The sequence below is a fragment of the Canis lupus genome, chromosome 26, assembly GCF_048164855.1.
Source record: "Canis lupus baileyi chromosome 26, mCanLup2.hap1, whole genome shotgun sequence".
Taxonomy (NCBI): domain Eukaryota; kingdom Metazoa; phylum Chordata; class Mammalia; order Carnivora; family Canidae; genus Canis; species Canis lupus.
The window spans coordinates 22,366,737-22,479,813 of record NC_132863.1 but is presented as its reverse complement, the minus strand read 5'-3'; the positions used below and the strand labels follow the sequence as shown (position 1 = coordinate 22,479,813).

The window sequence follows — 113,077 nt, the reverse complement described above, 5'->3', positions numbered from 1 at the left end:
TGTGGGATGGGGCAGGGCTTGTTCTGGTCCCTGGATAGGCACTGCCATCCTCTCTCTGAATGACAAGACTCAAGAGCTGCCCCCTGGCATTGGGAGCAGAGATGTCTGAGAACATGAGTGCCCTGCCAGCCTCCCTGCCCTGGGAGAACGGGTCAGACAGCCCCTGCCAGAACAAGCTAAGGAGAGCGAGGCTGCAGGAGAGTGAGATGGGGCTGGGTGGCTATGCTCACTTGGCCAGTCTAGCCACAAGGACAGGCAGAGAGTTTGTGTGGTGGCCAGGCAGAGGGTCCAGAGTACAAATGGAGGGGTGCGGGGCAGTCCCACCATCTGGCCTCCAGCACCATGCTCACATGCCAGCTGGTGAAGGATCCACAATGGGTGGGCCTCAAGTGCTCCCTACTGTGGGTTGAGTGGAGGTGCTTCCGCTTCCCAAGGGGTCAGCCCATTTCTGGGGGCCCAGACCACTGAGAGCCCAGTTCCAATTCACCGGGGCAGACTTGAAACCAAACCCCACTGGCTTTGAAGCCACCTACCTGAGGAAAAAGCGAGACGTCCCCATGTGTGACAGCCTTTTTCTCCTGGGGCAGGGGGTGCCAGTGGGCGCCCACTGCTCAAATCAGAGCAGCTGCTGCCAGTGTGGGCAGGAAGCGGAGGATGGGCTGGCATCCCAGCCCCTGCCGAAGCTGGCCTTCGTCCTCTAGTGTCTGGGACTGGCACGAAAGCCGCTCACTTAAAAAGCAGGAAGTTGGAGACAAGCCCGCAGCCTTGCTGGCTCACAAAGGCTCTGGGCAAATTCCAACCATCTGTAAATCTGGGGAAGACGACCAGCAAGTAGAGGGCATTCGCCAGAACAGGAAAAAAGGCAGCAGGGACACAGCAGAAGACACAGCAGAAGATAGGAGGGGGTGAGGGGTTGAGGGGATGCAGGGCAGGAGAAGGAAGATAGAGCTGAGTCTTGGGCCCCAACACCTCTTGGTTGTCTTTGGCAAAAAGCCTCTGGCCTGTTCTTCCCTGCAATCCCCACTCAATCCCTGCACGAGCAGGGGGAGCCTGGCGCGGGACTGGCTAGAGGCACTTATTCATCAATAAACTGTTCACCGAAATGGAAATAAAGCACTTGCACGACCTCACGGTTTGTAGGGCACTCCCACCAACATCTCATTAAGCTGCCCACGTGGGAGGGGACGAGCCTGATCTCACTGTTCCTCACACCCAGTCTGCAGTCTCAGAGCTGACACCCCGGGAAGTGACACATCCATACTCCCCAAACCACCCCCAGAGTCCCATCTCCTTTCTCCAGGGCTCCAGGCTGTCCCTGGCCTGAACTTGGGCACCCTTCTGCTGGCATGACCCATTCTGTTTTCTACAAAACACACACACTTTTTTCAGCTGCTTTCACATGATTTCCCCTCCACCTGGCATATCATGTGGCGTTTCCTGTCCCCACGGCTCCAACTCTACAACGCCAACCTGCCCAATCATTCAGTTCCATTCCAACACTAACTACCTGGAAGTAGCATCAAATCCCACAGGTGACAGGGCTCAATTCCATGAGACTGCCCCACTTCAGGTGCTAGCTGCAAATGGGGTGCCCAGGCTGCCCACATTTCTGCCCGGCCAACTACAAATTTAGGGATTTACACCACACGCCCGTCAGGTTCAATATTTTGCTAGAAGGGCTTGCAGAACTCAAAACACTTTACTTATGTTTACCAATTTATTATTAAGGATACAACCCCGCAAACAGTAAAATGGAAGAGATGCATAGGACGAGGCATGGGGGAGGGAGGTGCGGTGCCCCCCAGCCCTCTGTAGGTGCATTGCCCTCCTAGCACCTTGTGGTGTTCACTCAGCTTTCGGAGAAGCTGAATCCTTAGTTTCTGTTGTGTAGGGATGGGCCCTTAGCAGCTCCCCCCCTCCCCTGGGGGGGCCCTAACTGCCCCTTCATTAGCATAATCTCACAGGGAATCAAAAGGGAATCCTTGTGAACAACAAAAGACACTCCTATCGGGATCCCTGGATGGCTCAGCGGTTTAGTGCCTGCCTTTGACCCAAGGCGTGATCCTGGGGTCCCAGGATTGAGCCTCACATCGTGGAGCCTGCTTCTCCCTCCGCCTGTGTCTCTGCCTCTCTCTCTCTCAGTCTGTCTCTCATGAATAAATAAATAAAGTCTTAAAAAAAAAAAAAAAAAAGACACTCCTATCAGGAAATTCCAAGGCTTTTAGAGGAACTGGGGACAAAACCCAAGTATTTATCTTAGCACACATTCACTTCCTTCAACGTTCTAGTTACCAAAATTCTACTCTTCATATTCAACCATCAACTCTGACAAAGCTCATTCAGTGCAACTCTCTGGCGTGTGAGCTCCCAGAGGCAGGGCAGTGCCCTGGCCAGCCCTGTAGACTCCAGGAGTGTCAGGCCAAGGGGCAGCATGGGCAGCTGGCCAAGAGCTGAATGATGCCTGTTTCAGCTTGTGTGCCATCACACCTCCCCTCTGGGCCAAGGAAATATTAGTAAACATCCCAGACAACACTGATTCTTGCCTCCAAGATGGCACCATCCTCAAGGTGGAGGCAACTGGGCACTGCTCTAGGCTCCCGCTAACCAACAACTGGAAGTGTTGAGAGGTGTCAGAAGAGCTTGGCAAGAACTGCTCTCGACAGCTCCTCTGTGGATGGAAATTACATGTGGAGATAAAGCTGCGTTCACATCAGACTGTGATTAGGTTCCCAAACCAAATGTCCACTTTTAGAGCTGAAGGCATCTAGAAGTATGTGGAAAAGAGCAAGATCACTTGGACGAATGTCCCACATCACCTACACTGTGGCTAGTGCCTCTAGGCAGCACCTGGAGTGTGTAGGTCATATCTCTTGCAAGCGAAACAGAAACAGGACTGCAGGTGTTCCCCAGGCTCTTGGGGTAAGTCAAGGCCAACCAGGAGTCCCTCCACTCCAGCACAGTCCCAGGCCAGGGGAGGAAGGCTGGAGGAGCACCAAGGCCAGAGGTCCATGGCCAGAGTCCACCCCTCAGAATTGGTGCACAAGGACAGAGTGTCAGGAGAGTGATTAGTAACCACATAAGGCTATTTATTTTATACAGGGCTCTGTACAAAATATTTACATGTATTCTTTACAGAATAGTAAACCACCGGAAGGTAAAAGGATAATGCTTTCTTCTCACTGGCAGGGAGAATCTTGACATCAGCAAAGCTACAAAACAAGTGAACCCCCTCTTTAGACCACAACAGACGCATGTGCCACTTGCTTTCTGGGATCCAAAGGCTGTGGCCCCGGGACCCTGATCCCATGCCCCTCCTTCCCTCTTCCCCATCAATTCCTTCAGTATTTATAGACAGGCCCCAGTGCTGTGGCAGGAGGCACCAAAGCTGCTATCTACCTGTAGAGGTGACAAGGGGGCAAACTTGCCAGGGGAGAAGACTGGGACCATCTGTCATATTACCACCTCTGGGTCCTGGAAGAATTTCCTTGGTCTTTACGAATCCACCATTGTCCAGATTAATCCATCCACATTACACTTACCCCAAGTGGGACTCCTGCTGTGGAGAATAACCCTCCACTCTAACCTTCTGGTTTAAAGTGCTTAGTGTCACGTCAAGTGACTCGGTGAAGCCGCCTCTCTGATCTCACTGCTCAGGGCCTGCGGCTGCCTGGCACACTAAATGCCCTCCACTATGTGGTCTGGGTGTGCTACGGGAGAGGACTTCTGGCATGTTCACTTTAAGAAAACACCTGCCAAGAGAACAGTGCCCAAGAGACCAAGAAAATGAGAGCATGTGGCTGCTTCATACTATACACATCAATTCTTTAAAAGCAGCAAAAGGCACTTTTTTTCAAGCCAGAGTTAATCTCAAACAAACTTGGTTTCGCTTACAGGAAAAGCTATCCAGAAGGACTGAACGGTCGGTCTTGTCCCCTGAGGCCTGGAGAGCCCCCAAGAAGCCCGGGGCAGGAGCTGGCTGTTCTAGGTTTCCACCACACCCTTCAGACTGCAGTGTGTCCCTTCTGGTTGCCAACAAGGTCCAATGATGCTTTCAACCAGGAAGGAGAGACCAGCAGTTGAGATAAACTGGTTCCCAAAAATGAAGCCAAGGTAGTGAGTGGGTACCTACTTGGGAGGAGAAAAGTGGTCAGAAGGAAACAGAAGGGAAGGAGAGTTCTGGAAGTGTGGGGCTGTGAACACACAGCAGCTCTAGCTCAAGTGAGATGTTAAACAGCTAAGGAGAAAGGAGACTTCAGGGTCTCAGAAGCTCATCTTGGTGATGAGGACTATTTTTCCCGTAAAGGAACTATTGTTTTCAAGTGAGGGCACTTTACATGTTGGGTATATGTGATTCTAAAAATAGTAATAAAAGTGTCCTTTAAAAGCAACATAATGTGGCTTATGGAAGAGAATAGGGAGGAAAAAGAAGACAGGCAAAACCAGTTCACACCTGGGCCCTATAGCCTCACATTCCTTCCTGTTTGACTAGAAATGCCCAAGTGATTTCTAGGCTGAAAATAGGTAGGATTTACCCAGTAACCTAGTTCACATCTGTCTGATTTCTGACCAGCTAACAGAGCTGCTCTCGAGAGGGGCCCATCTTGTTCCTGGCTAGCAGCCTGTATCCCTCGCCTTCGGCCCGACTTCCTTGGCGGCAGCTCCCTCCTTCTTGGACCAGTGGCAACAGATGGAACAGGAGGAGCCGCCAGGAGGGCACTTGGTGGCCCAGCTGACTTACTACTGGGCAGCCAAGATGGTCCTCAGTAACCAAGCCCAGCGGATTCCTGCAGCCACTGACAGCTCAAGAAACTCATTCTGTCTGCCGAGTGAGGCAGCAGTGGAGCACGCTGGGAAGCCTGCTGGGACGGAGCCGAGGCTGGGCCTTCAAGCACCAGCGGCAGGCTCTGCTCAGCGGCCTCTGCTCGCCGCTGCCTCTGAAGCAAAGGCAAACCCTGGGTGGGCGGGGCTGGCAGGAATAGAAAACCCTTGACAGAAACCCTTTTAATAAAGGAAATTCCACCCCCTCCCAATCCTTCCATGGAAGGGTGAGACCTCAATGTACTGGAAGAGGAAGCTTCCTCTCCGGCATTTAGGGGAAGAGCTGCAGTTGAAACTTAGGAGCCCACTCCAGGGCACTTTTCACCACAGCCAGGGCGGCCGCTCCAAGTGCCACTGTCAGCCCCATCACCGCCAGTTTCACAAAGCGGTTGGTCCTTGGTTTGGTCAGGACATCTTTCGTTCGCTCCTCAGAGCGCATGAGCCCCCGAAACCGCTGTCGCAGCACCATGTCAGGCCTCTGCTGGGCTGATGCCAGCTCAAAGTCTTTGAAGGTAGAGGCGGCCGTCCTGCAGCAGGTAAGGAGACAGAAGAAGGAAACAATATGAAAGAAGAGAAGGAAATTAAAACTGGATTATTACAGAAGCTGAGGGCAGAGCCATCCACTGCTCAGAAGGCTCTTCTTGATCAAGACCCAGGAAAGCTGAAGGAGGGAGTCTGCTGGCCTGAGCTCAGATCTCTGCAAACATCCCCCAGCCCTGTCCCCAGCAGACACAATCTTCCACCATTTCTGCTCACTTACAGACACCCAGTTCAACCAGAGCCTTGGCCTCACTCACTTCTCAGCCTGCTGTTGGGCAGCTGCCTTCCGGGCAAGTTCTGATGGGGGAAACTGAACAAACAGGTCTCCGGCTCTACTGATCAGTGTCTCATAGGGCAGGTCCTGAGGGATCTGGGACAAGAGGTGGTGGACCGAGGCCATGTCACAGTCACAATCCAGGACTTCCTGCTCTCGATACAACACGATCTGTGGAGAGCAAGGCCTTGTATCAGAGACCAGGACACACACGGCCTTCACCGCTTGCATGTCATTCTCCTTAGAGATGAATTTAAATTGGTAGCAGACAGCAAACTCTTGTATCCATCCGGGAAGGGATAATGTACATGAGTGCTTTTCCCAGGGGGCTGGCCCTTCCTGCTACAGGCAAACTTCCACCCCAGGATGTGGAAGGCCAATCAACGAAATGAAGGAGGTTCTTTTAGGAGGAAGAAAAGGAAAGGGATCGAGGACAGACTCTTGGAGCTCCAATACAGAAGAAATGGTTCAAAGCAGTCGAAGAACAGTCTTGCTCCCCTTTCAAGAGCAGTGAAGGGTGTCCTTGTGCTCCCATCTCCACCCTGACCTCCACAATTCAGGCCCTCCTAAGATATGGAGCCCCACCAAACCCCGTTAGTATTCCCCTGAAATACCACACTTCTTCCCTCTCCAGCCTGGAGATGGCAGTCTGTACTAGTTCCAAAACATGTCAATAGGAACACAGACAATTCATAACACATACGAGCATTTTAAAGGTTCAGAAGACTCATGCAGTAAACAGATCTCTTTATAACTTGGTTTAACCAAGCATTTCCCAAACCTATTTTTTACATAGAACTTTTCTTTCCCTATGACACTCCCATTAACACTATACAGAACGGTGTCCAGGGACATCAGTTTGGGAAATGCTTTTTCTCATCTTTCCATAATCACCAGGTTTCCCTGGAGGGAAAATGATAACGATGGAGTGGGTGATGGTGAACTTAATTATTGCCTCGAGGCCTATACCTACCACAGCTGCAAAGTAAATGGGCATCAGCGGGTGGCAGGCCAGGAAGAAATCATATAACCGCACAACGTGCCTGAAGTCAGACAGGACGTGCCCAAACCAGGTGATGAGCCAGCTGAGGGCAAAGATGGTTCCCACCTCAGCGCTAGGAGCAAAGAAATCCACATGTTAGGTTTTTCCCTGATGGGCTGTCGCCTCCCGCTCTCTGGGGCATCCTTGTCCTCAGTGCTTATGAGAAGGAAGAATCTGGGAAATACATTCTCTGGAAAATTCAGCCACCTAGGAATTCAGCATCTTCTCACAGAATACAAAGTCCTTAAAACATACCCACCATCGTGACACTAATACTACGATGGGGTCCTGGTTGCCTTATTTCGCTGGCTGCTTTCCTAATGGTTAACCAGTATCAATTACAGGAGGAAGAAGTAGCTCTGTTCACAGAACTATACTATCATTTTCTTTTTCTTTTTTTTAAGATTATTTATTTATTTATTCATAGAGAGGCAGAGACACAGGCAGAGGGAGAAGCAGGCTCCATGCCGGGAGCCTGACATGGGACTCAATCCAGGGTCTCCAGGATCACGCCCTGGGCTGCAGGCGGCGCTAAACCACTGCGCCACCGGGGCTGCCCTATACTATCATTTTCTTTCTGAGAAAGTCCTATACATTTTTGGTGGACACAGGCACATATTCTTAGGCTTAAACACACAACTGTATTAATTGTTCAGTTAACATGAGATGATCGAAACATCTTAAGACATAGCCATTATTAAAAGAAAAGAAAAAAGAGTGAGGCATTGGCCAAGGACACATTTCCAATTACAGGGAAGAGAAAAAAAAATCATGAGATTTGTAAAGCAATGTTTCTTCTCCTTGGAACCTGGTGAATAAAACCCATGGATGGCCTTGTCCTTCTCAACTTGAGACCCTACAGTAGTGTGTATATATACTTTTTTTGTAGCAATAACCTCAAAGTCCACCTCAGCATACTCACCTCCCCCACCACTCCCCACCAGATGTAACCTCAAGGCATGCACGGTGACACATCTTGTATCCCCACAAGAGCACAGTATCTAAAAAGTGCTCCCAGACTGTACAGAACTAAATTATCCAGATTGCTGGCAAACAGAAAGGACAACCTGGAAGAACTCAACGCTAATCAACATATGATGGTGGTGAGATTGAGCTGGACTTGTGAGGAAGAGACGAGGGCCAGGAGAAAGACAAAGGGGGGTCTATTCGCGTGCACATGTGTGTATATAAGTGGAGATGCATATATACCTCTGCATGAAGTCATGGAGCTCTGGATTCACCTGGTCAATGATGGGCATCAGATAGTTTAATATATGCTTGGTGTTGTCCATTGTTGGATCCATGAAATCCCTGGATGGAGATAATTCAATAAGCTTGGTCAGACTAAACACTCAGATGAGGGCCGAAGGGGTTTTAACCACTCAAACCACACAAGGGCCAGTGGGGTTCAAACCACTGGAAACACTGACTAGAAAATGGGCCAAGGAGTTAACCCCAGGGGGGCTTGAGGAATGATACCCATCCTCTTATATTCCTCTGCACTGGTACCTGAGGTGGTGGGTAGACAATTTTTCTACCAAGGATGTTGTCAGCCTCTCGCCTACCACCAGCAGAAATGTGACCACAATGTCATGGTACCCCTGGTAGTAGTGCAGCTGAGGGTTGCGCTCCAAGATGAGGAGGATGATGTCGATCAGCTCTTCCTGGAGGCCCTCTCTCTGCTTCTCTGGCATGCCTGGGGAGGGAAAAAGGGGATGCACCGGAATACACTGAGCAGCCTGGTAATGAGGAGAGGAAGACAGCAAAGGACTTGCCAAATGTTTAATAAAAAATGAATTATGAGCAATTTGGCAACGCATATTAAAATCCACATACCGTCGATACTATTTGGCACATAGGAAAGAGCCACGGAATAGCAACCTTATAGTGGGGGAGACTGCAGATGCCATCTTAACCAGGCCGTCACAGCTGACCCTGCCAGGGCCATGACTACCCAATGGCATGAGCGTCCTGCTGTGGCACCTGGGAAAGAACTCAGGATTGCTTCTGTGGAATGCCTATAGGAGCACATCCACCTTAGTCTAAACACTAGACAACCCAAACTGAGGGAGATTTTATAAAAATAGCTGAGTCATAAAATACAAAGGAACTACTCCAGGGTCAAGGAGGCTAAGGATAGGATGACTGAATGGGAAATGCCTGCACTGTTTGTGTTTCCTTTCCTTTAAAGGACATGACTGCAGAAAAAGGTTAGACCTGAATAACATCTATACATTAGCAGCAGTATTTTTCAGTGTGTTGCTGACTTTAATAAGTGCAGTATGGTTATGCAAGAGCCTTATTTTAGGAACCACACCCTGAAGTATTTAGGGGTAAGGGGACACCATGTCTGTAATTGATTCTTAAACAGTTCAGGAAAAAAAAGGGTGTCTTTGTATGTGTAGGAGAGAGACAAAGCAATACTAAAGCAAATACAGTAAAATGTAAGGAAATCTGCAAAAAAGGCATCTGAGGAATTCTTTGTCCCATTTTGCAACTTTTCTATAGCCATGAAATTATATAAAAATAAACAATTTAAGAGTTGCATGTTCTCCTCTAAACCCAACTAAGTATCACAGGAATATATCTTGATCCAAGATGTATCTAGAAACCCTTTCTCAAAAAGGCATTCTCTAAAAGACCCAATAAAAAGAAAATGGAGTAACTACTATGGTTAGGGAACGTAATCAAAGTGGTGAGAGAATAAGATTAACTCTGAATTTTCAGAGTAAGACAGGTCAGCTGAGCTCAGAAGGACTTGGATGTAAGAATATGAAACCACATGGAAAGTGCAGCCCACACAAAGAGCCTCACAGAGCGACATTCCCTAAGTGGAAGAGGCAGAAAGGGTTCAGAGGAGAAGCAGGCTGCCTAGGGAGAAACAAGGGCACCTGCCTGTGTGGTCTCATCCAAACCAGCAGGACAGGGAAGGGGACTGGGCCACGGGCAGACATTTTTGTCAAAAGCAAGTGGGCAGGCTACCGGCTATACCAGAATCATAAGTGTCTCCAGGGAGCAAGGGCATAAGCAAGATTTAAGAGGCAAAAATCCAAGCCGGGGCATGGTTTTGGAAGAACGAAGCAATGGGTTTAGAAGCAATTCTCCCTTCTTCGTGGATCTAAACAAAGGCAAGGCTGTCAAAGGATGAGAAATGGATCATTAACACGAGGTTTATTGCCCAGCTTCCTTCGTTGTGAACACGGAGACCATAGTTGGTCCTTCCTCTCAGGTGTTCTGGAATGGGAAACAATTTTTCTAACAGACCCTTTAAACATGCAAGGAACGGCCTCTATTCCAGTCCAGGGACCCAACAGAGGCCTACATAAAATATCTCCATAAATCTAATCAAATGAAAACACGGAAATTCCTGTTAGTGTGCACTTGCAAAGCCATCTGCTTTTTAAAGCCAGGTGATGGCTCTAGCAGTCCCCACAAAATCTCTTCTGTGGCTCTGAAGGCTTTTGGGAAAAGCCTCTTGGTTTTTCATTCACCACCTCTAGGCCAAGAGAAATTACTCTGGGCTCAGGCTTTCCCAGTGGGAGTCTGAACATGGCCGAGTCGGTAAGAGAACGTCCCAGCAGCCTGAGAGTACAAGGGGTCCCTGAGGGGGGCAAGGTCCTGTGCCAAGTCACAGCAGGTGTTGGGATAGAGGCACTAGCATGGAAAGGCAAGCGCAGCTGGGACAGGAACTCCCAAGGGACAGAGCCAGGGAAGCGTCTCACCAGGTGGGAACCGCCTTAAAGATCGCCTGACGTCCAGCAGCACTTGCTGGTAGTCCTTGCTCACCTGCCGCAGGTTCTCCTCTGTGGGACAAAAAGGCACGTGTTATTGCAGGAACACCTGGGAAGCCAGACTGGGGCAAAAACATTCTGGTCTGACACCACAGGCCCAAAGGACCTACTTCAGCTTTTTTCTGAAGAGGACATGACACAAGAGAACCTTTGGAGAGGAGTCCCTATTTAGTTCCAAACGTGCTATTTCATTTGAGTTACAGTGACCATGAGAGGAGGGATACATGATGTTGAGGCAGAAGCTGTAGCAGAGGAGAAATTGGGAATCCAGGGCCTACTGAAGGCCACTCCTATGTGCCTCTGGGGGACTGCTCTGAATTTCAAGGTCCACATTGGTAAAACGTGGATGTTTCCTTCCATGTGTACCTGTTGGGTCACCACATGGATCAAGTGAGATCATGGAGGTGGAGACCACAGACCACTGGAAAAACCTGAACATCTGTACAGCCTAGGAAATACTGAGCTATAGGGAAAGGAGTATTAGGATAAACTCCTACAAAGAAGAGCCTCAGCTCTCTTGACCCTGACATCTTAAAGCTAAGACACTGCAAACAGGAGTTTGCATTCATCTGGTAAGTCCAGCACAGTGTGAAAGTACGGAGGCAGTCTCTAGCTGCTGGATATGAAAAGGCATACATTTCCCTGAACCCACACTGGCTGTAACAGAACAAGTACACACTTCCATCACAACCCAAATCCAAAACTCCCAGAGGAGCATGTGTAATACTTCACCACACATACACTTCATCTGACAAAGAGCTGGGAAGTTTGGAATCTATAGAACATCATCTCAGGGTTTAGAGTGTGAAAATGGCGATGTCTTTTCCTTCCAATCGAAAGTTGACTGCTCTGAGGCAGCCAGTTTCAAAGATAATAACAAGTGGCAACTTAACACCTACTCAGCTGTGCCATGGTACTGTGAGCTTTATAACAGCAGAGGTGGTGTGAATGGCCTTCAGCCCCTGGCACACAACAGGAGCACAACTAATATCTACCAAATGAGTAAAAAGAATCTCTAGCACCTGGACTTTTGCCATATGTAGCAAGAAAGCAACAAATGTTTGTTGAGCAAATGAATGACAAAGTGGATTCATTGTTCCGCAGTACTTTCTTTGTATTTTGTATTACATTCCAAGGAATTCCTTTTGCTTCGGGCCTTCCAAATTAGTTAAGTAGCAGATATTCTTTTCTCTTTAAAATTTATTTATTTTAGAGAGAGAGTGAGCATGTGCACGCACAAGTGCATGGGGAAGAGGGGTGGGGGGGGAGAAGGAGAGAGGGGGAGAGAGGGAGAGAGGGAGAGAGGGAGAGAGAGAGAGAGAGAGAGAGAGAGAGAGAGAGAGAATATCTCGAGCATACTCTCCACTGAGCGTGGGGTCCCATATGGAGCTTGGCGATCCCATGACCTCGAGATCAGGACTTGAGCCAAAATCAAGAATCGGATGCCCAAGCCACTCAGGTGCCCCAGTAAGTGCTTTTCATATAGTTATAGAAAGAACTTTATTTATTTATTTTTTTAAGATTTTATTTTTATTTATTCATGAGAGAGAGAGAGGCAGAGACACAGGCAGAGGGAGAAGCAGGCTCCATGCAGGGAGCCCGACGTGAGACTCGATCCCAGGACTCTAGGATCACGCCCTGGGCCAAAGGGAGGCGCTAAACCGCTGAGCCACCCAGGGATCCCCAGTTATAGAACTTTAGAATTCAAAACTATTTTAAACTATCTTAGTATTTTCCAATAAAAAAAAGTTTTGTTTTGTTTTGCTTAAGGATCAGAGAGGTATTCTCTCCCCATGGCCTAGTGTTTCTCAAAATGTAGTTCGTTTGCACCAGAATTAGCTGAGATGATTGTTAAAACCCATCTCTAAGTGAATAAAGAAACTGGAATACTAAACTGCCCTACCTAGCCAGTAAAAGCTACCTATCAATCTAATACAGCTCCTTCCAGTTTTTTTTTTCCTTCCAATTTTTGAAGAAAATTCTACTTATCAGTCTCAGAGTGGGTCCAAACATGTCCTAAAATGCTTTAGATTTACTCATCTTTTTTTTTTTTTTTTTAAGACTTTATTTACTTACTTGAGAGATGGCAAGAGACCATCAGCAGGGGCAGGGGAAGTAGGCTCCCTACTAAGCAGGGAACCTGACATAGGGCTGGATCCCAGGACTCCAGGACTTCAGGACCATGACCCAAGCCGAAGGCAGACACCTAACGGACCGAACCACCCAGGTGCCCCTAGATTTACTACTGGTTTAAAATAAGTATAAAAGTCATAGATCCTGGGATCCCTGGGTGGCGCAGCAGTTTAGCGCCTGCCTTTGGCCCAGGGCGCGATCCTGGAGACCCGGGATCGAATCCCACGTCAGGCTCCCAGTGCATGGAGCCTGCTTCTCCCTCTGCCTATGTCTCTGCCTCTCTCTCTCTCTCTCTCTGTGTGACTACCATAAAAAAATAAAAAAATAAATCATAGATCCTGGAGTTCTTCTGTTCTTGTATCCTAGACAAATTTCCCTCTAGAACCACCCCCCACTATTACCTGATACAGGAGGTGGGTCATTGGTGTTCACATTGAGGAGCTTAGGCCACACTTCCTGCCTGATCTCATCAGTCAGGAGCCCTCCTTCGCTGATAGCCATGCGTCTAAGGGCTGCCACATCAGTGGGGTCACTGTTCAGAGCCTGGTATATCTCTGCCACTTTCTTTTTCTTTTTGGCGTTAAAGTCTGCAAAACAAAGGGGAAAAGGCATTAGGCATATATTCAGCATGTATGCATTTTCTGTGCAGGGCTCAATCTCTTTTTTGGTTTGAGGTACAGGTAGGCATTTTTTTTTCCAGGTATGCATTTTTAAAGCTGACCTACAGATATATAATTAGTGCATAATGTGCCAAATACTAGGGAGATGTACCATGTAAGCAACAAGCAAGGAATTATGATTATAATACATGCTCAGTGAGTTCAGGCATATCTAACACTTCATGCTTGAAAACAGAATCGAATACTTGTTCTTTCTTAACACCAAACTTCAGAGAATATACATATGTCTTCATATAATAATTTTTTTCTGTTGTTTATATGCATGTTACCAAAAGTCAATAAGTCTTAAAACCACATGAGAAAAAATTATCCAGTTACATGCTAAATACAACTGGTAACATATCAGAATAACAGATATTTTTTTCTTTCTTTCTCTCTCTCTTTTTTTAAAGTAGGCTTCATGCCCAACATGGGGCTTGAACTGGTGACCCAGAGATCATGAGTTGCGCGCTCTCTCAACTGAGCCAGCCAGGCATCCCTACACAGAGATATTTTCAAAAGCAGAATATCAAAGACTATACCTGGGTCTCCAGTGTGGTTGGTGGTAAGAGAGGCATGACAGTGTACACAAAGCAATTGTTTCATGACAACTACATTAATTACAGGGGATCAGAAGGTAATACTTTAAGCATCTTACACCCTTACGTGATAGTTTGTGATTTATAACACTGGCATTTTACTGTGTTTAAATGTTTAAATTCCTTTTTAGGAAATTGGCTGAGAGTCTCTGGTTGATGTGTATTATACTGTAATTTTTCTATAGAAAAAAACAGTAATATGCTTTCACGGTTTAATGTGGAATGGCTAATTTTAGGAATAGCAAACACAAGAAAAGTTAAACAAAACAATACCAAAGAGATGTTATCAAACAGTGTAGTACAAGTGCCCCCAAAAAAGGTCAGGTGAGGCTAACTTGAGAAGGTCTTTCTGAAGAGTGCAATTTCAAAAGGAAGGGGGGATTTCAAGAGACAGGGGGTGGGGTAGAGAGAAGAAAGGCTTGGAGACAAGAAACAAGGCCCTTTCATCTAACAGTACACAGACTCATTTAAGAAATATTTATTAGTATACACTAGGTGCAAGACACTACAGTTAACATCAGTGGAAGGAAGGTTAAGCTTCAGAAGGGTCACTAAGCAGCTCTCCTCAGTAATATTCTAAGAGTCTACAAATTGTTTCCATGACAAAGACACACATTATTAACACCATGACAGTTGGGACTAATGGTCCTGGTTACCTACCCATGAGACAACTGTGACATACAAACCATACAAACAAGGCATCACTGGCTTGGAGTCCTGTGCACCTGGAGGTGCAGGTAGGAACAGCACACAGGTGACTCTTCACCCAGGTAAACCTGTTCTCCTGGCTATACTGTTATTTTCCCTGGTAGCCTAGTAGGATGATCATCTGTTCCAGTTTGTCTGAGAGATTCCTGGTTTATGTCTATAGTCTTGGCATAATTATCCACAGAACCCCCTCCTGCTAACTGCATTCTCAGAAATGTCCAAGTTTGGATACTAAATTAAATGGTAACTCTATCTAGAAATCATGAAAAATCAAGTCTCAACTTCCTCTGTTAGCACAGTACCTAAGAAGTCTAACATTTGTTTATAAGGTGCTTCAAGTTTTTTTTTTTTTTTAATACTTTATTTATTCATGAGAGACACAGAGAGAGAGAGAGAGCCAGGGACACAGGCAGAGGGAGAAGCAGGCTCCATGCAGGGAGCCTGATGCAGGACTCGATCCGGGGTCTCCATGATCAGGTCCCGGGCCAAAGGCGGAGCCAAACCACAGAGCTACCCGGGCTGCCCTGATGCTTCAAGTTCTTATTGATTCAGAGCACGGGCATGAGTGGGGTGGGGGGTGGCTCCCAGAGGGAGAGAATCCCAAGTCAACTCCTCACTGGGCACGGAGCCCAATGTGGGGCTCATTCTCACAACCCTGAGATCACGATCAGCAAATCAAGTTGGTTGCTTTACTGAGCCACCCAGGTGCCCCAAGGTGCTTCAAGCTCTTGGCTTGAGTGTTTGTCCCTCCCTTCCTTCCCTCCCTCCCTTCCTTCTTCCCTCCTTTCCTTCCTCCCTCTTTCCCTCCCACCCACCTGCTCATTAGCCTACCCATTCACTTATCAATCCACCATTTAATGAGTCTCTACTTGTAGTAAGTGCTACACTGGGGACAGAAAGATGAATATGGCATCTCAGCCTTTGAGAGATTCACAGTAGGGAGGGACATTATTATATGACAGAATCATAAAGAATTATGAAAATCTAAAGGAAAGAAAGACTACTTCTGGAGCAACTGGGACAGGCTTCAATGAAAATATATTCTGCCACCTTCTTTTTAAATTTTATTTATTAGAGAGAGAAAGGGAAGGAGAGGCAGAGGGAGAAGCAGGCCCCTCCCCCAAGAGGCTCTGTCCCAGGACCCTGGGACCATGACCTGAAGGCAGACACTTAGCTCACTGACCCCCTGGGCGCCCCCACTCTGTCACTTTCTTTTTCTTTTTTTTTAAGATTTTTATTTTTTAAAGATTTTATTTATTTATTCATTATAGACATAGAGAAAGAGAGAGGCAGAGACACAGGCAGAGGGAGAAGCAGGCTCCATGCAGGGAGCCCGACGTGGACTTGATCCCGGGACTCCAGGATCGCGCCCTAGGCCAAAGGCAGGTGCCAAACCGCTGAGCCACCCAGGGATCCCCTATTCTGTCACTTTCTTAAAGCTAACTTTGCACAAGGAAGATTGTGCTGAAGGAAGAGCATTCCAGGCAGAGGAGAGTGTGTGTGCAAAGCCTTGTCATGTGAAAGAAACATTGCATCCAGAAGCAGAGAGAAATCCTGCGAGGCTGGGAGGGTTATATAAAGAGAGAAAACAGAACCTGGAAGGACTGCAGGAAACGTGGGTAATAAGAGTCTAGGTTTTATCCTGCACTCAAGGGGAAGACAAGGAAGGAGGCTGGCTGGCTCAGTCAGCCAGAGTGGAACCCATGATTCTTGATCTTGGGGTTGTGGGTTCAAGCTTCACGATGGGTGCTGAGATGACTTAAAAATAAAATATGAAAAAAGGAAAGGAAGACAAGGAAAGAATTTCAAACTTTGGATCGGGGCTCAGCCAGTTAGTTAAGTATCTGCCTTTGGCTCAGTTGAGATCCACGTTGTTGGGCTCCCTGCTCAATGGGGAGTCTGTTTCTCTCTCTCCCTCTGCCCCTCCCCCATTCGTGTGCACAGGTGCATGTGTTAATCAATAAAATCTTAAAAAAAAAACAAACCAAACTTTGGATTCAAGGGCCATCCTTTAGAGGAGAAGGCTGTATGTGTTCAGAGAGAGACTGTAGACATGTAGAAGAAAATAAGTTGTTGGGTTTTTTTTAAAGATTTTATTTATTCATGAGAGACACAGAGAGAGACAGAGACATAGGCAGAGGGAGAAACAGGTTCCCTGTGGGAAGCCCAATGCAGGACTCGATCCCGGGACCCCCGGGACCACAACCTGAGCCAAGCCACAGGCTCAACCACTGAGCCACCCAGGTGCCCCCAAAAGATTTTTTAATATAATGACATAGGCTGAGATAATATATGGCAGGAATTGGATTAATTTCCAACAAAGAAAGAAAAAGCAAAAGATTTTATATATTTTTTTTATTTTTAAATTCAGCATGTCCTTCCACTTTCTACACATGACAAATTAAGAACACTTAGAATGATAATATTGAATATTGCTTGAGGTAAGCTGACATTTAGAAATATTGTTGGGATGCCTGGGTGGCTCAGCGGTTGAGCGCCTGCCTTTGGCCCAGGGCATGATCTTGGAGTTCCGGGATCGAGTCCCACATCGGGCTCCCTGCATGGAGCCTGCTTCTCTCTTTCTGCCTGCGTCTCTGTCTGTGTCTTTCATGAATAAGTAAATAAAATCTTTAAAAAAAAAGAAAAAAAAAAAAAAGAAAATGAAATCTTGTTAACCTAGTTGCTAAGAGTGTGGAAATATTTCCTCAATTTGTTTAGACATATATCCACACCACCCTTCTTCCCAAGTAAGCTATTCGGCAATCTGGGGGAAAGGAAAGCTATTGCTAGTATCTTGGAGGAAATAACACTATTTGCAATCAGCTGGATTTCCATTATGCTTTGGCAAATAATCTGCCAGAATTTTAACTAATTCTGAACTCAAACCACAGCTCCCATACTTATTTCTCCTAACACTCTGCTCCTACTGTTTTTAATTCTGCATTTCAAAATTTACTACTATCTTGTTTTTGGTACTCTGTGGGAACTCAACAAATATGTGCAAAATAAAATAAATAATTTAGCTTAACTATCGTTCCTGGAAAAAAAGTGGCCTATAGTAAATGACATTATCTTTCCCCTGTTAGGGATAGGCTCAGTCACAACTCTAAATATACACGTAGACACTCTGGCCTTTTTCTAAAACTACTGGTATTTCACAAAGTAGGATATGGCTCAAATGTGGACTTTAGCTGCTGTCTGTTTAGGTTCCACTATTAACCCCACAATTGAGTAATTGGTAGTGACAGATGAGGAAGGCATGTGTATATGTGCCACTTGTCCCTTCAACAAAAAATTAATTGCCCCTAATATATAGGCTCTCATTGTGACGTTAAAAAGGAAGAGAAAACAGAAAACTCAAATAAGCTGGAGATGTATAAATTATAGAGTGATAAGGACAACTGCTAGGCTACAGAACAAGGAAGAAAAGGTTAGCAGAGTCTCAGCTAAACAACTAGTTTCATCTCAGAAAGAGAAAAATCATAGACCTATTCATGGGATGCTCAGGAAAACATTAAAATTAATGTCCACTATCTATTTTACTTTAAGATAAATTTTATGGGGGATCCCTGGTGGGCTCAGCGGTTTGGCACCTGCCTTTGGCCCAGGGCGTGATCCTGGAGACCCAGGATTGAGTCCCACATCAGGCTCCCTGCATGGAGCCTGCTTCTCCTCCCTCTTCCTATGTCTCTGCCTTTCTATTTGTCTCATGAATAAATAAATAAAATCTTTAAGAAAAAAAAAGAAAGAATGCTATATTTGGGCTTAGGATAAAAGCTCATATTTCTTTTGGTGAAGCATCTATGTAATCCAAATCTCCCTGAATCCTTTCTTCTCCAGTTTCTTTTTGCCCCACTTAAAACACAGATGTAGGGCAGCCCGTGGCTCAGCAGTTTAGTGCCACCTTCAGCCCAGGGTGTGATCCTGGAGACCGGGCATCAAGTCCAGCGTCGGGTTCCCTGCATGGAGCCTGCTTCTCCCTCTGCCCTGTGTCTCTGCCTTTCTCTCTCTCTTCTCTGTGTTTCTCATAAACAAATAAATAAAATCTTAAAAAAAAAAAAAAAACACACAGATGTATTATACCCTACCTGGGTGGCTCAGTCAGTTAAGTGATTGACTCTTGATTTCAGCTCAGGTCAGGTTGTGATCTTGGGGTCATGAAATTGAGTCAGGCTCCATGCTCAGTGGGGAATCTGCTTGACATTCTCTGTCTCCCTCTCCCTCTGCCCCACCCCAATCTCTCTCAAACAAATAAATAAATCTTTAAAAAAAAAAAAAAGATTTCTCTCTCTCCCTCTGCCCTTCCCCCCTGCTTGTATGCGTACCCTATCTCTCTAAAAAAAAAAAAAGAAAAGAGATGTATTAAATATTCCAAAGCTGATACTTTCTAAATTCCACTATAGTAGAGGTGCTGGCTATCATAATCATGACAGAATAAAGTGACTATCCTATAGGTGGCTGCAAAATATAAGACACTGCTATTAAAAAGGAAAAAAAAAAAGCCTGATGTCTGAAAAGTAATTCATTCAACGAAGGAAAAAAATAATATAGGTACTACTTGGCCTGTTCTCCATTAAAACGATCATTTTAATAAGAGAACTGAAGCAGTGGTCCTTAACAGTTCAGATAAGGAAGACTGAGCCCACTGTCTCACACCTCTCCCAACTCTGTCTATAGAACCCAGATAAAGATCTTCCCAGCAAGAAGTTTCTCCAAAAAGCATCTGGGTTGGGGAACTTAACATACAGGGAAAGGACAATGAGAAAAGATGAGCACTAGCTATGCTTCCGCTAAAAGTTCTCCAGGGGGCCTGCGTGGTGCAGTTAACTGTCCGACCCTTGGTTTCGGCTCAGTCATGATCTCAGAGTTGTGAGATCGAGCCCTGCATCTGGCTCCATGCTTAGTGGAGAGTCTGCTTGAAGAGTCTCTCCCTCTGCTCCCCGCTAAAATAAATAAATAGGGATCCCTGGGTGGCACAGAGGTTTGGCGCGGGCCTTTGGCCCAGGGCGCGATCCTGGAGACCCGGGATCGAATCCCACATCGGGCTCCCGGTGCATGGAGCCTGCTTCTCCCTCTGCCTATGTCTCTGCCTCTCTCTCTCTCTGTGACTATCATAAATAAATAAAAATTAAAAAAATAATAATAAAATAAAATAAATAAATAAATAAATAAAAATTTAAGAAAGCTTTCCATATCAACAAAATACATATTAGTGACTTAAATATACACATTAATGAAATCTTGTATGAGAGTACAAAATTCCATACTATTATTTGGTTTAAGCTTGCATATCAAGAAAGCTTTACAGTCTTTTATTATTATCATTGTTATTTTATTTTTAAGTAGATTCTACCCCTTCGAATTTACAACCCTGAAATCAAGAGTTGCATGCTCTACCAACTGAGCCAGCCAGGTGCCTGGAGAAAGCTGTATAGTCTTTCAAAAGAAGTTAAACTCAAACCAAGCAATATTAGCCTAAATCAAAACAACAGAAGACCCAGCCAGAGGGGAGACAGATTCCCCTAAATAAACACTTCTCTCCCATCCCTTGAACTCCTAATGTGGACACTGGAGATTAACTTTAAATTTTATGTTTGAACTTCATACCTGTACCAGATAAAGACAGTGGGAAAAACCTTACCTTACTTGGAGTAAGGTTCCTATTAAAAACAAAATAAAACAAAGTAACCTCTGTTTCTGGAAGTCCTAATTAGTTTCAACAAACAGTATCCAAATTAGAGATCTATTAACTACCTGAAACATGAAGACAAGCATGTATTAAGAAAAACTGCTTGGGGCTCCTGGGTGGCTCAGTCAGTTAAGCATCCGACTCTTGATTATCAGTTCAGGTCTTGATCTCAGGGTGGTGAGTTCGAGCCCCCAGTTGGGCTCCGGGGAGCCTACTTAAAAAAACAAAACAAAACAAAACAACTGCTTTATCCCAACAATAAAAATACTCTAGAAAGTAAACCAATCCGATCATAAAGTCTACAAAGAAAGGCTTCCAGTATTAGTAACTTTACTAACAAGTCTCCAATATGATTAAAAGCAGAACAAAAACTCTCACCTCTAAATTCTTCCCAGAGAAGCAAAACCGGGGAAACTGGGTTAAATTCTCACAACCTAGGCCAGCCACACTACAACAGGTCACAAAACTCATACTACTCAGGGCACTATTAGGCCATGAGGACAGATGTCATACAAAAACACCAGCAAAGTGTTATAAGGCCAAAGGGCCGACAGAAGTAATATGAGGAGTGAATAGGAGGAAAGGAAGATAACAGAAAATGAGCCCAGAGACACAAGATGTGGACACCAGGTGCTTCACCAAAAATGTGGGTTGAATGTGTGGTTGGTTCTATTATGGGCAGCACCCATCAGAGGATGGAAAACTGGGAAAGCTACCTTCATCTGAGAGGAAAAAAGAGATTATTCTCCGTGGTACAGAGTACACAATAACTTTAAGTGCCGTGTTTTAATCGTATGTAAAACATATTCCAAAACAGTGCACAACGAAACCATGATTTCATAGAAATTACTGCTTAACATGAAACTATAAAAATCTGGGATCTTTTATACAATTAAGTAACGTTAAATTAGGCGGCACAGGATCGAGACAGAAAGTAGATTAGTGGTTGCCGGGAGCTTCGGGGAGTGATGGGGGTTTCTTTTTGGAATTAGAAATATTCTGGAATCAGACAGTGGCTGTGACTGCACAACACTGTGAATGTGCTAAGAACGGGTGAACCGTACATTTTCTAAAAGGCTGGATTTTTATGGCAATTAAGTCTGTAGTACGCGTACACCGCATAAATCAAGCCGGCGAGAGATGAATGAAGTTTGGGAAACGTGCCTTACAACTAGGGAGGAGGCGCCGGGAGTGTGCGGACGTGGCGGGGCGGCCGCGGGCCGGGGATGGAGGCTCCGTTCTCCCAGGCGAGACGGAGCCGGACCAGATCCCCCGCCCTCCTTCGCACTGGGGACGCGAGTCGGCCAGCAGGGTTCCTCCGGTCTCCGCAGACGCCGACTCCCCAACTCCAGAGTCGCTTTCCTTTCAGACGTGACCGGGCCCATCACCCTTCTCCTCTCCCGCCGTCCGGACCCCGACCCGCGCGCGGCGCTGCGCGCACCTCGCGCGTCCCCTCGGGCCCCCCCAGCCGCGGCCCCCCCGGACGCCGCCTGCGCTCGGGGCCGCTCCTCCGACAGCTGTCCCCGGTCTACTCCCCGCAGGGCCGCGCCTGCCCCGAGGGCCGTCGCCGAAGGTCGCTCCTCGGCGCCCCCGCCGGCTTCCGTACCTGTCTTCTCCGCGCCACAGTCCCAGCGGCTGGAGGTGGGGCCGTCGCCCTGCGCACTCCGGAGGGCCATGTCCCGGGGGCCCGGGCCCGGGCCCGAGCCCCGGCTGGTGGCAAAGCTAAGAGGAGACGCGGCTATGGCCGCGGGACCCACGGTCGGCTACGCCGGACAGGGTAGACTCGGTCAGCCCGCGGCGCGCAGGCGCGCAGGCGTCCCCGCGCGGGCCCCGCCCCCGCGCCGGCACGTGACCGGCCGCTACGCCGGGCGGACGGCGGTCGCGGGGACGGGCGCGCAGGCGCCCTAAGCGGCGAGAGGGTGCGCTCGGGGAGCGCGCTGGTTGCATTACGGAGCGTGGCACACTTGAGTAAGTGTGCTCAGGACCAGATTTTGCCGTTTCTTTTGCCCCTCTGTAAAACGATAAAGTACTGAACTCATGGAATTATTGGGAAGGTGCTTAGAAGCATATTGTAACTGCCCCACAATTAGGAGCTTTTATTTTTTTAATGACCAAGGATTTTACCTCCATCTCCCATCCCCACACGGGCTCCTATCGTCATACTTGGCGACTGCAGGGTTCAGTAGAACCATCGCATGCAGGTCCGCGGTGGTGCACTGCTCAAGGCCAGAAAGTGCTGTTCGTACAGACGGTGATGTGAAACGTACTTCGATTGGTACAAAACTGGCCACATCCAAAATGAGCACCTATCTTATCAGGTCTTTGAGCCTGGAAAAGCCTGGAAACAGATTCATGCTGGAGTGTGGAGCACAGGGACACACAGCTCCATTCTTGCTTGCGGTACCGATGAGACAGTGACCCACTCCCCTCCCCGCCCCCCTCCATCACAACTCTAGGGCTAGAGTGTGGTCCTTGTAAGGGTTGGGCTCTCACCCTCTGTAAAATAAGGGAATGGCTGACTTTCAGGGAAATGGGGAGAGGGAAAAAGTTACTGTCAAATGCTCAGCAACTTGGAGCAAGGTGTCCCATGGAGATAACCAGTTCTTGTCCTAGGCTGGTACCCATCTCTGAATGGCATATTGTCTAACTACAGTTCATCACCATGAAGCTCTAAGTGACAGCATGCCCAGGAATGCCAGTCATTTTGCCTAATTCTCCATGCACACTCTCTTTTAAAGAAGCACTAGGTGGCAGATGAGAATTTTTTAAAAGCCTCCTCAGGCCAATAGAAATCAGCGTATCATTTTTTTTTTTTTAAATTTTATTTATTTATTTATGATAGTCACAGAGAGAGAGAGAGAGAGAGGCAGAGACACAGGCAGAGGGAGAAGCAGGCTCCATGCACCGGGAGCCCGACGTGGGATTCGATCCCGGGTCTCCAGGATCGCGCCCTGGGCCAAAGGCAGGCGCCAAACCGCTGCGCCACCCAGGGATCCCCAGCGTATCATTTTTTGAAAAAGATTTTATTTTTTCATGAGAGACAGAGAGAGAGACAGAAACACAGGCAGAGAGAGAAGCAGGCTCCATGCAGGAAGCCCGACGTGGGACTCGATCCCAGGATCCTAGGATCACGCCCTGGGCTGAAGGAAGACGCTCAACCGCTGAGCCACCCAGGCATCCCCAAATCAGCCTGTCATTTGAACATTGTGATGACCAATGCCCGTTGCCCTGTGGCCCTGGGCTTGGGGCCTATAGGTGAGCTAGGGCCTACTAGGCTGGCCTGCCATGGGGCCCAGGACACCAGGAAGCATGAATCTCTTGAAAGACCCCAAATCACAGAACAGAGATTATTGAACCCATTTGTTTGTTCAACAACTATTCAGGGTTCTTACCCAGGGCAGGCCAGTGCTGGAGGACCCAATATAATGAACCCCTCCAGGACAGTTCAGGTTGGTAGGGAAGATGGACTCAATTTACAAGTGGTGACAAGTTCTAGGAGAGGGAGAAGAAGCTTAGAGGATTGGAGAAGTCCAAGAAGGGGCACAGACCACATACAGAAGCAGGGGAGGGTGATGAAGAAAAAATTCCTGGGGTAGTGATTTCTAAGCTTATATAAATGGGTAGCAGCATTAAGTCAGTTGATATAGGAAAGAGCCTTCTAGGCCAAGGAAATGACACTTGTGCAACTAAGAAAGCAAACCATAGTCTAGATATGAAGTGATTCAGTGTTCTTTCTTATAGCACAGTATGAAAGAGAAAGTGGGAGGGGCGCCTGAGTGGCTCAATCTGCCTTTGGCTCAGGTCATGATCTGAGGGTTCTGGGATTGAGTCCCATATCCAGCTCTCCACAGCAGGGAGTCTGCTTCTCCCTCTCCCTGTGTCTCTGCATCTCTCATGAATAAATAAAATCTTTTTCAAAAAGATTAAAAAAAAAAAGATTTTATTTATTCATGAGAGACCGAGAGACAGGCAGAGACACAGGCAGAGGGAGAAGCAGGCTCCATGCAGGGAGCCCAATGTGGGACTCGATCCCGGGGCTCCAGGATCACACCGAGCTGAAGGCAGACACTCAACCCCTGAGCTATCCAGGAGTCCTGAATAAAAAAAAAAAAAAAAAAAGACGACTTTGTAGTGATGGCAGCAAAGTGTGTGTGGAGGTCAGGTAGGGCCTCTTAAATCATACTCAAGTTTGGACCAGATGCAGTCAGCAAGGTGGAATTAAAGAATGTTCACAATCAATGTCGTCTTTGAAGTCATCTAGATTCCTCATCACCAACTAAGAATCAGCTCCACTTATTCATACAATGAACATTTGTGGAGCGCCAAACCTGTGCCAGGCTGTGAGCTGGGATAAAGATGACAAATATTTATCCAGGTGTCAGCTTCTAAGAGCAACAGCAACCAGGCAATTGTAAAGCCAAGTGAAAAGTCAGACCACCTTGAAGTCTAGAACATGGAAAATTCCAGAAACTGATTCATGACTGTAAGGCAAAGGGCATCAGGTATCTGTGGTAGGCAGAATTCTAAAAAGGATCCCCAAGATTTCTACTCCATGGTGCACTTGGCTGTATAATCCCTTTGAGTGCAGGCAGAATTTGTGAAGATAGGATTTCACTCGCATGATTACAATACATAGCAAACGTAAGGGGGTTATGCAGACATGATGAATTTCCCATTATCAGTTGACTTTGAAGTAGCCAAAAGGGAAATTGGCCTTGGGTGGACTTAATCAGGGAGGTCCTTTAAAGGAAGCGCATTCTGTCTACCTTTAAGAAGTAAACCTCCACGTTGTGGAGAGGGCTATAGGGCAGGCAATGTGAAGCAACCTCCAGGTGTGGAGGGCTTCAGTCCCACACCACAAGGAACTGAATTTAGCCAACAGCTTTATTTTAGACTGGTGAGCCTGAGGGCAAAGCTAACTTACACTTGGATGCCTGAGCCAGGGAAAGCTAAATTTGTGGTATTTTGTTACACAGCAAGTGACTGAAAATCACACAAGCCCAAACAAGCTTTATTGGCTCACATAACTGAAAAATTCTTGCCCTTCTGCATCCTCTCTCCCATCTCTCAACTGCCCCATCTCTTCCTGTTGACTGTGTTCACCTACAGGTCTTGGGTTATAACAGGACTCTGGCAGTGACAGGTCTCAAAGTACTTTCTACATCTGACTCTGAAATACAGCTGAATTGTCTTTGTCCTGGCATTTCCAAGAAGTCTTGACATGTCCCACTGGTTCTGTCACCTGCCTCAGCCTGAACCAGTCATTGTGGCCACTTCCAGCTGATTGGTTTGGCTTGAATCTCATGTCCACCATTTAGCCAGGGGTGGAACCCTGTACAAAACTTGGGCTGAGAGTGGGAAAGAGGTGGAGAGCCTAATTTTAGGGATTCTCTCAGGACTCACAACACACCTCTTTAACCAGTTTGCCTTCAAAGAACATCCTGCTTCATGTATAGTATAAAGACCTTACAATAAGATTCCCCATTTCCTCTCTTGTTCTTCATGCTCGTCATACTTTTAAAATTACTTTATTAAGTCCTTTCCTTCTCTTCCCCTTCTCCCACCCTGCACTTGTAGAAAACCACTGAACTACATTCCATCACTGGAGATTAGTTTGCATTTTCTAGAACTTTATATGGATGGACTCAAACAGTATGCAATCTTTCGTCTGGCTTTCACTCAGCATAACTATTTTAAAATTAATCCACATTAATGCATATACAAGTGTATTCCTTTTATTGCTCAATATTTCATTGTAGATATACCACCATTCATGTATATATTATTTTTTATTTTTACGTATGCTATAAACACACAATCTAAGGGATGGCTCAAAGGCCAAGAATGGCTTTAAATGATGGGGGGAAAGGACCAAAAGAAAAAAAAATTGTGAAATTCAAGTGTAGAGTCCATAGTTTTACTGAAACATAGTCATGCTGATTTTACCTATTGCCGGTGACTGATTGATTCTGTGCCACAGCAATGGAGTGCTTACAATAGAGATCATACAACATGCAATCTTTTTTTATTTTTTTTTAATTTATGATAGTCACACACACAGAGAGAGAGAGAGAGAGAGAGAGAGAGGGAGGCAGAGACACAGGCAGAGGGAGAAGCAGGCTCCATGCACCGGGAGCCCGACGTGGGACTCGATTCCGGGTCTCCAGGATCAGGCCCTGGGCCAAAGGCAGGCGCCAAACCGCTGCGCCACCCAGGGATCCCACAACATGCAATCTTAAAATATTTATCTGCTCCCTTTACAGGTTTGCTGACCTCTGTAGACTTAAGGAAATTTTAAAATTTTTTTTAATTTTTTTTTTAAATTTTTATTTATTTATGATAGTCACACAGAGAGAAAGAGAGAGAGGCAGAGACACAGGCAGAGGGAGAAGCAGGCTCCATGCACCGGGAGCCCAATGTGGGATTTGATCCCGGGTCTCCAGGATCGCGCCCTGGGCCAAAGGCAGGCGCCAAACCGCTGCACCACCCAGGGATCCCAGGAAATTAAAAAATTTTTAATTTTACTTCCCATTTATTCCATTTCCAGCATTCTTAAATTTCATCATCGACCCATGTTTTTGTCTGGCTTCATGTTTCTTCTGCCTGAAGAACTTACTTTAGTATTTCTAGTTGAAACAGGTCTTCTGACAATGTATTCCCTCAGTGTTTATTTTCCTTACGCTTTATTTCTCCTTCATTTTTTTTTTTAAATATTTCTCCTGGTCTCCATGTTCTTTTTTGTTTGTTTGTTTTTTAATTTTTATTTATTTATGATAGTCACACACAGGCGCTAAACCGCTGCGCCACCCAGGGATCCCTCTCCTTCATTTTCAAAGACATTTTCACTGGGTGTGGGACTCTGGGTTGACAAGTTTTCTTCTTTCAGTGCTGCTTACTCCACTGTTTTCTGGCTTGCATCATTTGATAATTTTAAGCTTCCTCTGTATGTCAGATATCATTTTTTTCTCTGGGCCAATTTGTCTTAGCTTTTTAAAATTGTTTTAGCATTTTTGATATGCCTAACGTGTATACATTTTTTTGGTGTTCTTTGAGATTCTTGGATCAGTGGCTTAATGTCTGTCCTTAATTTTAGAAAATTCCCAACCTTTACTTCTCCAAATATTTCTTTGCTTATGTGATTTCATTTGGCTTCTTGTGTTCCAACAACCCATCATAAGAGTATACCCTGGGCAGCTGCTCCAACTTTAGCATGGTCCCAGAAGGAACCATATGGAACAAACAGGAATCCAACCAACACAGGACCCCAGCCCAGCCTCAACCTAAAGCAGAGCTGTTTGGCTGAATCCAGGTTAGGCAGTTGAACTACAGTTATATTTGACCTAGATCTGTGTGAGGCATAAAGTGTTTTTGGTGAAAGGACCAGAGAGCCAAAGAGAGGAAGAAAACATTTATCTATAATGACTAGAAATCTGGATTCTTGGTAGCACAGCTCTGCAAAGGCAGTCCAGGAAGCAGAACAGAGCCAGGAGACATGGATTCTGATCCCAGGTACAGGGCCTGATGGCTAAAACGTACTCAGGCTGGGCCTCTTCCCTAACCAGCTCCAGCAGCCCTTCCTTTGGAAAGGCTTCTTTGACCATTCTCTCTGTGCCAAGAGCTCAGGATTCCACTCTGCAGATGGACATTCTGCAAATGTCTTTCTGTGACATTTATCTTAACCTCACCTCCTAGAGAGAACTACAGCTAATAGTTGTTTTTTTTTTAAAGATTTTATTTATTTACTCATGGGGGGGGGGGGGGGAGACACAGGCAGAGGGAGAAGCAGGCTCCCTGCAGGCGGGACTCGATCCTAGGGTCTCCAGGATCAGGCCCTAGGCTGAAGGCGGCACTAAACCTCTGAGCCACTCGGGCTGCCCTAATAGTTTTTTTCCACTCTTTTTTTTTCCCTGGAGGCAGCCTATTTCAGTTTCTACCTTGAAAGGTCTTAAGGCTGTTTTTTCTCTCTCTGGGACATTAAAACCCTAACCCCCAGCCTCTGTGGCCCATCTATATCCATGCCCGGTGTTTGGGAGAGTCACTGTGACTTTGATATATCCACTTACCTTCAGAATGAATTCAGTCTTCTGCCACCTGGGAACTTCCATTTCTTTCTTTGAAATTGGCTATTTAAATAACTTATTTTAGCCAGCATCCTCATGTTTTAGAGCAGGAGGTAGGTGGCTATCTGAGCTGGCTAAATATACCATGTTGACTGGCAATCCGATTTCTCTTGGAAACTTTTTTTTTTTAAAGACAGTTGCCCACATACATAGTTTTGTTTCCCACTTTTCTATTTGACAAGAACAAATTTCCCCTTCAGCTTAGGTCTCCTCTCTTCCAATCTCCATTGTTTAGCACGGGGCCAGGTTCATGAACACCAATTAATGTTTGTTGAAGGGCACCTGATATAAACAAATGAACTCTGGAAAGACTAGTCAATAAGGTGAGTGTGTGAGGAACCCTCAGTTGGAGGGGGGTGGAGCTGAGTGGGTGAGTGGGGAATAGAAGAGAAGGTATGCATCAGATTCTGGAAAGCTGTAGGTATGTAAACTTCTTCATAGGAAATTCACTGTGGAGTTCCCAGAATTGTTCACATAGAAAGAAACTAGGTCCTCCTCCTCCCTTTCTAGGTAAGTCTACAAATGTTTAGAGCTGAGTCTGACTTATAGGGTGAGACCAGCAAACTACTTACCAGCTGCTGCTGCTGCTTTTCCTTTTTCTCATTAGAGAAGGCAAGAAAACTGTCAAAGCAGGTGATGCAAGAATGAAGCTGACTCAGAAATACCCAATCCCCTCAGGAACTTCTCCAAGAAACAGATTGGCCATTTTATAAACTCCCATCTGGAGGCATTACATTGAGACCACTAAGAATCCCTGGTGATTATGGCCACAGGGAGGCAAATCCACAATGTAATTTGCTACAGTGCAAGAATATTTAGGTTTCAGTAGATGAATTAAAAATTCAAAGGAGGGATCCCTGGGTGGCGCAGCGGTTTGGCGCCTGCCTTTGGCCCAGGATGCGATCCTGGAGACCCGGGATCGAATCCCACATCGGGCTCCCGGTGCATGGAGCCTGCTTCTCCCTCTGCCTGTGTCTATGCCTCTCTCTCTCTCTGTGACTATCATAAAAAAAAAAAAAAAAAAAAAAAATCAAAGGAGACAGAGTAATTACAATCTTGGAATGAGTGAGATGGGGTGGGAACAGAGAAGGCAAGGCCAGCCTTCGTGCAAGTTACAAATTACATCATTGAAAATTTGTCACATTAAATGCATGGTTTTTTTTTTTTTTAAAGACGACAACACCTTACCACCATCTACTATGAAATTGTAGGAATGAAGGCACCAACCTATGGCATCCCTATACATGTGACATCCTCTTTCTGCACATGAATATGCACACTGTGAAATTCAGAGTGGAAATGAGCATTTAGTCCAACTGTAGTGTTTGCCAGGCACCTTCTAAACACTTATTTTCGAACAGAACCACCACCCAATGAAACATAGGTATTTAGACCCCAATTTTACAGATGAAGAAAATATTAGGACCTCTGGGGCAGGGATAAGACAAGAGGATATGATCAGGAAATAAAGGGCAAAGGGGGGGGTCATCTATATTGGTAACACAGACTTAACCTGAGCAGTAGGCTCACAGGTGTGTTATAGCTTCTTTATAAAGGGCACAAGTCTAAAATGTTGACAATAAATCACCTGTAAAGATTCAGAGAGGTTAAGTAACCCCAAACCACACATCCAGACAGACTCTTTAGAACCAGGACATTTGAAGTTCTACTAGGTTACTTCTCTGAAGTGGTTCAATTTAGTGCAGAATGATAGTAAGGTATAAAATCCACAAAGTACTAAATACATTAAGATTAACTCCAGAGCCAGACTATCCTGTGACACCCTCTATACATCTCTATACATCTATTTTACTTGGAGAATAGTCTGAATTTCCTATTATTATATACTAGTGGTGGAAAGCAGGGCTGCTAGCATCTTAGTCTACTAAAATTGGTAAGGATCACTGCTTCATCTTCAGCTACTTAGCATTTCACCACGGGTTCATTAAATACTTTTTTTTTTTTTTAAGATTTTATTTATTCATGAGAGACACAGAGAGAGAAAGAGGCAGAGACACAGGCAGAGGGAGAAGCAGGCTCCATGCAGGGAGCCTGATGTGGGACTTGATCCTGAGTCTCCAGAATCAGGCCCTGGGCTGAAGGCGGCGCTAAACCACTGAGCCACCAGGGCTGCCCAAATAAACATTTTCTTAGGTTAATTCAGCCTGGTCCATGGCTTATAATTACAGCTGCAAACTTAAGGGCAAGTCTTTCTGATCCTGAGATGGTCTTTATGCAGTAATACCTTCCATTACTTACTGTGTGTATGTGTTGGGGTGGGGTGGGGTAGGAAGGTGGAAGTGGGAGCAGAGGATGGAATTACTATTGACTGAGCATCTGTTAATGAGCCTGGTATGGTGCTAAGCATTCTCCTTGTGCTACTCTATCCAATCCTCTACAATCCTTTTTTTTTTTCAATCCTCTACAATCCTGAGGGATATTGGCATACTTTTTTTTAAAGAAGGTTTTTATGAGAATGCAGTTTAGTTAGCAGGGACTTCATGTGTAGGTGGGAAGAAACAATAATACAACAAAAGTTCAGGTGTTACAAGACAGAAGGGAAAGGGGGTAGTGAGAGCAGTGGAGAAAGAAGGCCGAGGGGACTTGAGATAGGGTAAACATCTGCTTGCATCAAGGTTTTTAGACTTGTTTTTTCAGGGAACTGGGGACTACTTTACTTTAAAGCCTTTTGATGAACTTTTTTCTCAAGCAGGAAAAGGCCCTGGGGAAGACAGCCTCTCTAGCAAGCAAGTCCCATGAGGACAATCAGCCACAGTTCCCAGAGCTGAGGCACAAGGGAGGAGGAGACTGGGGGGTGGGGCAAGGGCTGATGGCTGAAGAACTGTTCAACTCAACCCTACTCTTGGGAGAGAATCTGCTGGTTGGAAATCTGTAGGCAATGGTGAAAAACTAGATTTTTCAAGAGATGTTCAAATGGTCAGTTCTAATTATAACCACAGTTGACAACAGGTGAGGCAAGATGAAATTTAAAGATTGAAAGGAAATTAAAATTCCCCAGTCAACCAATCTCCAATTTTCTTGACTATTTTAGGACTATGGTAATTAGCCATACCCCCCCACCTCCGAAGAGAATTTTACAAAATAGATTCCTCTGTATCTAACAGGCCCACTCTAGCAATTTAGTCTTCCTGTCTAATGTATAAAATGGAAATAAAGTTCACGAAAGGCATTTCAGATACATATTATACAATAGTTCCTCTTACTTAAACCACCCATCTAAACTCCCAATATTAATAACAAGTGGATGTCATAAAATAGTATGCAGTGAACATTTAAACAAAACTAGAAGTTTGGAATAACAGCATTTCCTGATTTCAATTTTTAAAAATTGTGGTTAAAGAGAAAGATCAAACAGCAACTCAAGTATATAATCTTGCAAAATTTACTCATTTGGCATTGATAAGCAAATAAACCTTTTCACCTCTTTTACCAGCCTTTTGAATTGTTTCTGTTTAAGCTGCCAAATATGTTCCTATAAGCTCTCCAGAACATCTTCATTCCAGGCCCCAAGACACTGCAAGTTGCCTCCAGGACTAAGGTATCTCCAAGGCTGACCTTCCACAGGGCTTACTGCCATTCACTCAACACCGATCTTTTCTGCTGTCTCCATGGACCTTTTTATTTAAGCACCACTCAAACTTCCTAAAATCAGTGCTAGAGCTGAAAAGGAACTCAGAAGACACCTCACCCTGACTGAGCACACAGAGGACAAGGAGGTCCAGAAGATGGATCATATTATGAATTAATTACTTGCAAAGTCAGGACCCAGGACCAATCCTCCATACAAGGGGGGCCAGGGAAGTTAGGTTTATCAAGGGCGCAGCAGGTGCCAGATACTTGACATTTACCCTCATTCAATCACAAGAAAGCAGTGGCCCCATTTTATAGATGATGAAATAGATTCACAAGTTAAGTAACTTGCCAAGTAGCCAAGTAAGTACGGGGGCAGGAATGAAACCAATCCTGTTTAGCAACAACACCATGCTCTTTTCACTGAATCTTGAGGTCAAAAAGTTCCAGACTTCAGTGCTCCTCAACCAATCTTAATCCATCCCATTTCACATCTCCATCAACCCAATATTAAATTCAAAGCACATGAGAACTAATCCATCTATCACACACGGTGTCGGTTGGAGAAGCATATTGCTCAGGCTGCAGGGACATTTCATTTGTTTAAATGTTTTTATTTAAAAAAAAATTAAAGACCTTCATGGCACAACTTCTTCCCAGCACAGTTATGTTTTAGTTATACCAATTACAATACAATTACATCCAATAAATCAAGGGGGCGAGGGGAAACTTCTGACTTCAAACTTAAAAAGGGGGGAGGGGCCACTTCAAACAAAGTTTAGAAATACTTAAAAAAAACCTTTCAGAGTAATTGCCAACACAACTGTCTTACATTGGCATTCCATTTCCTGCCATCTCATCAATGCAGACACAGGTAGTGCTGAGAAATAAAGTGTCCCAATACAAGGTATACAGATGAGGTAATTTACAACAACACAGAAGTTGTTACTCTGTAAACCCTTGCCCCCCACCCACCCACCCGACTGGGTCTTCTTCTTTTTTTTTTTTTTTCATGCTTCTGCAGTGACTCCTTAAGTAGCATTTTAAAAACTTCTATTTATTTTAAAAGGCTCTTGGGTGGCATTTCAGAGTCCTCTGCATTCACCTTCCATCTCTTGCAAGGTCTGATGCGTGTTTAGGAGGTCCAGCTGTCTGCAGCTCCCCACATCAGCCTCAGCCACAACTAGATTCTCTGAGCTATAAGGGTGGGACGTGAAGTCTCATTTACAACCCTCCTCCCCACCTCAAAAGAAAGAGTTCATTAGTCATAAGTGTCCTGTTCAAATCACAATCCAGTGCAAACGTAATCACAAATTGCATCTCTGGCACATCCGGTGCTTTTAGCTTCTGCACAAATTCAACATGGTAACCCTCACAGCATTCTAGGGCATAAAAGGGTCAAGAACAATAAATACCCACTGTAAGTGGCCACAAGAAAGAAAATCACCCTGCCACACAGTCAGAATGTTTTCCCTATGGTTGAGAAGCATTATAAAAGGAGGCTTTAGCTTCCTGTAAAGTTTACCATTATATTCACGAAAGCTACCACCTTGATCAAATTACTAGAGCCAAGATGGGTTATAAAGTTAGATAAGTTCATTAAATTCAACTCGTGAAACAATTATGCTTGTCTATGGCGCCCAGGCGAGAAAGGCTTATGATCTATAAAGGTAGGAGAAAGGGGAACTAAGACTTTAGGCCTTCAAATATGTTGGAAGAATTTTTCCTAGTTCCCACAAGCAGCTACTGTAATGAAAGAACAGGAGAAAATACAGAGCTGATGGTTTTGCTATTGTGCTTAAAAAACTAGGCTTCCTCAGTGAAGCACCTGATAAACTTAGGTGGTTGGATTACAGTGGAAAATCCACTTTACACACACACAAACACACAAAAACTGGCAACTTTTCCATCCCCAATCCCTGCACTGCTGAGACACAAAATGAGTTTTATGGCAAAGGATCCTTAATCCCCAGAGACGCTTTGGCTTGTGGTGCTTTTTTAAGGCCTCTCTGCCCTGCCCGGTACCATGGGTTGAATGAGGGGTGTATAAAAATGGGGGCCTTGGGAAGCCTCCACGGTACAGGGCTGCAGGCCCCTCAGATGTGAACGTGAGACACCCACCCAGCGAGACCTTTACACAGGGAACTTAAATCTAACCTTGATAAATAAAACCAAACGTTTATTTACACCAAAGAATTCCAACACTGGATCTTTCACATATGAAGGACAAAGTATTATATATATACACACAGCAAGGGGTGGCAGGGCTGTAACAAGAGTTTATAGTTTTCCCACAATTACAGATCTACCATTTCAGTTCCACTGGAGATAGTGGCTCTGCTCCTACCTCTCAGATACATTTACAAGACTGAGGGGCAGGTCTTCTCACTGGATGGCATGTGAAGGAAGGGGAAGAAAGGAATAAAAGAAGGTAGAAAGCTTAAGATGAAACTCGGTGTGGCCACATCTTCCATTAGCTCTTAAAGAGTTGCTAGCATGAAACCTATATAGACAATGTTTTTCTTTTGTAAAAAGCAATAAGTTAAGCCCAGTAACTAACTGAATTCAAAATGGCCAAGTCAAAGAAAACTGGAAAAGGTTTTTCCTCCCCCTCCCACCAGCTATAGCGCATGTGGGGAGATGAAAGGGGAGGGGACAGAGATAAGGAGCCTGGGAAGGAAAGTATTAGAATTTTAAACTGAACTGAAACTAAAAGTAGAAGTGAGTTGGATTTAGGGTTAGGTCAGTAAGACATGATTCATACTGAACAGAAGTTTTCAGGAGCTCTCTGCACTTTGGGTAGATTTTCAGCATCTCAATGAAACTAAGACATATTTCCACTAGATTTACCAGGACAACCCCACTGAAGCACTTGAAGTAAAGTGAGAAAAGTGATCAGCAGTACACTGCTCTTATAGGTTGGGTCTTCCCTTCCTCCTTCCTTCCCACTTCCCTTGAAGAAGCTACATTTTTGTAATCTCTGGAGAAGAGCATGAGATATAAACCCCCCAAAGTGTGGGATGGTGGGGGAGCAATGGTGCACATGGGAAGATATCTCCACCCAAATGCAGCAGCCGGGATTGAGGCTGGTTCATCGGTTCATCTTTGTTCTTTAGTGATGAGAAACTGAATTTGAAAGGGGGGGAAAAGTTTTGTCCGTGAAATATTCCACCTGCAGGTAATTTTTCAGGGAATCCCCTGAGTTATGAAAAGTTCGAGTTTAAAAAAAAAAAGGAAAAAAAAAAAAGAAAAAAAAAAGAAAATCAGCCTATTATAATTTTTTTTTTATGACTGAACTACTATAAATCCACAAGCAACGGTTCAGACACGGTGCTTCTGAAGTATTTCACCCCTCCCCGCCAGGCGCAAGCTGCATCAAGGAGAGCGTGGACTCCCCCACCTCTGCTTAGGCATCAGGAGACAGAAGGGGCCATTACTGTTGAGCGCCAGCGGCAGCTGGAACGGGCATCCCAAGGGGGTTGGCAGCAGCAATCACTGGTGAGCCTGCCAGAGGTCCAAGGGGTGAAGGGGTTGGCACTGAAGAAATCCCTAAAAGAAAACAGCTAAGAGTGAGCCAGACACCAACCTTGGAAATCTTAGTCACCAGTTTCTCATAGAACCTATTTCAAAAGTGACACAACAGTTCTTTTTTCTTTCTCTTTTTGTAATCTCTACACCAGCATGGGGCTCAAATTTATAATCCCAAGGATTAAGAGCTGCAGGCTCTTCTGACTGAGACAGCCAGGCACCCCAGTAATTCTTTTTCTGAAGGCCTCTATTCAGCCAGAGTTTTACAAATTAAATCTAATTTCAAATTAAAATTAAGTTCTAGGGGCACCTGAGTGGCTCAGTTGGTTAAGTATCTGCCTTCAGCTCAGGTCATGATCCCAGCGTCCTGGAATCAAAGCCCTGCATCGGGTTCCCTGCTCAGTGGGAAGCCTGCTTCTCCCTCTCCCTCTGCTTCTCTCCCTTCACTCCCAACCCATGCTCACTTGATTTCTCTCTCAAAATAGAGAAATAAAACCTTAGATATATAAAAAACGAATTTCTAACTAACTTAGGAGACAAGTAAAGAAATCCAAGCTTGGAGAGTCTAGGAAGTTTGTACAAAGCACACAGCTGGTAAGTGGAAACTATGCTTGAATTAAAAATAAGGCCTGGGGGACGGGGTCAGGGCCGGGACGGGCCGAGCCGCCCGCCGGCACCGACACCCCCGCCCCCGCTTAAAAAAAAAAAAAAAAAGGCCTGTCTAGGGCAGCACTACCCAACCAAACTTTTTGCTCTGTACCCTGTTAATACAGTGGTCACTACCTGCACATGGCTACTGAGAACTTACAATCTGGCTAGTGCAATCAAGGAGCTGTATTTTAAATTTTTACTCAATCTTAATTAATTTAAATTGTCACACATGACCAGTCACGGCCCTACTGAACAGCACAAGGCTGGAGTCAAAGCTCTTATATCATGCTGCCTAGTTAGCTGGCAGCTTTCAAAATTACCAAGTCATTTTCAGTGAGGAAATGCTAAAATAGTTTTAGAATTTATTTCCATTTGATTTCTTTTATTCATCAAATAACCAGAAATTACCTATTAGATTGCTCTCCTCAGTCATCCAGTTAATTTTCAATTGCTATATATATATGTGTGTGTGTATATATATATATATTTTTTTTAACAGGTAATAGATTCACATGACATAAAATACAAAAGGTTCATAAGAGCATATAGTAAAAAATTTCTCTTGCAAGTTTGCTTGGCCAATTTATGGTACCATTTTGAGGGTATAGCCCTCCAGAAATATTTTATGCATGCATATACACGAATATAAATGTTTAAGAATGTGCATATAAAAATCATATATATGAATGTTGATTATATATAATTATATATTCTTGTCCACTCCTGGTCCTGGACATGGTTTTACATCTTGTTCTTTTCATTTCACATTATTATTTTGGAGTTGGAGCTAAAAAAGTACATGAAACACTTACTCATTCTTTTTTCTGGCTATACAGCTTTCTACTGAATGGATATCCCATAATTCATATAACCAGTTCCCCATTAAGAGCTGTTTTCAATGCTTTGCTCTTACAAATAAGGCCATAATTAGCAGCCTTGGATATACATCATTTTGCCCATAGGCAAGATACCTAGAGGATAAGTTCTAGAAGGTAGCTAGTCCTTAAAAAAAAAAAAATTTTTTTTGACAATTCTCTGAGAGGGTCTAAGTAAATGTCCTTACTACCACAAGTACACCCACATGAATGTTGCCTACATGTACAATTCTTAGGGGAAGAGCATATAGTTTCTTTTACAAAACCATGTACTCTGGGGATGCCTGGGTGGCTCAGAGGTTGAATGTCTGCATCTGCCTTCAGCTCAGGGCGTGATCCCAGGGTCCTAGGATCGAGTCCCATAACAGGCTCTCTGCATGGAGCCTGCTTCTCCCTCTGCCAGTGTCTCTGCCCCTCTCTCTCTCATGAATAAATAAAATCTTTAAAAAAACAAAAAAACCCACTGTGTACTCTGTACAAAACCTCACTCTAATTCATGATGACTCAATAATAACAAAGAATAATTTCATACAAGGCTTTACAAGTTACTAGGCACATTATAGATGATCTGAAGAACCATTCTTATACATGTACATGCTTATGTATAAACCCTATCTTTAACCCCACTCCCAATTTCTTAATCTTGTTTATGAGAATCATTTAATTACCGTTGCTCTAAACTGTGAGATGAAAATCTTATTTTACTCTTCACAGTTTATTGGGACATTCAAATCCCTATGAGAAATTTTTGGGACTCTGGCCTAGAAGGAACTGTTGATACAATACTCAGTGTCACTAAAGTATACCAGTTATCAAAAAGCATGCTGAAACCTGGTAAGGAGACCACACAGGTCAGTACTGCCAAGAAGATAATCATTATAGAGAAGAGAAGGGCCATAAGAAATCAGGCCACAAAGAGGGGGGAAGCTAAGAATAATAACTGACTTCTACTTCTGTCCCCCTAGGAAAGTTAGCAGTGAACTGACCTGACATCATATTGGCGCTGCTGACAGGCGTACTGCCCCCTGGCATGCTAGATGAGCCCATTCGAGCCTGGTCCTTCACAACAGTATCTAGAAAAGACAAAGGGTTAGGTTCTGCTACACTTGAAGGTAACAGTATGGGGCCTTAAAGCAGCCACCCCCTCATCCTCTGCATTTTACTTAGAGTCTATGTTATTCCCAGAAGAACATAAGGTGGTTAAAAGCCTTCACCATGAATTAGACAAGTAATATAAAATAGGACTATCAGGACACCTGGGTGGCTCAGTGGTTGAGCGCTTGCTTTTGGCTCAGGTTGTGATCCCTGGGTCCTGGGATCAAGCTCCACATCAGGCACCCTGTGGGGAGTTTGCTTCTCCCTATGCCTATGTCTCCACTCTCTGTGTGTCTCTCATGAATAAATAAATAAATAAAATCTTAAAAAAAAATACGACTATCTTTCCTGTCAAACTGTGGTAAAGACTTACTCTTAAACCAAATTGGAGGAAGATATAATCATCTACAGTAGAGCTAATTTATTTTTTTTAAGATTTTATTTATTTATTCATGAGAGACACAGAGAGAGAGGTGGAGACACAGGCGCAGGGAGCCTGATGTGGGACTCAATCCCAGGTCTCCAGGATTATACCCTGGGCTGAAGGTAGCGCTAAACCACTGAGCCACCAGGGCTGCCCAGTAGAGCTAATTTAAAACAAAAATAATCTTATTAGGTTTTAATGAGATAATACAATCTAACCTGGCCAAGACAGTAATATATTACCCAGAGTGAACTGCTTTTATCGCAGTACACAGCTCAGCGGGTCAAACATGGAGCCAATGTGGCCAAAGCTACAGGTTTGTGCAGGTTGATGCTATGAGCAGACTTCACTCTCCATTTCAATCAGCCTGTCAGTTTGCTTAAGGTACAGAAGACCTAGCAAGATTATAATCAGTTTACTACAAAACAACCACACCACTCCCCAAGGAGTGATCTAACACTGAGGCTAACATCACAGTGAGGATGAGGTTGGACTAAGTGGCATTTTCACCCAGGACAGCACAGTGAGCTATGCTCATAAACTTAGGTCAAGGTGTTCATATAAGATGTTCAAGTCTCCTTGGCTTTCTCCAATGAATGACTACCAGACAAAGTCAGTTAAAGAGCTGTTGTTCTAATCCAACCACTCCAAGCTTGAGAACCATCACCCACATAGGAAGAAAAGCAGTTTACTCAGGAGTGATCATGTAGTAGATACTCTGTTAGATAACTAGACTCCTCCCAACAATTCTGCAAGACAGCTGCCATCACTATGTCCATGTGAAGAAACCAAGGCTTACTAACTTTCCAGCAAGCTAACTACAGCTGGGATTTCAATTCTGCTGGACCCAGAGCTTTCTTCACAACACATATTCTCCCCTGCCTTGTATAGGTGGCTGGGTGGGCCTGCATAGGCTCTGTGGACTGGACAGTTGGACTCACAGAAATAGGGGTGCTCCATGGCCTCTCTTGCCGTAAGCCGTGACTGGTGGTCATATCGCAAAAGCTTGTCTAAGAAATCCAAGGCCTCAGGGCTGACAAGGTGTTGGTTTTCACTGTGGACGAAGCGTTCCCATCGCTTACGGGAGTGTCTGTAGAACCAAAGGGAGAATGAGAAATGGACCAACAGGCATAAAAGCCCAATCAATAACAAAGAAAGATCAAAACTCAAGAGAGTAGATTTTGTACCACTCTGCCTCTTGGAAGACAATAAAACTAATTGGAGATAGGAATTAGCAAAGTCGCAGTAAAGAGAAATCTGAGTCCCGAGGATTCTACAAAACATAATTCAGGTTACTTTATAGGATTAAGTGCTCCTGTGTAGCAAAGAGGTCAGGAGCGTTAATCTGACCTCTTTCCCATCCCCACATAAATTCCTGGCATCTCTGCTGCTTGGCCAGCAAAAGCCTTTTCATCAGGCAAGTCCACTTCCTCCAGTTAAGTGGTTTATGAATTCATATTTTGTCTAGTGCCTATTGTCAGAGTCCACCGTCTGCAAATCAGTCTTGAAGCATGCATTTCCTTTTTCTATTATTCTTTTAAAGAAAGAGGGTTTTGTCATTTGGAGAAACAAGCTAAATCAAGAGATTCTGATTTTTGACCAACTATATAACCATTCTCCTGGAACCTATAATTCACTTGACAGAATTTGCTAACCATACTCTCCACTTTCAGACTCCTGATAAGTGAATCTGGGAAGTGGACCACTCAGTCCAATACTTTTACTACAGACCTGCCCATGCAACACCCTGCATCAACCAGATCACTGACACACCTGCAGTGTTGGCAAAGAGAATGTAACCATTTTGAGGATCCAAAGTATCTGTTTACATCCAAGTGCTAAAGCATAGAAGCACAGATTTTGTTTTATGGCTTACCTGCCCAAGATATCATTGAAACGTGGATCTAATTCAATGTTGTATTTGTCAATATAGTCATATAAATCTTCTGTCCCCAGAACCTTGGCTATCCTCACCAACTAGGATTGAAAAGACACAAAAGCCCACACCACAAACATATTACATAATTAAATCAACCAGCCATAAGTGAATAACAGAAAGGGGTCACTATGGTTAGAGGTATGAATGTGAACTCCTCACAACTTATTTAAAATTTCTGTGCACAGCAGGAAAGTATTTCCACACAAAATTCTCTAAATTATTACTCAATATGAAGGTGTCAGGAAAAAAGCAAATAGTCTTATAACCTGGTTCCTTCCCCCTTAAAAGGTCTCTCTGGTCAAGCATTATTTCCCCCACCTCACAACCCAACTGAAAATGTCACTTCTTTTGGGAAGCTGCTCTTGTACATTCAGACCACTACTATCACTACAACTGACTTTTGTACCTGGTCTACAGCTCTACTCTGACATTTATGACTGTAACTTATTTCCTTATATGTTCTGTTCCCTTACTGAATAGAGTATGAGCTATTTGAGAGAAGGGACTATTCTTTTTTTTAATTCTGTATTCCTCATTCCTGCATGGTCCTGACTACAGACTTACTGATTTTAACTAAATTCAGGTGGCACTGACTCATAAAAATGGTCATGGTGCTCCAACTAGGCAACAGTACCTTCCACAAGGTCCTAGAATCATTCCAGGTTCTCCTGAATGAAATGGCCCCTTGATCTTCAAGGGGAAGTGGAGCTAGTATAAAAAAACACCAACTATATTTCTACAGACAAACATCAACTTAATCCATAAAAAGAGACAAAATGAATCATAGAAATACCACACACAAACCAGTATGTTGGAGGAAACATTCCCACCATGTTGGGGGAAACAACTCTAAAGAAATCACACCACTAGGAGATTCTAAGGTAATGTCCTATTTCTTAAACTATTGTTCCTTTAATTGTATATTGTTTTACAAAGTAATTTACACATGTACCTCACAATAAAGCAAGCACTGCAAACTAAAGACTAGGAGAAATACTCTGATTTCAAAAGGCTGAACTGGTAGATTCCAAAACACCAATCTGAAAATCAGTCAGCTTGGCTGAACAAGTGATAAACTGAAAATTATGCTAAGGCCCTACCCTAAGAGGTTCTGATTCAACAGGTCTCAAGTGGCGGGCTGGTCACCTGTACAATTAGCAAGATCAACAGTAGTTTCTAATGGCTAGACAGACCTGGTCATCACTAAGTTAGACCAATAAGTTCCCTAATGGGAACGATATTTATCACCTGATCATAATTGTCATGTCCATGGAAAAATGGCTCCTTCCGGAAGATCATACTTGCCAGCATACAACCCAAGCTCCACATATCCAAACTATAATCGTACATCTGCATTAAAGTAAAAAAGTTAGTTATCATACATGAAATATGAATATCCTGTCAAAATAAAAAATTGTTCTTTACTATTAAAAAAAATATATATATATCATTCCATTGACTCAAAATCCAAAAACCATTAACACCTTCATGTATTTTCAGTCTTTTTTTCTATGCTTCCACCCCACTTCCACCCCATTTTTTACTTTCTCCACTTACCTAAGAAGGTCTCAAATTATTACAGCCCATGGAAAACTTTTAATGTGTAGCATTATTTTATTGCATAAATGTTTCAAAATTTAATCTTAATTCCTCCTATAATAAGATAGTGTATTGTTTTTCATCATCATTATAAATAATGTGAAAAATATTTTTATGTACAAAATGTTTTTTGAGTTCAGGCTTAAATAGCTTTGGGGTCCCAGAAAAGCAATTTCTAGGACAGAGACCCAATGCTGTAAGGTATCTGGATAATAACACCTGGGAGGACTAGGAATGAAAGGTAATACCAAGGATTTGTTTCTGTAAGGAGAAAGAGGGTTTTTTTCCCTTTCTTGGTAAGGAAAAGGTCTTTAGAACACAATTTAAGAAAATCACAAGAGAACATTTTTGAGTTTACATTAATATTGGTTAAACCTAGCTTAAAATTCTCAAACTAGCTTTGGAATTTCTGATTAGAAAAAGTATCGTTGGTGTACTTTCTCTTCAGTCAGATCAAATGTAGATTTATTCTTCTCCCAACATCATGACAATAAAAATAACACAAGTTATGATGGATGAAGTGTTCCATATTTTACACTCCTATGAGAGGGCCAGCCATGTATGTGCATAAATGGCCTACTCAAAAGCACAAAAATGACATTTTTCAAGTGTAAAACGTAGGACTGAAATTTTATCTGCTCTTCTCTTCTCACCTGATAGTCTACAAGTAGCTCAGGACCTTTGAAGTATCGGGAAGCAACTCTGACATTATATTCTTGGCCAGGATGGTAAAACTCAGCCAAACCCCAGTCTATTAGTCGTAGCTGAAAGAAAAATAGAATCATGAGCAATTTTATCTTTCAAGCTACCCCTCACACTGCCATCAGAATACTCTTAAAAAATAGCAGCCATAAAAACAAACAAACAAACAAAAAAAAAACAAAAAAAAAATAGCAGCCATAATACTCTCTTATGGAAATATTTCCAGTGACTACCTAGTGCATTTAAAATGAAAACCAGACTTCTTAGGGTATCTGGGGGACTCAGTTAAACATCTGCCTTTGGCTCAGGTCATAATCCCAGGGTCCTGGGATCCAGCCTCACATCAGGCTACCCGCTCAGTGGGGAGAGTTTGCTTCTCCCTCTGCCTCCCCTCGCTTGAGCTCAAGCTTTTTCTCTCTCTCAAATAAATACATAAAATCCTTAAAGAAAAAAAAAATCAAACTTTTTGGCTTGGCATATAGGGTCTCCATGATTTAGTTCCTGTGCTCTAGTAAGACTTACAGTTACTGAAAAAAAAAAAATCTCAATTTGCGCTTCTGCACAATTTCTTGAACTGCTCCTCTAACTAGAATGTCTTCAATTGTCCAACTTAGACTCCTAAATAAACATATCCCCATCTTTTGAGATATTCAAGTTAGCCCTTCAAGTCTTTTCTAATTATCCAAGTAGAACCAACCCTTGCCTTTAGCCCCGACCCTCAAATATGTTTAACAGAATCACAACTTTTTTTTAAAAAGATTTTATTTATTCATTTGAGAGAGAGAGAGAGAGAGAGCGCGCGCGAGAGAGAGAAGCAGAGACACAGGCAGAGGGAGAAGCAGGCTCCATGCAGGGAGCCTTCAGGATCAGGCCCTGGGCTGAAGGTGGCACTAAACTGCTGAGCCACCCGGGCTGCCCCCAGAATCACAACTCTTTATATTTGTTTTCTACCTTTCTTTTTAAATTATACACTGTAAGTTCCTTGAGGGAAGAATGTGTAATTCACTTCTGCAATTTTTACAATTCAGCATGATGCCCAATACATACAAGAAAAATATTTGTGGGGCACCTGGGTGGCTCAGTTGGCTGGGCATCTGACTCATGATTTTGGCTCGGGTGTTGGTCTCAGGCCCTGCGTCAGGCTCTGTGCTCAGAACAGAGTCTGCTTGTCCCTCTCTCTCTGCTCCTCCCCCCAATCTCTCTCTCCCAAAGATAGATAGATAAAAGCTGAAAAAATTTTGCTGAGCAAATGAAGGGAAAAGCCAAACCAAAAGCTCTCATCAAAATGTATCCTCAAAATAGAAAAAGAAGTAAACAAGACCGAGAGGCAACCTTATTTGCCCACTGTGCAAAGCATGACCATGATCTGAAGAATGAGCAGTAGGGCTTGAGTAGTGCCTGACCACTCTGACACCATTTCTGTAAGTTCACTGTTAACTAGGTACATGTTTTCCTTGTTTCAGTAAAGAAGGGAAATGTAACAAAAGTTACAAAGAAAACATAATCGTTGTATCCTTTTTCTTTTTACCCCTTTAACATTAGTGTTTCAGAGTTCTCTTTGACCTTTTTGTATCAACAGGTACTCCCAGATGACCATTTCTGGTCTGTGGCTTCACAAATAGGATCTCAGCCTTTTTTTTTTTTTTTTGGTAAATATTTTATTTATTTATTAATGAGAGACACACCGGAGACGTAGAGACACAGGAAGAGGGAGGAGAAGCAGGCTGCATGCAGAGAGTCCGATGCGGGACTCGATCCTGCAGCTTTGGGATCCCACCTTGAGACAAGGACAGAAGCTCAACTGCTGAGCCACTCAGGTGTCCCATCATCTCAGCCTTTTCCACATATACTCTCTAGCCTGTGCCTCCTGCCAACTGATTCTTGCAATTGTCTAACAGACCAAAATTAAACCTTTTAAAAATTATTTATTTGAGAGAGAAGGAGGGGGAACATGAGCAAGGGAAGGGTGAAGGAGAAGCAGACTCCCCACTAAGCAAGGAAGCCTGACTTGGGGCCCAATCCCAGGACTCCGGGATCATGACCTGAGCTAAAGGCAGATACTCAACCAACTGAGCCACCTGGGTGCCCCAAAACTAAACTTTGATTATTCCTGCAAACCTACTTTTTACCCAGCCTCTCCCTTCTCAACTAAAGATAATTCTATTCATCCTTTCATTCAGGCCAAGAATTTTCACCCTGGATTCTTATTTCCCTTATACTCCACTGCAAATTTGTGAATTTGCCGTACCCTATTCTGACCATAAGCATCACATCCACTGCCATCACCACCTCTTGTCTGACTTCCACAATAGCCTTTTTTCCTAACTGGTCTCTTTGCTTTCACTTCTGCCCTCTACCTGTTCTCTACAAATCAAAAGCTTTTCATTTAAAAATGATTATAAAATCACACTAAGTTGGAGATGTTCTGTGTATTCTTTACCCAATTTCCCCTAATGGTAACATCTTGTATAACTACAGATCTTTTTTTCCAGTTTTACGCACATGCATGCATGTAGTTCTTATAACTTTATCAATGCACAGATTCCTATAACTCAAGAAGATACAGAACTGTTTCATCACCAGAGATGTCCCTTGTGCTATCCCCCTCCCCTCACTTCCTAACCTAACCCCTGGGGCAACCTCTCTGTTTTCAAGCCCCAATTTTGTCATTTTGTTTATTTTTATTTTTTTAAGATTTTATTTATTTATTTACTCATGAGAGACACACAGAGAGACATAGAAGCAGAGGCAGAGGGAGAAGCAGGCTCCATGCAGGGAGCCCGACATGGGACTCGATCCTGGGTCTCCAGGATCACACCCTGGGCTGAAGGCAGTGCTAAACTGCTGAGTCACCGGGGCTGCCCTAAATTTGTCATTTTGAAAATGGACTCATTGGTGGAACTTTTTATCACTGCTTTTTGTTCACTCAGCATGAAATCCATCAAGTTGTGCATTATCACTAGTTCTTTCCTTTATCTCTTTAAAGATTTATGTATTTATTTGAGAGAGAGAGAGAGAGCACGCATACATGCAAGCAGAAGGAGCAGAGGGAGAGAATATCCAAGTAGACTGGTGCTGAGTGTGGAGCCTGACACGGGGTTCAATCTCACAACCCTGAAATCAGGACCTGAGCCAAATCGGATGCTTAACTGACTGAGCCACCCAGGGTGTCCCAGTTCTTCCTTTTCTTAAAAGATTTTTTCAAATCTTTAAAAAAATTATTTACTTACTTATTTGGAGGAGAGAGCAAGCAAGAGAGCACAAGCAGAGGGAGGGGCAGAAGCAGGCTCCTTGCTGAGCTGGAAACTCTACTTGGGGTTCCAACTCAGGACCCTGGGATCATGACTTGAGCTGAAGGTAGATGCTTAACCAACTGAGCTACCTAGGAGCCCCAAAATATTTTAAGTAATCTCTACATTCAACATGGGGCTTGAACTTACAACTCCAAGCCCAAGAGTTGCATGCTCTACTGACTGAGCCAGCCAGGCACCCCTAGTTCTTTCTTTTTTAATGCTGAAGAATACTACATAGTAATAAAATGACATGGTATAGCTATACCACAATTCAACCATTTGCTCATTGAAGGACATTTGGGCTTTTCCCAATTTTGACCTATTACAAATAAAGTTGTGTTCATGTATAGATTTTCGTGTGGACCTAAGTTTTAGCTTCTCTGGGATAAATGCCATATTCCTGGGATTGTTTAGTATACATGACAGCGTTTTAAGAAACCTACAAACCAAAAAACAACAGTCTGGCATTTTTTTCTTTAAAAAAGATTTTACTTATTTTTTTGACACAGAAAGAGAGCACACGCAGGTGGAGTGGCGGGCAGAGAAAGGAGGAGAAGCAGGCTCCCCATAGAGCAGGGAGCCCAATGCACGACTCAATCCAGGATCCTGGGATCATGACCTGAGCCAAAGGTAGATGCTTAACTGACTGAGCCACCCAGGTGCCTTAAAAAAAAGAAAAAGAAAAGAAAAGAAAAAGATTTGAGGGTAGCCTGGGTGGCTTAGCGCCACCTTCAACCCAGGACCTGATCCTGGAGACCCAGGATTGAGTCCCACATCAAGATCCCTGCGTAAAGTCTGCTTCTCCCTCTGCCTGTGTCTGTGCCTCTCTCTGTCTCTCATGAATAAATAAAATCTTAAAAAGAAATAAATAAAATGAAATGAAAATTAAAAAAAAAAAAAGATCTGAGAAGAGAGGAAGACAGCTTGAGTTCGGGAGGGTCAGAGGGAGAAGACGACTCCCCACTGAGCAGAGAGCCTGATTCAGGGCTTGATTCTAGGACCCTGAGATCATGACTTGAGCTGAAGTCAGACACCCAATTGACTGAGCCACTCAGGCACCCCAATCTGACATTTTTCAAAATGGCTGTACTACTTCATGTTCCTGCTGGCAATGCATGAGACTGAGTTTCTCTGCATCCTTGCCAACATGTGGTACTGCCACTATTTTAATTGTTCTAATAAATGTGTAAGGAATTTTTAAAAATAGGAGAATGTCAACCCTCTGCTCAAACCTTGCATAAAAAAGCTCTGCACCTTCAGAAAAAAAGGCCTGGCAATGACCTTTAGGTTTTACATGATCTGGTTCTCTTTACCTTGCAGATCTCATTTCATTCCTCTCCTCCCTGTTAATTTTATTTGTTCCAACATGCCATGCACTTTCTTGCCTTAGGGCCTTTGCACCTGAGATTTCATCTATCTGGGACACATTTGTTTTTGAGATTACATGGCTGGTTCCCTCAAAGTGTCGTTAAAAATGTCACCTTCCCAAAGAAACCTTCCCTTTACAACTTTGCTTAAAACCACAACACCCTCCACCATTCCCTATTCATGATTTACTTTTCTTCCACATTACTTTTTTTTTTTTAAGATTTTATTTGACACAGAGAGAGCACAAACTGGGGAGCAGCTGGTAGAGGGAAGAGAAGCAGGCTCCTTGCTCAGTAGGGAGCCCCTTACAGGGCTTGATCCCAGGACCTGAGCTGAAGGCAGATGCTCAACCAACTGAGCCACTCAAACACCCCGACTTTTTTTTTTTTTTTAATAAGAATCTGAGAGCAAGCACATGTGCGTGCATGAATTGGGGAGAGGCACAGGGAGAAGAGAAGCAGACTTCCCTCAGAGCAGGGAGCCTGATGCAGAGCTTAATCCCAGGACTCTGAGGTCATGACCTGAGCTGAAGGCAGAGGGTTAACAGACTGAGCCATCCAGGAGCCGCTCTTCCACATCACTTAACTTTCTATCCCACCAGCCTCCCACAAATACAAGCTTGCTATGGACAAGAATTTTTTTGTCTATTTGTCTCACACATACATCCCCAGTCTCTTGAACAATACGTATTATATAGTTTGAGTCTAAAAGAATATTAACTGATGAATAAATCAACTATGTCCCCAAAGTCTATAATGGATAGCCATCACTGCCTACAAAAGGTGGGCTTGGTAACCTTAAAAAATGGACTATAAAGCCATGTGGTCAGTGCAAGTCTATTAAAGCATCTGTAGAGTTTAGGGGCCTCATGACACTTATTAATAAGCAGCAACATTTTCTGAGTATCTTATCTACATTACAATTATGTAATAAATTAAATTTTTTTTAATGAAGTATAATTAGGTATACTTAATTCTCACAATAACCTAGTGGTACACAAAGCAATATTATTATACCCATTGTATAAGTAAGAAAAAGGAAGCAAATGAGGAGAAGGCAGTTTCCCCAAGAGACTAGTTATTTAATAAATGAAACCAGAAGCCAGCTTTCCTGCCTGAAGCTAATGTTTTGTCCACTAATTGGTTTCCTTCCTTCTTTTTTTTTTTTTTTTTTAAAGTAATCTCTATGCCCAAGGTGGGGCTTAAAATCACAACCCCGAGATCAAGAATTGCATGGTCTACTGACTGAGCCAGCCAGGTACACCAAATCTGTTTCCTTCTTTATTTTTTTAAAGATTTATTTATTTATTCATGAGAGACAGAGAGAGAGGCACAGACACAGGCAGAGGGAGAAAGCAGGCTCCATGCAGGGAGCCTGACATGGGACTCGATCCCGGGTCTCCAGGATCACATCCTAGGCCAAAGGCCGCACTAAACTGCTAAGCCACCTGGGCTGCCCATCTGTTTCCTTCTTGATAGTATTCTTAGCCATAGGAATACTGATTTCAACATTCTGATTTGTAAACGAGTTCATTCACTTAGCAAATGTTTATCAAGTGCTTAATAGGTACCAGTGATTATGACAGATGCTAGGAATAAAGTGTTGAAGATGAGGTGATAACTCTATCATACTAATAAAAAACACTTGGCAGTCTATCACTTTACCTTTCTGTGCTCATGATCAATCATGACATTATGGGGCTTCACATCTCTATGCATAATTCCCATGCTGTGACAATAATCCAGGGCCTGTAGGAGGAATAGGTAAGAAAGAAAGAGTTAGTGTGCTGGAGTGATAGTCTTAAAGCTTTCTAACTTTTTCCTCTATAGTTTTCCTAGCCTCACAATACCCATGGGAGTCAGAGTTAGGACAATCACTCCCATGTTATTCTTCAGAGACCTGTTCAAGATCCTAGAGTCAAGCAAACTCAAGTCTCTGAACTTCACGTTCTGTTCCTACCTGTTGTTTCAACATTGTTTCTGTTAAAAAACACCCAGTGTGCAGCACATCACTGCCAATCTCTCCCACTTACCCAAAGGCTGGATTATTTTCACAAACATAGGACACTCAGAAGAAAACTGGTCTGTACTACAAACCTTTCATTCAAAGAACAATAATCTTCTACGAGTTAAGAGTCCACAATAGAGGTTGGCAAACCGTAGCCCATTGGCCAACTATGGCCTGCTGCCTATTTTCATGAATACTGTTTTATTGGCACCCAGCCATACCTATTTGTTTGCATATCGTTTCTGGCTGCTTTTGTGTTACCACAGCAGATCTGAGTAGCGTGAGAAAGACCCTACGGCTCACAAAGCCAAAAATTTGTCCATGTTACCTGATTTATGACATCAAATCAGATTTGAAAACCATGTCCAATCTCAAACTAAGGTGAACTGAGTAGCATAACCTTTGGGGTTTGCTAATCCCAGCCTTCAAAGCCAGCGGATGTCACTAGCCAATTTTTTTTTTTTTTTTACTGGCCAAGTTTTTGTCCTTCCTGAAGGGCAACTTGGGTTCCTATGGTTCCCAGGACTAGAAAAGTATATCCCTAACTTTGTGAGGTCCTGCTTGCCACAATATTGCATGAGCCAATGGAAAGATCAAATATCTCTTCTGGCATAGTCTCTTTAGGGCACTATTAAGGTTCAAATGCAGGCTTTATAGCCACCCTCATTTGGTAAGAAACTTCAGCCACCTCTTAGCAATTTTCTCATCTATAATGCTGATCTTAATGCTTACCAGGAGCAAGATAGTGATCCCACTTTAGAAGTCAAAGTCCACTCTAAATCAGCAATCTCTAAGCAGAGATTTACATAATCCTTCGGACAATGACCCTTTGAGGCCTGCGTTAGTTTACTGTTTTACTTGTTGAATTTTAAGTAAAATAACATATACCAGAAACCAGCATATCAGAAATTTTTGTAAGTTTTGATAATTTAATTGTAACTTTCATAGGAGCACAACAGAGATTACAAATATTTTTTAAAGTATCAGCTCACTTTTAAATGTTTCTAAATCACATTCCTACTAGACTCTATTCCATAAAACCACAAGGGTTCTGATGCTATTAACTTATTAAATCTTATATGGAGAGGCTCCTTCTTCTTTTTTTTTTTTTTTCAAGATTTATTCATTCATGAGAGACACAGAGAGAGACAGAGAGGCAGAGACACAAGCAGAGGGAAAAGCAAGCCCCATGCAGAAAGCCCAATGTGGGACTCCATCCCAGAACTCCAGGATTATGATCACGCCCTGGGCCGAAGGCAGGTGCCACACCACTGAGCCACCCATGGATCCCCCGAGAGGCTCCTTCTTTTAACATACTTTCAAAGGTCACTGGCTTTTCCAGTTAATTGGACTATTTAACAAAAGGAAGATCAAACTAAAGATATTTAGTATTTTCAGGTTCCCTTACCTTCAGAATCTCATACATGTAAAATCGAATATCATAGTCTGTTAACGTCTGGTACAATTGCTGTTAAAGACAAATGCAACATTTGAGCCATGAAATAATGCTGATGGGAAGGCAATTCTCATCTTTGTAGTAATTCAAACTAAGACTTGGCTCATTTGACACTGTTCCAAGGTCTGTCTGTTCACCAGTCTCTGCTTCTCCAACAGAAAATATGCTTTTTAAAAGAGATACTTTGGGTTTTTAATCCTATACGTAAAAGTGAAGACTTATTTAAACTTGTGTTGCTCAAGCTATAATGCACTGTTGGGAATATACCAATTTATATATGTAACATGCATTAATGTTACACATTTGTAATTTACTCTGCTTTTCATTTATCTCCAGACCTTTTCATACAAGGCATTTTGGCCTCAGTAAGGTATTAACCCATCTTTGGCTTACATTATAAGCACTGTGGATCACTAGTGGGTATGCAAGATGGCTTGCTGAGAAATCTGTCAATTTAACAGAACTATTCCTGTCCCAATTTGAAAGTTAACTCCAAATGACTATCATGTATCCTTTCCAGGTTCCAAAAAGTTGCAGATTTTTAAATATCTACATATTGTTAAATGTTTAGTGAGAGCCTATGACAGTTTTCCTTGAAGTTATCATTCTGATTCTAAAACAGTTTTTTCCCTTTTTCCTCCTCTCAGCAAGTGATTCACAGGATTCACCCATTTATTGATATATAACGTTCTTAATCCTAGACTGGTACCAAGGCCAAGTCAAATACCTTTACAGCTTGTAAACCAAGAGAGTGCCCACATTCCTCTGCTATACTGGAATTGAGAATGTTTCAAATAAGCAGGCCACTGAATGGGGTGGAAGTCAGAGATCTGTTGTTGTAGAGGTCTGTATTATACCAGAATTTTTTTTTTAATACCAGAATTTATACTACCCTTTTGCATCTCCCCCCACCCCCTTCTTTTTAAGATCTATAGCCCAGAGTTTCTGAGGAATCCCAAGGAATAAGCAGTCTTTGCTTGTACATACACAATACATTCCTTCTTGAATATAGTTGTTTTAAAGTGAAATGCCTTACAGCCAGAGCCTGACTAAACATGTGTTGTGGCCTTTTATTAGGTTTGACATCTGTATAATCTGTCAAATGAATGGTAAACATGGTGAAAAGTAAATGTATTGGTAATTAAGGAGCCCCAAATGAATGAAAGAGCAAAATACCAAGATGTTAAAAGCAGACACTGCTTGTACAGTAGTTTCTCTACCTGAAAACTTAGCACTGTAAGGATGAAAAGCTCTTTTTAATTAAGTTAGAAGGAAGCTCTTCTAACGGTAACATCACTAAGAGGCTTTCTATGTGGTCTAAAACCCCAACACCTTGAAATGGTTGGTTATATATTATACCTTGAAGTCTGTGTTGTTTACGTGTTCAAAAACCAAGGCAGGGGTTCGTGACTAGGGGAAAGAAAAAGAAAACACACATTAGCAACAGCCCTGGCAGCTTTAGTGGGCGCAATGTTTGCAGATACTACGTGGTGAATTTAGTAGTCCTCGCCTCAGTAGTAGGAAACCCTCTACCGCTACAAGCCCTCCCCACTCTGATCACCACCACACTTAGGTCATTTTTGGGATGGATTTCAAACAGAAGACATGGAGCTGAAGTCTCACCAGGCTCTAGGCAGCCCGACAATGCGCCCATCGCCCATCGGCATCGGACCTGAGTTTGCAAAATGGATTAACACATTTCAGTTTCCAGTGCTATCAGTCTCTTAGCCTAGAAGAATAAGAAATAGTCTGTGGGTGGAGGTCTCTTCGAAAGAAAGACCCAAGCTAGTTAAATGGTATAACTGATTAAGCACTTTTAAAGCAGGACTTAACGGTAGAGGGGGGAAAATAGAGGCCAGTTGTGCTATGGGTCAAACACCACCTCAGCCCTAGTGGGCCTTGCCAGCGCCTACTATACTCACCACAGGGTCTTTTACAATGTCTGCCAGTGTGATGATATTGGGACCGCCTCGTAAATTCTCCAAAATCTTTATTTCACGCTTGATTTTCTTCTTCTTTACTGGCTAAAAGGGTAAAAGTATCAGTGAAATGATTTCCAAGTATTTCATTATGTAGTGTAATTCATAAATGGCTTACTTAGGAGTTCTTTGAAGGAAGGATATGTGTCAGTCTCATCTCTGAACCCCTTCTCCTAGCCCTGTGCCAGGTATTCTGTAGGTACTAAGCAAATGTTGAATTGAAAGAAAAAAAAGACTTTCATCCCAAACACCAGACCTCTGCAGAACCAGCATTTAATTCCAGTTGTTAATCTTAGTATATTAACTTTTTAAAACTATACAAAAAACTAGGAATGTGTATGGTAATACTGAGACATATCTTGTAAACATCTCTTTGTCAATTAGGATAAAGCATGAGCTCTTTCCATTCCTTCCTCTAAGTCTATAAACACCCTAGGGGAGGCTGGGTGGCTCAATTGGTTAAACGTCCGATACTTGGTTTTGGCTCAGGTCATGCTCTCAGTTGGGAGATTGAACCCTGCCTCAGGTTCTGTGTTCACTGCAGTCTGTTGGGATTATCTCCCTCTGCCCCTCCTCTGTGTATACTCTCTCCCCATCTCTAAAAGATAATAATAAAATCTAGAAAAACCAAAAAAAGTCCCCACCCTACAAGGGGAAAGAAGTCAGGACCAACAGCAGGGATACCCAAACCATCTTTGTGCAGCATAACTTTATGGGTTAAATGTGGCCTTGAAGTCAGACTGCCTAACATGAATTGCACATTCATTACCTGCTGGCTTTGTGCCAATGGGCAAATTAAGTTTTCTAAGGCTTTCATTATGGGTAAAAATGACCAACAAGAATATATATATTCTGAATCGGTTGGGACATAATCCATAATATCGGTCTAGTTTCATCACCAATATTTCTATAAATGAACCCTTTCCTCCATTTAAAAAAGACCACTCTACAGAGTCCCATGAGTAGATCTTCCATGTTCCTTTGTCCACAACCATTATTTCTACATCTGTTCTCATTCAGAAATCCTTTTCATTCTTCTGAGGAAGGCTTTGGTCCAACTCTATCTCCTCCACAAAGCCTTCCTTCTAAATAATCTAAAATAGTGTTAGTCCAAAAGAAATACAATGCAAGCCACGTGCGTATTTTAAATGATCTAGTAACCACATTAAAATAGTGAAAAGAGGGCAGCCCGGGTGGCCCAGCGGTTAGCGCCGCCTTCAGCCCAGGGTATGATCCTGGGGTCCTGGGATCGAGTCCCACGTCGGGCTCCCTGCATGGAGCCTGCTCCTCCCTCTGCCTGTGTCTCTGCCTCTCTCTCTCTCTCTCATGGATAAATAATAAAATCTTTAAAAAAAAAAAAAGTGAAAAGATGGAGATCCCTGGGTGGCTCAGCAGTTTAGTGCCTGCCTTTGGCCCAGGGCATGATCTTGGAGTCCTGGGATCAAGTCCCATATCAGGCTCCCTGAACGGAGCCTGCTTCTCCCTCTGCCTGTGTCTCTGCCTTGCTCGCTCTCTGTGTCTCTCATGAATAAATAAAATCTTTAAAAATAAAAAAGTGAAAAAACAAACAAAATTAGTATGTTTAACAAAATATATCCCAAACCTTATAGCCACACATGGCCCATGTCTGCTACCCTAGACTATGCAGGTCTTTCCTAGGGTGTCAGTCACCTTAGACTACTGATACATTGCATGTGATTCTTAGAAATTGCTGTAAGTATGTATCATCTCTTCATCAAAAAGATAAGTGGCTACTAAACCTCATGATCAACAGTCACCTTGATTTTTAAACATACAGATTCCCAGGTCCCACCTAGAATTGCTGAATCAGAATCTTAAGAATAGAGCTAGACTGCTATTCTTAGATACTTCCTAGGTTGATAATCCAGGTCAAGGAACTACCAAACCATACCGCAAAATCTTTTAACCTTTCCTTAAGTCCTAAGCACCTGGTACAGAACACAAGCAAGCAGGTCTTGGATACAGACCATCTTCAAAATCTGGCTTTGCAGCTATGCAGTTTTGGGAAAAGCACTTAAATGTTTCTGAATTTAAGCTTGCTTTGAAGAACTGTTGTAACATAAATACCCAAGTTAAAATGGGGGCCAGTTGAAAGTGGACAATAAATGGAAACTGGTGCTAATAGAGACTACCACAGTCCACATCTAATTCAATTCACAGCTCTTAGCCTTGCTATTAGAACTCAGTACACTTACTGAGAAGCAGGCTGATCAGAAGTTTTCTCTTTTCGCTTCAACTATCAGATCTCTGTGATCTGCTGGAGCATCTGGGAGATCTTTCTACCCTCCGGGAACTAACCATCAATCTATCCCAATTTCTACTAAATCACTATTTCTCAACTGCCGGTTTAAGTAAAAAAAAAAATTTTTATAGAATCCTTAAAATCTATAAACTTACAAAGCTGGCTTGTGATAGACTAGGCAAGTGACTTAAATTTAATATGATCAATGCAACTATTCTGTCTTAAATAGGTGGGAGAAATTTAAAAATTTAAAGTGTTTATGAATGGATTTCATCTATACTTATAATCATCTATATAATTATAGTAAAATATACAGTACAATTAGGAAAAGACTGAGCTGAAAACAATCTTGTCAGCCCCTAACTCAAAACCATCAATAACTCCCAATAACCTTGAAGAGATATACATTAACTTTTAAGACTGGAAGGAAATGCAGAGATGATCTTTTCCAGGTGACCACCAATTTAATCTCCCTTTCCAAGCTCACCTCCCAAGTATGGTCACTCAGTATAATCTCCCTTTCCAAGCTCACCTCCCAAGTATGGTCACTCAGTATCTTCCACATGAAACATTTCACTCATTTCTTCCTATTTCCTTATCTTGTGCATTCTAAATCATACCTCCCCCTTCTCCACTTCCACCTACACCTACTCAAATCCTCCTTCCATTCAGGGCCTGAAAATACCTCCTGGGAGCTTTTCCTAACTACCTCCTTCTTCTGAATTGTGAAACCTTTTTTATGACTCTAGATAACCTATCACTTTAGGAGTGCATGGGTGGCTCAGTTGGTTAAGTGTCTGTCTTCGGCTCAGGTCATGATCTCAGGGTCCTGGGATTAAGCCCTGCATCGGGCTCCCTGCTCAGCGAGGAGATTGCTTCTCCCTCTCCTTTCTACTCATGCGCGCGCTCTCTCTCTCTAATAAAATCTTTAAAATAAAATAACCTGTTACTTTATCATATCCTTTTCCATATAAATATCCTACAGTTAAACAGAATTTCAGCCTCCAAAGTACATTTCTATATATAATTTATTTGATCCTCACATCAACTCTGAGAAAGTCCGGGAAAGCAGGATTATCTCATTTGTACAGATAAGCAAATACCTTAGATTGGTTAAAAAGACTGTTAAGGTTAATTACTTTTAGAGTTTGAATTAGAATCCACATGTTCTGATTTCCAGCCTAATTCTTTTTTCTTTTTAATACTTACTTATTTATTCACGAGAGGCAGAGACCTAGGCAGAGGGGGAAGCAGGCTCCCTCTGGGGAGCCTGATGCGGAACTCGATCCCAGGACCCTGGAATCACTACCTGAGCCAAAGGCAGATGCTCAACCACTAAGCCACCTAGCATCCTCTACATGTGGTAACACAAATATCAATACTTAAACTTTCTGGTTCCCAAAAGGTGTGCCATGGCACCTCAGCAAGTTCATAGAGGCTATATGAAATTTTCAATTTTTGAAGGAAATACCAATCAACACCCGATATCCACCAGAAACAGAGCATACTATTAGCTTGAGGTAGCTCATAGTTTCAACATTAGATTGCACTACATTTTTGTGAAGCTGGGTTTTCAGTCGTTGCTATGATAAAAAGCAAACACTATACAAAAATCAATGTTGAAAAGGAGGGATCCCTGGGTGGCTCAGCAGTTTAGAGCCTGCCTTCGGCCCAGGGAGCCTGCTTCTCCTTCCTTTTTTTTTTTTCCTGCTTCTCCTTCTGCCTGTATCTCTGCCTCTCTCTCTCTGTCTCTGTGTGTCTCTTGTGAATAAACAAAAAAAATCTTAAAAAAAAAAAGTTGGGGATCCCTGGGTGGCGCAGCGGTTTAGCGCCTGCCTTTCACCCAGGGCGCGATCCTGGAGACCCGGGATCGAGTCCTGCATCGGGCTCCCTGAATGGAGCCTGCTTCTCCCTCTGCCTGTATCTCTGCCTCTCTCTCTCTCTGTGACTATCATAATAAATAAATAAAAAATAAAAATAAAATAAAATAAAAGTTGAAAAGGAAATGAAGCTATTGGTGTCCAATTTATGCCAACATTTGAGAAGTTGTGCAGTGATCGACAGGTTACATATCCCAATACTAATCAATTATGGTTATATAAGGATAAAAGTATTACATTATTTTTTAAATCTCTATATATATCATTTTATGTTTGTTTATTTAAAAGTTTTATTTATTCACAATAAACACACAGACTCACAAGAGACACACAAAGAGAGACAGAGACCTAGAGGGAGAAGCAGGCTCCTCTCAGGGAGCCCGATGCAGGATTCAATTCCTGGACCAGGATCACACCCTGAGCCAAAGGCAGATGCTTACCGCTGAGCCACCCAGACATCCTTGTATGTAACATTTTAAATGGCACCCATGTCAAAACACTTTGTTATCTGGACATAACTACTTAAAAGTTACTGAGACAATATGGGTGGCTATAAATTAAGAAAGTCTGGGAACCTCTGCTTATCAGTGTCAAATATGTATACGTTCCGATGGCAAGGAATTATATGCTAAGTTCCTAACATATGATAGTGCGGAGTATAGTTATAACTAACTTATAAGTTGCATATTGGTAGCCCATTGGCCAAACCTGGCCTGTAGAGCTTTTAAAAAAACTCTTGAGGGCAGCCCCGGTGGCTCAGCGGTTTAGCACTGCCTTCAGCCCAGAGCGTGATCCTGGAGACCCGGGATCGAGTCCCATGTCAGGCTCCCTGCAAGGAGCCTTCTTCTTCCTCTGCCTGTGTCTCTCTCTGTGTCTCTAATAAATAAATAAAAAATCTTAAAAAAAAATAAAAATAAAAAAACTCTTGAGCTGGGATGCCTCAATGGCTCAGTCGGGATTGAGCTTTCACATCAGGCTTCCTGCTCAACAGAGTCTGCTTCTCCCTCTGCCCCTCCCCTTGCTCGTGCTCTCTCTCATTCTCTGTCAAATAAATACATAATAAATATTACGTATATTTTAAATAAATAAATTCAACAATCTTGAGCCAACATTCAACTATATATATTTATGTATTATGTGTATATATATATAAATTTCTTTCTTTTTGCAAAAGAATATCAAGTAATACTAAAATTGCACTACTGCAAAACAATTATCAGCTAGAGCTAGAGCACATGGAGAAGTACCCACACTCACATTCCCCATTCATGAGTACTAACTGCACGGATGGCACCAGCCTGCCACTTAAAGGTCTGCATTTCTGACTCCTCATCCTTACACAGAAGAGGTAACAATTTCTCGAAAACAGAAGGATGGATTATAACTAAAAATCTAGGGAATCAAAAAAAAAAAAAAAATCTAGGGAATCAGTATTAGGTAAGACCTAGGAGAGAGAAGATCGAACCTTTACTCCCTTCTTCCTCCACAATCTAGCTGTATGGCTTGAATCAAATCACTTCTCTTGCTTCAGTTTCCTATCTGTCAAATAAAGAGAAACTCTTCTATCCACTTCACCAGACAATAAATAAAAGTGTTAAAGCACTCCAAAAACCCTTTCAAATGCTACTTGAAAAAAAGGTATTTAAAAAAAATTTTTTAAGTACGATTACTTAAAAAAAAATCTAAATTCCAAATACCTCTGAAATGATAATCTCTCTCTTCTTATACTCACCTTGAGAATTTTAACAACAACTTTTTCATTATTTGTGATGTTGATGGCTTCAAATACTTCACTGTATTTACCCCGGCCTAATTTTCGAACCAGCTGGTAGTCATCTTGATTACTGTGAACAAAAAGAGTCAAAGTCACAATGATTTTAAAAGTTCAAAAAGTTCAAACTATATGGCACTAATTAACTTTAAAAACTCTACTATCAGGAGGAGTAAAAGAAATAAAAGGTATTTCAAATAATACCCAAATTGGTTTCTTTGTATTTTAAAAACTGGGTCATTAATTAAAAATGTATGTTCCAAATCCTAGAATTAGAGAAATTTAAGCCTTTTAATTATTCTGTCAAATCCCAAATTATTTTCATTTCTACTGGCATACCACACATAGCTAGCTTATACTAGGGTTTGTTATGTGTGTTTGTGTCCAAAAACAGATAGCTTTCCCCTGGATAATAACTTTTATATATTCCTGTCCTCTTGTGCCTGGCCCAGTGTTGACACCTAGCAGGAGTCAATACGTGTTGTAAGAATATTTCAATTCAGCCACACTTTGGAAGTAGCTGATCTTTAATGGGCCTTTCTGCAGTTAAGTGGCTTCCAAACATATAAGCTTGACCTCACACTTGTCCTCTAAGGCAAGCCCTGAGAATAGTCCATGTAATGGAGTTTACAAATCACATCACATATCATAAACCATAGTTAGGGGTCCCTTCCTTACTTTTACCCATATTCCTTGACCACTTGCAAGATCAGAGGTAAAAAATAGGGGAAATGCCAACATTTTTTCCCTGCATCTAATTATACCTTACATGACTTTGCTTTAAAGAATGACAAACATGGTCCATTTAATAAAGCCTAAATTCTATTTACTCTTGCTGGAGACAATGAAAATCCAAGTAACAAATCAGCCATCCATTTTCCTCAAGCAGCTAAAAAGAAAGGGAATGAACAGACAGGGCAAAAGGTACTAAGGACAATGGACAATGTACTAAGGCAGGTCTAGGGGAAGGAAGCTCTTCGTTTTGGTTCAATTCTCCTGTGGGATGGGCTCAGAAAACAAATGCAAGCAAGCAAATAATAATAGCACCATGCCAAAACCTTGAAAGGGCGGTTAATGTTATTTAAGCAGAACTAAGTGCAAAGCACTCAACTTGAAGAGAATGGTTGAAATTTTCTTAACAAAACACAGGTATTCCTAGAATCTAAAGCTTGTTATATGAAGGGAATTGTTAGATTATCAATAATGACATTTATTGATACTGCATCGCTGGTTCTTGATGGTATCTTTGAAGCACACTGTGCTTCTCTGTGCAGAGGTAATGTACTTATTGTTAAACATCATGGCGCCATCAGCATTACACTATACCCTTATGCCAATTTTGGAGACTACCTTTAACCACTTACAAGTTATGTATATCATGTGTGAAGAGATATAAAATGTAACATATGGGAACTGTAGCTTTATGCATTTTCATAATGCTTTCTTTTGCATTTGATGTCAAAATGCTTTTATCACAATAAGTACAACCTGATCAATTAAATATACGCATGCTGGGACAAGAGATGCAAACATCCAAAAGAGACTGCACAGAGAATGAGCAGCAAACACAGCTATTCAGGTAGACTGCAACTGTTCAAAATGAAATTTGGGTGGAATTCCGTGCTACACATAGCTAGCCTAATGATCAGGGCAAATGTTGATAAGGGTTTAATTTTGCTTCTATCAGAAAGAGGACATCTTTCTAGAGAGCCGTTTCATCCTTCAGTATCATGGGACAACATTCTCTGACCTCAAAAATACTTTATGTAAGAGTTGGGTGTTTTTCAAGTCTCTCAATTATTAATTCTCACCAAACTGCAAAGCCCTTAGTTGAGATAAGCTGACAGGTAACTCTTTACCAGTCTTTTATCCAGAATATATATAAGTCCAAGCAAAGAATAAGAGACGGAAGTAATTTTTAAATGATAAGCCCATCAGAGCTGTTAATTTGCCAAAGCAATACCTTGCTTCTTCACAGCAGAAGAAAACATAAATCAGGTCTTAATCTTAAGGATTATAAATGCACAGCCAGGATGGATTTATGACACAAATTACTCAACAAATCCACAAGAGTCAGCCCTTTGAGCAAGGACAGTAAAGTAAAAGGAAACAATTACCCCCACTCCACCACGTGTGACTCATAATCCCAGTACTCTCGGGGTCTGTGCGTATTAACATCTGTGTAAACTCTGGCCCTGCTTGGCACGGGTCCCGACATGTCAGACAGGTTGGCGAACGAAGGTGGACTTGATGTTTGGAGATCTGGTGGTCACTGTGTTCAGAAGCAGTTGAGGGTAAGACTTTGTTTCAGACCTGTTTTCTTTAAACTGCAAACACAAAATGCATAAAGGCCAAGGAATTATTTTTAAAAACATATGGGAAGAAAAAAATTATAACAACGGCTTCAAATATACCTCTGGCTCTTCTACCTGTTAACCAATAAGTAGATCCCAACTGTGTTAACCACAATGTTTCCTAGAACTTGGAAAGAAAATAATAATAAAAAACCCAAGAAACGTACTTAAAATTAAACTAGCTCTAATCCTATTCTGCAAAGTAGCTTGTTACCTCCTTATCTAAAGTCTGGATATTTTTCATAAGATTGCCTGAAAGGAAAAATGGCATCAAGGATAGACCCATCAACATTACTACCATTTATACAATCCACAGAAATTACTGGCAAGAAAAGCTTTCTATATAACTCAAGTAGCAAGGTTTAAAGGCTCCAGAATAGTGGCAAAGCCGGGGGTACAAATAATTGAACGGATTCTTATGGTTGATGAAAGCAGGAAGGGAATAAAGACATGTTCTCTCATATATCAAAGTTTTTTTAAATTTTTTAAAAATTTTTAGCTTTCATTTTTATTTTTTTATTTTTTTTAATTTTTATTTATTTATGATAGTCACAGAGAGAGAGAGAGAGAGAGAGAGAGAGAGAGGCAGAGAGACAGGCAGAGGGAGAAGCAGGCTCCATGCACCGGGAGCCCGACGTGGGATTCGATCCCGGGTCTCCAGGATCGCGCCCTGGGCCAAAGGCAGGCGCTAAACCGCTGCGCCACCCAGGGATCCCTGTATCAAAGTTTAATATTTTTTATACTGATCTAAATCATTTGGGGAACCTTGTACAATAATCAGCAGGTCCTTAATTACCATTTGAAAGACACAATTTCATTATATTTAAAAACAAATAATTTCCTCTTGATTTAATACAGGAGCAAGCTTAATAAAAACTGGTAGAAGACAGCAATACATTTGCCTGAACTAATACAAAATTTGACACAGAAGGGAAAGTGTTGAAATTTTAGAAACATGCTTTCTACCAAATTGGTAAACTAAGTCTATCTAATAGGTAAACTGTGATGTCTTCCCAGACCATTCCAGTCTCTTTATCTCCTTTCAGCGATTCCTATAGCATTTGTTGATTCACTTTACTCTGCATTTAAAGTTTTACTGAGTCTCAGGAAGCCTGGGTGGCTCTGTGGTTGAGCATCTGCCTTTGGCTCAGGCATGGTCCTGGAGTCCTGGGATTGAGTCCCACGTTGGGCTCCCCTTGAGGAGCCTGCTTCTCTGCCTATGCCTCTTTCTCTCTCTCTCATGAATAAATAAAATCTTAAAAAAAAAAAAAAAAAGGTATTGAGTCTCCAGATTTCATAACCTGAAAACAAATCACCTATTCGGTTTTCTGGCCCAGACTGTGTAACCTCAACTTAATTATAAGGAAACATTGGACAAACAGAAAACAAGGATGCTTCAATAAAAAAGGGGGGTATACACTGTATTCAAAAATGTCAATATTATAAAACATAAAGGAAAGTTAGAAGAGACGGGACTATACATATTGTCTTATACCTAGACTGTATCCCACACTGGAGTGGGTTAAATGATACAAAAAAAATAATACTATCAAAACCTACTACCCCATGGCAGATAGCCTCTTCTCTCCTGCCTGCCATTCCCTTGCAGTGTATTCAATAAATTTTTATCTCCTTTAGGGGTGTCTGGGTGGCTTAGCGGGTTAAGTGTCTGCCTTCATTCAGCTCAGGTCATGATCTCAGGGTCCTGAGATTGAGCCCCAGGTTGGGATCCCTGCTCTGCTCCTCCCTCTCCCCCTGCCCCCACCCCCCAATGCATGTGCACACGCGGTGTCTATGAAATGAAATCTTTAAAAACAAAAACCTTCTATCCCCTTTAAAAAACAAAAAACCCAAAAACCAAAGCAAAAAAACCAAACACACAAAACTATCAGATCAAATGACAAAACATTTAGATGGTAGATTAGATGTACAAAAGTGTACATTCACCTGATAAAACAAATGGGGTAAAAATATAAAATGTCACAATAGGTAGGGGCACTTGGGTGGCTTAGCTGGTTAAGTGTCTGCTCAGGTCATGATCTCAGGGGTCCTGGGATCAAGCCCCATATTGGGATCCCTGCTTAGTGGGGAGGGAGTTTGCTTCTCCCTCCCCCAGCTCCTGCTCTCTTGAATTAATGAAATCTTAGAAAAAAAATACAATAGGTGAATCTGAGCAAAGGGGATGCAGAAGTTCTTTGTACCACTCTTATTTTTTCAAAACATGCTATTTATAAAAAGTGTAGTAATACATAAAATTTACCAATTTAACCATATTTTCTTTAAATAAATACAAAATAGGGACGCCTGAGCGGCTCAAAGGTTGAGCATCTGCCTTCAGCTCAGAGTGTGATCCCGGGGTCTGGGATCCGGTCCTGCATTGGGCTCCCTGTGAGGAGCCTGCTTCTCCCTCTGCCTATGTCTCTGCCTCTCTCTCTGTGTCTCTCATGAGTAAATAAAATCTTTATAAATAAATACATACATACATACAAAAATAATAGGAACTATAGCTAACTCCCCACCTTGGAGGGCCAAATCATGGGTGGACGTGACATTACAAAACAAGACTTCATTTTTTTTTTAAGATTTTTATTTATTCATGAGACACATACACACACACACACAGAGGCAGAGACACAGGCAGAGGGAGAAGCAGGCTCCATGCAGGGAGCCCGATGTGGGACTCGATCCCGGGTCTCCAGGATCACGCCCTGGGCTGAAGGCGGCGCTAAACTGCTGAGCCACCCAGGCTGCCCAAGACTTCATTTTTTCCTGGAAATCACCTGAGTCACATGGAAAACATTCCCCAACTCCCATTTACTAGTTTATGTACCTATCAGTCATATCATCCAGTGTTCCTATGCTTTCTTAAGGCCTTGGCATTCTCTGTGAAGAGTAGAGCAAGGCTATTCACTAATGAAACTCCTGAGATTTCCAACTATTTGTGACTGACCCTTGCAGTTTTGTGCCTCATCAGCTGGGACCTAATTTATGAACTGGTGGACAATGATTCTCCATTGGGAAGACTACTAGCGGTTTTGCAGCACCCGAAGAGGTGCTTCACTTTACTATCATGCATACCAAATAATGTGTTTATAGGAAAGAGTTGTTCATATGAATTTCAAATGGTTGGCCTTCATTAATAACTGTATCAGGAGAAGAAATTTGAGAGTTCTTGAACTGTACCTCAGTAGCCTCAGATAAATACAATGGTGCAAAGAAGGATGGGGGAGAGTGATAGGCTGGGGAGAAAGGAGGGATGTGAAAGGAGGAAAGGTAAGTCATCAAAGGTAAACATTATTTTATTCAGAAAGAGTATATTTCACTTACCACCTCTGTAAATGTGTACAGCCTAACATGAAAGAAAAAGATGGCCTAAATTTCTCAATAATTGGTTGGTTCTTTCATATATTCCTTCCTTTGTCCATCTCTTAAATATATGAACATCTATAAAAATGAACTATGACAGGCCTTGGGAATAAAAGTCAGAACAAAGGTGAGACAAACATGCCTTTAAGGTTTTATCTGCAAGACTAAGGATAATGGATACTCACTGAGGAGTTTTAAGCAGAAAAGTGACCCATATGTACAATTTGAAAAGTTCACTTCGGCTGGGTGTGGGACAAGCAGAGGAATAGATTTAGGGAGAAAGAAAGCTGTTAACAGTAGCTTATGCAAGAGCAATGATGAAAGCTTGATTGTTAGCAATGGAGAGAAGTGCACAAATTTGAGGAAGAAAATTTATGGTATAAAATCAATAGCTCTGGGTAGACTGGATAATGGGGTTAGAAGTGGGAGGTGACTTTCAGATTTCTGGCTAGAGATGTTTTAAAAAATGTATTTTAGAGAGAGAGAATACGAAAAAGGTGGGGTGGGGGAGTAGAGGGAGGAGAGAAGCAGACTCCCTGCTGAGGGCAGGGCCTGATGCAGGGCTCAATCCCACAACTCTGAGATCATGACTTAGGCCAAAATCAAGAGTCAAAACACTTAAGCCACGGAGCCACGCAGGCGCCTCTAGAAAGACTTTTGATATCATTCATGGAGACAGAAAACATTCTGGAAGAGAGCTCACAGGTCAGGTTTTGGATTTATACTAAAATAGATGAGACATTAAAAAGGATACTGAATAAGCAACCAGATATTGTTAAGTCTGGAGCTAAAAGAGTCTCTCAGCTTTAAATATCTAACTCTCCCAGCAATTCTATGAGGCAGACATTTCTATCCCTTATCTACAAGTAAGAAAACAGCCTAAAGGGCAGCCCCGGTGGCTCAGCAGTTTAGCATCGCCTTCAGCCCAGGGCATGATCCTGGAGACCTGGGTTCGAGTCCCACGTCGGGCTCCCTGCATGGAGCCTGTGTCTCTGCCTCTCTCTCTCTCTGTCTCTCATGAATAAATAAAATCTTAAAAAAAAAAAAAAAAAGAAAAGAAAAGAAAACAGCCTAAATAAGTTCAGTAGTCAGGGCAATGAATATCCAGGAAAGATTTGGGATTCAAAGCCAAGGTGGCTGGCCTACAAGATTCAAGTCCTTTCATTCCTATAGAACTTACTACTTTGAATTTCATATGGTATAGTCTTCAAATCTTAATGTCCTTATTAGACACTTAGCTCTCTGAGGTCAAGATTCAGGTCTGATATGTCTTTTGACTTTACAGTTCAAGGCTCTACATCTTATAAAATGTTCACTAAATATCACTTAATGATTAAATCAAGATTGGCTTATTTTCAAAAAAATGAAATGAACTTGAAGTCTGCCTCCAAAAGGCTAAATTGTGTCCATCTGGTATGCAGCTAGGGGAATGGGAAGACCAACTCAAGGGCTCTGGAGTAGCTATTCCCTTGGCACACGTGTTCTCTCCTAGAATTATAGCTTCCTCTGTTAAATAACAGGGCCACACTTAATATTTGTCTTTTTCTCCCCACAAGAATTAAAACAGAATACTGGAGAAACTTAATTTTAGCAATTTTTACACGCAGCTTGTTTAGAAGCTGGGATGCCTGGATGGCTCAGCGGTTGAGTGTCGGCCTTCAGCTCAGGGCGTGATCCCCGAGTTCCGGGATCAAGTCCCACATGGGGCTCCCTGCATGGAGCCTGCTTCTCCCTCTGCCTAGGTCTCTGCCTCTGTGTGTGTGTGTGTGTGTGTGTGTGTGTGTGTGTGTCTCTCTCTCATGAATAAATAAATAAAATCTTTAAAAAATAAAATAGAAGCTGGGACAAGTGTCTGAGTCCTAAATATCCTGAAGGTCAATTCTTCTATCTAGTGTACACCATACAAGCATATCATGAGAAAATCTGACTTATGGAAAAATATGAACTTTCCCAATAATTTCCATTTTAAATGATCTAACTTCATCCTTACTGTTCTCGTTAACAAAATTTTCCCTACTAAAGTCAGACCACACCTACAACCAAAGCCATATGGCTCTGCTCTGTTTGTCCTATTCTTTAATAAAATACAAGGAAATGAAAACTCCATTAATCATAAGGTTAGGGATGCCTGGGTGGCTCAGTGGTTGAGCCTCTCTCTGCCTTTGGCTCAGGGCATGATCCAGGGGTCACTGGATCAAGTCCCACATAGAGAGCTCCCAGCAGGGAGCCTGCTTCTGTCTCAGCCTCTCACTCCCTCTGTGTCTCTCATGGATAAATAAAATCTTAAAAAATATATACACAACCATAAGGTTAAAATGTGTATTACCAAAATCATATCTGCTAAAATATGTTTATCTGCCAAAATGTTTATCAATATAAATGGAATACAGAACTAATAAATTGCAATAAAAACTTCTCTTTGCGCTCCTCAACAAATCCATCTTTCCCTCTAATATCTTCTACTCCCTATTTGTTTTTTGACCTGGCAACTGAATAGAAAATTAGAGGTTTAGTAAATGGTCCAATACCAGAAAACTGCATGTCTGATTAATCATTTATGCCAATGTATTTTTTTTTTAATGTTTCAGTAACACTTCATTTACAAAATCAGGTTACATGCTGGATTTGGGCCAGTGAACTATATAGACTGTGCCAAAGTGTGTTTATATAGATGAATTCCCTAGTGGAACTGGAGAAGATTATTCTGGAATTGTAAATTTGAAAAGTTAAGTCTGCTTTTAAATGTTTTTTTTTTTTTTATGATAGTCAGAGAGAGAAAGAGAGAGGAGAGGGGGAGAGAGAGAGAGAGAGAGAGAGAGAGGCAGAGGGAGAAGCAGGCTCCATGCACCGGGAGCCCAACGTGGGATTTGATCCTGGGTCTCCAGGATTGTGCCCTGGGCCAAAGGCAGGCGCTAAACTGCTGCACCACCCAGGGATCCCTGCTTTTAAATGTTAATACAATTTTATTAGTTCTTTTAACTCTAATGTTTATTAGAGTCTCCATCTTAAACACACACACACACTCCTATCCCTAGATCAACCATAGTGAATGAACAAGCTCTCACAATCATCCAGACAGGGGAAAGAAAGATTTCTATGGTAAAGAATGAGGAATGTGCTTACTCTGCACTAACCGCATGATTTAAGACTGCTTGTTCAGAGGAAAGGCAGTTGTATAAGGAAAATAACACCTTCTCAGCACTGCCGCATAGAATGAATTCTTCCTAGCAATCAGGCAGCATAAACTGGCAAGAAAAACAGGATTTGTACAATAAACTCAGGGAGAACAGAACTATATACCTGCACCTTATAGAAGCAAAGACAAATTATAGAAATTTGCTTTCCCCTTTTTCATTTAAAGATTTTTTATTTTTAAATAATCTCTATACTCAACATGGGGCTCGACACCCAAGAGTCACATGCTCCAGAGACTGAGCCAGCCAGGCACCCTACCTTTTCCCCTTTCATAGTGGCATTGCCCAGAAGGCCAAATGAACACAAAAAAGCAGCAGTTAATACTACCTGCATTATTTGTTTCATGTGTTCATAGTTGCCCTTAATTCATCATTCTTCCTTTCAAATCAAGAGCAGAATGTTCACTCAGTAAGCATTTATTAAACAATTATTATGTACCAGGAAATGAGTGCCAATTGCCAGGAAGGGATGCTTTCCTTAGGCCCTGGAGAATAAAGAGAAACCATCTATGCCCTTGACAAAGAAAATAGACCATCACAATATCAAGTGATCAGTGCTTGAAGGAATTAAGTCAGGGTGCTCTGCAGGCATTGAAGGGGATTTAAGTCACCTACCCATTATCATTCATTCAGTAAATATTAATGGAGTACCTCAAACGTTTGGGGAAAGCTGCCAGAGGGGGAAAAAAACATTAAGCTTAGTTTTGAAGGATGCATAGGAACTATTCAGATGAAAAACAGTAAAACAAGAAATTGTAAAGCACAAGATTTTATTTTATTTATTTATTTTTAAAAAAAATTTTTTTTTATTTTTTATTTTTTATTTATGATAGTCACAGAGAGAGAGAGAGAGAGGCGCAGAGACATAGGCAGAGGGAGAAGCAGGCTCCATGCACCGGGAGCCTGATGTGGGATTCGATCCCGGGTCTCCAGGATCGCGCCCTGGGCCAAAGGCAGGCGCCAAACCGCTGCGCCACCCAGGGATCCCAAGCACAAGATTTTAAATAAGAATTTTAAAGACCTGTAACAAACATTATACCCTAAAATAACCAAAGGCTGGCACACCTTTTCATTCCCTGTAAGTACATCAGATCAACAACCCTTTTATAACTGATTTGGAGAATACTAGTACACTCTATTCAACAGTTTCCATGTGCCTTAAAAAAAATTAACTCCTAACCATTGCAATTCAGATCTCATCCTCTTCCTTTCTCCACTAATACAATATGTTCTACCACAGAGGTCACATAGCAAAATGCCTAGAAAGGGCAAAGAGCTAGGGGGTGTAGATCCATGAAATATAACTAGAGAGTCTCAGTTTTCAAAGTAAGAAAAAAAGATTTTTGCAGGTAATTTTCCTGTTTTCAGTAATGGCTGGCTACATTATTTAGGTCAATCTTTCCACTGAGAACAGCTTTAAGAGAATGGACTAACATGCATAACAGTCTCTCTCACACACATACACATTCTCATTTTCTCTCTTAAATAAATAAAACAGATAAACATTTATAGCCTACAGTGAAGAAAAAATGAGAACCCAGAGAAGCAACCAAGTAAGGAAGCCCAAAGGGTCTTTGTTGATCCCTGAAAATTAGCATTTTGTCCTGACAGAAATCAAAGCACAGGGCTCTCACAATGAGAGAAGTCTAAAAAGGAGACCTTCGTAATAAACTGACTTCAGATGGTTACAACCTTAGATGAGAGTGAATGGGACATGGAAGATCCAGGAAAGAATTATATCCCTATGGAGAGAGTATCATGTATGAAGCTTGTTTTAAGGTGATCCCTGGACCTGCAATGCCCAGATACCTGACATGACTAAGCTCTCTGTGGAAAAAAAAGTACATTGCTATTATGGGCTTCAAATAATTCCTACAAATAATTTTTCAAATACAAATATGCAGCCTGTGGGATGCCTGGGTGGCTCAGCGGTTGAGCATCTGCCTTCAGCCCAGGGCGTGATCCTGGAGACCCAGGATCGAATCCTACATCAGGCTCCCTGCATGGAGCCTGCTTCTCCCTCTGCCTATGTCTCTGCCTGCCTCTTTCTGTGTCTCTCATAAATAAATAAATAAATAAAATCTTTAAGAAAAAAAAAAAAAACAATATGCAGTCTGTGATCAAAGATAATGACACTGAAGGAAAAGACTACAAGAGTAAGAACTGGAAGAAAAGTCCTATAGGCCCCTGATCTTATCAAAACACAAACTCAAAACAACCATGCTGAATATGCTTATAGAAATAAGAGATAAGCTTTAGAATATATGCAGGGAACGGGATACTGCAGATTTCAAAAAGTGAAAAGAACTAAAACTCTTTTTTAATTTAAAGATTTTATTTCTTTGACAAAGAGAGAGAAAGAGCACACAAGCAGGGGGAGGGGCAGGGGCAGAGGGAGAAGCTCCCACTGAGTAGGGAGCCTGATGTGGGGCTAGATCCCAGGACCTCGGGATCACACTCTGAGCCAAAGTTAAAGGCTCAACCAATGAACCACCTAGGTGTCCCCAAAACAGAAACTTTTATTTATTTATTTTTAAATTTTATTTATTTATTCATGAGAGACACAAAGAGAGAGAGGCAGAGACAGGCAGAGGGAGAAGCAGGGAGCCCAATGTGGAACTTCATCCCAGAACCCCGGGGTCACGACCTGAGCCAAAGGCAGATGCTCAAACACTGAGCCACCCAGGCATCCCAAAACAAAACTTTTAAAAAGAAACTGTGAAATGGTTTGATATACTTTTGATCAGGACTACAAGAAAATGAGAAAATGGGACAGAGTAAAGGAAATATTTGAAAGAGGTGTAATAGCTGAAAATTTCCCAGAAGTAATCAGACACAACCACATTCCAGAAGCCAACAAATTCCAAAGATAAAAGAAACCCACAACTAAACATACAATAATAAACAGCAGGAAACCAAAGCAGAGAATTCAGACTACACTAAAAGGAGCAATATGGGGATCCCTGGGTGGCTCAATCCATAAAAATAAAAAAAAATCGATAAACTGGACGTCTTTCAACAAGTATTAAAGTAATTCCCTATGAAGAACATTGTTAAGAGAATGAAAAAGTATAATCAACAGATAAGGAAAATATATTTGCAAATCACATAATAAAAAACATACATATATTTAAAGAACTCAACAATAAACTCAACAGGCAAAAGATCTGAACCAATGCTTTGCAAAAGAGATCTATGGATAAGCCTAAGAAAAGATGCACAATATTGCTAGTCAGTAGGGAAAGTGAAATTAAAGTAAAAATGAGGGATGCCTGGGTGGCTCAGGGGTTAAGTGCCTCCCTCTGGCCCAGGGCATGATCCTGGAGTCTCAGGTCGAGTCCCATGTCGGGTTCCCGGCATGGAGCCTGCTTCTCCTTCTGCCTGTGCCTCTGCCTCTTTCTGTGTCTCTCATGAATAAATAAATATTTTTAAAAAATAAAATAAAAATGAGGGATCCCTGGGTGGCGCAGCGGTTTGGCGCCTGCCTTTGGCCCAGGGCACGATCCTGGAGACCCGGGATCGAATCCCACGTCGGGCTCCCGGTGCATGGAGCCTGCTTCTCCCTCTGCCTGTGTCTCTGCCTCTCTCTCTCTCTCTCACTGCGTGCCTATCACTAAAAAAAAATTAAATAAAATAAATAAAATAAAATAAAATAAATAAAATAAAATAAAAATGAAATACACTACAGATTTACTAAAATGATTAAAATTAAAAACTAAGAATACCAAAGCTGGTGAGGATGCAAAGTAATAGAAACTCATTCATTCCTGATTGGAATGCAACAATGGTATATATCTTGGGAAAGTTTGGCTGTTTCTTATAAAGTTAAACATACACTTGCCATACAACCCAGTGTTCCCACTCTTTAGGTATTTATTTAAGTGAACTGAAAACCAATGTTCACACAAAAACCTGTATGTGAAAATAAAATAAAATAAAATAAAAAAATTAAAAAATAATAAAAAAAAACCTGTATGTGAATGTTGACAGCAACTTTATTCATAATTGCAAAAAAACTGAACCAACCAAGATGTCCAACAGGTGAATGGATACACAAATGGTAGTACAAGCACACAATGGAAAACAAACTGCTAAAAAAAAAAAAAAAAAAAAAAAAAAAAAGAAAACAAACTGCTGATTTAAACAACATGGATGAAAAAAAAAATAAATAAATAAACAACATGGATGAATCTTAATATATTTCTCTAAGTGAAGCAGCCAGATCCAAAAAGCTACATACTGGGGTCCTGGCTGGCTCAGTTGGTATAGCATGCAACTCTTGATCCTGAGGTTTTAAGCTCAAGCTCCTGTTGGATGTAGAGATTACTTAGAAATAAAATCTTTAAAAAATTCAAACAAGCTACATATTGTATATTTCCGTTTGTAGAATATTCTAGAAAATGCAAACCATAGAGACAGAACAGAGAGTGATTGCCTCATGGCAATGAAACTATTCTGTATAATACTGTAGAGGTGGACTTATTACTCTAAGCATGGTCAAAACCCAAAGAACTGTATACAACAAAGAGTGAATATTACTGAATGCAAATTCCTAGCTCTGTCCACTGAGAGCACCCAGAAACAGTGTCAATGAGTAGCAATGGCAATAACTAGTGTCCAAATCTTGGTTTCTCAATAATTTTCTCCAAAAAAAGGAAGGATAGCTCCTCGGAAAACTGGCTGATTCTAGAAGGAGGCAGAAAAAATACAAGATAGCATGGCAAATCTGGTAGTCAAAGGAACATGGCAACCAATCAGAAAGAGCATCAATTGCAAAAGCTGGAACAATTTGAGTAATAACGATGAGATTAGATTGTGACCCTAAAGAGTAAAATAAATATCCATAAATTCACAGTATATAATTAAATTTTGAAAATCTTTCCTACGTTAAGAATTCAAACTCACATATATATGCAGAAAAACAGAAAATTACCATTAGACCGGGAACAGTAATTGCTGTAGCCAAGATCTACTGACAAATGTCAAACTTGGTGAGTAAAACTTTTAGGAGAAACAGGATTATCCGCATAGCCTTTACGAATCTCCTCCAATCCTCATAAATTACTTTGGTGGCTTTGACACAGTCCACAAATTATTCGGTATGTCTCCCTTAAGGAGATGGAACTTAACGTTCCTCCCCTTGAAGTTGTGTTGGACTTAGGAAAACCATTCTAATGAGTCAGTATATAATCAGAGAAATAGTAATTCTAGAGTGGAGAAACCTGGCAGACACAACCTTAACATCACTAAAGATGAATTACATTGACATCATATAACCTTGACGCAAGGTGATGAGAAAGACATGCCACTTCTGTGGTATTCTTCTAAAAAATTCATAACCACAATCTAATAATGAGAAAACATCAGTCGAACCTCAGTTGAAGGACATTCTACAATCTCACCAGTCTTCTCCAAAAGTGTCTTGAAAATCAAGGAAAGACTGAAAAACTGTCACAGACTAGAGGAGACTAAGGAGTCATGATGATTAAATGTAATGTGGTATCCTAGATTAGATCTTGGAACAGAAAAGGCACATAACTCGTAAAATAAAGTCCATTTTAGTGTTTATTTTTTAGTTTTTAAAAAAATGTATTTATTGAGAAAAAGTGAGTGAGAGAGAGCACAAGTGGGGAAAGGAACAGAGGGAGAAGGAGAAGCAGACTATCTGCTGAGCAAGGGAGCCCAATGTGGGGCTCGATCCCAGGACTCCATGACCATGCCCAGAGCTGAAAGCAGACACTTTACTGACTGAGCGACCCAGGTGCCCTTATTTCTCAGTTTTAATCAAGTGTCATGGTTATGTGAAATTGGTAAAGAGCATTTGAGGACTCTATGTTTACAACTCTTCTGTAAATCTAAAATTATTTCAAAATTAAAAGTAAATACTGACAATACTTGGTGCTAGAAAGGATGTGGAACAATTGAATACCCTCATACATGCTGATGGGAATGCAAAATGGTACAGCTGTTCTGGAAAACAATTTGGCAGTTTCTTATAAAGTTAAAATTACATTTTTCACATGACCCAGCAATCCCACTCAGATATTTACCCTAGATAGCCCATACATGTACATTTACAACAGCTGTATTCATAATCACCAGGGAATGTTAACTAAATGGATAAACTGCACTCCATCCATACAAAGGACTACTATTCAGCAATAAAAAGGAACTAACCATTGATCCAACTTTAGTGAATCTCAAAAGCAACATGCTGTGTAAAAGGCAGTTTCAAAATATTATATAGTTTGATTCCATTTATATAACATTTCTGAAAGATAAAACTATAGTAACTGAGACCAGAATAGTAGTTACCAGAGAATAGGGGTGGGAGGCTGGATGTGACTACTGAGGGTACCTAAGGGAGGGGTACAATTTCTGTGTCTTGGTTGTTATGGTGATTACCTGAATCTGTGTTTGCGTGTGTTAAAATCCACTGAACTGTACAGACAAAAAGGAACCAATTTTCCTTAATTTTAAAAACAATAAATTTTAAGGGAGAACATATCATATGCTATCCTAAAGCACAGGATAATTAAACATAGGATAACGCAATCAACTTTATGCCAGTAAATTTGACATTCTTAGAGGAAAGACTTGGCAAAACTAACAAGAAGAAACGAAAACCCTGAGTAGCCCCATAACCAGTTCAATCAGTACTGTAACTGGACATCAGTTTACAATCTCTGTTCCATTAAACGTCTTTCTACTGTACAGCTTAACATTTTTATTTTTTAATGATGTTTCCTTTTTTAAGATTTTATTTATTTATTTATTTATTTATTTATTTATTTATTTATTTATTTATTTATTTATGAGAGAGAGAGAGAGAGAGAGAGAGAGAGAGAGAGGCAGAGACACAGGAGGAGGGAGAAGCAGGCTCCATGCCGGGAACCTGACGTGGGACTCGATCCCGGGACTCCAGGATCGCACCCCGGGCCAAAGGCAGGCACTAAACCGCTGAGCCACCCAGGGATCCCCAGCTTAACATTTTTAAAGAGTTACAAACTTTTAAAACATTAACCATGGGGCAGCCCAGGTGGCTCAGCGGTTTAGCGCCTGCCTCCAGCCCAGGGCATGATCCTGGGGTCCCTGGATCGAGTCCTACACATCAGGCTCCTGGCATGGAGCCTACTTCTCCCTCTGCCTGTGTCTTTGCCTCTCTCTCTCTGTGTCTCTCATAAATAAATAAAATCTTTAAAAAAATAAAAAATAAAAAAATAAAATAAAGCATTAACCAAATGAGTACTGAACTTGCTTTTTCCTTCTTTTCTGTGATCTTAATTTTATGACCTCCAATAATAATGCTTGCTGGGGGAAACTCTATTTACCCTTCAAGAATCAGCAACGTTCTACATCCACAATGAAGCCTTTCTATACCTCTCCAAAATGAGCCAGGTGCTAATCTATAGGACCAAAGCACCTCCACATACTCATTATATTACTGTTTTATTTATGCAATTGTCTCTCCTTAAATAGATTATAAACTCAAGGACCTAAACCACAGTTTATTTCTCTTGGTATATGCCCCGTATTTATCACAGTGCCTACCTTGGTGATGTGTTCCATAACTGTTTTACAGACTGAATATTAAGGCAGTAATATATAGTATTTTGGCAAAAATCAACCTTGCTTGCACATGGACATGCTCATGCTCAAAACTGAGAAAAGCAGTTTGGCTGTATGATGGATATTTTTGATCTACAGCTAATTTTAAAGATGCTCTTTGGGGATCCCTGGGTGGTTCAGTGGTTTGGCACCTGCCTTTGGCCCAGGGCGTGATCCTGGAGTCCCGGGATCGAGTCCCGTGTTGGGCTCCCAACATGGAGCCTGCTTCTCCCTCTGCCTGTGTCTCTGCCTCTCTCTCTCTCTCTCATGAATAAATAAATCTTAAAAAAACAAAAAACAAAAAACGATGCTCTTTGGTCTTCTATGTAAATCATATGTATCACCAACACCAAAAATAGTCATACTATTATTTCCCAATGATATGAAACCAGTCAATATGTGTGAATGATGTTTCTTTGGAGCCACAAGATTTTTTTTTGTAAAATTTTACTTATTTGAGAGCAAGATAGAGAGACAGAGAATGGGGGTGCAGAGTCAGAAGCAGACTCCCCATTGAGCAGGGAGCCCAATACAGGGCTCCATCCCCACGACTGAAGATCATGACCTGAGTTGAAGGCACTTAACCAACTGGGCCACCCAGGTGCTCCTGGAGCCACAAGCTTTCATGGGTCCATGTGACCTACCCATGTGATCAGCACAGTGCCTGACAATCCAAAGTAGAGCCACATAAAGTTATTACTGAAAGACATGAACCTTGGATTTATAAGGCATCATGAGCTTATAGAAAGAATGGGAACGCTGGAACCACCGAGACTAAATATGACCTTGGCTCTGTCATTTAACTTATCTGATTATAGTGAGGAAATTGCAGAATATAAGGATTAATACCCTCTCCTACTCTTTCCTTTATGGTCATGGAGATTACACAGAAGACAACCATACTTCCTGCAGGTGACCAATAAGCAATAAACAACAGGGTGGGTTGTCCTAAACTTGCCAACAATAGAAAACAAGATGGAACCCAGGGCAGCAAACACTGGCTGGCTTTCAACTCTAAAGATATGTGAATGCCTATCTATGGAGGGTCAATCACTGCTTCTTAGGATTTATATTCATCACTTTCAAACCTAAGAAGTTCAAGACGTAGGTAATACTACCTTCCTCATTTTACAGAAGGCAAATTAGAGTAATCTCTATAAGGTCACAGAGAGGTGGTGATTTATTATCTAGATTCACAGCCAACTCATTTTGTTCTATAGCAAATAATGTTCCCACTTGGCTTGCACTAATTTTTTTTTTAATTTTAAAAACTGATATAAAATCCACATGACATAAAACTCACCGTTTTAAAGTGCTCAACTCAGTGGTTTTTAGTATATTCACAATGGGCAACCGCCACCACTATCTTATTCCAGAATATTTCTATCACATCAAAAAGAAACCCAGTACTCCATAGCAGTCATTCTTAACACCACCCAACCCAATCTATCTCTATGGATTTGTCTATCCTAGACATTTCATATAAATGGAATCAAACACACAATGTGACCTTGTCTGGCTTTTCATATAGTATGTCTTCAAGGTTCAGACATGTTGTAGTTTCTGTCACAGTCGTTCATTCCTTTGTATGTCTAAATCCACTGTTTGCATATACTACATTTTGTTCATTCATCAGTTTATAAGACATTTGGGCTGTTTCCTTTCATATATAAATTTTTCACACAGTGTTTTTAAAAAGTGAATAGCGGGGATCCCTGGGTGGCTCAGCGGTTTATCGCCTGCCTTTGGCCCAGGGCGCGATCCTGGAGTCCCGGGATCGAGTCCCACGTCGGGCTCCCGGCATGGAGCCTGCTTCTCCCTCTGCCTGTGTCTCTGCCTCTCTCTCTCTCTCCATGTCTATCATAAATAAATAAATCTTAAAAAAAAAAAAAAGTGAATAGCTATAAGGTGCTGAGTTGCACTGTCAGTTCAGCAGCCAACTCTTGGTTTCAGCTCAGGTTACAATCTCAGGGTAGTGAGATCAAACCCATGTTGGGCTCCCTGCTCAGCAAAGTCTGCTCGTCCCTCTCCCTCTGCCTTTTCCCCAACTCACATGTGCACGTGCACTCTTGCTTTAAAATAAATAAATCTTTAAAAAGAAGTGTAATGCTTCTTACAGCTCTATCATGTTAAAAATTTTCATTATAAATATTTAAGTTGACTTAGCTGCCAACACTAAAAACAAAAAAATTAACTTTCTATTTCTCAAAAGAAGAAGAAATGGTCAGTAGCTCTGTCAGATAAAATAATTCTATATTCCTGCACTGATAAAAATCACTTGGATCAGCTAACTGTTATCCAACAATGGGCTCTAAAACTTATCCAATGGAGATGCCACAGGTAAACTTGGACAACTCTATTCTTTTACTTGTCTGACTCCTATAGGTTATTTGGGTTAGCAAAGCCTGCTCTGTACTAAATACATACACAAGACTAGAAAATTAATTCTACATATTTTACAAAGGTAACTGGTGGGAAATATGGGCAAAGAAAATATCCAGCATTATACATGCAGTGGCAAGCACATTTACATTCTCAACTTAAAGGCTTAGAATTCTGGTGGCTCAGTTGGTTAAATGTCTGCCTTCGGCTCAGGTCAGGATTTCAGTGGTTGAGCATCTGCCTTTGGCTCAGGTTGTGATGCTGGGGTCCAGAGATGGAGTCCCATATCCAGCTCCCTGCAGGGAGCTTGCTTCTCCCTCTGCCTATGTCTCTGCCTCTCTCTCGCTGTCTCTCATGAATAAAATCTTAAAAAACAGAACAATGCAGAATCAAATATGGATTTACAGAAAAAATTCTAATGGTTAAGACCCTTCCTCTGCACTCCAACAGCACTCTTTGTTTACTCCTTCCATCTAGCATAGTCACTGTACTGTCACGTACACATCTTTCTAGCTAAACAAAAAACTCCAAGGGCAGAGAATAGTGTCTCTGTATCCTTAGGAGTCTGTCACAGAAGCTGCATATGGTCCAGAAATGTTTGTCTAAAGAATAATACTGTGACAAATGATAAAGGGGGGATGCCTGGGTGGCTCAGCAGTTGAATGTCTGCCTTTGGCTCAGGGTGTGATCCTGGAGTCCCAGGATCGAGTCCCACATCAGGTTCCCTGCATGGAGCCAGCCTGCTTCTCCCTCTGCCTGTGTCTCTGCCTCTCTGTGTCTCTCATGAATGATAAAATCTTAAAAAAAAAAAAATTAATGAAAAGGGGAACTATTATTTGGGCTACATAAATTATGGCAGTGAAAATGGGGTTCATTCATAAATGAGATCAGAGGTCCATGAAACTCCCTGAAAGTATATACAAAATGGCAAATGCAGGTACATTTTTTGAAGAAAATGTCTGTAGCTTCAGTTACAGAACCAGAGCAATCTGTAAATCCCAGTTGAATTAAAAATCACTGAGTTTAGGGATCCCTGGGTGGCGCAGCGGTTTAGCGCCTGCCTTTGGCCCAGGGCGCGATCCTGGAGACCCAGGATCGAATCCCACATCAGGCTCCCGGTGCATGGAGCCTGCTTCTCCCTCTGCCTGTGTCTCTGCCTCTCTCTCTCTCTGTGACTATCATAAAAAAATAAAAATTAAAAAAAATAAAAATTAAAAAAAAAATCACTGAGTTTAAAAAAAAAATCACTGAGTTAGACAAACAGTAATGTCCATTTTTAACATGTAAAATATCCATTTTAAAAGGTTAACTTGATATTTTACATAAATATTAAACAATTAAATTTCTCTAATTATATCTCATTCTTTCCTGAAGGAAGAGAGGACAATGTATCCCAGGCTTCAATTTATGTTTTAGCATGAGAGGGAAGCTCCACAAATGATTAACAAAATGTCAAGCTTCAGAAAAGACCTAGTGGCATCCAGAGTCACTCAGGTGAAGACAAGTTCTAAGCAAGTGTAATTTAGTTTTTGTCTCACTATATTAAAAAAATAAGAACCTGAACTTCACAAGTGTCTAAACTTGAGTAGTTTATAGCCCTATTTTTTCAAGATTTATTGAGAGAGAGAAAATGCATGCATGCCTGAGGAGAGGGATGGGGAAGGAGGAAATAGAATCTGGCACACTCCACGCTGAGCACAGCACCCAATGTAGGGCTCCATCTCACAACCCTGAGATCATGACCTAAGCTGAAATCAAGAGCTGGACACTTCACTGAGCCACCCATGCACCCTAGAGTCTTACTTTTTCAAGTATCTCTCTCTGTCTTTTAAAGGATTTTATTTTCCAACAATCTCCATATCCAACATGGGACTTAAACTTACAACCCTCAGTTAAGTCTTATGCTCTACCAACTAAGCCTGTCAGGTGCCCCTAAAGTATATATCTTGAATTATATGTGGAAAAAGAATTACTTGAGGGTCTGAGAGATACTTTAAAACAGTCTCTTCTAAACTTAAAGCCAAGATTATTTTAAGATTCGTGGCCTTTTGTATCTTAAAACTGTTAAAAAAAAAAAAAAAGTTACCAAACTTTCTAAATCAGTGCTTACTACCTTTTTAAAAGTCAAAGCACCAAGAGAAATTAGTATTTGTAAGGCACATTGGGATGAGCGACAAAGATTTTTGGACCTAAGGTCTTGGCTTGGATGCCCTGTAGCCTGAATGAATGGCCAGAGGGTTGAGGGGATCAGTAACTCAGCACATCTGTATCTCTCACTGAAAGTTTCATTGGCTGAAAAATCCTAGTTTAAATAACAGCGGAAATTGCTAAAATGCAGATTGAAAAACCTATTTCATAACTCCCCTTGTTTCAAGAGATATGCATATAATTCATCTTTTGCAGCTTTCTAGTCCAGATATACCATTAATGAACAACGATTTCTTTTGAGAGACCATCTATTTGGACAGAGGTCATTGGCACAAAAACAAACACAAACTAAACCTTCCAACCCTAACTTGGAAGAATAAACCAAAAGAAAACAGGTTAATGGTAAACATGAATGTAACATTAAATGAAGTTCTTTCCCCTTCCACTTTATGATTCTACTTTCTTGTCTCAAGGTCATGGACAACAGACTCTCTCACCTATCAAATTAATGCCATATAAGTAGTGGAGTTTTATTTTTTAAATTGGGGAAAAATATACAGGTCAAAAGGTTAACAACTAGCTCCTTGACCCCTTTAACCAACCCCAACCTTCAAATCCCAAGACTCCAAGTACACATGAATAAGCAAGAAAACTACCTATTCTTTTCTTTTCTTTTAGACTTTATTCATTCATTCATGACAGACACACACACACAGAGAGAGAGAGAGGGGGGCAGAGACACAGGCAGAGGGTTCGAAGCAGGCTCCATGCAGGGAGCCCGACGTGGGACTTGATCCCGGGTCTCCAGGATCATACCCCAGGCTGAAGGCGGCACCAAACCGCTAGGCCATCGGGGCTGCCCCGAAAACTATTCAAAGCCAAAAGTGTACATTTCTTCTAGTCCTGTTAAGGGTCCAAATTTGGAATATAGATATTCACAATAATATGTGATTAACTCACAAAGCTATTGCTTACGTAAATCTACAGGATATTTAAGACATTAAAACCCTAACACATTACTGGGCCTCCTGTCTTTACTTCCATTTACAAAATTTACAACATTCTTGTTTTAAAAGGCGATACACTTAAGCTTTTCCATAAAACAAACCAGCCAGTATGAAATAACAAAAAACACTAGCATTTGGGCTCTCTGTGTGAATATCATTTTTCTACCTTTAAGCCAGAAAAGGAATCAAAGTGTCAATGGTACATAAATAACAGCAACACTGGGAGGTCTTCCAATGAAGGAAAGCATTATAAGAAAACCCAAGCAGTATGACTTGAATTAACATAGCTCTACCTCAACCACCTGACAGAAGTTTGAAGTCCAGTATTGTCTCCAATAATACAGAATATAATAAATCATGGGCAAAGAAGTCTTCACATATCATTTAGTCACGTAACACAATCAAAATAAAGTCACGACCTGAAACTTGTATTCCACTGACCATGACCCTCTAAAATCTAAAGACAAAATTTCATTTGAGATCTAAAGTATAATCCAGCATTTATGTATGTAATAACTACTGCTTTCCATTTGAATGCCTCTTATAAGCCAGGCATGGAAGAAGATGTAAACTCCCATTTTAGAAATAAATGCAGGGGCACCTGGGTGGCTGAGTCCATCAAGTGTCGGACTCTTGATTTCCACTCAGGTCATGAGATCGAGCCCTGCATCCAGCTGCTGGAGATTCTCTTTCCTCCCTCTGCACAATCACCGCCCCCACACCCACACACGCAAGCGTGCGCTCTCTCTAATAAATAAATCCAAAGGAGGAGGAATAATAAACAGTTCACAAGTGCCTGGGTGACTCAGTTGGGTTAAGCGCCTGAGCCCTATATTGGGCTCCACACTCAGTGTGGAGCCTGCTTTACATTCTCCCTCTCTTGCTGCCCCCCCCCCCACCCGCAGGGCACACACATGTGCACACTAAAAAGAAAGACAGACAAACAGGTTCAGAGGTTAAATGACCTGCCAAAGATCAAAGAACTACTAAAAGATACAGGCTAGATTTGAATTATAGATTGTTTAGGATTCAAAGCCTAAATAGGTTATTTTCAGTAATTCACTATTCCCCTAATTCTATTAACAGTCTACCATAAATATTACAATGAAATGGACTGATTTAAATCTGGAGGCAAAATGGAGGACGGGGAATGTGAGTTTCAACAATCAGGAGTCTTCATTAGTTTTTTTCTTTTTTCCTTTTTTTAAGATTATATTTATTTATTCATGAGACACAAAGGAGAGAGGCAGAGACAGAAGCAGGTTCCCCATGGGGAGTCTGATGTGGGACTCAATCCCAGAACCCGAGGATCACAACCTGAGCCGAAGGCGCCCACTCGCTCAACCACTGAGCCATTCAGGCAGGCGTCCTTCTTCATTATTTTCTTATCTGAATGGGCAGGTCACCAGACCACAATGGTATAAAAATTGGGTTTTAAAAGACGGAATACTGGGGCAACTGGGTAGCTCAGTTGGTTAAGCATCTGCCTTCAGCTCAGGTCATCATCTCAGGGTCCTGGGATTGAGCCCTGTGTTGGGCTCTTTGCTCAGCAGAGTCTGTTTCTTCCTCTGTGTCCCCTCACCCCTACTCATGCTCTCTCATAAATAAATCAACAAACAAACAAGAACAACTCCAAAGCAGATGGTTATTTGTATTCAGTCTATATAGTCATAAATACATAGCATGTTAATCACTTTAAAATACTAATAAAGATAGGTTCATGCTCTACCTACAGAGTGACTAAAAATGCACAGCAAACAAGAAAGTTAGTGGATGACCTGAGAGAATAGGACATAGAATTACTGTTATTTTTTAAAAAGATTTTATTTACTTATTTGAAAGAGAGAGTGAGCACAAGCAATGGGAAAGGCAGTGGGAGAAGCAGGCTCTCTGCTTGAGCCGGGAGCACTATGTGGGGCTTGATCCCAGGACCCCAGGATCATGATCTGAGCCAAAGGCAAACACTTAACTGAATTAGACACCCAGGTGCCCCCATATAAATGTTAATACAGGAAAAAGTTCTCCAAATATATTCCTAATACCCAAGTACAAATAAACTATGATCAAAGAACCACTGGCAATAAGACCTCTGATCCAGGTCCACAAGGCTCTAGGGTGAGCAAACTTTGAACCTTCCCTGAGTCTGAGATGAGAAGATTCACTTCTCTATCTAGAAGAGAACCCTAGATTCACCAAGACTAGATAACCACTCTGGCAATATACAGCGTACTTGAGCAACTGAGGCAATCTACACGGGGTGTAACTTACTTACATACCAACCCACCCCTAGGCAGCACCAATTTAGGACCTCACCCAGCAGGACACACCGGAAACCGGAAGTACCGGTCAAAAGCCCTCATTAATACGGGATCCCTGGGTGGCGCAGCGGTTTAGCGCCTGCCTTTGGCCCAGGGCGCGATCCTGGAGACCCAGGATCGAATCCCACGTCGGGCTCCTGCTGCATGGAGCCTGCTTCTCCCTCTGCCTGTGTCTCTGCCTCTCTCTCTCTCTGTGACTATCATAAGTAAATAAAAAAAAAAAAAAAAAAGAATTAAAAAAAAAAAAAAAAGCCCTCATTAATAAATAAGAACTCCTGGCAGAAAATGAAAACAGAGTAGAGTAGCAGCACAGCAATGAACACAATGTCTCCACTGACAGCAAGGAGAAAGAACTCATATTAGTCAGGTAAATAAGTCCTTTCATCTTCACAGTAACCCTGAGAAAACATCAGCTGGTGCTTTAGTTATTAATCCTCACAAGAGGGGCAGACCTGGTGGCGCAGCGGTTTAGCGCTGCCTGCAGCCCAGGGCTTGATCCTGGAGACCCTGGATCGAGTCCCACGTCAGGCTCTCTGTATGATGCCTGCTTCTCCCTCTGCCTGTGTCTCCGCCTCTCTCTCTCTGTCTCTATGAATAAATAAATAAAATCTTAAAAAAAAGAGAATCCTCACAAGAACACTCTGAGGCAAATACTACCAATATCCCCGTTTTACAGATGAAGAAACTGAAGGTTAAGAAATTGTCCATGGTAGTTGCTATCCCAATTGGAGATGGCAAAACCCAGGTTTGAAAGAGGTTAAGTAACCTCCAAATTTGATCACCTCACCCCAAAGTTGGAGTTCTTCCCAACTATCCTGTTGCCTCCCCTCACCTTTGGCAATCTCAGTTAAAGAATTCCATTAATAATGAGAAATTCTCAATCTCTCAACCCAGATTTCTGTAGCTGTTTCAGAAACTATTCCTAAGATCCAAAGCCAATAGGAGTTTTCATAAGAAAACATCTCAGAAAGCTACTAAATTGGGGATCCCTGGGTGGCTCAGTGGTTTAGCACCTGCCACCGGCCCAGGATGTGATCCTGGGGTCCCAGGATGGGATGGAGTCCCACGTGGGGCTTCTGTGTGGAGCTTGCTTCTCTCCCTCTGCCTGTGTCTCTGCCTCTCTCTCTGCCTCTCATGAATAAATAAAATCTTAAAAAAAAAAGCTACTAAATTATGAAATGATATATACATTATTACAAAATGTCTTTCAATTATAAGCTTGGCTACAGGGACAGTCTAGAGATCCCTAGCACAGCACCTACCAGACTTAGGATCCAGTAACATCTTTTGACTGGTTGTAAATTCAGTAACCTAAAATGGCTATTTTGTACCTTCTGATACCACATGATTCAATTTTTTAGGAAAATAATATACCCATTCATTTTTAACAGGGTTGCTTTCTTAAAATTTATAGAACATTAATGAGATAGCTAAATTGAGAAATGCCCATTAGTGCATTAGTCATAACTTCAGAAAAATTACAAGTGTTCACTTTTCCAAGCAGATTAAAACATTTCAGCTAAGAAAAACCTGTCAGAAAAATCCACAAGACCAGAAAGTATAAAAAGAAAAACGTGGCCCAAATAAAGGAAGTTAAGATATGACACATATAAATTATAAAAGATTATTCTAAGTGTACCCTGGTATTGAACCCTAAAATCCTCACTTCATATAACCCAGTATTTTCTATGCAAGAAAACACTATCACTGCTAATGTAAAAAAAGCTTGCCCACCATAGCAACTGTTGCTACGTAGGCTTCTCTTATCTAAGGCTGAAAGACACTGGATTTGCAGAAACCAACGAAATGCCACTCCTAGCAGGATACTGTGAATTTTCACCTTAAACTTTTTTTTTAAATTTTTTATTTATTTATGATAGTCAGAGAGAGAGAGAGAGAGAGAGGCAGAGACATAGGTAGAGGGAGAAGCAGGCTCCATGCACCGGGAGCCCGACGTGGGATTCGATCCTGGGCCTCCAGGATCGTGCCCTGGGCCAAAGGCAGGCGCTAAACCACTGCGCCACCCAGGGATCCCCTCACCTTAAACTTTTAAGTGTGTCTGGTGAACAAGTAGGTCTGCTGAAATCTACCCCAGAATGTACCAAATATTTAAGAAAAATTACCAATTATCTGTAACCCAAGGTAAATATACCTTTGTTATAATGACAGCAGTTTCTTTTCCTTAACGCTGAAGGAATTTGTTTGAAAAGCTAGCTGGCCCAGATTTCTATTAAGAAACTAAATGATATATACCACTTTTGAAATTATCTTAGGAGATGAAAGACATTTAGGTGTACAAATACACTAATACTCATGGGAAACAAACGTGGCCCAGGTCATCCAATGAATTGTGATAGACCAAGGATCAACCTTTCTCATTTCTTTTTAAAAGATTTCATCTTTTGGTATGCCTGGGTGGCTCAGGTTGGGCGGCTGCCTTTAGCTCTGATGGGGGCCTGCTTCTCCTTCTGCCTGTGTCTCTGCCTCTCTCTCTGTCTCTCATGAATAAATAAATCAATCTTTTTTTTTTTAAATAAATCAATCTTTTAAAAAAAAAAGATTTCATTTTTATTTATTTTATTTATTTATTTTTTTTAAAGATTTCATTTTTAAGTAATCCCTACACCTAACGTGGGGCTCAAACTCACAACCCCAAGATCAAGAGTTGCATGCTCCACTGACTGAGCAAGCCAGATGCCCCAACCAGTTTCTCATTTTTTTAAAAAAATTTTTATTTATTTATGGTAGTCACACAGAGAGAGAGAGAGAGAGAGGCAGAGACATAGGCAGAGGGAGAAGCAGGCTCCATGCACCAGGAGCCCGATGTGGGATTCGATTCCGGGTCTCCAGGATCGCACCCTGGGCCAAAGGCAGGTGCTAAACCGCTGCGCCACCCAGGGATCCCAGTTTCTCATTTTAAATCAAATATCACAAACATTTTTATTACCTTAAAGTGTGAGAAGACCTTACCTTACTACACCTAATCCAATGCCAAGTCATATCAGTTGTCGGTTTCTAAACTTATACAAATTGACTGTATTATGTAGAAGTCGTCATACAGTTGCCAAAACAATTATCATAAACTTTTAACAGTTAACCTCTATCTCTGGGCCACTTTATACAGTAGGTAACATGCTAAGTGTCTTATATCCACTATTGCAATTTTGTGAATGCCTCCATGAGGAAAGTGAGGCACAGACAGAAAATCTGTCCAAGGTAAAATATAGAAAAAGGGCAAGGCAGGGGTGCACATGGAATATATTTCAAAAGCCATAATCTCCACTGTCTGGACCAGGATTCTAGGCCAGCTCTAAGGCTGATATTTGGTTGAGCCACTTAACCTTCATGTGGCCCAATTTCCTTTATTCTAACCCCTAAAGTCAAACACAGAATCTCAGAAGTCCTTCATACCCTGAACAGTTCTAATTTTGTAATCATTTTTCTATTCAGGTAACTAACTCAAAAAGGATTAGACTCCTTTCCTCCAACCTCTAAAGCCCTCACCAAAATTGAGAGTCCACATTGTATGACTAATAGGATACTGCTGCAGAACAAAAACAACCTTTCTTAAAAGCCAGAACTCCATTCTGCAATTATAATTCCCAAAACTGACTTGTAACCTCAAATGATTAACAACAGGGAGAAAAGACCTTACAACAACTCTAGGTTGAGGTAGGAGGTGGTAAAAGTACAGATTTCACCTGTATATAGGTGGTTATCAATTCACAAAAAATTCACATTTCCATCTCCTCTAAAAAGTTGGAATAAGTCTTTTAAGAGGCTGTCATATAAACTCATTGCTTTATTTAATCAATAAAAATTAATGAAGAAATGTCATTTATCCAGGACATTACCGGCATGGAAAAATCGCCAATTTATAGAAATCCTACCAAAATGGCTCAGGGCTCTAGAATCTACATTTTACCAAGCTAGTCATCTAGCCAATTCAAATTGCATTTAAGGACAGTAACAGGATAGTTAAATACCAAGGAAAAAAGACAGGTTCCACTCAACACAATCATTCTGTGAAGTCTCATAGGACCAAATCACTTTGCAAAATAATCCTTGCTACTTTTGTGCTCTAGAAAATCCCCCCCCCCCCAAATTCTCACCCCCTCTATTAGTTTTCTATTGTTGCTGTAACAAATTACCAGTTTCTACAGGCCAGAAATTAGGTGGCCTTGGCTAGGTCTTCTGCTTAGGGTCCTGCAAGATAAAAAAAAAAAAAAAAAATCAAAGTGTCCACCTTGTTCTGTTCCTTGTTGGAAACTCCAATGGAAATCTATTTCCAAGCTCATGTAGATTGTTGGCCGAGTTTAGTTTCTTCTGGTTGTATGACTGATACCCTTATTTCCTTGTTGGCTATCAACCAGGGCTGCCCATATGCCTTCCATGAGGTCCCTTCCAGTAACAGCAGGTTGAGTCCCTCTCATGTTTCAAATCTCTGACTTGTTCTGCCCATCTCTCTGACTCTAGCTGAAAAAAGTTCTCTACTGTTATGTCAGATTGGACCCACTAAAAAAATCCAGGATAACCTTCCTATCATAAGATACTTAAACCAAGGGAAACCTGGGTGGCTCAGTCAGTTAAGCATCTGCCTTCTACTCGGGTCATGATCCCAGAGTTCCAGGATCGAGCCCCACATGGGGTTCCTTGCTCAGCGAGAGCCCCTCACCCCTCTCATACTCTCAAATAAATAAATAAAATCTTTAAAAAAAGATACTTAAACCATAATTACATTTGCAAAGTCCCTTTTGTCACATAATGTTAACGTATTCATATTCCAGGGATTAAGGTATAGACATCTTGGGGGAGGGGGGCGGGGCAGAGTATCTACCTCAGCCAACTCCAACATCCAGAGATTCACATCTCTCCCAAATGCAAAATCCATTATAGCATCAATTCAAAATCCAAAAATCTCACATAAAGCTCATCAATTAAAAAGTCCCAAACCGGGATCCCTGGGTGGCTCAGCAGTTTGGCACCTGCCTTCAGCCCAGGGTGTGATCCTGGAGTCCCAGGATCAAGTCTCACATTGGGCTCCGTGCATGGAGCCTGCTTCTCCCTCTGCGTCTCTGCCTCTCTGTGTGTGTCTCTCATTAATAAATAAATAAAATCTTAAAAAAAAAAAAAAAAAGTCCCAAACCTCATCATTTAAATCAGGTCATAGATGAAGCTCTGGGGAATAATACATAAGTACAACCCATGGGGCACAATTCCTGAAAACAAAGTTATCTGCTCCCAAAATACAAGAGTAGGACAGGAACAGGACAATAGTTATAGACATTCCAGTTCCAATAAGAAAAATGGAAGAAAAACCAGATCTATTGGTCCAAAGCAGTTTCAAAATCTGGGCAAACTCCAATCCTTTTCAAAGTCAGCAGAAAATTCTCTGTAGCTTTCAGCTCCATTTCTCTAGGCTCTTGGTTCCACCCTGAATCACCCACTTTTTTTAATGAAAAGTAGTATACTCAACACTTGAGTTTTACCAGCCCATTTTCTGCCTAGAATTTGGGGGTCTTAATAGTCCTCTTTAACTTTCCACTGCATCTTTCAATCCAAGCTGGCATTGTTACACTTTCCCCCTCCTCCCCCCCTTTTTTAAAGCTTTTATTTACGAGAGAGAGGGAGAGAGAGAGAGAGAGAGGCAGAGACATAGGTAGAGGGAGAAGCAGGCTCCATGCAAGGAGCCTGACGTGGGACTAGATCCTGGGATCTCCAGGATCACACCCTGGGCTGAAGGTGGTGCTAAACCACTGACCCACCTGGACTGCCCACATTGTTTCTGACAGTACAAAACCCTAAAGGACTTCATACTTTACATAAATTGCACAGGGGTTCAATCCATTAGTCAAACAAATATGCCAGGCTACACCTTCAACACTTTGCTTGGAAATCTCCTTTGCTGGATAGCCAGATTCATCAGTTTTCTTTTCCACATAACCATAGGATACAATTCTAAACTTATTTGCCACTATGTAACAATGATCCTCTTTCCTCCAGTTTCCAATGCCTACTTTGTTTCCACTTGAGCCCTAAATAGCAGTCAACATCCATATTTCTACAATCTGTTTTCTATCATACTCAAAATTTTTCTGGCCTTCAACTACTTTCACATTTTTAGGTAACAGTACCCCACTCCTGGTACCAAAAATTTATAGTGGTCTACTGCTGCAGTTAACAAATTACCACAAACAGGAGTGGCTTAAAACAATAGAAATTTATTATCTCACAGTTTCTGTAGGTCACAAGTTAGGTAGGCGTGGCTAGGTCTTCTGCTTAGGGTCTCACAAGGCCAAAATCAAAGTATATTCTTGCTGGAAACTGGGGAAGAATCCACTTCCAAGTTCATTCAGGTTGTTGGTCAAATTCAGTTTCTTGTGGTTGTAGGACTGAGGTCTCCATTTCCTTGCTGGTTGTCAGCTGGGGCTGGTCTTTGTTACTAGAGGCTGCCCGTATTCCTTCTCATGCTTTCCATGTGGCCCCCGCTAGCAACAGTAAATGGAGTCCCTCTCATGATTGGAATCTCAGATTTCACCCTTCTGCTCTCTTGACTCCCAGGTGGAGAAAGTTTTCTCCTGTTAAGGCCTCACATGATTAGACTGGGCCTGCCCATGAAATGCAGAATAATCCTCCTATTTTAAGATTCTTAACCCTACTTAGATCTGCAAAGTTCCTTTTACCATGTCACATATTTACAGATTCCGGGAATTAGAGTATGGACATCTTTTTTGGGAGGGGTGGCATTCTATACAAACCCAAACCCTAACACTATGAAGGGCTTTAAACTCAGTTCCTGAAAAAAATTTCTCTTTCCTCCAAGAGTATGTGAAGTAAAGGTGTCTGTTCAGGGTAAAATCAAAGACTCATCCTGTAACAGTGGCTAGGCAACAAGAGACTAAAAATACACTATAGAAAAAATGCCACTTGTTTCATCCCCAAACAACAAGGCAATAAACCCATTTCGCAGAAATAACTCAATGTTCCCCTTAAATGTGTGCTTCTCTTCTCTATTTTATTCCATATTAAGATAACATAACTGTGCGTGTTTGTTTAAAAAAAAAAAAAAAAAGGAAAGAAAGTTGCCCCAGGGTAACCTAACTTTGTAATCAGTTGATAAATCAAGCTAAGCAAACTTCAGATCTTTTCATTCTTTCTTAAAGTCATGCGCCCTCCCCCAGTGGCACATGAAAGCTGGGTATTTCAAAGTCACAGAAGGATAAACCTGCTCAGATAAAACAGCAGGTAGTTGTTTTTTTGTTTTTTTGTTTTTTTTAAGGACAAGGAAGAAGATCGAGTTATTGGTCCTGGTCTTTCAGTCAAAGGTTCACCAAGCCAATTAATTCAACTGACTTACAACAAAACAAAAAACTGCAACAAGTACTACAAAGAAAGTGTTCTGAAGTCTTGCTTGTTAGATTCTTGACCAAAAAATTTTACCTAGAACAGAGGACGCCCAAGTATACCAGCTAGTCCCCTTCATCTATCAAACACTACCTGTCAGGAACTGTGGTAAGCAAATTATTAACTGTGTGACACAAATTATCTTATTTCCTGCTCACCATAAATGTACGATTTAGGAAATTTTGCCCCCACTTTACAGATAGGAAAACCAAGGCTTACAGAGATTAGGGCACACAGCTAAGTAGTAATGGCACTGATATTTGAGAACCCAGGCACTCTTGTTTGTTTTTTTGTTTTTTTTGTTTTACCTCTAGCCTGTATCGTCACTCCCTAAATGTAACGCAGTCTTCCAACTCCCAGAAAAATCTTCCCTTTCCAGTTTTCATGTCCTCTCCCCATGCCCCCATTCTCATTGAACTCAGCAGTGGAAAGGTAATCAAGTGTTTCCAAATTAATTTACCACCTTCTTTTCCGAACTCTTCCTTTCCTAGGATAGCAATAGTCAAGAAGCGACTTCTTCCGACCCTGACTTTGCTTTCCAAAAACAAACTACTGAAGCTCCACCCATCACCTGCCTAGACTAGGAACGTTCCAACGCTGCAAAATAACAAACAACAACAAAAACAAAAAAAACACCCAAAACAAAATAAAAGTACTCTTCCAAAAAGGTCACAAACTTAACACGTATACCGCTGGGCCAAGCTTTCATTCTGCATACTTCTCTTCCACCCAGGCTCCCAACTAACCCGTAACTCCAACTCCACCCATTCTGCCCCACTTCGTGGTCCCCTCCCCCTTTCTCCTCAGCGACCTCGCCCGGGGTTCCCCCCCCCTTGCGCCCCAGTCTGCAGGTGGGAAGCCCAGCCTGGCCCAAAGGGACCCCTAGAAGGCCCCCCTCCAGCGCTCGGCTCCGCGGAGGGTTCACTCCACCCTACCCAGCAGGCACCACTCCCCTAGGCACCCTCCCCCAGCATCCCCTTATGGCCCCACCCCTCAGGCTCCCTTCCCCCTCCCGCGACCCCCTCCTCCAAGTTGCCCCCTAGTCCCCGCCCCAGTCCAGTCCTCTCCCCCCGCAGTAAGCGGGACTCCCGAAAGCCAGTTCCCACCCTCACATCAGCCTCTGCCCCCCGAGCCTCGCTCCCCGTCCTGAAGGGTGGCCCCAGGCCTTCCCGATGGGCTGCAGGGGCCTCGGCTGGTGTGTGTTGGGGGGGGGGGGGCAGGGGAAGGCGACGGGCCGCTCGGGAGTCTGCTGGGAGCGCGAGGGGAGACCGCGCCCCGTTGTCCCATCCTGGGCCCATATCCACACCCCAACGACCTCGCCTAGCGGCTCCCACCGTACCTGTGGTGGAAGCGGCAGCGGCGGCGGCCGCGCTCCCCTCTCCTCACACAGACAATATGGCGGCGGCGGAGGAGGAGACACACGGCTCGGCCGCCAGCCGCAGGGACCAGAGCGAGGCTGCAGCCGCCGCTGCCGGAAGCGGAAACCCCCTTCCTTCCAGGAGGCGGGGCGGGACCGCTTCCGACTCCGCCCCCAGCAGAATCCGGCTGAGCGCGGCCATGCTGGGATGTGCTACTGTATGCATGCAGGTGCGGTCCCGGACGGGGGTCAGAATGGAAGAAATTCTCAGTGGAAAGCAACACAAGGAGATTTGCAATGGTTAAACGCATTTTCTTTCGGTGCCTATTAAGAACTGACGAGGCAGAGAGGACGAACCTCCCATAGGCGTACAATTGGTTTGCCCCAAGCTAAGATGGCGGTCTCTATGTTTCCCGCACTTACCCGCTGACGAGTCCCACCCGTCGACGAGCCCGGCCGGCCGCCTTAAAGCATGCGCAACCCGCCGGGGTTGTAAAGCGAAGCATTTTGGGAGTTGTAGTCTCTTGCTCGGACCCCTCGTCTAGGGTTAGGGTTCCAGCAGCACGTTTGCTCGGCGCAAACTTTGAGTTCGCGAGAAGCGAACGAAAGTTGAACCCTCGGGGTGGTGTGACGCCGGAGTCGAGGAAGTGATCCAAGCCCTGTAGAGACCGAGACCCAATTCCTGCCTCCTCCGGGAGTCCTATTTAGAACTAACCATCTAGAATAGAGTGTTTTTTTCCTTCTGTCTGCCCCCACTCCCACCCCCCTCGCCTGGCCCAGACAACCTCCCCAAAGCAACCACAGGGCACTCTCTATCTTGCAGACCCGGTCATGGCGTCCTCATGGATGAAAATCTTCCAGGGCTCTCCTTTGTGCACCAAAGATAGCCTAAGTTCTTCTCTTGACATCCAAATCTTACATAAATTGGACAGCTCACTTGCCACCCTCCACCCCCCATCCCTGTTCCTAGCCTCCTATTTTGCCCCTCCCCTTTCATATTTCTGATGCTTCTACCCAGTAAAACTGCCAGCTATTCCTGGAGCTTATCTATGTTGCCTCCTCCCCTTGCGCTGGTGGTTACTCCTGATACTCTCACCCCCTGAACTGGCTAACTTCCGTATGTCTGCTGAATTAATTCAGAGGTCTTTTCTTCTGGGGCTCTTCCCTCCCTTGAGCCTCCCCAGACGTAGGTACCATCAATTCAGCAGCCTGTCTGGTCCCTAGCCTGCCTCCTCCATCAGACTGTGAGCCCCCAGTGGACAGGGCTGAGTCTGACGATCACTGTCCTCTCCGCAGGCCCTGCTAAAAACTGGTGTGTTGCTGAGAGGAATTCAAGTGTTAGCCTCACCTCCAGTGGGGCAGAGGTGTGAGGACTGCAACAAGGGTGAGGAGGCTGGGTTATTTCGGTACCAGCTATGATCCCTGAGGTGCCTCAGAATAGCTGCCTGGCCCAGGAATGGGCCTTCCCACCCGCTTCAGTCCTCCTTTCACAGTTTGTCAGCTTACTGGCACCTCTGCTCCCAAAGAGACAATCTCCCCCCCTGTAGGATGGAGGTGCCCACAGCTGCAGCCATACAGCAATGGCCTCAAGGAGGTGGCTGTGACCTTTTTTGGGCTTCATCTGCCAGACAGGTCTGCAGCATTTGACCCCAGTGGGCTGGGAATCTATAGTAATGACTTTCTGGGTGCTTCAAGGTGAGTCAATCCTCTTCTCTGGGTCTGTTTCCCCACCTGTGGACTGAGGAAGTTAGACAAGATGATCCCAAGGTTTTCATGAAGGAAATGACTGACCTTCCACTTAACTCTTGGATCCTGTTTATTTATTTATTTATTTATTTATTTATTTATTTATTTATTTATTTATGATAGTCACACAGAGAGAGAGAGAGAGGCAGAGACACAGGCAGAGAGAGAAGCAGGCTCCATGCACCGGGAGCCCGAAGTGGGATTCGATCCCGGGTCTCCAGGATCGCGCCCTGGGCCAAAGGCAGGCGCCAAACCACTGCACCACCCAGGGATCCCTTGGATCCTGTTTAAACGTTTATTTGTTTGTTTGTTGAGCCAGCTATCCTGGCTCCTTTGTTCACATTTATTCAGTTCACAGCTATTAATCACTTGCTATGAGCCAGACACAGTGCTAAGTGCTGGGGTTGGGGTATAAGCAAGACAGACACCAATTCTTCCTGGAGCTCCCTTTCTAAAGTGAGAAACAAATAATACATGGGTAAACAAATGAATAAACAGCATAATTTCAGGTAGCAATAAATGCTTGAAAGAAAAAAGATAAGGAGCTAAAGAAAAGACTAAAGGAGGGAGCACTTTAGCTTGAGCAGTTCAGAAATTCCCTCTGAGAAGGGAGCATTGAGTACAAAGGTCCTGTGGCAGGAAAGACTTGGGTAAGTTTGAGGAAGGAGGCCAGGGTGGCTGAAGCACTGTGAGTCAAGGAGAGAAGATAGGAAATCTGGTTGGAGAGGAGGGCAGGGCCGTGCCTCACAGTGAATGTTCGTCATCTCATTTAATCCATCAGCCTAATGAAGTAGGAACTAAAAGTGTCCCATTGCACAAATGAGGAAACGGAGGTTAAGAGAGATTACGAGGGCAGCACAGGTGGCTCAGTGTTTTTTTGTTTTGTTTTGTTTTGTTTTTTGGCTCAGTGGTTTAGCGCCGCCTTCGGCCCAGGGTGTGACCCTGGAGTCCCGGGATCGAATCCCACATCAGGCTCCCTGCATGGAGCCTGCTTCTCCCTCTGCCTGTGTCTCTGCCTCTCTCTCTCTCTCTCTCTCTCTCTCATAAATAAATAAAATCTTTAAAAAAAAAAGAGAGAGAGAGAGATTACGAGACACGACCAAGGTCACATGCAGTGACACAGACCTTGCATTTCAGCTTGGGTCGTCCTCTCTGCGCCAAATCTAATGTATCAGATTTCTATTGCTGCTTAACAAAGCACCCCAAAACAGAGTAGCTTAAACCAACAATTACTTATTTGCTTATATTGGCGTGGATTGGCAGTTTGGACACGTCTCAGCTAAGGCAGTTCTCTTCTGCTGTGCATGGTCTCACTCCCACATTTGTGGTCAATGACTATGTTGGCAAGCTGGCTGGCCCTGGACGGCCTCATTTACATGTCTGCCAGTTCCCTGGGGCTTAAGTGCCTTGGTTCTCTTCTGCTGTGCATGGTCTCACTCCCACATTTGTGGTCAATGACTATGTTGGCAAGCTGGCTGGCCCTAGATGGCCTCGTTTACATGTCTGCCAGTTCCCTGGGGCTTAAGTGCCTTGGTTCTTCATGCTGCTTCTTCAGCAGCTAGCTCAGGCTTCCTCACATGATGGCCTCCAAAAGGAAGAGAACAAAAGCATCAAGGCCTCTTGAGGGCTAGGCTCAGAAGTGCTAGAGCATCATTCTCACTGCATTTTATTGAGCAAAGGCTGTCATGTGGCCAGCTCAGATTCAAGGAGAGTAGAAACCAACTCCATCTCTTGATGAGAAAAAAACATCGGAGTCATACCACACACAGAGTTGTGTGCGCCAGGATGGCCGGAACTGTTGTGGCTGTTTTTGCAAACATACCACATCATGTGCCTGGAACGGGTTAGATAAATTATCATGCAGCTAAACATGGAGCTATTAACAACAAGACCTAATATTTTTTGAGTATTTAGTATTGGTCTGACACTATGCAGGGGGCCTTATATGTTTGGGCTTTTTTTTTTTTAATTTTTATTTATTATGATAGTCACAAAGAGAGAGAGAGAGGGGCAGAGACACAGGCAGAGGGAGAAGCAGGCTCCATGCACCGGGAGCCTGACGTGGGATTCGATCCCAGGTCTCCAGGATCGCACCCTGGGCCAAAGGCAGGCGCCAAACCGCTGCGCCACCCAGGGATCCCTGTTTGGGCTTTTTTAATCCTCATAACAGCCCTGTGTGGCAACTACATTTTTATCCCGATTCAGAGATAAGGCACACTCAAGATTCAGAAAGGTTAAGTAACCTGTACAGGGTCACACAGCTAGTCAGTGGCAAAGCTGTTAAAAATAACAATAGAGACACCCGGGTGGCTCAGCAGTTGAGTATCTGCCTTTGGCTTAGGTCATGATCCCCAGATCTGGGATTAAGTCCCACATCAGGCTTCCTGCAAGGAACTGCTTCTCCCTCTGCCTATGTCTCTGCCTCTCTCTGTGTGTCTCTCATGAATAAATAAATACAATCTTAAAAAAAAAAAAAAGATGACAATATAATGTCCTGACATGGAAAGCTGACTCTGTCATACTGTTATATGACAAAAAGCAACAGATAAAACAAAAGTTTGATCAGAACATGTTTTAAGGGACGCCTGAGTGGCTCAGTGGTTGAGCATCTGCTTTCCGCTCAAGTCCCACATCAAGCTCCCTGTAGGGAGCCTGCTTATCCCTCTGCCTATGTTTCTGCCTCTCTCTGTGTGTTTCTCATGAATAAATAAATAAAATGAAAAAAAAAACACATTTTAAAGACACATTTAACAATAGATGGACTGGGACACCTGGGTGGTTCAGTGGTTTGGCACCTGCCTTCGGCCCAGGGTGTGATCCTGGAGACCTGGGATCGGGTCCCGCGTTGGGGTCCCTGCATGGAACCTGCTTCTCTCCCTTTGCCTCTCTCTCTGCCTGTGTCTCTGCCTCTCTCTCTGTATCTCTCATGAATAAATACATAAAAATCTTTAAAAAAAATGGGTAGATGTATATGGGTTATATGGTTTTAGACACAGTTCAGGAAGGATTTACCACAAACTATTAATGGAGCTTATCTCAGAAGAGAGGAAGAGGAGGGATCTTTACTTTAGACACTTCTGTCTGCGTAGTGCAAATTTTTTTTGCATGAATATTTTTGGGTAACACGACTTTTTCTTTCAATCTTCCATAAAGAAAAAGCATTTTAAAAATGTCCTTCAGGTTATCTCTCACCTCTGTCTTCGTCTACTTGGCTTTCATGTTTAGTGGTGGGGTTTTTTGCCCCTTTTTGACACTGCTCCAGCCCAGGCCCTTATCAGTTCTGGCTTGAAGTTTTGTAACTACCTAGGGGAGCCCCTTCTCTCTCCTGCTTTCATACATGGTGCACACACACTGCCACTGGAGGAAAGTTTATGAACCAATATGTTCCTTTCTTGCTCAAGAGTTTTCAGTGGTATTTCATTGCCCTCAGGGAAAGTCCAAACCCCTTGGCCTGGTGTCCACGATATTTGTAAATTTGACTCTAACTTGGTTGGATTCCAGCTCTGTCATTTACGAGTAGTATAATCTGAGACAATTTATTTGATATCTCTGAGCCCTAGTTTCCTCATCTGTTTAAAAAGAAAGAGGGGTACCTGGGTGGCTCAGTAGTTAAGCATCTGCCTTCAGTTCAGGTCATGATCCCAGGGTCCTGGGATTGAGTTCTGCATCAGGCTCCCCGCTCAGTGGGGAGTCTGTTTGTCCCTCTCTCTCTGCCTTTCCCTCCCATTAGTTCTCTCTCTCTCTCAAAAATAAGTAAAATCTCTTAGAAAAGGGATCCATTGGTGGCTCAGGGGTTGAGACTCAGCCTTCAGCTCAGGGCATGATCCTGGGGTCCGGGATCAAGTCCTGCATCAGGATCCTTGCAGGGAATCTGCTTCTCCCTCTGCTTATGTCTCTGCCTCCCTCTCCATGTCTCTCATGAATAAATAAATAAAATCTTTTTAAAAAATCATTCAGAAAGAAAGAAAGAAAGGAAAAAAGAAAGAAAGAAAGAAAGAAAGAAAGAAAGAAAGAAAGAAAGAAAGAAAGAAAAAAAAAAAGAAAGAAAAAAGAAAAGAAGAGAGGATGTAGCATGAAATTTACTATTGAGTGACTGTGTCCTGTTCTCCTCCAGCCAGGACTGGTTATACTCCTGACTCCGTTGGTATTAAGCTTGGCCCGGTGATTTGCTTTGGCTGGTGAAATATGGATGAAAGTGACAATGTGTAAGCTCCAGCCTAGGCCTTAGGAGGTCTCATGTTTTCAACATTCCTCCTGGGAGTTTCCTCCTCTACCATAAGGATGGGGATGTCATTGGTGCATTGCGTCTTTTGAAACACCATCCCAGTCTAAGTTTCTGAAGGAAAGGCTGGGTGAAGAAAGTTTTGTGTCTTGGTATTTTTGTCTTGGTATAATGGTATTTAACAAACCACTAGTTTGGTTTATTTTTTATTTTTTATTTTATTTTATTTTATTTAGTTTGTTTTTTTTTATTGTTTTTTGTTTGTTTTTAAAGGTTTTATTCACTTATTTATGAGACACCCAGAGAGAGAGAGAGGTAGAGACACAGGCAAAGGGAGAAGCAGGTTCCATGCAGGGAGCCCGACGTGGGACTGGATCCCTGGGCCGAAGGCGGTGCTAAACTGCTGAACCACCCAGGGTGCCCAGTGTTTAGTTTGTATTAAACTTTAAATTGTGTCTTTTCATTACCTCTCTCCCTTTTGAATGACAGAAAGCTAAAAGGCTAGAAGGAGTATGTTGCCTGCCTGTTTAGGGAACCTAAAGCTTCTATCCAAATCCCCAAGATCAAACAGGCTGGTGTAGAAGAGTGGAAAAAACATATAGCAGACCTGATGTGGAGCCAAGCCCCGAAGAACCCAGCCGAGACCGCCCAGACCCAAAAGACTGCAGATGAGAGAGGGAAAAAATCAATATTTGCTGCTGTAAGCCACAGACTTTGGGGGTGGTTTGTTACACAACATTATTATTCAGAAATAGCTAACTGATATACCTACTTCATAGGGCTCTTGTCAGGATTAAATGACTGAACACAGGAAAGCCCTTAAAAATATGCTGGCACACAACACAGCAAGGGTGTAATCGACACAAGTGGTTATTACTGGGGTGTAACTGTGAACAAAACAGAGTCCCCGCTTTCATGATCTCATGTTCTGTGGCGAGATATATGGCACATCAGATGGTGATGTGCTCTGTGGAGAAAGTAAGGCAGGGAAGGGAGAGAGAAGTGCTGCAGTACTGTTTCAAACAAGTGATCAATGGAAGCCTCACCAAGAACGTTGTTTTTGAGCAAACAGCTGGAAGTGAGGCCGGGAGGCACAAGGGCATATGGGGAGAAGATTGTTCCAAGCAGAGGGAACAGGATAGGCAAAGGCTGTGGAGGGGACTTGTGTCTGGTGGGTTGAATGGATGGCCAGTAGATAGCGTGGCTGAGCTGAGCAAGCAAAGGGAAGATGACCTCGGAGAGTCCCCCTGGGACTGAATCACACAGAGCCTTGTGCATCACAGTAGGGACTCTGGCTTCTGCTCCTAGTGAGGTGTTGAAGGGTTTTGACCAGAGGGAGGACAGGCCCAGCTTCATACTTCTATAGGATCTCCCTGGCAGTGAGATGTAGAATCAATGGAACAGGAGAGAGGGCTGAAGCAGGGAGACCAGGTAAGAGGCCACAGCCACAATCCAGACAGAAGATGGTGATAGTTTGAATCAAAGGTAGGCTCTGGGCTTCTTTGAAAGTGAAGCCGAGGGAAAAGGCATGCATGTCCACATTTTTAGTAGATTTACCTTTTAGAAGTGTTTTAGGGGTAGAGTAGCATTGAGAGGAAAGTAGAGAGTTCCCACACATCCCTGGCTCACACATGCACAGCTTCTTCCTTAGCAACATAAGGTGGTACATTTGTTACAATCTGTGAACTTACAGGGACACATCATCATCACCCAAAGTCCAAGGTTTATATTAAGGTTCATTCTTAGTATTGTACATTCTATGGCTTGTGACATAAGTATAATGACATGTATCCATGATTGTAGCATTGTCCAGAATTGTTACATTGCCTTAGAATCCTCTACCTATTCATCCCTCTCTCCTCTCCAGTCCCTGGCAACCACTGGTCCTTTTACTGTTTATATTGTCTTGCTCTTTCCAGAAAGTTACATAGTTGGAATCATAAAGCATGTGGCCTTTTTTAGATTGGCTTCTTTCACTCAATCATATGTGCTTAAGGTTTTTCCATGTCTTTTCATGGTTTGACAACTTATTTCTTTCAGCACTGAATAATACCCAATTGTCTGGAAGTACTACAGTTTATTTACTTATTCACTTACCGAAGGATATTTTGGTTGCTTCCAAGTTTTGGCAATAATGAATAAAGCTGCTATAAACATTTTTTAAAAAGTGAGAAAGAAAGTAAATAAAGCCAAAAGGACAGGTTGGGATGGAGTTTTGAGATAGAAAGGAATTGATGGTGATTCCAGGGCTTTGGGTCAGAGGAATTAGAAGAAGGAATTTGCCACCAACTGAGATGAAGAAGGCTCTAGGAGAACTTTTTCAGGTAGGGAAAGGAGGGAAGAATTAGCAGCTCCATTTGAGGCTTGTTCAATTTGAGGCACCCATCAGACCTCCAAGTGGAAATGCCTAGTTAGAAGTTGCATGCCTGAATCTGAGCCCAGGAGAGGAGTCCAGGCTGGAGATGTAATTTTGACAGTTGTTACGGACTGAATTGTGCCTCCCCAAAATTTATTTGTTGAAGCCCTAACCCCCAATGTACTGTATTTGGAGACAAAGCCTTTAGGGAGGTAATTAAGGTTAAATGAGGCCATCAGGGTGGAGCCTAATCCAGTAGGACTGGTATCCTTGTAAGGAGAGGGAGAAACCTCAGAGCACATTCTCTCTGTCTCTGTCTCTGTCTCTGTCTCTGTCTCTCTCTGTCTCTGAGTGTGCAGAGGAAAGGCCATAGGAAGACACAAGGAGAAGGCAGCCAGCCAGCAAGAGAGTTCTCACCAGAAACCAAACCTACTGGCACCTTGATCTTCCAGAACTGGGAGAAATCAAAAATAAACTTCTGTTGTTAAGCCACTCAGTCTGTGGTATCTTGTTCTGGTGGCCCAAGTAGACTAACACAGAAGTCCTCATTGTAGAAATGATTTTTATTATTTTTTAAAGATTTTATTTATTTATCCATGAGAGACACACACACACACACACAGAGGCAGAGACATAGGCAGAGGGAGAAGTAGGCTCTCTGTAGGAGCCCGATGTGGGACATGATCCCAGGACCCCAAGATCACGCCCTGAGTCAAAGGCAGACGCTCAGTCACTGAGCCACCCAGGCGTCCCTAGAAATGGTTTTTAAAGCCATAAAACTGGGTAAGATCTCCAAAGAAGGGCAGCCCGGGTGGCTCAGCGGTTTAGCGCCGCCTTCAGCCCTGGGTGTGATCCTGGAGACCGGGGATCAAGTCCCACATCAGGCTCCCCGCATTGGAGCCTGCTTCTCCCTCTGCCTGTGTCTCTGCCTCTCTCTCTCTGTCTGTGTCTGTCATGAACAAATACATAAAATCTTAAAAAAAAAAAAAAAAAGATCTCCAAAGAAGTGAACACAGAGAAGAGGATGGAGGACTGAGCCTCAGGGCATCTAACATTAAGGGGAAAGGAACCAACAAAGGAGCTTCAGAGGGAGCAGCCAGGGATATACAATCTGAGAGCCAAGTCAGGAAAACATTCCAAGGCGGGGAGAATTGATGGCCTGTCTTAAATGCTGCTGAGGAAACAAGGAAGACAACAACTGAGAGCTGATTTAGCAGAGTGGAGGTCATTGTTACTTAGACAGGAAAGAGTTTAGGTAGAATGGTGGGAGCCCAATGGAGTGGGATTAAGAGAGAGCAGAGGAGACAGAAAGACAGAAAGAAAGGAAGGAAGGGAGGGGAATCTTTTTTTTTTTTTTTTTAAGATTTTATGTTTAAGTAATCTCTACACCCAACGTGGGACTCAAATTCAAATTCACAACCCCAAGATCAAGAGTTGCATGCTTTACCAACTGAGTCAGCCAGGTGCCCCAGAAACCTCTTTTTAAGAGTAGAAAGTCAACTAGTAAATGTAGGAGAACAGGAATTAGAAAATCACCATCTGGCAACTCCCCTAGAATAATTATTTCAGGAGACAGTCATTAAGGAATGTCACAATCATGGGTTCAAGTTTGACAAGGAGCAAGATATTTCCACAGTCCTAGTCTCTGCTCACAAGATACTTATTAATTACAAAGGGTAAAATAGTAACTTTATAGTGGAGAAACCCAGTAGACACCACATCAATCAAGTGCTCACAGTAAATGTCACTAGTAATGGCATAAGTCAACATCAAGTGCCTCCGGATACGATGCACCGAGGGGGACACAGCGTCTCTTCAGTGGTATTTCTGCCAAAAATGCTTAACGGGATCATGAGGAAACATTAGACGAGCCAAGCTGAGGGACTTTTTTACTGAATGATTGGCTTGTACTCTTCAAAAATGTTGAGGTCATGGGGTGCTTGGGTGGCTCAGTCAGTTAAGCATCCGACTCTTGGTTTTGGCTCAGGTCATGATCTCAGGGTCGTGAGATGGAGCCCTGCATTGCTAGGCTCTGCACTCAGTGGGAAGTCTGCTTGAGATTCTTTCCCTCCCCTCCTACCCCCTCTGGTCCTCTCCCTGCTCACTTTCTCTCTCAAAATAAATAAATGAAATCTTTGAGAAAAAATGTTGAGGTCATGAAAGACACACTGAGAAGCAGCTCTGGACTAAGGAGTCCAGAGAGACACACGAACTAAATGCAATGTGAGATTTGGGACCAGGAAAAAATGTTTTCACTTACTATAAAAGCTATCAGTAGGACAATCGGGGAAATTGGAATAACATTACAGATGAAAAAAAAAAAAAAAAAAAAAAAAACATTACAGATGAGATGTTAGTATTACACCAATGTAAAAATTCCTTGACTTTGGTTATTGTAAGAGAATGTCCTTTCTTTTAGGAATATACACCGATTTTTAGGAATAACAGGAATCATTTCTGCAACTTACTGTAAAAGAATTCAGGAGGAAAGGAGAAAGGAGAGAGAATGATAAAGCAAAAATGGTAAAATCTGGGTGATTGGTATTTTAGCATTCTTTGTAGTATTTTTATACCTTTTCTGTAATGGAAGGAGGGCAAGTAGAGACACTGAGGTGGTGGGTACAGACAACTTTGTGAGGTGTTTTGCTGTAGGACTGAGGATGGGGTGGTAGGTGGAGAACAAAGTGAGTTTGAGAGAAGTTCTTGAAAAGCAGAAGTGGGGAACCCGGGTGGCGCAGCAGTTTAGCGCCTGCCTTTGGCCCAGGTCGCGATCCTGGAGACCCGGGATCGAATCCCACGTCGGGCTCCTGGTGCATGGAGCCTGCTTCTCCCTCTGCCTATGTCTCTGCCTCTCTCTCTCTCTCTCTCTCTCTGACTATCATAAATTAAAAAAAAAAAAAAAGCAGCAGAAGTGTTAGCATGTTTGTAAGTGAATGAGAATGATTGAGTAGATCACAAATAATGATGGCACAAGAGAGAAAAGACTGGGATCCAGACACAGGAGAGGGTTGGGTCATGGCTTGGAGCACAGATGGTTTGTCCATGGTCACAGAAAAGAAGGCAAAGTACTGGGGGACCAGTGAGGGTAGTGGATGCTCGTGGAAGTATTTTCTGATGCTATAATTTTCCCTATGCGTTAGGAAGAAAGGGCCTCAGCTGAGCGTGAGAATAGGGGAGAAGGTGAAGGACGTTTGAGATGAGAAGGGATTGTCTGGGGAGACAGAGTGACCAAGGGAACCACTGATTGTCAGGCAGCATTGGAAGACTCCACGGAGGCTAGCCATCATGTAAGTACAGTGAGACCAGTGCCTGCAGCAGCTTCCACGCTACATTCTCCAGCCACATTCCACTGCAGGGGAATAAACACAGAGGGATAGAGAGTTGGCATTAACCAGTGGGCATTCAGCCAGAGTGGGGCAAGGGCACCTCGGGGAGGGAAGGGGGTGCAGTGTGTGGGAGTGATGGTGCCCATGCATTTAACTGGCAAGGAGGGAAGAGAGGACATGAGGGAAAAGATGGTAGGCTCCATAGATCAGAGGTCCCAGTGGGACTGAAGGACTGCAGGAGTTGGGGTACCAGAGAGTGTGAGCTGGAAAGTTAGGAGGCAATTGTCATCCAGCTGGCTGCTCGAAATTGAGATATTGGAATGGGTGCAGGTAATGAACAAATGTAACAGGCTGACTGCCCTGGACCACCATGGCAGAAAGGCGACATGTCAGTGTCCCCAGCCAACAGGCAGCCATTGAGCCTTCAAATTACCACAGGCCTGGCCAACATCTGACTGCAACAAAGCCAGAGCTGCTCAGCTCTTCTGCTCCCAAATTCCTGACTCACAACAGCAAGGGAAAAAATAGTTGTGTGAAGCCACTAAATATTGGAGTGATTCGTGTGGCAGCAATAGCAGCCAGAGTTGCCAGTTCCCCTGGGGTTTAACAGCCCATGAAGTCCTCATGCCCTAAGGCTTGGGTTTTCTGGAAAGCAGTAACTTCTCCACCTCTCCCATTTGGTAGCAAGGTTCAGAGAGATTTAGTGACTTGCCTATGCTTGCACAGCTAGGCAGTGTGGCTCAGAGCTTGTTCTGTCACTAGCCGTAGACGCTGTCCGCAGTGCAGAGCACAGTGTCTGGCACGTGTAGGCTCATACTCAACATGAACTGTGCCTGGGATTCCCTCTGCCTTCCATTCCCCCCTCGCCCTGGGTTCCCCTCAGGTTGTCTTGGATATCTTAGTCTGCTTGGTGGAGGAGATGAGCCATTCCCTCTCCTGTGAGTGGCCATTCCTGCCTGCAGTCTGCCATTCAGCAGGCTTTCCCAATCACCTCTTCTGGGGCAGACACCTCCAGGTTCTCAGGACACAGCAGGAAACAAGTCAGTGACCCTGGTGGGGTGGAGCTCAATCAAGTGGGGAGAAGATAATTAGACCAATCTATCATTGCAAACTGGGATTATTGCCAGGGAAGATGAGAGGGCCAGGTAGTGTGGCATGGAAAGGAAAACCTGTCTTGGTGGAGGAAGGGAGGAAGGGAGAAAAAGTTTGCTCAGTGAAGGCAAGGATGGGGCTGTGTATGGGTTGACCAAGGAGGAGGAAGAGCATGGGCACAGGTCCTAGGATAGGAACATGGCAGATGCATTAAAGGCACGTGGAGGAGGCCAATGTGGCCTGAACACAAGGCAGGTGGGAAAGTGCAATGAGATGAGAGAGGTGGGTCCTGGGCACTATGTAGAAGCTTTTAGCTCAAGAACAATAGGGAGCCATTGAAGGTTTAAACAATGGAGCATGATTTTACATTTATAAAAGATCTCCTTAGCTGCTGGACCGGGAGCGAGGAGGAGGGAGACAGGAGGTGATTATGGCATAGACTTGGGTGACAGCAGTAGGAGAGATGGAGAAGAATGGATCAACCTGGGATCTGTTTTGCAGCTGGAGTCCAGCGCAGGGAAACTGAGGCAGCATTTCTGAGCACAGCACCCCCCAGCCGTCCTGGCCTACGGATGACTTTCAGACACTTCTGCCCTGTGAGTGTCACATGAGGGTAGATGGATTGAGGAATGGCAAGTGATCCCTGCCCTTTGCCTAGTGACCTGTGAATCTCAAAATGGGCTTTGAAGGAGCCTAGGGGACCTTACGGGGCAATGGAGTGTGTCCTTTCCTTAAAGGACTGTCCCATCACCCATCCCCCTGTTTAGCATTGGGTATGCCACCTCCCCTCTATGAGCCAGTTTCCACACTGGTAACATGGAAAGGGACAGTACCTCCTGCACTTTGGTGACCCATTTTACAGATGAGACCACTGAGTGTCAGAGAGGGGGGAGTGTCTGCCTCAGGATCGCACGTGACACAACCAACTTTGGAACCCAGGCCAGAACCTGTGCTCTTGACCCCTCTACTCCCCTCTATGGCTCTCCACCCTTTCCTGGGGCCTTCAGGCCTGGAGATGCTCAGTTCACCCAACATGGTCTTTCCAGGAGGCCTAGGAAATCCAGGGCTGGATGCTGGGTGGTTGGGAGCACTGGTTTGGATTCAATTTCCAGCTCCATCCAGGGGACTTATTCTGTCTGAACCTCAGTCTTCCCCTCTGTGAAGTGGGGTAGCCATACACATTGTGTAGCACCTGGCAGGAGAACCGTGCAGATGTACTGATTCTTGGATAAGTTGCTTAGGCAGCATGATGCCTTTTTTCTCTCTCTTTTTTTTTAAAGATTTTATTTATTCATGAGAGACACAGAGAGAGAGAAGCAGAGACATAAGCAGGCTCCCCACAAGAAGCCTGATGTGGACTCGATCCTGGGACTTCGGGATCACATCCTGAGCCAAAGGCAGGTGCTCAATCGCTGAGCCACCCAGGTGTCCCAGCAGGATGCCTTTTGAGGGGCCATCACTCCTGACCCCGTGACTGTCCTGCAGAGGAACCCTGGGCTGACCCCTGTGGGAGCTAGTTTTCCTCTTAGCAGTTGCAATGCTTTCCTTTTCTCAAATGGCATTCATAAATGACATAACCTACGGACACACATAATTTTAAATAAATCATACCCTGATTGTAATATAAAAGAAAATAAAAAGAAAATATTTTAGAATAAATTAATAGGTAAATATTCAGGCACAATACATTAAAAAAAATCACATGGCTGAGGATGGAATCTCCTTGATTCTGGGGGCTGAATCAGGAGCTCTGGCAACTCAAATACCAAGACTGCATGACAGTCCAAAATGTTTCATAGTTCTAGGTAAAGTTCGGAACCAAAACAACCTGGCCTATTCCCAATGTATGTGGAGGTCGCTTTCCTGGCAGATTCACTGTGTATTAAAGCCAAGCAAATACTCGCTGTGCTTAAAAAGGCAAAATTCAAAAAAAAAAAAGGCAAAATTCTTCTTTTTAAGATTTTATTTATTTATTCATGAGAGACACAGAGAGAGAGGCAGAGACAGGCAGAGGGAGAAGCAGGCTCCATGCAGGGAGCTCGATGTGGGACTTGATCCCCGGACTCCAGGATCCCACCCTGGGCTGAAGGCAGACGATGCTCAACTGGTGAGCCACCCACACGTCCTCCAAAAAGGCAAAATTCTAAAGACAATAAAAAGACCAGTGGTTGCCAAGGATTTGGGGGGAGGAGATGAGGGATGAGTAGATGGAGCAACAGGCATGTTTAGGACAGTGAAACACTTCCGTATGATACCGTAGTGATGCATACAGGATGTTATGCATTGTCACAGCCTACAGAAGAGTATGACATAAAGAGTGAACTCTAATATAAACTGTGGACTTGGGACCCCTGGGTAGTCCAGCAGTTGAACGTCGTCTGCCTTTAGCCCGGGGCATGATCCTGGATCCCGGGATCGAGTCCCACATCGGGCTCCCTGCATGGAGCCTGCTTCTCCCTCTGCCTGTGTCTCTGCCTCTCTCTGTGTGTCTCTTGTGAACAAATAAATAAAATCTTTTAAAAAAATAAAAATAAACTGTGGAGTTCAGCTAATAATAATGCATTGAGAGACGCCTGGGTGGCTCAGTTCGCTGAGCATCTGACTCTTGGTTTTGGCTCGGGTCATGATCTCAGGGTCATGAGATCGAGCTCTGAGTTGGGCTCTGTGCTCAGCAAGGAGTCTGCTGGGGATTCTCTCTCTCCCTCTTCCCAGTCCTCCCCCCGTCCACCCTGCTCACAATCACTCTCTTTCTCTCTCTAAAAAATAAATAAATAAAATCTTTTAAAAAATAATGCATTAATATTGGTTCATCAGTTATAATGAATGTATCACACTAATGTAAAGTGTTAATCACAGGAGAAGCTGTGCATGTTGGGGAGAATTAGTATAAGGGTACTGTGTAATTTCTGTACAGTTTTTCTGCAAACCTAAAACTGCCCTAAAAAGATTAAGTCTAGGGGCATCTGGGTGGCTCAGTGGTTGAGCATCTTCCTTTGGCTCAGGTCATGATCCCAGTGTTCTGGGATCGAGTCCCCACATCAGGCTCCTTGCAGGGAGCCTGCTTCTCCCTCTGCCTATGTCTCTGCCTCTCTCTCTCTCTGTGTCTCTCATGAATAAATAAATAAAATCTTTAAAAAATTAAGTTTATTAAAAATAAACTAAAAACAAAACCAACCCCCTACGCATCATGCTTGCATGTAAAATAGAATTTGGTCACAGGGTCAGATAATTAAAAACAGGATTTTCACCTTCTCTAATTATCAGAGAGAGATCTGAATACCTCATAGGACTTAGGATCCATTGCAGGATGCTCCCCTCCTGCTGTATATCTGGGTACCCCCTATTCACTGGGGACTGCCCAATGCTCCTGCAGTGCTATCCCACTTAGGATCTCAGCACTGGATTCCTGCCCTTTGTTTCTTTACCTTGAAGAACATCCTTCAGACCTCACAACCCCCTGCTTGCTGATCTTGGGTGATGGGAGATGGCAGCCTGACTGAAGACTTCCCAGCTTCAGGAACCCCAAGCTGCCTCCATGGACACAATTTACACCTCAACTTCCAAAGCTCCTACTTCAACTCTAGATCCCAGCCACTTACTCATTGTATGAACTTGAGGGAGTCACATTGCTTTGCCGAGCCTCAGTTTCCCCATTAGTGGGAAAGAGGGTGATAGTATCTGCCTCACAGAGTATATTCATTCAGTATATATCTATTAAGCACCCAGATTGTGCTGGGGATGTAGCAGTGAACAGAACAAACTTATCACCCTTGCCTCACTGGAACTCACAGTCTCATAAGAAAGATAGACAAAAATCAAATACATATATGAAATAATGTCAGGGATAAAGAAAAAGAAGACAGGGTCATGGTTAGGAAGTAGGGCTGGAGCTTCTAGGTGGGTGTAGTCATGGAAGGCTTCCCAGAGGAGGTGGCATTTGAACAGAGATGTGAAGGAAGTGAAGAAGCTAGCTATGCAGATCTGGGGGCTGGCTGGGTGGGAAGAGCATTACAAGCAGAGGGAACAGCAAATGCCAAAGCCCTGGGGTGAGAGGCCAGTGTGGCTGGCAGGGATTGTGTGAATGAGAGAGAAAGATAGGGAGAGAGCAGACTGTAAGAAACCTGGTTTTACCAAGTGTAGCAGGAAGAAAACTGAAGTTAATCCCTGGGGAAACCCTCCTATGTCGTGCGTCCTTGCATGTGAGAAAAGCGGACAGGCACACTCTAGAGCCACCCTCCTGTCCATGACTGTGGTCTGGGTCCTTTCAGTGGAAAGTGTGTCCTGCTGGCAACGTCAAGGGCCGGTGGTGGAAGCGGTGTCCAGGCTGTAGTTCCCAAGAAGTACCACTAGGTGGCAACTCTGGGTCGCGTTTCTAACGCGGGTTATTGATTCCAGGGCAGTGGTTCCCAAACGGTAGGCATCGTCAGCGTCACCTGGAGGGCTTGAGCCCCACCCTCCGAGTGTCGGATCTGTGGGTCTCGGGTGGGACCCAAGAATTTGCAATTCTAACGCGTTCCAGGTGATGCTGATGCTGCTGGTTCGGGGACCACCCTGTGAAAACCCCTGGTTGGACCCCTGAGGCAGAAAGCAGGACCTTCATTTCACAGGTGGGGGTAATGGAGGTGTCTGTCTAACACTCCATATCTTCCTATTATATTTATTTATTTAAAAAAAAATTTTTTTTTAAATTTTATTTATTTATGATGGTCACACAGAGAGAGAGGCAGAGACATAGGCAGAGGGAGAAGCAGGCTCCATGTACCAGGAGCCGGATGTGGGACTCGATCCCAGGTCTCCAGGATCACGCCGTGGGCCAAAGGCAGACGCTAAACCGCTGCACCACCCAGGGATCCCTTCCCATTATATTTAGATTAGATCTAGGTCTCTAGCCGGATCCCCCTCTACCTCCACCACCCTCACCATGATTCAGGTCCTGCTGACTTCCCTGCACAGCATCTCCTGCCACTCTCTAAACGATGGCCACAGTGTTTCTCTCTGTTCCTCGAAGGCTGTTCCTGCACCAGGGCCTTTGTACCTGCTGTACCTCCCACCTGGGATGCCTTGCCCACATCTCTTCCATTGGCTGGCATGCTCTCATTCTTCGTGCTTGAGCTTAAATGTCCCCTCTCTAGGGAGGCTTTCCTCTGCTGTTGAGGAAGCTGGTGGCTCTGCTCATGTTCTTTTCCTTTTAGGTGCTTGAGGTGGTTTGTAATTAGTTATCCTCTACTTTGGTTAATTTTCTGTCTTCTGTCTAGATTCTAGCCCCTCAAAGGCAGGGACTTGTCTCTCTTGTTTTCTGCTTCATCCCAAGTCCCCAGGATAGTGGGTGACAGCAAGTAAGTCCCCAGGAAATAATTGTTGAGTAAATGAAGAGGAAGGTAGGTAGTCTTTATATTTCTATAGAGACTTGTCCAGACTGTCCCAGAGTCAGCAGGTGAGTGGAGGCTCCATGTGAAGGATACTTCTGGATTGTGTGATGTTCAGCAACACCTCACCCTAGGAACCAGCCTTATCAATCAGAGTGTTCTGGAAGGGCGTAAAGATAAATAAGACCATGTCTACAAATAGTTTACAGTCTTGCAAGTGTTCCTAGCTCACTGTCCACCTCATCTGGTTAGTGTAGGGGCTGCTGGGAGGGACTCCCTCATAGTTTTTGGTGTGGTGGGTGGAGATACTACACAAATAAGCCAAGAGATATTCAACATTTTAAAATCTACGAACTCCCCTACCTCTATTATTTCATTGCATTCTCAGGTTTAAACTTGGAAATAATGCCAGAGGAGGACTGCGTGTCCTTTCAGCAATATGCTGGGAGCATTGTCCAACAGGCTCACTCAAGGGGTATCTGAATCCCTGCAGGAAGAGACTTTGTTTCACCTGTTGTGCACTAATTTTAAGGGCCTATGCTTGGAGAAGTTGTATGTTGGCTTGTAGATGTAAGTTGCAAATCATTTTTCCCCCAGTAGAAAAGATCACTCCAAAGGTTACAGTTGTTTTGTCCTGTAGGACATTAACCAGTTTGACAATCTTTTTTTTTTTCCTTTAAGATTTTTTATTTGAGAGAGAGAAGGGGCAGAGAGAGTGAGAGAGAGAATCTCAAGCAGACTCCCAGCTGAGTGTTGGAGGCTGACACAAGGCTCAATCTCATGGCCCTGAGATCATGACCTGAGCCAGAACTAAGAGTCAGACACAACCGACTGAGCCACCCAGGTGCCACAACCAGTTTCATGATCTTATCTCAGCATTTTACCTTCCATTGGCTATTGACATTTCAGCCTCTTAAATGCTTTGAATCAGTCTCATGGTTCTGCTGATGAGTTAATGCTAATGAATTACGTATGATTTGAGCATGTGTTTACTTTTTTATTTGGATGCAAACTATGTTTTTAACTTTTAAAAAATTAAGCTTTTGTGACCAGCACCATCTTTGTGAGAGGGGCTGATGGTCCCTATTTTCCAGATGAGTTTAGTGAGGCTCAGAGACATAAATTGTCTCCATGAGCAAAAGGGGCAAAGCTGGCACTTGGTCCTAGGTTGGCCTGGTCTCAGAGCCCCTAGTCCCCCAGTGATGCCTCACCTGTGTGCCCAGTGCTGTTCCTGGCATTTTATAAACTGGTGCAATAGAATTCTCACAGCTCAACAAATCTCATGAAGTGTTACTCTTTCCATTTTAGAGATGAGGAGCCTGAGGAGTAGGGCTGGGAATGAAGTTACCCAATGTCAGAGCTGTTTGAAGGCATTTAAAAAATATTTTATTTATTTATTTATTTATTTATTTATTTATTTATTTATTTATTATTTATTCATGAGAGACACACAGAGAGAGGCAGAGATATAGGCAGAGGGAGAAGCAGGCTCCCTGTGGAGAGCCTGATGAGGGACTCAATCCTAGGACCTCGGGATCACGACCTGAGCCAAAGGCAGATGCTCAACCACTGGGCCATCCAGGTGCCCACTTTGAAGGCATTTTGAAGTCAGACAGATCTGAGTTTCATGGACAGCCCAGGTGGCTCAGCAGTTTAGTGCTGTCTTCAGCCCAGGGCTGATCCTGGAGTCCTGGGATCGAGTCCCACGTCAGGCTCCCTGCATGGAGCCTGCTTCTCCCTCTCCCTCTCTCTCTCATAAATAAATAAAGATCTGAGTTTTGTTTCTGTCTTATGCTCCCCCAGCTATGTGACCTTGAGTGAGTCACTCACCTAATTGCTCTGAGTCTCACTTTAAGGTGGGAATAAGAGCCCATCCCCGTGGTGGCAGTTGATAATATTTATGAAGTCCCCCAGGCCTGAGGCTCCCAAGGCTCTCAATGCCTCTCTTGTTCTGGAATCAGGAGGGAAACGGAGGTTGGTCTGGCTTTAGCCACTCCCAGCCTGGATTGAATCAGAAGGACCCTGGAAGGGTAGGCAAATGCCTGGGGAGAACTAGGGAGAAGAGTTGCTCAGCAGCTGTCCCCCAGGGAGCTCAGGTGGGCACAGGTATGGAGAGCCAGAGCGGGGGACTCCAGACTGTCAGCCAGGGATCACCGCCGTGGAGCCTGAGCTTTGCGGTCAGGCAGCCTGAAGCTCTCTGGGTTCTAGGTTTGAATCCGTAAACTGGAATAATAGTGTCTCTTCCCTGTTTTGAATTACTGTGAGATTCTCCTGGGGGATAGTGGGATTAGCTGGAGGGGTGCTATTCTAGAATGTTCTCTGGGACCTTACCCCTGTCTCAATGGATATGGACTTTGACTATGGCCTTCCTCAAACCTGATGATGTTATCAGTGACATGATGATAAATATAATGATGGTAGATAACAGCTGAGATAGATTAAGGGTCACTGGGAGGTTCTCCCTCGGAGTTCTGGGTTCCTTGGGTCAGAAACATGGCAGAAATACACAGCCAAGGGTACTTTAGGGCTTTGCAATTTACAAAGCTGCTCCATATCATTGCATTGCATCCTTGTGTTAAGATTAATTCTGAGAGGCACCTGGGTGGCTCAGTGGTTGAGCATCTGCCTTTAGCTCAGGGTGTGATCCTGGGGTCCTGGGATCAGATGCTACGTCGGGCTCCCCATAGGGAGCCTGCTTCTCTCTCTGCCTATGTCTCTGCCTCTGTCTCTCTGTTTCTCATGAATAAATGAATAAAATCTTAAAAAAAAAAAGACCAATTCTGACACACAGAGAGGTTAAGTGACTTGCCTAAGGCTATATAGCTAGCCAGTGGCACATTTGAGATAAAAGCACAGACTTCTAGTCCCCAGCTGGTCTCTGAGTGGAGAGATGGATCACACAGCAAGTCAAGGGCTGACAGGCCTGTCGAGGGACCCAGGACTCCTGCCTGGTCCCTGGTCCCTGAATCTGCCCCCTGGAGATGGCCGGAGGGGAGGGGAGGGGCTGGAGTGGGAGCCGAGCCTGAAGGGGAGGCTT

The 113,077-nt window shown here is 43.1% G+C and overlaps 2 protein-coding genes and 1 long non-coding RNA gene across 7 annotated transcripts; 1 reads left to right on the top strand and 2 right to left on the bottom strand.

Annotated features, from left to right (window-relative positions):
* Positions 1–3,065: 3,065 nt before the first annotated feature.
* TBC1D20 (TBC1 domain family member 20) lies at positions 3,066–22,073 on the bottom strand. Of its 3 annotated transcripts, none has more exons than XM_072800436.1 (9): positions 21,860–22,068; positions 20,319–20,464; positions 13,000–13,185; positions 10,397–10,477; positions 8,184–8,370; positions 7,884–7,985; positions 6,606–6,747; positions 5,616–5,803; positions 3,066–5,345 (listed from the first exon to the last, which is right to left on the bottom strand). In XM_072800436.1, exons 3-9 carry the CDS (start codon positions 13,097–13,099, stop codon positions 5,090–5,092), a joined length of 1,056 nt encoding a protein of 351 aa, XP_072656537.1. In that variant the 5' UTR covers positions 13,100–13,185; positions 20,319–20,464; positions 21,860–22,068; the 3' UTR covers positions 3,066–5,089. The 3 variants fall into 3 exon arrangements, with proteins under 3 accessions (XP_072656537.1, XP_072656536.1, XP_072656535.1); XM_072800435.1 differs by having other exon boundaries at positions 20,319–20,467; positions 21,860–22,000; XM_072800434.1 differs by lacking the exon at positions 20,319–20,464 and having other exon boundaries at positions 21,860–22,073.
* A 12,049-nt stretch (positions 22,074–34,122) lies between these two features.
* Positions 34,123–92,082, bottom strand: CSNK2A1 (casein kinase 2 alpha 1). Of its 3 annotated transcripts, none has more exons than XM_072800429.1 (14): positions 91,915–92,063; positions 89,405–89,659; positions 60,912–61,121; positions 58,756–58,867; positions 52,824–52,925; positions 52,261–52,311; positions 50,854–50,913; positions 49,103–49,186; positions 42,729–42,839; positions 41,725–41,826; positions 40,414–40,514; positions 39,479–39,627; positions 38,005–38,091; positions 34,123–35,513 (listed from the first exon to the last, which is right to left on the bottom strand). In XM_072800429.1, exons 3-14 carry the CDS (start codon positions 61,010–61,012, stop codon positions 35,398–35,400), a joined length of 1,176 nt encoding a protein of 391 aa, XP_072656530.1. In that variant the 5' UTR covers positions 61,013–61,121; positions 89,405–89,659; positions 91,915–92,063; the 3' UTR covers positions 34,123–35,397. The 3 variants fall into 3 exon arrangements, with proteins under 3 accessions (XP_072656530.1, XP_072656531.1, XP_072656529.1); XM_072800430.1 differs by lacking the exon at positions 89,405–89,659 and adding an exon at positions 87,323–87,377 and having other exon boundaries at positions 91,915–91,976; XM_072800428.1 differs by lacking the exon at positions 89,405–89,659 and having other exon boundaries at positions 91,915–92,082.
* Positions 92,083–99,163: 7,081 nt separating this feature from the next.
* Positions 99,164–106,572, top strand: LOC140618244 (uncharacterized). Its single transcript, XR_012018457.1, has 5 exons — positions 99,164–99,331; positions 102,676–102,779; positions 103,397–103,543; positions 105,176–105,270; positions 105,955–106,572. It is a non-coding gene; the product is annotated as an uncharacterized lncRNA (long non-coding RNA).
* The last annotated feature ends 6,505 nt before the right edge of the window (positions 106,573–113,077 follow it).

Coding starts and splice junctions, on each gene's coding strand:
- TBC1D20 (XM_072800434.1), bottom strand. CDS start 21,929: ATGGCCCTCCGGAGTGCGCAGGGCGACGGCCCCACCTCCAGCCGCTGG. Junction 8,371..10,396: donor TTTAAGGCGGTTCCCACCTG/GTGAGACGCTTC, acceptor TTCCCTCCCCAG/GCATGCCAGAGAAGCAGAGA. Junction 5,804..6,605: donor CCATTTACTTTGCAGCTGTG/GTAGGTATAGGC, acceptor TGCTCTCCACAG/ATCGTGTTGTATCGAGAGCA.
- CSNK2A1 (XM_072800428.1), bottom strand. CDS start 61,012: ATGTCGGGACCCGTGCCAAGCAGGGCCAGAGTTTACACAGATGTTAAT. Junction 49,187..50,853: donor ACATGTATGAGATTCTGAAG/GTAAGGGAACCT, acceptor TTCCTCCTACAG/GCCCTGGATTATTGTCACAG. Junction 39,628..40,413: donor TTCAATGATATCTTGGGCAG/GTAAGCCATAAA, acceptor TTGGTTCTACAG/ACACTCCCGTAAGCGATGGG.